We start from the raw sequence: 144,179 nt of genomic DNA on the forward strand, positions 1-144,179 counted from the left end.
ATCTTTCAGTCTAGTGTTATTTGGTCCAAAATAACATTTAGTCCAATATTGTGACCATTTAATACACTGTCTTAAGATTAATTTGGTTGTATTGAACTACATTAGCTTCTTACAATTAAGCTAGTGGTCAAAGTAAAACATGTTCCTATGTAGTGCCTTCTCACAATTTAAATGGTGTTAAAATTACTCTAGAATTATTATCCATGGCACATAGAACCTACATTGTATAATCAAATGTAGTACAAGCTATAGTTTCTAATAACTATCAAGAATTTATCAAGATGATTGTTTTATTTATCCAGTGTATACATGTGTTCAGTTCAATGGTATTCAAAATTGTAAAAATACTATCCAACAATTTGCCTACACGACAAAAAGTTTCTCAAGTTTTCAATTACTAAAGACAGAGGGTATATTTCTGCATTGAATTGAATTTACAGTTTAGCAAGTTTCATTCCAGCTCCTTTTTCAGACGAGCCACCAAGCCAAGCTCCACCATCAGTAACAATAACAGTTCCTGTTATATTTCCTGATACATTACTCCCTAAAAACAAGGCACAATCTCCGACTTCCCTGCGTGTTCCTAATCGACCAATGGGGATGGCTTTTGCTCCTTTGTCAGGCATGAGTCCAGCTATAATGGAATGAGAGATCAATATGGCTACATATGAAATGAAAGGAGATGGATTACAAGATACCGTTTTCCTAAAAAGGGACACAGCAAAACAAAATGTGAAGTAGCAATTGTCAAAATATGGCACTCACGGTGATCTGATTTTGGAGAAAAGACATTGCATTTTATCCTCTTACAACAAAAAATTGAAATGGAAACTACAGGATAATTAGTTTCCTTACATCAGCTCAGAAATTTAAAGATATGAACCATAATAGCATACATGGCAAGGATTCTAATGATGAATGAATTAAGAAGGCAGCAATGATAGAGCAGAAAGTTACTGTTTTAAGTTTGCATATTATGCTATGTATACATGTATACAATCTTCTATGCAGAACAAAGTACCATGTGTATGTCCAATATCACATGTCACCTTTGTGCAAGGTTTGATTGCTTATTGCATGTCTGAGAAGTGACATATTATTAACAGATGCATAGCACACATTGCAATAGCCTCACTTTTGGTTGACTAAAAAGGTAAATTTAGGGCCATGATGATGAACCCTTCTTCTTCTAGACACATGTCTTGTCAACCATCAATAAAAAGCCTATGAACTAAGGTAGTGACATTCAATACTTTCATACTTGTATAGGTAGAATGCATATCAGGGGTAAATTTTGATGAAAATCAAAAGTATTCAAATGTCTCCACATAAAGGTTTGTTGTTTTCAAATAGTATAAGAAATTTGAGGGTTCACCCATTTTGCTTTGAAAGAAATTAGCAATCTTTAATTTTTCCCATCGAGTTATACACAATATTCGGTGGCCATATTGGATTCTAGAATGACTTAATTGTTATTCATTTTGATCTCTGTTTCAAAAATGTGTATGGTGAGTCCTGATACATTTTCTGATTTTATTAACTGAGAATGGGCTGGGTTTTCATGAACAAAGTAACAGATAAAATGCAAGTCTTTTATTTTCATGATGCAAATTAAGCTATTTTAACCAAATACGGATAATAGCTTGAGAATGAGGGTCTATACCCAAAACAGCATCTTCTTCCAAAGGTTGTATGGATAGAAGACATCATCAATTTAACCATCTATTTACTCATATTCCTGTCCTAATAGCGTTCACACATTTTTATGTGTAAGAAATATGCCTTACTTTATACAGTTTTGTGCATCAAAAGTCAATGGTACAATAATGCAAACTGTGATCCAAGCACGGAAATTAGACATTATAAGCAATATCATCACTGTCTTGCCTCCAAGAAGAAAATGACAGTCAAGCAAAAAAGCAACATATTACCAAGCATATATAAAGATGTAACAATAAAGACACAACTGGACTCAATATGCCAAGGACATGTATGAATTCCTCTGGATGTCAAAACTAGCAAGACTGCAGTATGGTGAAAATGTGCCAAGTGTACAGTAAGCATTTTGTGTATTCTGTACAGCGTGACCATTGATAAACATACTTTGTGAATATGCATTACATTTGCTGTGATTCATTCGTGTTATCAGTAATTTAACATTTTGACTCTTTGTAGCTAGGGCAGTTTACAAATATTAAATTACTCCTTTTTAATATCCCTATATTAATTGTTCCCATATCCTCACAATACATACTTTCATACAAAAGTGATTCTGGTTTTGACTATGATTATGACTCTGATTCTGATTCTGATTCTACTTGTTTCCAATGAACACATTTACACGTAGAATCACCCTGGGAGATCAATCTGATTAAAATCCTATGTAGATGTCGGCTAATCATTCATTGCTATTTTACCTTCGTTATTTTGCCTGAATTGACCTTAGTAGTACATGTTTATGTAGAGGAGGCAATCAGGTTAAAATGTACTATGAAGGTCAATTCAGGCAAAATAACAAAGGTAAAATAGCAATGAATGATTAGCTGACATCTACATCGGATTTTAATCAGATTGCCTGGGAGATAAAAGAATCATTTGCTTGCAATTTTTCCATATTGTAGACTAGCTTTCAATTCATTAAAACTCATTTCAAAACTGATTGATGGGAATGAAATCCAAAGCACTGCGGTTTTATACCTGTATCAGTTAAAGTTTGGCTGTGAGCATTTCCATGCGTTTTTGTGCCTCATACATTGAATTACTTGAAGACATCCAGCTACCACCATCTACTATGATAACAGACCCTGTTATATACGCCGATGCATTACAAGACAAGTACAGAGCACAATCTCCAATCTCTCGTTTTGTTCCAAGTCGACCAAGTGGTATGCTTTTAGCTCTCTCCTCTGCTAAAGGTCCAGCTAGTATGCAATGAATGAAGGAAGACGAAGACTAGATGAATGACAAGAGTTTTTACTGAATAATTTATAAAACGACTGAATCACTAACTTTATAAGTGCACTGAATCAACAGAAGGATAAATTTGTGAAAGAGTAAATGAGTAGATGTGACTGGAGATTGAGTAGTGAGTGTGACTGGAGATTGTGTAGTAAATGTTTTTAATTAAAGGGGCACAAGCTGAATGTGTATGTTGTTGTTTGTTTGTTTTTGTTGTTGTTTGGGGAGGGTATTTTTTTACAACTAAGAGTATTCTATTTACTGAAGTTTCTAACTCAGAGTATTCTCAAAAAAGACTATCAACTCTAGTCTTGTAGTAAGACCCAGATCTGCACTTGAAAGGTTGTCAAACAATCGAAAGACGACAGTACCTCTAGTGCCCAACTCTTAGGCAAGCCCTAGACAGTGCCTTGGCACTATGCAACCTGTGGTTGGTTTTAAAGTTAGCAGAAGTACCCAAGAGATCTAGCAGCTAGACTATATTCAACTCAAGCTTGTGCCACTTTTGAGAAATAAGAATGACATATACAACTAAACCCTTACAAGAGACCCATAGCCAGTGTGCGAAATTAACGCCGGTCCTTCGGCCCGAGACCAACAGATTTCCGTTTGGACCGACAGTTTTTCAGAATTACAACAACGTATCGGTCCTTATGACCGACTGAAATTTGGAGTAAATAATAACATTTATTCAAAGATATATCCAATTTCACCTACATGAATTTGATTTTGTGTTACCTATTTTACTCTCGAGATCATCTCGTTCAAGTCAAGCGACACAGAGCTAGCTCGCTACGTGTTATTGTCAATATTGATATCATGTCTACATATCATATGACGTAGCATACAGCATTTACTTTATGAAATTATGTTAGCAAACACATGATTGACCGAATTTCTCCAATTATTTGTGTCTTGACTAATCAGAACGTCTTAGACATTCAGACCCATTTTGCGCATTCAGCTCATGCGTCTTTTCCCACCATGATATAGTAATTGTTGTAAAGTTTACTGTTCTAAGTGTATGAAACTTTTAACGTGTTTGAGATAGTTCCACGTTGTATTTATAAAGTATGTGGCGATATTTAGAAGGCAGCAATGAGCTTCCGAAGAAGAAGACGAATTTAAACAGACACTGTTTTTTAAAGGCTGGTATTAAAGCCGGTAAATAGTGGCGGGTTTCCCGATCAATTTACCGGAGTTCCCCACGTGTGTGGCCACGATCAAAACAAACTGACGGAAAACATATAAACTACTCTGAAAATGACGTTTTAACTAATAAAGAAGGCAGGTACACTTCGTAAAATATCTTCAGTACGATAGCTTAAAAAAAACAGTAAGAAAAATGCGTAGTCTGATTGCTTTCAATTTGATTCATGTGATAATATATATTACTTGGTAGTGAATCAAAATTTACTTCCAAGTTATTTAATATTTGTTGACTCTGTGAGTGGAAATTTTATGAAATAATAGCGGATAGTGAACAATTCGTTGTACTCTCTTTTACTTTAGTGTATCTAAAGATATGTTGTATCATATTAAAGTTCAAAATCATTTAATCTGTAAATGGAGGGTATATAAATATAGGTCGTGAACGTGAACTGCATTGAGTATGGACCAGCAATTTTCCTTAAGGACCAGCAGTATTTGCTACATGTCGGTCCTTATGACCAGTAGTCATTTTCCCTTAAGTTCACACACTGCCCATAGCACAGGAGATCAGCAATCATGGTCAATAAAATGTTAGCAAACGGGTGCATACAGTGAGTGCCTTGCTTGGGAGCAACATTCAACACCAGAAACAGAACTTCTAAATGTACATACAAGTGCAGGAGCAACAGATGTCAAATTAATGACAAATAGCACAATGGAGAGTTATGTGGATAAAAGGTTAACCAAGAAACTGACTTTACAGATTTCATAGACCCAACACCAACTTGGAAACAGACAGTGCAGATTTAAAAAAAAAAATCCCAAAAAATGGATTTCATTAACATGACGTTATCAAAGAAATAACCCAATGCAGATTTCTATAAAACTCAAAGCCAATCTACAATACCAGAGCTCATTTCACAGATTGCACAAAGCTAAATTAAACATAAAACTTGGCTATGCAGATTTCTTACACAACACATGAAATAGACAAGTGCTCATTTCATTGATATGTGGTGACTGTGCAGATACCATACTCTGAGATTAAAAGGAATTTAATGCGTAATTTAAGACACTCGGAATAGAAATTGATGACTCACTGCATTTCTATTATGGTCAATTTCAACAGACACCACTGAAACTTCAACTTCAAGTTAAAAATCAAATCACCTATCTAGTAGTCATTGATGGTAATGTGTGCACTGGTTTGTCACGTGAAAATTGTGATGTGAAATCATGACATGACTCTCCAGAACCCAAAGTTTGTGAAAACACATTTTATTTCCTGGAGTAGTGTTCCCCTTTAACAATACAAATGAATGATCCAGACAGTTTCATCACTTGTCGACAATTTGTAATTGAGATGAAATGATGATAGGGGTTGATAACACAGTGACTGTTAGTCTTGATTACCTAGACTCAGCCACTGGCAGCTTTCACTTCCCAAACCCTTCTCCCATGATGCACTTTCCATCATGGTCAGCACTAGATTTTACTATGGTATTTATTAGTCATGACTCTGTGAATGTGGGTGGAAGTGAAAGCCCTCACTAGCAGACAGAATCTGGGTAATCCCGACTTAGTGATCACATAATTATGCTTCAGAAACTACAACAACTTAGAAAAGTTGAAACTAACAAAAATCGTGAAAACATTTTCTGAGTATAGCCACCGGGAATTTACAAAGATGCCTGAAGATACAACAATGGCAGATAAACTATCGGATAGCTAACTCAGACACAAACTAAGACTATTATTGCAATATGTTGATAGAAGTTATCACTGGATGGATGCTGATGTAGTTACACTCACTGTAGGGAAGCATGTCTGATGGTAAGCTTTTCTTAGTTTTTACAATATTTTGATCACAGGGTGACTATACCAAACAAAACACACCACAGTCCACTATCACCTACTTGTGTATAAACTACCACATGCAATTTAACAATAGTTTTAGTTTGTGTCTGTCTTAGTTTGCCGATGGCTCATTTTCCATAGTATTCAATAATGGCATCTGTCTACACTCTATAATTTCCAACTGTCTGTAAAGTGTTAAAATGTTGTACTTACCAAGTCTTCTGACACCTTCAGTGTTATCAATAGGTCCTGGTGCAATACAGTTGATTCTTATACCCTGACCACCCCATTCCACTGCCAGGGACCTAGTCATTGCATCTATTGAAGATGGTAATACGATCACCAGATTATTACAGATTTGTAGATTTTGAAATCAATCAATCAATTTATTAAAACCCCAGTTTTTAGTTCAGAGGCACTGTACAGTTAGCTGGCTCTCAAAAACACAAAATAGTATGTATTGTCCTAAAAATATAAATAAGTATTTTATTCAAAATATAGCCTTAGGTAGAAGCAAAAACTTTCCATGCAGTTTAAAAATATTTATTTTGGATAAACACATTGAACAACTTGAAAGTATGATTTTGCATATTAACTATATAATGATGCATGTAGAACATTGGCCTGACTCTACAATAGATACACATTTGTATTCAAGCTATGGAGTTATAGTAGTCATGGGAACAGGGTTAGACCCTCTAACATGATGCTGATAGGCCTACGGTATATGTGCTACACTTGGTCATACCAGTACAGAAATGAATACTTGGTAAAACACAGATACTGAAATCATACCGATTGCTGCTTTAGCAGCACCTGCATGGGTTTGAAGTACTGTCCCTCTGTAATGTAAAGTTGCACTGATATTGATGATGGAACCACCATGGTCCTAGAATAGACAAGATAAGATACATGGTACTATTAAAGTTGTGTCTATCTCACTTGTGTGAAAATACTGCACAAAATGTACATACCACAAACTGATAAAACCTTAGTATGATATTAATGTTGATGGATTCCTTTAGAGGGAAAGGATACCTTGTGAATTCACTTTTGTTTAATAAAATATTTGGATGTTAAAAGAGATAAAATGCTTTGTTTTCATTGATTTGGCATCGATCTGAAATTAAGTGTAAGTAAAGTATAGGCTTTGATAGAGAACTTCCATTAAATGTATTGTTGACTACTTGTATTGTATACAATTACATATAACAATAGAAACAGTCAACAATGCATTCAATGGAAGATGCTATTCAAGGGCCATACATCACTTCTGCCTAAGTTCGACCAATGTCAACTCAATACTGATAAGTGAAGTAAATAAAACCATCACATTTATTCTCATTTAACATCTAAGGCTGAGTAAACAGAGTGAATTCACAAGATATCCTTCCTCATTCCTGACATTACAAATCTATCCGTGATATTACTTGTAGAGGTGGCTACATGATAAGGGTCTCCACAACTTTTTAGAACGTGTATATTATATCATATCATCGTCATTGCTGATGTACTATACTTCGCAGCAGACATGATTGAAATTCATGGATTTAATACTTCACTTATATTAGTATTATTACTGTTTGTTTCCACACCTGCCGTTAAATGAAAAGTTTGGGATTTTTCGTTTTTTCCAAGATTTTAGACTGTAAGATACATCATGTCATTCAGACCTAATAATCATTCTTCACTGGGTACCAGCTGATAGGCAATGTACTACACGTTGTACCTTACAGACTATCAAGCTTATTGATGAGTAATATTACCTTCATACACTGTTCATAGACAGCTTTAGTCACATTAAATGTTCCCATAGTGTCAATTTCAATCACAGTTTTGAATGCATTGAATGACAAACTACTAGCAGGACACAGAAAGTTACCAGCAGCATCTGACAAATTGAGAACACAAGATTTTGTAAATTGAGAAGGAATGTTCGGTTCATAGTATCAAATGAAAATTTCTATTCACAAAGTCAAAAAGTTTCTTGGAAGGGAACCTCAAATTTTTGCTGATGTCTTGTCATCGTAAAGATGTACATCAGGGTACACCCCTGATGATGCTCACATAATGTCAGGAAAAACGTTGGATTCACCTCGAAGAAATGTTTTGACTTTGTGACTACTCAGTAGACATATTTTTTCATACGATTTTGTTAGTATGCTTACTATGGAAGAATTAATATAAATTGAGATTGAAAACACAATTGCTGAAAACAAAATTCTGCTTCTGTAAAAACTGGTCAGAAATTCATATACAATACATGTACAAATGTAAAAGCACTTTTAATCAAAAATGTTATCATATGACATGCCAATGATCATTTTTTGTAAAACATAAAGGCAAAGTTTTTCTCGGTGATTCATAAATCAACCCTTTTCAAGTGTAAATGTAAAATGGTGATGTAATTTGTAATTTGCACTTTCTTTTCTATGAAAACTTTACCACACATACACACACGCATGCATGCATACACACACGCACTCATGCACGAGCGCACACACACACACACGCACACACATACATGTACGCACGCACGCACGCGCCAGCACGCACACACACACACACACACACACACACACACACACACACACACACACACACACACATCCCCACTCTCTACTAGGAACATACAACTATTTCTTTATACTTACTATTGACTAGGATATCTATTTTACCAAATTCACTCATTGCTTTCTGAACACCACTAACTACTTCATTTGGCTGAAATTAAATCAAATGTCAATAATTTGTCAGTATTAGCTTTCCTATTCATCACACAATTTAACATTGCATACTAAGTCTTTACATATCATGGAATTCAAGTATTTCTTTGTCATTTTCTACTTGTTCTGGCATTTGTTGTAAAAACACAATGGACTAGGTAACAGACATAAATATTTTGTTATTGTGTATACGGTACAATAAATCCTGTCAAATTGATTTTTGGGTCCGTACATTAAAATCAGCACCCTAACACAAACACAATTTCAACATGTAACTACTTATGGATAAAAATGACATGTAATTAACATGTACAATGTCTGGTTATTGGTGTTCGAACAATTTCCTTTGAATGTACATATAGTTGGTTGTTTGATTGATTGATTGGAAAAAGAATACTTAAGTTACAGCCAGTGCAGTTTCAAAGTATGAGAAATATTACCTTAAGTTAGTATATTTTCTTTTTTTCTCAAATGTAGACTCTCACACAGTCCTCGGAGCTTCGCTTTACTAAAATTGACGCTAAATGAATTATTTTGTATGTAACCGATACCATCTACATAACGTATTCCATGATCGTACTCGAACAACCTTGTACTGTGCGCCCTCATCGACCACCTATAGAGATATCTGTCGTTGACGTGTGACTGCGACGCTCCGTATTTTTTTGCGAAGCCTCGGGTAACACGGAGCGTCGCAGTCAAACGTCAACGAATGGTTATCTCTTTCATGGTCGATGAGGGCGCACAGTACAAGGATACTCGAGTACGGTTAATTAGCTGGCATCGGTACATACAAAATCATTCGTTTAGCTTTAATTTTAGTAAAGCGAAGCTTCGAGGGCTGTAAGAGAGTCTATCTCAAATGATGTAGTCAAAGTGAGAAACACATGCATGATAGGAACAAATCAAATTTATGCACACTAAAAATATTTGTAATTGTTTTCTTTATGTTAATTATGAGATTAGGTAAATGTACAACACACCTTTCTGACATCCATTACAACTGTCAAACATTTCTTTCCAGTGCCACCTTCCAATGCTTTGGCAGCCTTGATAAACAGAAGGTGAACCATGAGTCAGAATCGAGACAAAGTCACAATTTATTACACTACAGGTAGAAAATGCCTTGGCAACCAATATTTGCCTAAAAATTGGAAGTTATTCAACTTGAACTCCACACTTTGGCATACGAAAGCTTGTTCTTGTTTAACTAAAAACAAATTGGGGTTCACAATCTTGTTTTTAAGAAAATCTTACTATTTTTCCATACAGATAACACAGTATTTGGTGGCCATTTTGAATTCTAAAATAGGTTCATTTTCATTATTATTTTGACCTCTATTTCAAAAATTTGCATGTGTCCCATGATTTTTGTCTTAACAAATCAACAGCAAACAGTTAGGAATTTCTTTTATTTCTGAGATGTGTACTAATCCATTGTTATATGAACAAGCTTATTAAATATACTTCAGGACATGATGTTAAATTTCAGTCATTTTTTTTTTTTTTTTTTTTTTTTTGCAGTATTTTGATTCACCATAGTTTCTAATTTTGATAATCTATTAATTTTGGAAAATACACAAATTTAAACTTATTTAAAGAAAACTTACCTTTTGTAATTTTTCAATTTTACGACTGGCAATAATGGTGTTACAGCCGTGTCTTCATTTAGAAATTAAAAACAGAAATGTAAAAAGGGCATATAATAAATGACGCCATGATTTTCTTATTTATATAACATTATAAAATTTGTTATGAATTGGATAATCACAATTAAAGATAATTATCATAACATAAAGAATGCACTTACTATTATACACAGTTTTTCAGACATTGTTATGTAAATATGATGTATATATTAAACATAATAATAAATTCATAATGGAGAATATATTGTTTATGGTTCCAAGAATTAATAGTAAAGTAGAAATGAATGAAATGTTTCAATCCATCTGAGGACCATCTACTACAATTTGCAAGATCAAATTCTGATGTGGTGAAAGCGGCTAGATGTCTTTATTTACTTCTATTTCAATCGTTTTGTGTTGTTTGTTTTGTTCCGGTATGGTGGTGATCACCCGGAACAAAACAAACAACACAAAAATTATGGAAATAGAGGTACAAAAGGCATCTAGCTGCTTTCACCACATCAGATTTTAATCAGATTAGGCCTGTAGTAGACAGATCGAAACATTACTTTTGTTTCAGATTTACCATTTACATTTGTACCATATTAAGTATATAAAGTAGCATACAAACAACAAAATTTTAGCTAATAATACGGATAAAGTACGTGGTAAAGTAAAAACATTTCATTTATTCATCTTTTTCCAGAAACAAAAATTACAATATAAAGGTATTAAAATAATTATTTACTGTACCTCATAAAAATTTCTGCAATGGTGAAACCAATACCTGTTGCACCACCTGTAATCAGAGCCACTTTGTCCCTGTAGAGCAAGAATACAGACGTGTTATATTAGTATTATCCTGGTAGTTGAGTCGTTCTATGAAAGCCACAAACTATTGTCGCAACATGTTGATACAACAGTGATCAGCTATTGAATGGACGTTGGTTTAATTATAGTCTCGTAGAGAGGCAGCTCTGAAAACTAGTTTATTTAGAGTTCCATGAACGTGCAGTACTGTTTTGAGACATCAAATGTTTACACTATCTTGATCACAAGAATACAGACATGTGTGATTTAGAACTGTTCATTAGTAACCTTAAAATAAACCAAACATGTCTGGGTATTTACAGACTCAAACAGAAGATCAAACTCAAATTAGTTCCTAATAAAATAAACCAGAAACTGTATACAAAAACAAAAACAAAAGAACTGAAACAGTGCCCTCTAGTGCTAGTTAAATGTCATGGCTTCTATCACTGAGGAAATATGTTAAAATCTTCACCACAACCATAGACATTGGAGAAAGGAAACTACAACCCAGCTTCATCACCACCAAAAAATATAGTTACAAAACAGTGAAGTCTCAAAAGTAATCTTTCCATAAAAATTCATCTAAAAATATCCATAATTTTTCAAGACATCATGCTAACATATCAAGCAAATGATCAACAAGAGAGACACACAAATAAACAAATTATGACAACAAACAAACAAACAAATAAAAAGGGGTGGAAACATAACCTCCATCCAACTTTGTTGACATGTAATTAATCAGAAAAAGGAGTATAAATTGTATTCAACTAAAAATGAGTTGCATTGGAAAATCATTGAAAGTGAAATATACTATAGTTACTGGTGGTGTTATATTCTTTATGTAATAATTGGAAGAATTGCTTGAATAAATTATAATATAATTGTTACTATTATTTGAAAAAGATTAATGACTAAGTAGTTTTCTTTGCAATTTGTGAGAAATTACTGCTAAAGTTATTTTTGCACTAACATTGCATTTGACTAACTTTGCCTTTTGTCTTGTACACATTTTTGATATTTATCAGATTAGATTACAATTTACACAGGACCTGGGGAAGATGCTGTTAATTATGCCTGCCTTTATTTGTGAATTACTCTGGAACATATATATAGCTACTTTCATTAATAGAAACAATGCAAACAAAAGGGCATATCCTGCAAAGCCTTGCATCTTATATGAAATATACTAAAAAGGCTGCAGAATCAGATTTACCCTCCACCACTGGGGTCAAAGGTCAGAAAAGTTCGGCTACCCCATACAAAAATCTCCTACTGCGAATATGCTCAGATTTTTCCAAATTTATGTATGTTCCACTGAGACTTTACAACAACACAGTTGCAATAACATAAAGAGCTTACTTCAGTAAGTCCTGTCTGAAGAACGGCTCGTAGTCTTCAATGAGCTGAGTGTCCGGGTCAGTGTTCGTCGCCATAATTAAATGTATATCCTCGTTCAGCAGATTACCTTTCAATTACAATTTTTATTAAATTGTACACGCTAGAATTATAAGAATTATTCTAATAATTTTATAAAATAATTCTAATATTGTAGTTTTCAATTACTTTTAACTAAGCTGAAAATATGAAGGAATAAATTTCTGTTTAAAAAAGTATGTCGGAGAGGACACATCCGGGACATCCGAAATTTTTTCGTCAGGTTCAAAATGGTGGACAGCGGTAACCAATATACAACATGAATAACTGATAAAATGTTTAGTCTTGTCTGTCACTAGAGAAGAGAGATTTCGCCGACAAGCTGCAGAAGTTTCAAAACAGCGGAGACATCTTAAGATAAACGTTTCCGCGAATTTGTGTTGTCGTCAAGCAAATATTGTTGTTGTTTTGGTAAATTTAAAGTCTATCCCATTTCATTTGCCTGTCTATCTGTCATCGAACAGGTAGTTGTTTACTTCAAACTAAAACCAGTACTCGTGAAAGCGTACTATATTCTATCCGAAGTTGCTTTTAGATTCGGAAAGAAGAAGCGGTTGAATTGGTCTCGATTGTTAAGTTTTTGAGGTAGGTTTTCATTTTTTTCTCGTTTGTTTTATAAAATGTTCCTTGGCTTGAGTTTGACAATCACAGATCTGACGATCTCGCATATTTCTCCGCGTCCCTTGCTCATGTAGTATAACTGTATATAACATTAATTAATATACACTACAACTATGTCTCCTCAATTGTATTTAGGGACACGACAAAAGTTCTGTACCTTGTGTTTGTCCCTTTATTATGTTATCCAGTCATATCCATCAACAGGTAACAACATGGACATTTCGATACGTGTAAATAGAATGAGTATGAATTTTACATGTAAGTGTCAATGTCATCAGGACCCTGAAAAAGTGTCATTTTTGGACCAACTGTAACAATAATAATTTGTCATGGCATGTCGTAGACTAACACTTTCAGCAACCAAACTGATCTTTGGGCAGGTCTTTGACCTTTATAAATAGTAAAACATGATGATGAGGAAGATGATGATGTAAATATATTATCAATCAATAAATCAATCAAATTTCTATAGCGCCGATTTCCAGAGCAATGTTCTGTTCAGTAGAGGAGGGTATAACAAGAATTCATTCTAGAATATACACATAAAATATCATGAATTTATATATCATATTGCATGACCAAAGAATCAATCCTCCCAACCAGTGACTGTGTGCCCTCTAGCTCTGATGTGTGTGTCGGTATGATAAAAACTAGCATTTCTTGTGCGTCACCACATACAGTAAAAGATAGAAGAACACCAAATTTTGGTGTGTCACTAGAAATTGTGTGTGTCAGTGGTGCGTAAAAGGGCACACTGCTCCTGATGGAGTGCAACTGTCCCATTGGGAAATGTGATGTGTTACAGTGTAGTGAGGCAAAAATTTATGTGGACCATGTAAACATTTTTGCATCACTAGTATACAGTAATACTAACTCATCACATTTCTCAATGGAATATTTGCACTCCAATATTGGGAGATTTATTTTTTGATCATGGTTGAGATTTACAACAGAAATCAGGATTTTATCTTGACTTTTCTGGTTGATACATGTATGAATATGGTCTCCCAGTATACAATTGCTTCCAGAACAAAAGATAGCACCTCTAGAAAAGGATCGTGTTAATTACATTAGAAAATTTGTACCATATGTCATAGACTAAACAAATGTATCATTATTGTACAAGTTTAATTTTGCTAACAGCTGGAAGGCTTCCTGAATGAAAATAAGTGACAAATTCAAATAATGAGGAGAAAAAATTTTGTAAAAGATTTGAAAAAGCATCTTATAATATATTATTAACTTCTTAGTAGTAAATGTAAAACCTGCAATTATTGAAGGCATGAAAGTTTCTGAAATTTGATCAGAAGTGCAACAACAAAGTTCAGCAATCACATTGGTGCAGACCCCCTCCCACCTAAACAAACAAAGTTCATTTAGTGAGCTTGTGTGGCATTGTGTGACATTTAGCTAATAGCTTGAATGTTATTATACTATATTTAAGAAGTGTTCTTTCTTTGTGCCTAATGATGAAAATATTAGTTCATTAATTGATATTATATTGATGTAGAATGTAGAAATCCGATGTGATATCTGAGGACATGACCTCTGTAGATGTCCAGATTGTGGTATATGAAATAATACCTGAAGAACACAAATACCATACATGTATTCATAATCAGATCATACAATATCAGATCAATTCTCTCATCTCAGTACAGTTTAGGAGTTGATACACTTTGAAGTACTATTTTTCTGTATTGATTTTGTATCTAGAGAAGTTGAACCAAAACTTGGTTGCTTTGAGATGTTAAAAACCACTACATTCCCGTATATTGTTTTTCGATCACGTTCCCGCAATTGTCACTTTCTACCAGGAGAAAGTATGCAGTAACAGTGTGGAGGTGAGATAGCAATAAAGTCTTAGTGGACTATAGAGGGCGCTGTTGGTATGCAAAGAAAAGCAAAGTCATCCACCTAACTATGGATCAATTTATTGAATAAGCAATTTACATTTAAATTTGTGCCTAGTGTCTACAATCTAATTTTCATACCGTATATGAATTCCATTACCATTTACGCAATGAAAATGACTCATGAGCCTGAGGTGTCTGAACACCATGAAAGTCAGAAATTGATTTCTGATATTACTGCTGTGTATTTATGACATGACATGACTGGGGTTGTTTGTTTATTTGTTTGTTTGTTTGTTTGATTATTTCTTTGTATCTTTGTTTCTTCACTTGCTTGAAACAAAACTACAAATACACATTGGCGAACAGCCTGTCAGATAGCGTAATTACAAAATTTAATTCTTTCCCAGTGTTTTCACTATTTAAGAGTTTTAAATAGTCTTGATAAAATCTAAGTTCCAGTCATTGATCCAGGTGGCTCACCAAATTATGGTACACTATATGTCTAGGCAAACTATTGCAGTTTTACCCAATTCCCCTTTCTGTTAGTATGGTTCCCAAACGTTATAAAAAACACTTTTTGACTGCAATTTTTACCCCTGGCACAGACATATAACGGTACAAACAGTTACAGTTACTCTCTAGGGAGCATAAAACTCAAATTGTCACTAAAAGCAGGATTAAATCCTTCACATAAGAATGTCTGCCCTTCCAGGTCCTCAGTTATACAATGTGGTGCAATGAATTGGGCACTGCAGGGGTTCAAATATTGTCCAAGGCATTGAGAAACAAATAGCAGCAGTAATACCCAAACTGGCAACATTCAGATATTCCATTCATACTGTCATTTGATATATGCATGATGATGAAGTGCACAACCTATATTGTATTGATTGTAAGATAGAAAAATAAAGATATTTGAAACCAGTGTTATTTTATAGTGTATGTCATGGGGTAATACAGTACTATATATCATACATATGGCAGTATATATTTTACAGCCACCCACAAGTATAATGAGGTTCGGTGTATAAGATGTACATTGAACATACAGATATCTAACTTCTAAGTTCTTATCAAAGTATGTAGATACATTTATACTATTACTATACATGAACAAATGAAGGACACCTACTTACAGTGTAGTGTCTTCAACATCTTGTAATATTTTGATTTTTTTTTAACTTACTTTAATCATTAATTCTTCTGTGATGAGAGCATGTCCAAACCTCACAACCATCAGATTCCAAAAGAATCCAATGTGGAGATCTGTGTTCATGTATTGCATACAAGAATGTACCTAACCTGTGTATGCATGTACACAAAGTGCACATTTGATTCCATTTGAAAACAGACATGTATAAACCATTACATTTAGTTTTTAATTTGTGCAGAAATTCATTGTAGGAAGTAATTTCTGTGTACAGTTAACTTGATGATAGCAGTGCCTTGATAGTATCATTCTTTACTGAAGATAGTGTAAACACTAGAGGCTAGTCCATAAAAATGTACATATATAATGGAAGATTGCCCTATGTGTACTGTCACAGTGTAAATGTAGATGAAATAACATCAATGTCCATTGGTAGATTATGTTCATACATGTAAAAGTTAAAAACATGTCATAATAATGCCAAGCGGTAAAACCAGCAAATGGACAGTTTGACAATGCCTGTCGACCAGAACAGATGAAATGTTACTTATAAGTAATAAGAACCCTTGGTCATGGTACAAGAATGTATTATTACTGTTTTACTGACCTGATGAACGTGTTTAAGGATGTCACAAAAATTGTTTTAGTTTGTGTCTGCCTTAATAGACTTGTTGATACTTCACATAACCAGTCAGTAATGTCTACATTCCTCAGTCTCATTATCTCCACTTGGTTACATTTCCCAATCTCCCTATGATGTACGCCAAGTACATGTACACAGTATATTGCAATTAGCCAATATCAGTGACAGCAAAAGAACTCTCAGACTCATCAATTTCATTACAACATGCACAGGAACTTTCAAGCTCTTCAATTTCCTGAGTCTTATTTGAAATAAACAGACTCAGCTTACATTCATATCAAGCTACCAATTACTGTTAATGGAAGATCTTGGAAAATGAAACTTTGTGTGTTTGGGTATACAATGGACCATCAAATCTGTCATTTTCAGCCATATATGTAGTGGAGGTCCAGCTTCTATTTCTAATAAAGTCATTAGAGAGAGTATGTCGCTTTTAGAAAGTCGACATTGTGGTGATTGGATCTGTAAGATAGGACATGTTGTATCATTCTGTCAGTGAAGAGAGGGATGATTTGACTGCAATGACACAATATACATTTGTAGTACAGTATAATAATGGTGATGTGTTCTATACATACATGTACATGTAATAGAGTAGAAAGAAAACTGACTTACCAGGAATTTTATTAGGTTCACTATATAGCTTGAAGCCTTTTTTTGATGTCATTGTGTTAAGATACAATGTGTGAAGAGAGAGAAAGAAACAGTCCAACATACATGTACATGTGCATCTTACACTTACATGTACAGTCTGTATGGTGATGTGTTCTATACATTACTAGAGTAGAAAGAAACTGACTTGCCAGGAGTTTCAAGCCTTTTTTGATGTTATCATGGTTAATATACATATAGTATGATGAAGAGAGAGGGGGGAGGAAAGAGAGTACAGACAGACACAGACAGACAGACAGACAGACAGACAGACAGACAGACAGACAGACAGACAGACAGACAGAGAAATGTCACACACACTGTACATTAGTATCTCACAGTGTATATCAATGATGTGTTCTATATCTATCATAAACCATCTGAAGAGTGATTTGTTCTATACATAAGCTGGGAGAATAGAAAAAAATCAAACTTGCCAGGAGATTCACTGTAGCTTGGAAGCCTTTCTTTAATATCATCATTGTTAAGATGCACTGTATGAAGAGAGCAAGAAATGGCACAATTTACATTTGTATCTTGCAGTCTATATCATGTAAAGCTGTTGGAAGTAGAGAGAGAAAACTGACTAATTTTGACTGACTGACTGAGAAATTTTGTTTAAGTTCACTGTATAGCCTGAAGCCTTCATTTGATGGTATTATTATATTAGTACTGGCATGTGTGAATGATGTTATAACCAATAACACAATAACTAGAAAACTGATTTGATTACATCCAATGCTAACCAATCAGGTGATCATTATCGTTTCGCTCCCCAGGCATGATTTTTATTTATTTTTTTAATCTAGTGCAATTTAGAAGGAAGTACACAAAAAATCAAGCGTGGGTTAGTAGATACTAGTAGTAGGTACAATGTACACTGTAGTTCATGTTATAAAGGATTGTCATATATAACTCATTGAGGAAGATAATCTTGTCTTCTTTCGGTTGACTTCAGATTTTACCAGCAATAGACACATAGTTTTGAATATGATAAATTTCTGTCCTAATTATGATTTGATAAAACCTGAAATAAAAATATCACAATGCAATGAAGATTTCACTTTGATCAGATTTTTTGTCTCGAGACATTACAGACCTGGTTGACTTGAGTGAATAAGGACATAGTAAAAGTAATTGTTACATAAGCTGAGTGTACAATGTTTAATGGGGTGGGGGGGGTGGGGGGGGGTTAATTTGGTTATTTCTACTATTGCCCCCTGCAGTGATATTGCCAGCATGTGCACAGACTAATTTCGACTAGATTTATTTCAACTGTTGCACGTCTATTCTGAGCATGATTTCCAGTTTTACACACTCAAGATGGCAAACTAACTACAGTAAATCACACAAGCTTATTTCTTGCAGAAATTTGAATATATACAATTACAGGTTAGGTCTACAAATAATGCATGCCGTGTCCGTATTCGATGCTTAACTGCAAGTACAATTTGGAAATGCACCTTGAAAGGGAAACTTTTTTATCGATGACGAATGATGATGAATGAAGAGTAGCTATGTGAATGATTGGACGAATGTTGAGTGGACGGTGTAATAAAATTAATAAGACATGCGCTCAGGCAATATCACAGTTTAGCGCCTACCCTCGGGCTGGCACTCATCATTTTGTTATTGTTGGAACTCAGACCTGTATTCAGTCATAACAGACATAAACGACTCAATGACATATTTACTAGTACATGTATGTGTTGACTAAAATGTCTATAAGAAGCCCCTATCAAGTGAGATCATAATGCCAACAGATTAATAATCATTATTGTTGATGCCATCTGAGGCAATACATCCATCGACTGTCACATCATACTATTATCCTAGTCTGTAGTTTAATCAAGGCTCTACACATATGTACGTATGTAAGTATTTTCCACAAAATAAAAAATATTGCAAACTCAGTTTGTGCCACTTTTAGGAAGTTTAGATTACATTTGTATGAAGTAAATGTATTTGAACCTAAAAATCTATTTTGGCAGTAGTAATCTAATAACAAAACATTACTAGTACAGCTGTAGCATCTTCAGGGGTATAATATGTATAATACTGTTCATGATCTTTATCAAAACGATCAGTATTAAAATTGTGATTAAAAAAAGACAAAGTATAATGTATGTGATGTGGTGTGGTATGCTCTCATTGCAGTCTGTCGACCCTTTCCTCCATAATGGTTTCACCCATCATACAGAAAATGATATGGGTAAACCAAATTACAATGTATAATCGAAAGTGGTCATCAGTATGTTATTTCTGTGCGGGAGGTGGTGTGTTACTATATTATAAGCATCTTGTACTTGTGAGTTGGTCATTATGACAAACTGCAGGTTAAGTGAATATGCCAACAGAGTGAGCCAATTTGATGGTTTATTGGTCTATACATAGTGTATCATTACAAACATTACAAATCCAGCTGGTGTCTATCTGTCAATCTGAATCAAGTTACAAGCTGTGTGCAGCAACACTGAGACAGTTTACAACATACCATTGTATAGCACTGTAGGAGATGTCTTCAAGTGACAACTGGCCTTGGAAGATTGCCACGGAAACACCACACTGTAGTAATACATTGTAATAAGTTGAAGCCTCTCCGAAGACACAGCGTAACGCCTTGTTTTGCATCACATGTCAGTCATGGCCATGTTTTTCAACGTTGATGACGAGGATGATGTAGTGATAGAGGTTGCCTCGCACAGAGTATGTATTGGCATATTACTGTTGTTCTGTAACAGATCCATAGATATTGTTGATATTTCTCACCCTACTTCCGATGTTTCCCCCCCCCCCCCTTTCCCTGTTGGTTGATAATATATTTGTAGTAAGTTATGTAATGTTATAAACAGGAGTTTTTCAGGAGACCATAATATTCTCTGTGTTTAGAAGTCATACTCTGTACTGATGGAATCATTGCCCTGGAATCATTGCATGTATTTTATCAGCAGTCACAACATTACATTTCTTGCATTCCTTCTGGTGTAATAATATTGTGGATTTTTATCATGAATGGCTCCAATTTAACTTTTAGGCTTGGTAGTCAGAATGGCCAAGTGAACTATTTCGGCAACAATTTTCTATTGATTTCCATTTCGTCAAATAGACTACCAACTTAAGTTGTAAATGTCATCGTCTAGATACGATGTTTATACTATAGTAGTCTGTGTGACCTGGACTACTGCTAAATTCAATGATAGACTGATATGTACATATGCTTTTACACTTTGATGTAAATGCACTGATTCACACAAAATATTACATAGTTACTCAGAATTTTAGTGAAAGTGTTTCCATGTTCACGCTAATTTATTTTGATGTGAAAAATTGTTACGGTTATTTAATTTGCTAAAATTAGTATAGACGGTGACTAGTTTTATAATTTGAACTAAAATACATACATGTACATTCTTGAAATGTATTCAGTAGTTTGCTGTAATGGAAAGATTATGTGATCCTGTGGGAATGGCAAGAAGTCATATCGAGATGTTATTAGTCTGAAAACAGTGACCTGAGTTTATGGAAGGTCACACTCAAAAAAACTGCCTTTTCACCATGCTTTCAATGATTGCTTACACATGCTGTGATACTTCCATGCTTAGAAAACATTATGAACCTATGAATGTCTGTCACTTTGCATACAGTCATACACAAATGTTAGATCACAATCAAGATATGTAATACCCATTATGTACTGTCAGATGTTGGAGACTTAGAACTTCAGGCTTTAGCTATAGGTTGTACTCTAAAGAATATTTAAAAGAAGTATGTTAGGGATGAGATCAATAGTGCAAAGTAGGATAAAAAACTACTTATACTTACTGTACGGCCTCAGACCCCCCCCCCCTCACCCCCCCCCCTCACCCCCATCCCCCCATCCCCAGCCTACCTTTCTAACTAAATCGGCTAAAAATTGAAAATTGTTTCAGACAGCAAATCAATTTTAAATCTGTGTAGTAGTATGTAGTATTATGAATACAAAGCCGGTATTTCGTGAGGAAAAATAGCTATTTGACGCTTCACTGTATTTTAGTGCCATACATTTACTGTGGTGAAAATTCATCCATTTCTCAATTTGATGACATTTTTTAGAAATATTTGTATTTAGGGATACAAAACAGATTCCATTAAATGTAAAATTGATTTTGTAGGATGAGAACTAAAATGGCTCAACCCCCCCCCCCCACACCCACACATACACCACCCCCCACCCCCACCTCCCCCCCCCCCAAGTAAAAGAGTTATAGTTTTTTATCCTACATTGAGCTATTCAGTGATCTTACCCCTTAATATATACATGTAGCTCTATGATTTAACTAATAGAATCGCTGAATTTGCAGGGGAATTTTATCATTTTGCAGTTGCATGTACAATGTTATGTGATCGTGATAAACACTAGGGGTTTGGATTAGTACATAGTGTTGCCCTTGCATTATTAAATGGTAGCGAGATAAGACCTAGGATTGTAGTACCCCTAAAGAGGTTTTTCATACGAGATAAAATCCCAAGATGCAATACCATAGCAACAACCATACAAATTTTATGTTACATGTACATTGGCGATTATCAACAGCCAGTAACAATGTTGTAGTGATATTTTGTGCCTACACTCCAATGCTTAGGTAGCACTTACAAGATACAGGCCAATACAGAATGTTGAGTCAGATAGCCAAGTCTGTATGTCGAGTCAGATAACTAAGTCAGTGTATGTCTAGTCAGATAGTGAAGTCTGTATGTCAAGTCAGATATCCAAGTCTGTGTGAAGTCAGTATGTGTGGTCAAATAGCTAAGTCTGTGTATCAAGTCAGATAGCCATTGAAGTCTGTGTACCATGTCAGGTAGCCAAGTCTGTGTGAAGTCTGTATGTGTGGTCAGATAGCTAAGTCTGTGTTGACTGTGTATCAAGTCAGATATGTAAGTCTGTGTATCAAGTCAGATAGCCAAGTCTATCAATCAAATCAAAAGCTCAATGCTAAAAACTTGGAACTGTTGTGTGTTACATTGTATAAATGTAAATCAAATTTATATCCAGGGTTTGAAATTAGCAATAGTCCAGGACACACACACACTTATAAATGCAAACATTGTATCTTGACTATGAAATTCATTTTTTAGATAAGATCAGTGGAAATCAATTACAAAAAAATGTAGCTGTAACAGTTTCACTCAGCTAAATCAGACAAGCGTAAAAGTTTAATTTCAACTCGGCATATGTATGTCGAGTTTCTCCTTTTCATACCATAATCAACTGAGTGTTGTTGTCATACAGCTCTGGATGTTGGTTCATATTTCAATACTGTTTTCTGTACAAGTTACTGACAGGTAGTCACTAAAGATTGTTATCAATAATCATCCTCTTTATGGCGAAGCCTATTTATGTAGCAGAAAAACAGGGTCAAGAAAATCAAGCTGTCTTTAAAAAGCATAAATAAACTACTCGGCCTAAAAAGATTGAATGTAGATAATGGGAAAAATTGCCTGCACAAGCCCAGTTTATGACATTTGAAGGAATTAAGTACTAGTATTTTAAACTGGATAGCATTTCAAGAATAATAATATTGTAGTTGTCCAGCCATGAAACTTGAGATGTTGATTTACTAAGGAGGAGTACAACTTGGATATAAGTCTTGTTCAATGTAGTACAACAATTTGTACTTTCAAACTTTGCCAGTGTTGAAAAAATGAGCCGATATATAAGTAGTGATATACAAATAATACATGTAAAGTTGAAACAGTATCCTCCCAGGGATCTTTTAACTGGGTCCAGGGATCTTTTAATGGGTTCAGTGGCAAGTGATCACTTTAGCTTAATACTAACAGTAGCTGGTTTAGGGACTGGGAAAATCTAGTAGGAGGATATACAATTGGTTTCCATTCATATGTGTGTACATGTACATGTATATATATATGTGTCCAGCCATATATCTGAAATACACAAGACAGCAACTCTCATTCAAACCTAGCATAAATATGCCATGTTTTTAGGAAGTGCGTGCATGTCATTTTGGTACCATTTATTACCCAAAGTTGTTTGAAACATGTACTATTTTTAAAAAGAGAGCACAGAAATTACAAGAGGATGTAGTATCCTTGATGAACAAGCGATAAATAAAGTGAGTGGCCCATCCCAAAGAGCCTTCTATAAATTCAAATCTGTCTGTTATAAACTTTGTCATTCTTTCTTCCCTTCCAGAATAAAAACAAGGGTGTTCCAGTCACCATGGCCGTGTACTTTGACCACAAGGTTGAAAAACCAGTTCCTGGTCCTAGCATTGATATTGCATGGCACAAAAATCACCCGTACTTAGCTGTTGCATCAAGGAGTGATGGCGGTGGAGGATGTGTTCATATATACAGAGATGAGGTATTGTTAATACTTTTTACAGTATACCCAGTAAATATATCTGGCCAAACTCTCCTGGTAGCCAATTTATTTATGAATCAGCTTTGACGCTATATCAAACAGACCAAGTAGGTGGCTGAACACCTATGAATCTATGAGTCTATTTTGACCCCTCACTAATTAACAATTATAAATATAGAAGAAATCGGTGGGGGTAATAACAGGAGCTAATATAGTTATAAAAAACATTGGGATTACATGTGAAAATGAGAAAACATCCAAATGTTATGTGCAAAATGCTACAAGTATCCCCAATTAACTTTGAATCTCTTTGGTACTTGAGTCCAATGTTTTGACAATTAGCCTTGTAGATGTGTCATCTTGACCCTATACCATAAACAATTTTGTGATTGATAAGCTGCAACATGAATTGTTACCGAATAAACATTGTAGCTATACCCCATGCAAAGCATTTGTTATTTTCTAATTTTAGAAAAACATGGCATTCTTTAGTTTTCATTCTATAAATAAAACATATATATAGGAGAAGCAAATGTAAGCTAAGGCTTTGGTCTTCACGTACATGTACTGTACAGTACACTTCATATACCTTGTGATCACCGTCATTCTGACCCAAAATTTACTCCAGAAAACATCTTTCTACCCCATCCGACTGTAAGAAAGAGTCTTTATTTGAGACTCTCCAATTAAAACAACATACTATGCTATAAAATACTTAAAACTAACTATATTATGCTTCAAAGATTAAATTATTAAAATCTGGAATAATATTGGCCAATATTATAGAAAGTCATTTCAGTTTATGCATAGTAGTGACTCATTGGGATATATACTAATTTGAAAGGATCATTTGTGTTATTTTCAGGGTGAACTTTTGGAACATGCAACCATGCAGAGGTCGTGTTCGTCCATGTCACTTGACTGGCATCCAGTCAGACCCATCGTCTCTGCTGGTTGGGAAAATGGTGAAGTACTCGTATGGAATGAACAGGAGAGAGAACTGTACTGGGCTGAACATCTGCATAAAAGTGAGGTGGTTCTCCTGAAATGGAGTACCAATGGACAGAGGCTGGTGTCGGGGGATAAGGTAGGGTAATGAATACTGTTGATAGCGAAAAAGTGATTAGCTTGCACCTATTCTATTCAAACAAACATCTTGTTGTGGGTTTACACTTATGAAAACAAACACAGACCAATAATGGCACAGCTTTCAGGGACATGTACAATCTCTTCAGCTTGTGAAGCACATAGGGGTACAGCTATCCTACCAAGTCCCCATTTATACTTACAGCTAGATTGACAAGGAGATAGTGGTGGTTCAAACCCTGCCCAAGGACTTTAACCATTCAGAAACATATGAAGTGATGAGACTTGAACTGACATGTGAAACTTTACCAACTATCAGCAATATCAAGTGATATGCTAATGCCGTCATATATTACTGGATATTTGTACAGCTGAGCAGCAGTGTATAACGTGATACTATCACATAGAAATCATCATTATAACAAAGTATAAGCAGATTCTTGTACTCATACTCATCGTCTGTTTTCACTGACTGTAGAAACACAAGACAAAATGAAAACTAAATAATAAATAATAATAATAATAATTTATTTATAAAGCGTCAGAATCCACAATAAATGTGATCAAAGACGCTGAAAGCAAATCATACAATACAAATATCAGTTAAAAGCAGTTGTAAAAAGTAAAGTTTTAACATTGGATTTAAAAGCAGATAAGTTAGGTGACTGACGGATGTTGAGTGGGAGATTATTCCAGAGAGTGGGAGCAGCAACACTAAAAGCACGATCACCATATGTCTTAGTACGTGATCGAATGGGGCAGAGTTTGAACTGATCAGCTGACCTTAAATTACGACGTGGAACGTATAGTTTGATCATGTCAGAAAGATAAATTGGTCCAAGCCTATGAATGGATTTAAAAATAAGAACTAAAATCTTAAAAACAATACGTTCTGAAACAGGTAACCAATGCAACTGACTAAATAACTAAATAAGGATTAGAATATACCAGTCTATTGAATGATTAATTCAGGAAAAGAAAATGGATAGTCAGAATGGATGCAATTACTGCACATGTTTGTTTCATCAGAGGGTGGTTTAGTAAACAAGGATAATATAAAAGACACCTTGCGTCCTTGAAATAATTTTTAGTGACAAAACAAAAACATACATCACATCATGCTTGTACACTGTGTGTGGAATATACCATGCATGGTTGTGGTTGGCCTTCATTCAGACTGCCGATTCTGCACAGCTTTGTGTCTCCTACTGTACACTGTAATCAGGTAAACTATAAAATGTGATGTGTGAAACATTTCATCTGAACACCAACAATGGACATAACTTGTATTTCGAGGACACGGACTTCATCGGTCTTCATTCTTTCAATGTTTCCAGTCATCTATGACCCCATACTAAGCTCATGTGTCTGTAAGGTCACATTTCTAAATAATGTCAATCTTTTGACAAAGACTGACGTATGCAGTCGACAATTTCAGGTAACAATTTTCAAGTTTCTAAAGTTTAATGCAACACATTCTTTCAATGTTCTTTCCAGAATGGTTTGTTGATAGTATGGAAAGCTGACTCAAGGGGGCGTCTACAGCCAGGTCCATTTTGTAAACATGAACTGCCACAAATGTTAACACAATGTGTATTCAGACCAGGTGTTAACCCAGATGTTTTAGCGTGAGTAGCTTGAAACTTCTTTCTATTGGTTGATACAAAAATCAGTCATTCTTATTTCCTTTGAAATATATGTGTTGTATTTGTATTGTTAAATCATAAATCAGAACATGATGGAGGTCTTCTCACTGTATTAGTAATCATACTTGTGGAAGAACGTGGAATATGGAAGAATAAATGAAAATAACAACAAAATTCAACACAAAAGATTCGTAACTTATCTATCAAGCTTTAATACTGATGACCACAATTTTTAGGAGTCAGTAAAATGGTGTGGTAACAGTTCAACTTGAAGTGAATGAAATAATACGAAAAAATACACAAGGTTTTGAAGATGAGTCAATTTCTATGCATAGTTGCTCGGTACAAAAGTGGAACTGAAAATAAGAGCAAGCAGGTGGATATATACTTCAAATATTGGTGTGAAAGGAAATGAAGTTGTAAAAATGAGTGAAAGGAAGTATTACATAACACAAGATTAGTAGAGGACAGGAAATGATGAGAATACAGATTTGCACAAATACATAATATACAGTGAAATAAGATTTAAATTGATAAAGTACAAAATAACATAACATCAAAAAATATTATGAATGATTGAAAGATATATTATAATATTATTAATAATGATAATTAGAACGAATTAGATTTTATTCCCCAATAATTTTTGCATTCAACCAAGAAAAATATGAGTGACCTAAGGGACCTTGTAGTGATTCGTAGTGACAAACCCTTAGGCCATGAGTATTTTCTGGCTGAGTGAAGAAAAATGTTGGGGAATAATATAATTGCACCTCCTCAATAAAAAATTCCTGAAAAAATTGTGAAAACTAACGGCAACTTGGAATGTTTTGACTCATATTTCAAGCATCACAGAACCAGTGATGTAGACAAGGGTTGTCATGACATTGAACAACCAGGGTATATAATCCATATTTTGTGTTCAAAGACAATAACTTTGCTTGTGCATGGTATACTATAATTTATTCAGTTTGTTTACAGTTTGCCAGCACCTTGAGTTTAGATTTTGGATTTTGAATTCACTTACAGTGACACAGCAGCTTTGGCCCGTGCAGCAGTTAGCGGTGATGAGAATGCCTTGGATATGTTTGTATGGAAGAAAGGCATGGCAAAGTCAGCACCCAAGTCAGGTGGTGATGGCCAAACTTTCTTTGTATCGGGGTCAGAAGGTAATGAAAGCTATAGTCTTATATGTATGTCTTATTCTGTGTGTTACAAACCTAGGAATTTTAACTCAAGAATAATTTTCGCTTATTTTGCGGGAAAACAAAATGTAGGAAACTAATCAGACTATAGTGCCTGCTTAGACACAATGCACCACTCTCAAGAATTAACTAAAATTAGTTTTGGGACTGATTGAAGACCGTAGAGTAACAACATTTTCAATTTGCAGAATTGAATGACAATTTTCAAGTTGTTGTAGAGGAACATAAAAGGAAAACATGATTTCTTAGAAAAAATATTGAATTAGTTATAGTGGTTAGATCGTACATAATAAGTACCAATGTGAGCCATGGGTGAGGGGTTCCTGATGAACTCATTCCATTCTACATAGTAATTACTAATGCAAGCCACGGGTGTGGGATCCTGATGAATTCTTTCCATTCATTTATTTCAAACAATCTGTAAGTGACATCTGTACTGGGCATTACTCATTCAAATAATCATGATTAGTTTATGGTAAATTGACATCTTGATTTCCTCATTCCACCCAGGTAATGTGTTTTATGTGGATGAGAAAGGCACCTGCAAGGCTGCCTTCAATGCTGATGGTGCTGTCAAGAAGTTACTGTACAATGAATACAAGGACGTCTTGGTTGTGGTGACAGAGTCACTTATGTTATCTCAGTTCAGTGTAGCACCTGAAGGTCATTGCCAAGAACTCATGAAGGTCAGAGACAGTTTTGTCATTTTTGTTACATATGCTACATTTTAAAATGACCTTTGTGGTTGACCTAATCTGTTAATGGTTGTCAGGACATAATACGAGTTGACTTAATCTCAAAGTTATTGACCTTACCTCACAGTGATCAATCTGACCTCACAATGATTGACCTGACCTCACAATGATTGACCTGACCCCACAATGATTGACCTGACCTCACAATGATTGACCTGACCTCACAATGATTGACCTGACCTCACAATGATTGACCTGACCCCATAATGATTGACCTGACCCCACAATGATTGACCTGACCTCACAATGATTGACCTGACCTCACAAATGATTGACCTGACCTCACAATGATTGACCTGACCTCACAGTGATTGACCTAACCTCACAATGATTGACCTGACCTCACAATGACTGACCTGACCTCACAATGATTGACCTGACCTCACAGTGATTGACCTGACCCCATAATGACTGACCTGACCTCAAAATGATTGACCTGACCTCACAATGATTGACCTGACCTCACAATGATCTATCTGAACTTACAATGATCGACCTGACCACATGATATAGTGACCTCATATAGTTGACTTGATGTTGTTGCAGTTAATTTGACCTACATGGTTTCTTTGACCTCATATGGTTAACTTACCCAGTGTTGTCAAGTATAACCAGAAATGTAATATGTTTTTTTATCACAGGTCAAACTTAGTGGTAAGTTAGGAGACTTTGATGTCATCTGGGCAGGCAGAGGAGTATTAGCTGTTGCAACTGGTGAAACACTGATAAGGTAAGTTTTATTTTTTTAAATCTTATCAATTATGATAGGCTTTTGTCCTTGAATTACGGAAAAGATATGCTAATTATGGAAATTGAATTTTGAATATTAGAAAATTTGAAATCAATCTTGCAAGCTACCTTTATATTGTTTTCAAGTTGATTTGTGTAATAATTCTTGCAATAAAGTGTTATCCCAATGCATGCAGAGCATTTATCGTGCACTCTTTTGAGTGCACATGGTGGTTATGTATGGCATGTTTGATCTCTTCTGCAGGTGAATTGAGCATTGGTTTTATTCATTTCAAATACAGCTAAATTTGTTTTGCTAATGACAGCTTTACACTTGACATATCTACTAGTATTTGATATCTACTACTAGAACTCAAAGAGGATGTTGGGCACTTTAAAGTTAAACAGACCTGATGAGAAATAAATGTTATTGATGCCAATATGTTTGTTACAGGATGTGGGATTTGGAAAAAGATGATAATTATGCGTTAACATTAGATGGTCACCAGGGTTTTGAAACTGGAGAGTGTATTAACTGCCTTACATACTCATCAGCTAAAGGTAAGTTGACTGACTGACTGATTGCTGTCATTTCCATCAACTTCCCCACAAAAATTATGGTACAAGCTATGAAAATATATTCAAGATTTACCAGATTTTCCCCACTCTGAAACCGGGGTTGCCCACTAAAATTAAGGTACAAGGTAAGAAAAGTTTTATCAGAATACCCCCCCCCCCCCCCCTTTGTTTCTAGACTCACCACTAAAATTACTATACAAGGTATAGAAATCTATGCAAATTTTACCACTTAGTTGCTGGGGTCCCCACTAAAACAACTATACAGGGTATGTAAATCTATGCAAATTTTATACATGTAGGGTTTCCCCTATTTGTTACTGGGGTCCCCACTAAAACGACTATGTAGGGTATGTAAATCTATGCAAATTTTATACATGTAGGGGTTTCCCCTATTTGTTACTGGGGTCCCCACTAAAACGACTATACAGGGTATGTAAATCTATGCAAATTTTATACATGTAGGGGTTTCCCCTATTTGTTACTGGGGTCCCAACTAAAATTACTATACAGGGTATGTAAATCTATGCAAATTTTATACATGTAGGGGTTTCCCCTATTTGTTACTGGGGTCCCCACTAAAATTACTATACAGGGTATGGAACTCTATACAAGTGTTGTAAGGTGTCCCTACTATTACCATAGTTCAGTGTCAAATTCTAATAACTTACCATATTTAATGATATTTTTGTATGATTCCCTTGTCATCAGGACTGTTGGCTGGAGGAACAAACAACGGTAGAATAGCCATGTGGAAGTATAGTACAGCTAGTGTTTACGGCGGTAGGAAACAAGAAGGTGAAGATAGATGGAAAATACAAGGGCCGGGGCAAGTTGAAGGCAATATACTACAGGTCCAGTGGGGATCTAGTAAAAATTACCTCGCTGTCAACAACATAGCTAATGTTATCATCTTGACAGAACAAATAATGAGCTCACATTTCAAAGATGAGGTGAGAATGGATCATTATTTTGCTTTCTCACAACAGTTAACTTATACTTAGCATTTGGCGATTATTGTTGCATAGTGCAATGCAGCATTTATGTCAGTAAAGATGATATGAAACTGTAATGGGAAAACAACAGTAGCAAGGAGAATGTACACACGTTGTGACATTATGTGTGTATCAGGTATCTCCTGATTAAAGGGAAAGGGTACCTTGTGAATTCACTATGTTAAATAAAAACTTAGATGTTGTATGAGATAAAATAGGATGGTTTCATTCACTTACACTTATCAGTATTAGGTTTGCATCAATCAGAACTTAGGCGGAAGTGACATGTTGGTAGGGAATTTCCAATAACCATATTTTTGATAGCATGAATGTATTGTTACACATACTGTTACAATAGCAATATATAGAAACAGTGAAAAATACGTTTAGGCAGATGTTGCCTAGGAAGGCCCGTACACCACTTCTTCCTAAGTTCTTAGTCCCATACTGATAAGTGAAAATGAATGAAACTAATTCATTTTATCTCGTTTACATCCAAGATTTTATTTAAAAACACAGTGAATTCACAATGTATCCTTTTCCTTTAACATGAAGATTTGAACAGAAACATATCAAGAATTTTATTTCTCTCGACATTTATCATTCACGTCATCCTGATCTCTATATTTTCAGTCCTAGCACTATTTGATTTTCATCCACACAAAAAATCTAAATCTTTATACATCTTTAGTGACAAAGTTTTTCTGCTTACTAATATTAGACTGTTATATTATGAGTCTGCCAATAACATTTCGTTTATGTATTATAGCAATAACTGCTGAGTATGTGTTGTACCACCACTAATAATATTATAGCATAATGTTTCTAGGGTTTGTTGTTGGGGTGGTGATGGTAGTAGTAGTGGTATTAATGGTGTTTATAATCACTGCCATTGTTGTTGTTTTTGTTTATTTGTTTATTAATCGCTGTCTTAATGTTCTGCTCCCACAGGTTGCCTGTGTCCAAGTTTCACCAAGTTCATTGTCAGTTGATATGTACAGTGCTGGTATACACCATGATCTCAAAACAGATATTCATATCAAAGGAGTCTATGCCTCAAAAGTAAGTATGGTTTTATACAAAATTTATTCAATTCAGTATGCTATGTTATGTTCATGAAGTTTTTTTTAATCTTGAGGGGCATCTTATTTACATAAAATTTGCATAAAATTTGCATGTCAGAATAAATTGAATTCTGAAAGGTTCATCACAAATTCTTATTTGTCTTCTGATGTTTGTTAACTCCAAATTTAGGCTATGTTTACTCAACAACATTATCATCATGTAGTAATAGTGAAGTTACCTTAGTTTTTGAACTACTACTTGTGTTTTCGGCTCTTCAAGCAACGACTGAGTCTCCGTTTTTGAATAAAAATGATCAACTTTTGGCAGTGTTTTCAAACAGTTACATTTCCATGTGCAGTTTTTGATGTCTTTGTGTAAACAGTAGGTGCAAACACAACAAAATAGTTGTGATTTTATTTGACTGAAAACAGCATTGTGTAAACGGGGCCTAAGACTGATGTGTAGTCATACGTTTATTTTCATAGATTTAGTATTATGGTTTCAAGACTGTGCGTCTGTATACTACATGTTTTCTTTATTTTCAGGAGCACATAGCAATATGGAATGGTAGGAAATTAGTTGCTTATGAAATTGGACCCTCAATTAGAGCAGTAGGTAGGTAGTTTGCTGTGTTATTGATCTGATATATAAAAAAATGATTTTAAGTAAAATGTAAGCTTGTCTTATACATCATATAATATGTAAGGTATAATTTAGTCCTTTATAGATTTAGAACAATCCCTGAATAGAACTGTTTACCACTTAAGACTAGGGAAGCACCATCCAGTAATAAAAACATTATGATTAGTAGTTTATTTACTTGGGCACACATACACACAAATAAAAAATTATTTCATATGTACCAGAGATTACTTGCACTGGTGCGCATGCATACATGTGGTAGTTGCACTGCAATGCAATACCAAAAACATTTTTGCATACCTGCATACAAATGAGGACATGATCGTTCATTCTACACGAAAGCGTGTGATTGCATAATGTCAAGTATTCCGTATTCTCATTACTGTGTTACTACCAGCTTCAGCGTTTACATATCTGTGTTACTACCAGCGTCAGTGTTTATGTATCTGTGTTACTAACAGCGTCAGTGTTAACATATCTGTGTTACTAACAGCGTCAGTGTTTACGTATCTGTGTTGATGTTTACACTTTGACAGTATTCTGTGCATATATGTGAAGCAAACTAAGATTGTTTCTTTCCACACCTTCAGGTACATTTTCAACAGAGTCTACACTTGTAGCTGTATATGACCAGAATGTTTACACAACAGAACCGGGCAAAGTCCAAGTCAGAACATTTCAGGTAAATCAACACCACTCTCACTTATCCAAATTCAGAAAGACAAGGGAAAGTGAGATTTAATGTTATCATATTGAATGTACATGTATTTATGCTATCTGTATCTTTACTTTGTTTATGAAAGTCATTATAAAAAGTCGTTGAGGGGAGTTGTGAAAAATACCCTGTGCCTATACATTTTGTAATTGAGTTACTGTAAATACCTTTCTTTCGTTGTTTATCAAATCAATTCTATCGTAATACCAAACTGTAAAGACATTTCTATAGTAAGCCAAGTAACCTAAGCTTATATTCCTGCAAGACTGTATTTTACATGAAACAAGTCAAAGGTAAATACACTTTTGTGAGATTTATTTTACCTAACTTTGTACTTTGTACTCCTTGTTGTATACATATTAATTCCATTGTGATGTTTCCTCTCCTGCCAGGGTACAGTCAAACAACTGATATCTTTCTCAGAGATAGAAGGAGAACCTATATCACTGGATATTAATGGCTACTTCTTAGTTGTAGGAACTAGTACAGGATACGTTAAAGTCTTTGACTTGTCTAGGAGGTAAGTCATTGTTATAGCTGTACTTACAGTGTAAATTTGTAAGATGTATACTGTGAATGTAATGTCACAACAAATCTAGCTATGCCAACACACAGATAAACCATAATTAATGAAGAAATTTTGACATACCAACAAGGACATACTCACAGACACATGCACACATGCATTTGTGTACACACACACACGCACACACACACACACACACACACATACACACACACACACACACACACACACACACACACACACACACACACACACACACACACACACACACATGCACGCGACACACATTTGTACTCAAAAAAATATACAAGGTAATCTATAAAGCCAACAAGGACACACCCATGCATGCATACTAGTATCTCCCTTTTAGTTTTGCAATTACAATCAAGCAAGTGTCAGTATGGTTTCTGAACATTGATTGTAGCAGTGTAGGTGATTTACTTTCTATATGTACAACAGGTATGTCAATTGATAAGTACCTTTTCTTCCTCTTAATCATTCACAGAGAAGCCAAGCTTCATGCAAATCCCAAATGCTTACCAGAAGTCATTACCAAGTTTGGTAAGCTATCATCTGTCAAGGTCAATGCCAATGGTACAAAAGTCAGTGTCTTGTCTAATAAGGTAGGTCTTTTTCAATATTGACTGTAACTGTGACTTGTTTTGTAACATGATGTTACAATATTGTGAATACATGGGATATAGTGATTGAACACTCCGATAGTATCTAAGCTTTGATTTCATTGTACAACTTGAATAGTGTATGTCAGGAATGTTGAAATGGACATTTTCATCAACTTTTAATTTTTTATTTTGTAGAATGATGATTACACCGATCCAATACTGTATGTTTGGGATGTTGACATGGATACAGTTGCTAACTTTGACTTCTCAGTGGGTCATGGGGAACAAGAAGACTTCTCACAGGCTGATGAGAAGGAGGAGGACCAAACTGATGTTGAAAGGTATGATATCGATCCAAATGTCACTTTGTTACCAGACATACAACTCAAGATTACTGTATTGTCTAAAGTACAAGTCTATACAGCATTATTATCATTGAATCAGTCATCAATTCTCGGTACCTGAAATCGAATATTACTGCCTAGGCGCATCATAACCTTCATGTTCTATTTTGACCCTCTAGCATGAGCATGTAAAATGCTATTGCAGGTTCTGAGAATTTGTATCATTTGACCATGCCACTTAGTAGAAATGTCACTATGTAACAATGTATCAATGATAATTGTCTTTGGTACAGACAGAATGTTACAATGTAATATTTGCTGATGTGGTTTACAGCCTGTACAATATCAGACTAGTATAATGTTGATATTTATACTTGCCTCCAAACATTGTGTAGTGTTGTTAGTCTAGTGGGTGGCATAGTATGCGTTTCCTTGGCATTTTAGTATAGTGCATAATACAACCCATAACACCAACGTTAAGCATTTTCTGTATGGACCACAATCGTTTATAACACCCATATCAAGTGTAAAGGTATACTGTTTCATTTGCTAATTGACCACATTAGAAAAGCCACTTGCTAGGCTTGTAAATAAACCAATTGAAACAGTACACTTTACACTTGATATGAATGCTATAAACATGTGTAGCACATAGAGAAAGTAATTTACTGCTTAAGTGTCACTCGTTGTAAATGTTAAATATAATTTATTGTGTATTAGGCCTGAATATCATATTTGAATTCTGACTGTAGCAAGTGGTGTTTAAACTTTGATTCAGTAAAGAGAACACTACAGATAGTGTCAGTGTCAAGTCAGTGTGAATGCTTTGACAGTATATGTTACTTTGACTGTATACATGCTGTTTATTATCCCTGTAATGTTATAGGATGCATAGTCTTGGTGTTCAGGTCATCATTTCAGAACGTGTCTACAAGCGGTAGGCATCTAGAGTCTCTCCATACAACTTATCTAACATGTGATGTGATGTGATGTGGTGTCTGTGTTTCTCTCCTGTCCACTTTAACCTTTCAATTGTGTAGTTTTCAGGTCATTTCAGAATGTGTCTACGAGCTGTAGGCATCTAAGAATCTCTCCATACCACCTCTCTAACTCACTCTGATGTAGTGTGGTATTTGTGTTAATGTGTTCACTTCTGTTGTGTCCTCTCTAACCCTTCAAATGTCACATGTTCGAGTCATCATTCAGAAGGTATCTACAAGTAGTAGATGTCTACAATCTCGCCATTTACCTGGGCCTCTCTAACTCATTGTGATGTTGTGTGGTGTATGTGTTAATGTATTCAACTCTGTTGCGTCCACTTACCATTCAAAAGTCAGTGTTCAAGTTATTATTTAAGAGCATGTCTACAAGCAGTAGGCATCTTGAGTCTCTCCATATTACCACTGTGATGTGATGTCCTGTGGTGTATGTGTTAAATGCATTCACCTCTTTTATGTCCCCGTACCTCCTAAAGTCAAAAGTTTTGTGTAGGATGATTGGGTCGATCAATCTGCGCGCGCGCGCGCGCGCGCGCGCGCGCGCGCGTGTGTGTGTGTGTGTGTGTGTGTGTGTGTGTGTGTGTGTGTGTGTGTGTGTGTGTGTGTGTGTGTGTGTGTGTGTGTGTGTTTGTGTGCGCACGCGTGCGTGCGTGCATGTGCTGTGTGTGTATTTGTTTGTGTGTGTATGTGTGTGTGTGTGTGTGTGTGAGAGAGATCACTTCCAATGTTAATCTAAAATATGTACTTGATTTGTGTGATCTTGTCCCTATAACATGGTTATGTGCAACATTCAAGGCATATAGTGTCAGATATTAATTAATACGGCACTCTCCAAAAGCATTTCACTTCTTAGAACACGGATTTTTTTCTGCATGGTAAGGCACACAATAACTTTGATGAAAATAACGATAAAAGTTTAAGACATGCTATTGCTATATATATTATATTACAGGGGACGATCTGAAGCAGCTCGTGACATTGCAGGTCGTTATCCAATCTCTCATGTATGGGACCCTCAGGAACCCAAACTACTTGTCTGTGAAGCCAAGTTGTCACAAACAGCAGATCAAAACACACCTAAGAAATCACATCTAGCCTCAACTGTCTACCAACCAGTAAGTAATATGACAGAACCCCATGATGCGTAAGTGCAAGTGTGGCATACTCTGTGTATTTGCATGAGTGCTTGCAGTGTTCTCTGTGGTCATGTTTACATAAGCAAAGCAAAGCAAGTGAAAGTGTAGCAGAAAACACTGTAAGCATGAGTGCAAATACCCCTGAGTACCTACATCTACACTGGCACTCATGCATACATCATGGGATTCTGTTATTATTATGTGTGTCTATCAGAAACAATATTACATTTTGTGAACAGTGCCCTCACATGATTCCTTGTACATCATAGAATGCTCATGTGTGCTCTCATTTGCATACAGGGGTGCAGTATTAATGTTCTCCAGTTTTGCACTACAGTGAAAATTCCAATAGTAAAATAGAAAAGAATTACAGTTATTGCATTCAGAAATGTGTGCACTGATAACAGTTAATGTCCTAAGGGTATACATTACTTAAGTCTTGTTCTTATATAAGTTGGCTAAGCATTTCAGGCACCACTATGACAGAGTCCCATGATATGTGAGTGCAAGTGTGGCATACTCGAGGCATTTGCATGAGTACATGCAGTGTTCTCTGCACCCATACTTTCACGACCATAGTGAGTGAAAGTGCAGCAGAAAACACTGCAAGCATGAGTGCAAATACCCCTGAGTACCCATACTGGAACTCATATGGCATGGGGTTCTGTTATTATTATATACTAGTATGTTTATTTGAAATGGCAAATTTCTCTAATAATCATACAACATGATTTTATGTGTAGCAAATGATCGTATCCTCATTTGCATATCATTTGCATGCAGGTATGCAATAATGTTTTCGGAATTGCACAGCAGTGCAAATATCCCTAGTATGTACGCACACCAGTGCAAATAATCTCTGGTACCATATGTAATAATACCCCTTCGTCAATGTTGCAATGTTGTTTTCTCAGAGATGTGACACTTGATTTATCTGTTTTCCTTTATACAGCCTGAGGTGATCATAGTGTCTTTATTCAGTACTTTGGAGCATGGTGTCATGCTACAAGACAGTTTTGCTCTGTCTGATAACTACAACACTTTAATGGGTCTAGAAGTGCCATTCTTTTACTTTGTCAAAAAGGTAAGTCTTGCATTAGGTTTCATATTTTAGCTATCCCAGATTTTGTACATGTAAGGGTAACATGGCAAAACAGAATATTGACAATTCATGGCATCACATCAGAATTGACGACAGACATAATTGAGCTGTAGTGCTAAGAAAAACAATTTATTTTTATAAATTAAAGGTTACCAGCAAAAAAAATCCAACTACTGGTCAATTAGTCAGTCAAAAAGAATTTCTATCATGCAAGACTCCAACTCCATCGATTGATTGATTGATTGATTGATTGATTGATTGATTGATTGATTGACTGATTCATTCATTCATTCATTCATTCATTCATTCATTCATTCATTCATTCATTCATTCATTCATTGACTGACTGACTGACTGACTGACTGACTGATGGACTGACTGACTGACTGACTGACTGACTGACTGACTGACTGACTAATCAACAAATCAGTTGATTGATTGGTGTTAATTTTTGGTATATACGATAAGCCCATTGTACACTCACTACTATTCAGCCATTACTAACTGGTATATATATGTACATTTCACAGTCAGGGCATAGAATATCACCCCACTGGTCCCAAAGTGTATGACACAATACCTATTTCTATTGCAGTCACTGTCATTGACATCCCTATACAGTCAGCTCTATATAAGAACTGAATTGTAACTTTTTTATTTACCAGTTGTATTAACAATATGATAGGTTGTTTTTTTCAATATGTACACCTTTAATTTGAGTCCTTGTCTTTGCTACAGCTAAGTGACATTGGTCCCAGTGATCCACACAGTCCACTGTCCAACCTTGGTAATGCTGTATCTAGACAGGTGATGAGAGACTTTGTGGGTCTTGAAGACGGCGATAAGAGTGCTAGGGACGCCATGATGAACTTCAGTTACTATTTGACTATAGGAAACATGGATGAGGCTTTCAAAGCCATCAAACTTATAAAAAGGTGAGTCGATTAGGTACTTGACAGTAGAGGCGGTTTCTGCTTTAGTCTCTCTGTGAGTATGCCAAGGCTGTTATTGATTTTTGTTGAACGTTAAACTTTCCCGAGAAAGACTTGTATATATTATCCACTATGTATTTGTGTATTTTGAACATACATGTATGTGCATAATGCATTGTGTGTGTGTGTGTGTGTGTGTGTGTGTGTGTGTGTGTGTGTGTGTGTTTCTGTGTGTGTGAGTGAGTATCTGTGTGTGTCTGCAAGTGGGATTGTGTGTGAGTGCATCTGTCTCTGTCTGTCTGTCTGTGTGTGTGTGTGTGTGTGTGTGTGTCTGTGTGTGTGTCTGTGTGTCTGTGTGTGTCAGTGTTTGCCTCTGTATGTAAGGGGACATATGTGTATAGTTAACTCATTTGACAATAGTTTAATTCTTATATTGTATTGATTCAGGAAACTATTTCAATAGTAAAAGTTATCAGTTTAATAGTGAGAAAACAAAGTCTATTGAAAAGACATTCTAGACACTGACATACTACACTCACATTCACCTCGATGTAAATAGAAAATTCTTCTGAATTATTGAGAATTTTGGCCATACTACATTTATAATAGAATATAATTGGTCATCATTCACTCTAAATGTCTCTAAATGTCCGTTTTTTGCTGTCTGTGTACTTTTGCCATGTTGTTTTGTATTAGCTACTTCACAAATGTTATTTCACTTAGTGTTGTAAATAAATACAGCCTGGAATAGACTAAATTTAACCTTAATAACCATAGATCAATGTTTACTTTGTTGGTAGTGGTTATAGACTTGTATTATTTGGTGTTAAATCTGTCCTTTCGTAGCACAAGAATCATAGAATGTAGAAGATATTGTTTGAGTTAGTGAACAAGTTGATATTGTTTAATTTCTGCCATAGACAAAAGATTTTAATGTTCTTATACTTTCTGTAACACTCTGTGTAGCCTGTTAACTTCAATCTCTGATTTTTTTTTTGCTTCAATGTCTCACTAAATGTTTGTATTGCTAGCAACAACAAACAAACAATGTTGTTTGAAAACTAAATGCTCATAGATTGGTTTGAAAAAATGCTCTCAAAAATGATTGGTCACAATGGGGAGTGATAACGTATGTCAGCCTAATTGACTCTATTCAAATGAAGTCAATTTGTAAATGTGCCCATGTTGAGATGAGCACAGGAGTGATATATATAGCAAATATTATGTAAATATCTACAAACAGGCATGCTGATAACTGACATTGGGGCGTGGCTAAATTAATCGTTTGTCGGTACTAGCACTACAAGCGGTTAGTGAGACAACGAAGCAAAATCTCAGATCGCCATGTAAACAGGCTAAACTCAGTATCACAAAGTCTGTATAGTATAGTTTGTATCCTAGCACAGGATATATCGGTACTGTTTTTCTGTGTTGTATTCATCGTAACAGTCATTTTCATTTGTATCTCTAGTAATAGTCATATCACATTTACAGATGGAATGTCAGCAAATAGTAGTAACCAAGTAGTATAGTTTGTTTTGTGGAATACATTTTTGTTTGTCTGTAATGCCTAATGGTCAAATCAGAGTGTTCTGTCATGTGTAATGTTGATACTATTGATAGTTCTACAGCCCATTTCAAGTTACCATTCACTGGCTCTGTTTAAAATTATGCAAAAAAAAATAAGAAACTAGACATGCTACATTTTAAGATAGTAAGATTGAATGAATACAGTTTCTTGCAGCATTTTATCAAAATGAAATGAACTAACGTGCCAGCATACAGACATCAAATGTCGACATCAAAACATTGGTGCCCACTTGTCCACATCTAGTTGCAGTATGTTTACATGGTTTATTTCATTTAGATAAAAGGTGTAGCAAGAAATGGCAATCTTGCCGTCTTAAAGTGTAGAATATGCAGTTTTGTATTGGTTTCTACTGAATTGTATCAAAGAGAGCCATAGACATGATAGAGCAGTAACTTGAACCAGGCTGTATTTGTGACATCGTGGAGTCTGTTGGTTGCATAATTACCATGTGTATGTGTTGTTTTGTAACATAGCAGCGCTGGTGAACAGTAACTTGAAATTGGTTGTATTTGTTTGTACACGTAAAACTACAAGTTGGGAAAAACATGATTAACCGATTCTGTAACTGTTCTGATTTACCAATGGTAATTCCTTCTCACCCAAAGATCCGAACAATCCAGGAGTCGTCTTTTAATTTTAGACAGGAAGTTTTGAATCGGGGATATTGGACTAACACTTGTAGTTTTGGGCATTTTCTTAGGTTTAAGTTTAAAATGCTTTATAAAAATGTATTCTTTTAAGTATCTTGCATCTATTTTAAATTTACAGCAAAACAAATTAAGATTGTGTGCCTCTGACTGGTGCCCTCTAGTGTCAGTCAAATATAAATCTTTTGTTTTTAGGGAACATAATTTCACAACTCAATTTCCTCCTCTTTTGTTTTTCCACCTGTTATTTCACAATGAAAGTACTCATGCTGATGATGACAGCATTGAGGGTATACTGTCTCACAGGTAAACTTTACAGTCACAAAGACATTGACTACAATAACTGTATGTAAACATAGCAGTAATGTGCAGTCATATCATGAGATGACTACATTTATGTCTCATGTCTCTTGTCTGTTCCTGTGTCACCCCCAAGTGTTTGTAGGACTAGAAAGGCTCCTCTTTTGTCTTAACCAGTGTCATCCTTTGTTTACACAGCAGGCTCTGTAGGGATAGGCTGGCTTCGCGACAGTAACATGTTAATAACTTGCTTGGTGTACAGCTAAGGGCAAACTTAGAAACGGATAAACTGTGTCCAATGACTCTTGGCTTATAATGTAGTGCGTAGAAGTAGTGTTCAATGTGTAGAAAGCATAATATAGGTAGATAGCATCACAGATTTGGCTTATATTGTTGGTAGTGAAAATCATTGTGAGAATTTGACTTTATATCATGTATCTCCATCGTAAAATATCCCTTGCGCTTTCATCTTTTGTCATAAGAATCACCATAGTGCAGTTACCGTATACTTGCATGAACCGCTTCAAAACAAAACAAAAAAGTATGATCATTGCCTGGCCATGGCCAGTGTCTATGTACACTCTGTATCCTATCTAAAGCATGGTAAGTGCAGGGCTGGCAATACATCTACTGATCATCAAAGGGTCAAAGGTCGGACATCTAGCTGCTTTCCTCTTGCCCGTTCTCAAATCTTATGTTTTTGTTTGCATGCTTCATTGTCTTGCATGGAATAATGTACATGATGCAGGGATGAAAGGTAGGAGGGCTTATTACAACTCATTCCTATTGTAAAAACTAGTAGATGTAGAACTCTGTATGAAATACTTACAACTATTTATACTAACTTGTGTTGTTTGACAAAATTAACAAGTAACATGTATGTTAAAATCTGCGGCTCTTCAATTTTAATTTCTCATATTATTAACACATTCTTTCAAATCACCCCTTGAAGTACAGCTTCTTGTTGGTCTTATTATTATTAAAGAGCATTGAAATCATTTTCAAATCATCTGTGCTGCTCTTTGCTACTGCTGTTGCCTGATTCCTACCATGCCATTCTTATGTGGTACTGCTGAAGAGCCATAGTGAGCAGTTTAAACTTCAGAATGAAAGAACCTGAAGTGTGCATCATTTGTACACATTACTGCATTGGAACAGTTGGAATCCAAAGGGCTGTGGTGGTTGTCTATCATTCCTGAACAAAGGCACACACACACACACACACACACACACACACACACACACACACACACACACACACACACACACACACACACACACACACACTTATTTTCACTACTTGCATAAAGCCCAAATAACATAAGTAACATTATGCCAGTTTTCGTTAAATATTGCCAATTGAAAAATACATCAACTTTTAACTCAAAATGGACTGTGTTAACCTTCTGAATAGATGAATTAATAGCAATTTATAGATATTGGTGGTGCTACGTCCACTTCTAGCTAGCAGGACATTTTTAGTGTCAATAGTAACAGTAAACTTATTTATGAACAAAATTGCTTCTAGATCAAATGAAATTACTGTGCATTGATATCAGACTGTAGGAACTGTCATTATCATGATTTTAGTTTCTTTATATATCAAAAGTTCTATCTAGTTTGACTCTAGTCAAAATTATAGAATTATAACTATTTTCAGAGTCAAGCATTCGATTGGGTTTGAGCAGTGATGTAGATAGAAATATCAATCAGACAGATTTGTAATGTATCAGTATTTTATCTATACATATTGTTACTGTTCTCTAATTTCTTCGGCTGTCAAATTTGTGAATTGATATGTACTAACACACACACAAACAGTTGGTCCGAAGTGTTTTTCATTTTCAGCAGTACAAAAACGACTTGAATCTTTTAATAATTTTGCACCTCACTGATCAGTTTGTTGCTAAAAGTCAATATTTATTGCATAACTCCAAACTATATTACATAGAGACTTCATTCAAATGCCTACTCCTACATACATGTAATTGCATGTGTGCTTTATATTAAGGCATTGACCTTTGACCTTAACTGTGCCCTTCAGTTAAAATCTTGCATATGCACTTAAAGGTGTTCATTTCAGTCACACACAAGTAAACTACAGTAGGGGTATGTGTCTTCTATGGAGACTTGTTTCTTTTTGTTTATTATCAGAGTACTTTGGAGGTGTCCCATTTCAAGAACTTTGAATACAATAAAAATTACTGTAGTGTAGATATGCAACATTTTTGTTCTATTTAAATAAATATACTTGTGTCTCAAGTAGATATAGGATTATCTGTTCCAAGCCAGTGGAATTTTAGTAACACTGTGATCTCTGTGATCAACAATATCCCCAGCTGGATTTTCATGAATCTATACTTTCCTGTTCAATGGTAGTAAATTGAAATAGAATGCCATGTTCTTTGTAGCTATCAGTAAAATGTTAGATTTATCATGAGTATGTACACTCAGTGGACAAACATTGTCACTATACCGGCTACTTACTGTTTTGGTGAGCTCTGAATACTTTTACCCTTTTTTTATTTTATTTTTATTTGATCAAGAGTGTTATGTTTTTATGTTACAAAATAATCAAATAGTAAGTACATTATGGCTGAGACAGGTCTTTGTAACTTTAACTTGACTGAAATTGCTAACTTACTCACACAACATGGAGTAGAAAAGTACGTAGTCATTCATGATTTTTTCTTCAGATTGGATTGTTTCATCAAGATAGTATTTGGTAGTGGCATTTTATTGAAACAATTGCCAAGTTGGTGCCACAGTGACGTGGCATATAAGCAAGATGCGGCTACCACAGTGACCTAGCAAAGGATTGTGGGAATGATCAAGATGGCCATGACAGTGACCTAGCAAAGGATTGTGGGAATAATCAAGATGGCCGTTACAGTGACCTAGCAAAGGATTGTGGGAATAATCAAGATGGCCATTACAGTGACAGTTATAATAGATTGATAGGATTCAACATAACTTTACAGTTACCTTGTGATCATTTATTGGAAAAAATGAATAACCCTATTAAAAATAGTTCTGTCTTTGCTATTTTGCATCACAGTGAATCAGTATGGGAGAACATGGCAAAGATGTGTGTGAAGACAAGACGGTTAGATGTGGCCAAAGTCTGTTTGGGTAATATGGGTCATGCCAGGGGAGCTAAGGCTCTGAGAGAAGCAGAAAAAGAACCAGAGTTAGATGCTAGAGTGGCCATACTAGCTGCACAGTTAGGACTTTTGGTGAGTCTGCTTACTAGATTACTTTCAACAAGTCACAGGGTCAACAATCATTCAGGTCAAAGGCTAATTTTTGGTTGATGGCAATCTGTTGGTGGTTGGTTGGGCGAGGAGTTGCACAATTTTGTTGTTTTAAGATTTCCCTGGGAATGCTTTCTTCTTCTTTGTAAGTTAAAATGTCCTGAGTCCAAAGAAGTTGATAAAAAGCTGATGTTTCAAGACTAACTTTTAAGTTAGAGCTGAATTAAGTTCTCACACTTTTGAAATTGTGTGGACTGTTTCTTCTTTGATCTGAACAATTATATTTAACAAAGTTAGCAAGTGATTTGATAGGATGCTAAAAACAATAAGAAGATAAACAATATGTGTTGTATGTCATGAGATTGAGAGAATTATGTCATATTTGCAACAATGTTTATTGATACTTAATGGTAACCATGGTGATATGTTTACATTAACAGGATGATGCTGAGAGGTTGTTCAAAATGTGTAAGAGGTATGATCTGTTGAATGATTTTTATCAGGGAAGTGGACAGTGGAGTAAGGTAAGAAATTTATATGATTGTTTTGATCATTTCCTACCACTCTATCCATGCAGCAGACTCAATTATTGTCTAAATTTGATAATGTCTGCCATGGTGACTGTTTGTGAGAGGGTGTATTGTTAATTTTGGCATAGTGTCACCAGTGAGTGTCTCTGGGTTTTCGAGTTTTTCTCCTGCACAAAACATGAAAACAATGAAGAGCCTAAAATTGTATTTCTGTAGGAATATTGAAAAAGCATGTATGGTTCAACATCATAGCCATTACTGAAATCATTATTATCTAATAAATCATCTATTGCATGATCTGAGGCCACTTTGCATAATATGTTAATGAGTATTTTTGCTGTATACAAATATATGATAATAACTGTTTATCAGTGTGCAATATTCATTGACCTCAGACCGTACACTGTGTAAATGACATGCCATCTTTCAGTATTTTCTGTTGTTTTTCTCTTTCCAGGCCATGGAATGTGGTGAACTTCATGATAGAATACATCTAAGAACTACTTATTACAATTATGCAAAACATTTAGAAGCTAAAGGGGATATAAACGGTGCAATACCAAAGTAAGAGACTAGACTTTTCAACTCTAAACCATATAGACCCCCACCAATATAGACCCTCCATGTATGGATGGAAGGTCTATGTCTAAACTAATGTACTAGCAGGTACTTATAATAAGTAGCATGGGAGATTATGACATCTTCAGTAATATAAGCATGGAATTGGATGAACGTCGTTTAGAATATTTCCTATGAATTACATTATCACAAATGCCAAAATCAGAAGTACAGTGTATTTGAATTGACCAAGAATGTCCTTGACTTTACTAATGTGTATATAAAAAGCATGCTTTGCAAAGTCCTGAACATCTGCTTTCAAATGGCACCCTAGTGGTCAAACTGTGTAATTTTTTCTTTTTCTTATATGATGGTCAGCTTTATTAGCTCCGCTGTCAGCGAAAGCTGAAAGCGTAGCTTTAGGTATAGGTGGGTATTGAGGTATAGAGAGTAGAGTGAATCATAGGTGTCCGTCAAACTTTTATATTTTTACTATCTACTCCATAAGTGACAGTCGGAATTCTTCGTTATTTGGTGTGCATGTTCCCTGGGGGGAGGCTATTCAGATTTGTTGATGCCAAGTTGATCTGTGCCATTTTCAATTTTTTATGATTTTTTTTCATAAAATGTCATTTTCATCAACTCCTTGAAAACCTCTTATTAGATTGCTTTGATATCTGGCGTGTTGATGCGCAGGGGGTAGCTTACTCAGATTTGTTAATTTCAAGTCAGCACATCCTCATTTTTATTTTTTATGATTTTTTTTTTGTAATTTGAAAAAAAAATGAATATGTTAATGAGCATAATGACCGACGCCATATTGGAAATCAGTCGACGAGACTTTAAGTAAACTGCCACTTTTCAAAAGACACTATTGACGTCAAACAAGCAATGTAATATGTGCTATAGTCATAATTCTACGCATTGGGCGCCCAAATGACAAGCGTTTGTTCGAAACAGGGTTGTAAACTTCAAATCCAATTCTGCACCCTTCTACATAATCAGCCAGTCCGCAACATCCTCATTTGCATACTCTATCCTGATTCGACCAGAAGCTGAAGGTGACCTCATTCGACCGAGCGATTTTCCACAGCAAGTATCTTGAGTATCAACACAGGACGTTCTTAGTACTCACTAAAATCACACTTCAGACCCACTATAAAAGTGTGATGTTTTCAGGTAACATGTAACTTGTGGTTAATTCTATATTGTCGTGCAATTTGGAATGACAGTGAACCAGAATTCAGACAACTTGCGTAACGTAAGGAAGGGCATGCCAGGCATGCGGTTGAAGTTTAAATATGGCCGACAGTTCACATGTAAAGTTAAACGACATGAACGTGTCTTGCCTTTCCAAAATGCAAATATTTGGCAAGTAAAAATAATTAAAATAATTACAACTTTAATTTGGCTTCAGACTTTGCATTATGTTTTGCGTATCTTTCCCCGTTTTACATGTAAATCCGAAAAGGTTCTCTCTCATCATGTCATCAGTGTCAGTGATCATACCGCGCGGGGTAGTCCTCGGGTGCACGAGTCTGTAATACTGACTTGACTCTAAACACCGGAGGGGGAGGGACAATTGTCAGAATCGAGTCCCGAATTCCTCCGTATGCAAGCAGGACTACGTGCGGGGCTGCTTTGAGTACGAGCGAAGTGAGGCATGTTGAGGTATTTTGTTGAGAATTATAAATATTGCGAAATGTCAAGTACAAGGTTTAAATACAATGGAATGATGAAAAAAATGGCAGAGTCTGCTGACAGGCGCCGGTAACAAAAAACACTGTGAATTAAAATATCAGACGATGTACATGTATGTATTAATCGCCGACAATCCACCCGTATGCATGAGGGACTAACCCGGAAGCAAGTCGTTGTCAGCCATACGTTACAGTGGTAACATCGTCCGAGAAATCGCTGCGTTCAGAGTGTCATTATTCACAGAATTGTTGTTTTCGAGTGAAAACCCGTCTTGAATTGTATAACTCTAACAAATGAAGACATGTCAAGTTATATTTTGAAAGTTGTATCGCTAGTTTGAGACGATTTTCTCACGTACTATAGTACTATCGAGGCTTACTTGGAAGTAGTAGGACCTTCCAGTTCATCGGGAAGTTTAGCCAGTCCGATAATTCTTTCTGGTTTAGTTTACAACACTTTTGATCACGCAGATTTTGTTGTTGTGATGAAAAGAAATTAAAAAAAGATCATTTCAACCATTTCGTTGTGTTTTCTTTGTGAAAGGTAACCGAACATGAACGAGTGTTACCACTGTAACGTATGGCTGAGAATGACTCTCTTCCGGGTACTTGAGATTGTCGCCGTACGGAAACTAAGATGGCGATTAATACATTTCTTCCCTATATATATCTACCACAACTAGAACAAGTTGAATGTTGTTGACTTTGTAAATTTGTTAGAAAATTGAAATTCAAATTGCCTCAAAATTATTTTAGATCCCTAGTTTATTTCATTCTTCATTAAAATTTTCCAGGGTTACAGCTGTAAGACACTGGAATTACTTATAGCCAACCTCAAAATCCTCTTTTTTTCTTTTTCTTGTGTGCATTTCCCAGTCATTTTTTTCTGAGATTTTGTGCAATTTTTCATAACAGTAGATTTTTGTTATAAAATGGTGACTATGGTATAAAAGTACAATACATTACCAACTTCTGTGTAAAATGTGTTTTATAGTGAGACATCATATGAAACCACTAACCACTTTATTGCATCGCTAAAACAAAACTGCATAGTGACTCGAAGAGCTGAAGACCTGAACCACTTCTACATGTCACCAAAATAAAAAATTAAATTAAAAAAAACAGCGGAGCTATTCTGACCGATAGGTCGCTTGTTTGGTTACTGCTGACATTCCAGTTAAAAATCACAATTCAAAAAGCACCCTAGTGGTCAAACTAGACAATCTTTTCTTTTTCTTGTATGATGGTTAGAGTTATTTGGTTACTGCTGACATTCCAGTTAAAAATCACAATTCAAATTGCATCCCTAGTGGCCAAACTAGATAATCTTTTCTTTTTGTAATATGATGGTCAGATTTATTTGGTTACTGACATTCCAGTTCAGAATCACAGTTCAAATAGCACCCCTTGTAGCCAACTACATAATGTTTTATCTTTCTGAGAACTAGAGTGTGATCAGGCAACATATTACTATACTTATAGTCCATCTACCAGTACCATGGATAGAAAATTTTAGTAACTGCAAGGGAACCACCCAATTGTACTTTCATGTTAGACTAAATCTGTTACAATGATATTTGTGCTGTAATTAAGCCTTTCTACTTTGACTTCAGAGTACAAAGTGAGTTGTCTGATGTTGATTTTTATGTGTTTTTTTGTATTTCAGCTATGAAAAGTCAGATACCCACCGCTTTGAAGTTCCAAGAATGCTATGTGATGAACCTCAAGCTTTGGAGGCCTACATTATGAAAACAAAGGACAAGTAAGTCTTTTCTGTTACTCATAAAATGTCATAATCAATAAATGGTAGTGTTAAAAGATACATAAATACAACCAGTGACAGGAAAGCATGTACAAGTGTAGTCTAGCTGCTAGACATTGGTTGTTCTTCTGATACAATACGACACATGACCTAACATCGCTATCGAGGATTCGGGCAAACCCTCACTGCGAACTTTGTTCGCTTATCGTATCAGAAGAAAGCTTGAATGTCTAGCAGCAAGACTAGTACAAGTGGAACTTGTTACAAACAGGTAAAGTAAACAACTGAATTAGATTAATAATACTAGTCTTTGCACATTAGGTTGGAGGTACAGAGACAAGGAAGGCTTGACAAGAACAGTTTTTATGCTTTCTTTACATGTACATGAAATGCCAGGGGAACTTGAAATTAATTTGTACATCTGAGTTTTTCTGTAAAAAGGCCATAAAAATGTCTTATCATATGATGAAATGTAAGAATTTTCTCTGTACTTCCAACCTACTTTGCCAATTGTAATTAATCCAATTCACTTGTTTACTTTCCCAGTTTGTAACATGTTCCACTTGTAAATGCGTGCATGTCACTGGTGTGTGTGTGTGTGTGTGTGTGTGTGTGTGTGTGTGTGTGTGTGTGTGTGTGTGTGTGTGTGTGTCTGTGTGTCTGTGTGTGTGGACAGATGGGTGGATGGATGTACACAATTCTGTTACATTTTTCAGAGTCTGGCAGCATATGTAGTCTGTGTGTTTAATACAGACACTTGCCAACATCTGTTAACAAGTATGTAAAACTTGGGAGATGACTTCCAGTCTGTCTGTCTCTCTAATTGGTATACTGTCAGAAACAAATTGTCTGTTATATCTTACACAGAGCATTGAGGAAATGGTGGGCACAATTCATGGAGAGTACAGGGGAAATGGAAACTGCCTTACAATTCTATGAAGCTGCACAAGACTACTTATCTCTATGTAGGGTTTACTGTTACTGTGGTAACACAGATAAGGTAAGCACATTTTCTCAGGCATATGAGCTGTGTAGTTTAGCCAGTATCCTTTACTGCACTTCATATGTGTTCGGCCATTTTGGGGATTTCCTGCAAGGGTTTATGGGAAAACTTTCTGGTAATGACATCGTGAATACCCTAATATCTTTGTCTTGACAAATGCAAATGCAGTAGGAAATCCCCAAAGTGGTTGAACACATGTCAAGTGCAGTAGACATGCTTTAGAAGATTTCAAAGTTGAGGAAGTTACCAAGGTTCTGTTTTATTACCAAAAGCCATGTGTAAGTCGATAGAAGTAATCAATAAAATAAGGCAGAAATATAAAGCCAATACAAAATGCTGGTCCACAACAAAAAGAATGATTTTATGTAATCATTGTGGCATGTACTGTTTAAAGAAAACACTAATGCGAGAATGTGGGATTGAAACGCAGGCCTTTAAAAGAATGAGCTGTGCTGTATGTATGGGCTCCGATAGAATGCAAGTAGGTGACACACACACAGTTTAAGTCACTTACAGCAAAAGCTGTGAAGCAATGGTACCATGTATCAGTCCAATAGTCTAGTCCCTGTCTACATTGAAAGATTGTGAACAGAAGAGTTTAAGCGTAATGTAATTGAGCATATTATGTGATTTCCACCAACAGGCAGCTGAAATATGCAATGAAACAGGAGACAGGGCAGCATGCTATCACTTAGCAAGGCAGTATGAAAACCAGGTAAGCAAACTCATGTGCATTTAAGTGTGTGTTTGTGTAGTAACATAACCCACCTTATCTGTCTCAGATATTAGATATCAGACAATTTGCAGGACTTCAAGATCAATGTTCTTTATATTACACACGGCAAGCAAAAGCCACAGGGTTGGATTTTGCAGTCTTATTACTCTATCTACAATTAGATGATTTCGTTGTATTTCACTTCTGTACAATACTGTACATTTTATCAAAATGAAATGGAGTCCAGAACTTGTAAATCTCAATTATCTTATCAATACTGACAAATTGGTATAAAAAAAACTGCTGAATGTACATCACATTGCCTCCTAAAATATATGGCTCCCCCTATATTTAACACTATGTACCATGGACTATAGGTTGTGAGATTTTTCACAAAGTGTTTTGTAATATAATAATGTTCCATACCCTTCATCAAACACTGTACAAAAGTACATGGATGATGAATAGTGCAATTTTGGCAAAAGTTGTTTTGTAGTTTACATGATATAGGGTAAAATGCACCCACCCAATGTGCATATTTTGCCCTCATAGGTTAGTTTGAGTATGTGTTAGTCTTGTATGTTAGAGAAGTGATCTCTTCCGGACAACCCGAAGTGCCGCAGTTCGCCATTGCTGCTTGCAGCCTGCTCTTTCAGGCCGTATGGTGTGGATTTACAGAATTGTTTGATTGTCATAAAAAAAAACAAGAGAATACTATAATGAGTTGCTCAATTTAATAATTGAATAACTTTCTGTATGAAAAGTGCAGTGTGCATTCTGCAATGAAGATCTTATCTGAGTCACACATCTCAGTGGATAAAACATTTATAATAATTGCCATGGCACATGAATGGCAACTGTACTCATAAATATGAGTGTGGTTTCCTTGCATACACTGCGGCACCATATGGCCCAAAACAGCAGGCTGCATGCAGCAACAGCAAAGTGTGGCACTACAGGTTGTCTGGAAGAGATCACTTCCAATGCCCTTAGCAAGGCTTGTTGTGTTGTAGTTTCTGTTCATCCATTATTTGTCTGTCAGCTGCTACTGCAACCATCATCGTCATACTCCTTCCTTCCTTCTACCACATCACTGACAACATAGCTTTAACTCTCACTCTCCTTCTATCCTATTCGCTAAACAGACTTCATGCATACCTCGCTATTCTCACTTTGTCATTTCCTCCTTGCCATGACAATGCAAAAATGGTTTACTTATATCATACTGACAGCAGAATTCCATCAATTTGTATATTCATTTCTGTGTTTTTAAAGATCACCGGCTCAGTGGCTCTCTATGAGGTAACAGAATCAACCATCTCTTCCTTCCCGCCTGTCAGACTGTCTACCTGCCTACCCTGCATGCTTCACTCAAAATGTGTGTGCTCTGGCAGTGAATATCAATTAACAGATTAGCTTGTCTTTGATTGGTCCCATTTTGCATCATACAAGTGTCACATGACATAAGCTGACCATTCAGTGTTTTGAAGGATTTCATATCATTAATAGTAGCGTAGACTTTTTCAGTCCTGTCCTGTTCAAATTCAAAAGTTTAGAAAATTCTCAAAATAAATTATGTTTCTTAATTCTCTGAAACATGCTGCTACTACAGTGATATGAAATTTTCAAAGAAAAGATCATTTCACCATTCTTCGTAACCCCATTTCCACCTACATTTTTAAGCTAATTGTAAAATAAAATACAAACCTAACCCCTTGATAAAAGCTCTGCCACAATGACAACATTTTAGTACTACCAGTATCCCAGAACTATGGTAGTGTCTGTTATTGTGTGTGTGTGTGTGTGTGTGTGTGTGTGTGTGTATGTGTGTGTTCTGTTGTTATGTACAGTTACTTGTTGTCACATAGATAGTCAATGAGATAGCTTTGTCTTGTTCTTTTTGCTATTATTTTGTGTGTGTCTTGCTTGATAAGTCTGTACATTGACATCAATATGTTTTCTGTTGTTATTTTCATATGTGTCTGTTTCACAGTTTGATGAGGTAAAGTGATTGTGCCGAGTGGAGTGGAGTGTCTGAGTGTACTTGCACACACTCACCGCATGATGCAGTTCTTTATCACTCCTATGACCTTTCACCCCTTGTAAAAAAAATAATGAGTAAATGCACAAGAACACAAGAATGAAATTTGAGGGTTTCACAAATACTGAGTGTAGATTATGTTTTATTTGTGTCACTGTAATACACTGTAGTCTTGTAAGAACAGACCAGTCAGGTATACTAAAAAATATTTGATAAAAGCAAAAACTGGATACCAAAATTGCCATACATCATGTCTGCTATGAAACATAAGTGTGCTAGGATAAGTGTACAAAGGACTAACACAGTAAAACAGTACAAGCAGAAATAAGCTTTAAAAAAAGACTTGATCCTTGATTCTTCTTAATCAGATTTCAATGATGAACAAAAAAGTCCAAACAAATACCTATATATATTCGTACAATGTCTTAAAGAACAACAAAAAATCTGTACATCCTAGCTGTCCCATTTTCCATTCAAGTTACATTAGACTGAACAAATGTTAACACAGATATTAGAACTTGACAAAGATGAAGTAATTAGAGAAGGAGAAAAGTACAACTTGGCCAGTACTCAAACCCAAGACCACTCGAACTGTAGACAGTTGCACTACCAACTATGCCACTTAGGCCAGTGCCACCAACCTTTGACATTAACCCATCTGTAAAAGTAATGAAAATTATAACCCCCATCTACCCTGGAGTGTAGTAACATTCTTTCAGCAAGACTACATGTGTTTGACAAGTTTATAATGAGAAAATAGGATTGACACAGTGTATCTATAGTCACCAATACACAGACTGAAGTTAAACAAAGCCTCGTTTGTTCACAGTGTGGTTTGTCCATTGGTCACTGTATTGTGTTTGATATTGTGTACCCATTTCTATAACACTACCACCTCCTGCCATCCCTGCACCATGGTGTTACATACCTAGCACAAATCTGGAGTATCCCCAGCAACCATAGTACAGCCACATTTTGACTGTCTATAATTTCAACTTTTGATCAATCCTGTTAACTTATACATGTATTATGCATAAGAAAGTACACCCTGAATACCCTGGAGCAACTGTGGTGTGATTTTTGTGGCAGTTTTTGTGTTTATTCCAAGTATCACAATCACCCATAATTTCTGTCCAAAGTTTGGATTGAAAAACAGTTTGTTTGTTTAATTTATTTGGTTCATTTAAGTGTAAATTAAGGCGTACATTTGTCCCTACCACTTGAGTCATTCATATATTGATATGAATGACTTGACATGGATTGTTAAAACTCAATCACTTTCATCTTTCTACCAAAATATGAATGCATAATATTGTGAAATGAAGTCAAAAGAATATTAAAAATCATAGTAACGCTTAGAGAAATGTAAAAGAGAAAGGTAGCCTATAGTTATCTGTACATTATCAACCCCAGAGTGTGATGGTTATATTGAGTTTGTGTAGTAAATGTTGTGGTATACTCAAAAAATAAAGAAAACGTTCCTGTATACCAGACAATGCAATCTAGACCTTACAAAATCATAGTTTGATTTGGGGGGAACTAAAAATATCAGCACTTTGCAAGAATCTTTTGGTTTACCAGAACATGATCAATGTCTTGAGGGATAGGGAGTTGACAAAATGTGCTTTCCAAAATGTGTAATGTTAGACCTTTACAAGATCTGTGATGGAAGTGTGCTGAATTATCAGGACCATAGTACTTTGAGGAGGGGAGGGGGGCAGGGGGACTACATTTTTGTGAGTATTTGAAAGGACTTCATAAAACACAGCCAACACTACCAATATTGTATTTTTCCTTTTCTTAATAAAAATCTTCTCTATAAATATCTTTATAATGTACATCTTATTCATTGTACAGGACAATGTGAAAGATGCCATTCACTTCTTTACAAGGGCAAGGGCCTACAGTCAGGCCATCAGGTTATGCAAGGTAAGCACTCAAATATAGTTGAACTTGAACATTTAAAGATAAGAACTAAGAAGACAAGTGGAGAACAAAAAAAAAGTTTGTTTGTAAAATGTTACTGAATCATCATTTGTTCATGATTATCATTGGGTGGTGTCTTTGATGGATGGAGGGAGGGACGGATGGAGGGATGTTTGTTTGTTTGTGTGTTTGTTTAACGATGTCTTTTCTTTGTAGGAACATGGCATGGAAGACCAACTAATGAACCTTGCATTGATGAGTACACAGGAAGATATGGTAGAAGCAGCTAGATACTATGAAAATAATCCTAACACTCAAGACAAGGCTGTTATGCTGTATCACAAGGTATGATGTCCCCCACCCTACCCCCACCCCACCCCTAACACTCAAGACAAGGCTGTTATGCTGTATCACAAGGTATGATGTCCCCCACCCTACCCCCACCCCACCCCTAACACTCAAGACAAGGCTGTTATGCTGTATCACAAGGTATGGTGTCCCCCACCCTACCCCCACCCCACCCCTAACACTCAAGACAAGGCTGTTATGCTGTATCACAAGGTATGATGTCCCCCACCCTACCCCCACCCCCCACCCCACCCCTAACACTCAAGACAAGGCTGTTATGCTGTATCACAAGGTATGATGTCCCCCACCCTACCCCCACCCCCCACCCCACCCCTAACACTCAAGACAAGGCTGTTATGCTGTATCACAAGGTATGATGTCCCCCCACCCCACCCCACCCCTAACACTCAAGACAAGGCTGTTATGCTGTATCACAAGGTATGATGTCCCCACCCCACCCCACCCCTAACACTCAAGACAAGGCTGTTATGCTGTATCACAAGGTATGATGTCCCCCACCCCTAACACTCAAGATAAAGCTGTTATGCTGTATCACAAAGTATGATGTCCCCACCCCACCCCTAACACTCAAGACAAGGCTGTTATGCTGTATCACAAGGTACGATGTCCCCCACCCCTAACACTCAAGATAAAGCTGTTATACTGTATCACAAGGTACGATGTCCCAACCCTTTGAAACTGAAAACACACCAATCATGAAAAATGATAATTTTCTAGGTTTTGATAAAACACTTGTTCTACAATTGTGTAATATGTGTTTGGTATTTCAGGGTAGTCATCATTTCTCTTTCATTGCAGCTGATGGCTGATCATTTGAAACTGAAAACACACCAATGCTGAAAAATGATAATTTGCTTGACTTTGATAATTCACATGTAAAACTTGTTTTACAATTAGTTATTTTTGTAAATTTGTCTTTTCAGGGTGGTCATTTCTCCAAAGCACTTGACCTAGCCTTCCGTACAGAACAGTTTGGGGCATTACAGTTGATAGCTGATGATTTGGATGAAAGGACAGATCCTAATTTACTCAATAAATGTGCTGACTTCTTTATGGAGCATGGCCAGTATGATAAGGCTGTGGAACTACTTGTTGTAGCTAAGAGGGTAAGTGAAAACACAGTATGTCTTTATTTGGTGTGGTGGTGTATCATTTTCAAGACACCTTTTTTATTTGAAAGTAATCATAGAATATTTGTTGTTGTTGTTGTTGTTGTTGTTGTTGTTGTTGTTGTTGTTGATTCTGCTGTTTTTGATGTTGATGACATCACTGGTGTTGGTAATGACAATGCTCCATATAGCTTAGAAGTTGAACAGCTAGTTTTTCTCATTACTCATTTGTTAGGATGATGCTGGTGTTTGTTTTGTACAATAACTTATAACCATTGCTTGAAGTTGAACAGCAGTATTTGTCAACACCCAAGTTTTATGTTGCTGTACTTTTCTTACCCACATTTTTTTTTCTGTACACTTATGAACACACAGTACCTTGAAGCATTAGATCTATGCATCCAACACAACGTGACCATTACTGAGAAACTAGCAGAGAAGATGACCATACCTAAAGATTCCAACCAAGTGGATAACGAAACCAGACTGAAACTATTAGAGAAAGTAGCTGATTGTGCTTTCACACAGGGTTCATATCACCTAGCAACAAAGAAGTATACACAGGCAGGCAACAAAGTCAAGGTAAGGTTGTGTATTCAATTCACTTCAATTATTTTAGTTTGTTGTAAAACCAGTCAGTCCAGGAACAAAAGGAATGCATCAACTTAGAGACATGGCCTCAACAATTATTAAAGGCCTAGGCTATGGTGATTAGGATTAAAATTTAGGTGCAAATACAGTTGTCTGACGAAGCTAGAGAAAAAAATTTGGTCCAAAATAACTCAAGATCCTATACGACCTCTATATTTCTCAGCTAATCTTAGGACCTTATTTTAGACACCACAGTATAGTGTTGGGGGCTGTGTCTTCAATGCACAGAAGACTTGTTAATGTTTACTTTGATGAGAGAAGTTGAATTTTTCAGTCCATTTCACTGATGTAGTTACAGCATGTATATTGATTTGATATCTTTGTCCTCTGCTAGGCCATGCGTGCTCTACTAAAATCTGGTGATACAGAAAAGATAGTCTTCTTTGCCGGTGTGTCCAGACAGAAGGAAATCTATGTGATGGCAGCAAACTATTTGCAGTCTTTGGACTGGAGAAAAGATCCTGAAATCATGAAGAATATTATTGGTTTTTACACCAAAGGCAGAGCTTTAGATTCACTGGCAGGTTTCTATGATGCATGTGCTCAGGTAAGGAAGGGTTTTTCATTGACACAAACCATAGTGGACACCCCATATGTCCTGTTTGCCCCTACATTGAAATGACTACTCTAACATTTTTTCTTACAATTTTTGTCCATTGAAGAAGTAACAAAACCTTTCCCTTGAAATGATTTGATGTTTTCCTGTTGAAAATTATGCAAAATTGGTATTATAAATTGCGCAATCTTTCCTGTCAGCAAATTTTATTTCTACCAGTTGTTGATGATATTGTGTACATTGCCTTGCTGTCCTTGTGTAAACAGTACAAAAAACGTATGGACCACGTTATTGTTTATAAACCAGTTGTAAATATTGTACAGGGTGATTAGAATCACACAACAGAGGAACTGCTATCATCCACTTGTGTAATCTACCACATTGAAGAACAATAGAGTTAGTTTGCATCTATCTTAGTAAACCAAAGTTGTGATTACCAGAGTCGTATTATGATAAATTACCAATTCATAAATTTAGTCGCATATCACAGTCATTTATTCACTAATTATGAAGGATATCACTTGAGGCAATGCAAGGTTTTCTTGTCCGTTTAACTGATTTTCATACATTGATATTTCAAAATGTTCCTTTTTTCTACCTTTTGTATGGTACAGGTTGAGATAGATGAGTACCAGAACTATGACAAGGCACTAGGAGCTCTCAGTGAAGCCTACAAATGTCTAACAAAAGCCAAGATGAAAAACATTTCACAACAAGAAGACAAGATAGCCAATCTGAAACACAGAATAGGATTGGTCAAGAAATTTGTACAAGCTAGAAGGTGAGTAAAGATTAGTGAATAAAAACATACATAATAGTGAGTATATTCAGTGAACAAATATACAAGTATAGTGCCCTCTGTCAGTGCATCTTATGCAATCTCAGTCATAGATAATTTAAGCTCCTATGTAATATTACCAGAAACTATATCCCGTCATCAGCTTTTGCTGCCAGTCAAATATTTCTATGCTGTATCTGTACACTTTATTACCAATAATCACAGTATATCAGATATGTCTATTTCAGCTATTTGTAAGGTTTGTGGTAATGAAGATCAATTGAGGTTGAAGGAGGAGGAAATTATTTTCTGACACAGAACGTTAGAACTCTAAGGAATGAATAAACTATTTACATAATTCCCTACCGTCAAACTCAGTCCATTCTATCTTTCAGGGCATGTTTTGGGGGTTCTTTTTGGTGTGCATGATTCTTAGATCTTTCTATGCATACTTTACTGTTTTATTAGAACTTGCAGTGTATTGTTCTCTTTCAGTACACAGATATTTGTCAGGTTTTCTACCTACTTATATTTTGCCTTGGTATCATGTGTAAAAGAATATCTATTCAAAATGTCAGGATAGTACTTGTTCATCAGGACTGTTTTATTTGTACTTTTGCACTCAAATATTTCAAGTCACCTTGTTTGTCAGTAATGGCCACGTTGGAAATTTGTCACAGTTGTCAACAAATACACACAATAACATAGAAACCTGCACACTTTGCAGTTATCAGATCACCTATAATATACTCATAAAGTGAGAGGGATAAAATATCATGAATTCCGTGTTTTTCAAGTCATCACAAGCAGCCCATCAGAAATCAGAAATCAAAGATGGCTGCCACTGATGGAATCAATACCTATTGATATTGATGCATAGTATAGAAGCTTGTACTATATATGTCTACATGCAAACTTCTAAAACAGAACCCCATGATACGTATAGTATTTTCACTAGTGCTTGTGTTCTCAGTGGACATACTTTCACTAGTGAAGCCAGTGAAAGTGCATTAGAAATCACAGCATTTTACTTGAGATGACTTTGTTTTTACTCCAGTACACCAAATGTGTAACTTTGTTTTTGATTTGCTGTATAGGTTGTTCGATGAAGACCCAGAGGAATCAGTGAAACTGAGTCAAATATTACTAGAAGAACCAGAGTTAGATAGTGCTGTCAGAATAGGGGATGTATACGGCATGCTGATTGAACACTATGCTAGGAACGAAAATTATAGAAAGGTAAGCTGATTGAACAACTTCTTGTGTATAACTTGAAGCCGTCCATTTTTATGGAGTCATGATGGTTGAATCGTTAGAGTGGTTGGCTTGGAATCTAAAAGTTGTCAGTTTGAGCCTCATTTCTTGCACTTGTTTCTGAATGACTAAAGTCTTTTGGCAAGATTTGAACCATGACTTTGCCCATGTCAACCAGCTGTATGAATTGGGATAGTAGGATTGAGGTTGCTGTATGAATGCTTTAAAGCCCAGGGTGCAATGGATTGTATGCTCCCAAGGGAGTTGATCATTTCCACTTCTACTATCAGTGTACTAGTATGTTTTCATAAGATTACTTTTCTCTTAGTCTGTGTAAGTTTAACCCCCCCATATGTTTTGTGTCACTTAACCTACTGTGTGTAAGACTGAATTTTTGTGTATAAATGGTGTAGGTTTGAAATTGACTACTGGTAATTCATTTCTTACAACATTTTAAAGATATTACTGTTCCCAGTATTAACCATAATCTGCTATTTGTCTCTTACCCACTAGGCGTACGACTGTATGGAGGAAATGAGGAGTCGTATTCCTACCGTCAACATAGCATACTATGTTAACATGAGAACAGTTGAAGCCATTCACAAGGCTCTAGAGATTCCACTTAGACGAGGTATGGGAGCTGAAATGAAAGGAAAACTCAGTGATGATGAAGATGGCGATGTTGTAGAGGAAGAAATATACAATGGCGATGATTACTGTTGATCCACGACATGGAAGTCTTTGACTTACAAAAATCACATCAACCCCTCTAATTGTGTAACCCTTCTAGAACCAATACATGTCTTTGCTTCACTTCTGACAGAAAGTAAGGAGTGGATTGAAAATTACAAAGATAAATTCCCCTAGAACATTCTCTCTATTCTGTACCTTTCTTGATTTCATTTCTTCTGACTAAAAATGAAGAATGAATTTTAAAAGATAAACAACATTCTGAGAGATGAAATCTTGAAAAAGTTTTGAAGAACTCCTCAATTCTGTACTTATGTAGAACATCAACACTGTAAATATTGACTTTAATATTTTGACTGATAAGGTATGGATTGAAAAGAGTAAAATGTTCTAAAAGGTGACTTTGTAATAAATTTCAAAACAAAAATCTCATCAATTCTGTCCCTTTGTAAAACACCAGTGTTTTAATTCACCTCCGACTGAAAACAGGAATGGATTTATAACAAGATTCAAAATTTTCTGAAAGACAAATTTGTGATAAATAATGTCTTTCATAATGTCCTTGATGTCACAAATCCATAAATCTCCCCAACTTTCATACAGCCAGTCAACTTATATCAAACTTGTCAAAAATAAAGACTACTTAATATCTAGGTGGCATATGTACTTAAATGAAAGGGCAGTAAGTCACAATGCCAAAGACGTTTGGTTGATTTGTATCAATGAATGCCACCTCTAACCACAACCTTTTAGAACTACTTTTGAACAAATACAGGTTACTTTACTTATTGGAATACTTCACCTTGATGTTTCTTGAACCCGTCCAGCAAGATAAGAAAATTTAATTATTTACCTTGAAGAAAGGACCAATTTGATATGTCCAGCTCAATAGAAACTTTGAGAATTTCCCTATATAGAGAATAACGCGACTCAATGTTGAATCAGTGTAATTTGAGATATAGTTTGACTTGCGAAGTGACAGAATTTTTCACCTCTTACACCCTAGAAACAGAATAATTGCAAAAGTCTGTATGTGTTATTACCTCACTGTTTGACAGGCTAGAATTAACTGTTTGTTGAAATATAAATAGTGTATTATATACTGATGGTATCATCTGACTTCAAATTCAATGGCACTAGCTGGGTTTGTAGGCTTTTATTAAGGGTCAATTTTTCCCCTTTAATTTTTTTTATTTATGTGCTGGGAATTGGCCCAGTGATTTTCTTTTTATGCAGACATATACACACAATCACACACAACTCTAGTTCCATTCAGGTTTAGGACTACATGACATGACAGGGCTATGTTGCATGTTCTATATCATGTTGCTGTGGAACTGTCAAGGTTTTCCCAGGCTATCTCAGAGTAACCCAGGCCTTGCAAACATAGCACCTGTGGGCTCTGTGTGAGTAATCATTCCTGACTGTTCCAGTCTCCAGGATTCCCCCCAAATTTGCACTCCTCTTGTGAGTGAGACATAACTGAGTGATACAGCCTACTCATAGAGTCTGTAGAACACTCACCCTGGGTTTGGGTCGGTCACAGAAAAATCATGTTTCCCGACTGCGAATCCCGAGTGCTAACCACTATGCCACAGGGAGCCGGTAGGAGTAGAACATTACAGACATCTTATAAATAAGCAGCAAAACTGACCCCACAAAATGTATAAACACAGCTTGTGCCCCTTTAATCTTTGAAAAGAATGTAAAGTATCATAGTTTATATTAGGATTTACACATCACACCAAGGATTCATATAGGGTGTATGGTCACTCTAAGCTGTCTTACATAGGGTGTATGGTCACTCAGCTGTCTTATATAGGGTGTATGGTCACTCAGCTGTCTACAAATGTGGCTTTAATGCAAACAAATTTTTTTTTTAAATCAACAAGGGCAATTACATGGTTCTGGAAGGGAAAGAAAAAAAGTAACATTTGTTGAGAGTTTAAATCTATTACTTTGATGATTTGTACTTCTATTGTGTATAGATGAAAATTTAATCTGTAAATATTGTGGCACCTTACTGTAAGGGGTATTTGGTATTGATATCTGAGAGGCAACTACTTTATATGCAAATGGTTGTGTAAAAATTGTAGAGAAGAAGAATAAATTGTTGAGGTTGCCAGCTGTATGCTTTACATCTCAAACAAGGTAATTGCTTTGTAATATGGGATTATTTGTTTGTGTATGCTTTATATATATCCTTGTACATTTTGGTATAAAATAAAGTATAATTCTTTACACAGCTTTTGATATTGCTTGTTTTGAGAGGGGGGAGGGACAGATACATGTGGATAATCACAGACAAGGAACAATTGATAGGCATGCTATCATGAAATATGGAGGTTATATGTAACTGGTCATTTTTTTCTGGTAAAATATGAAGATGAAAGAAAATCTTTCCTCAATAATACACAAATTGAGCTTGTTTGGCATAAATGTAAGATGGGGTCATTTATTCATGTGATTTGTATGTTGCCATTTATTTCCTTCATAAACTGTACTGCATAGCCTCATTGCCCTCCCTCATACATACACACACACCCGTACACACACACACACACGACACTAGCCATTTTCTACACTAAGCTATTTATTGGCATTTAACTGTTAAACAATTACATCTTTACAAACAATTACAAATATTACAATTACTATAAATCAAGTCATTCACCAGACTGGAAATCTAAGTTGGAACTGAGAGTAAATGTCTAACTGTCACAGGATGTGGTTCGAAAATCAAAGTTTCAATAACACACAATACTTGGTAATATATGTGTGAAATAACTTTCTGTTGCAGTAAAGTATGTCAGTTATAGCAATTTGATGACAAGTTATTAGAATAGTACCATTGTGCTAACTGAAATATTTGTAATTTGTGGGAAAATTTTGGATACATGAGCAGAACATGATAATTTCTGGTAAATGAACCAAGAAACCAGTGACACTCATTTCTAAGTTCAAATGGCAATAACTGATGATGTAGGCACACAAAGTAGTGAGGTAGTAGTACAGCAGAACCGATGATGTAGACAATGTTGTGATGTAGTGCAATGGAACTGATGATATAATACTTGCATTGTTGTAAGGTGGTACAACAGAACTAAGGATGTAGGCACACAATGTTGTGAGGTAGTACAACATAACTGATAGGTGTAGAAAGTTGCACCACCTCTGGTGTGCGGTACTACTCACATTAATGTGTTTTTCAGATGTAGGTACACACTACTGTGAGATATATACAACAGAACTGCTGATGTAGACACTCATTGCTGTGATGTGGTACAACAGAACTGATGATGCAGACATACATTTGTGTAAGGTAGTACAACATAACTGTTGATGTAGACACTCATTGCTGTGATGTGGTACAACAGAACTGATGATGCAGACATACATTTGTGTAAGGTAATACAACAGAACTGCTGATGTAGACACTCATTGCTGTGATGTGGTACAACAGAACTGATGATGCAGACATACATTTGTGTAAGGTAGTACAACATAACTGTTGATGTAGACACACATTGCTGTGATGTGGTACAACAGAACTGATGATGTAGTCAGAAGACACATATTTATGTGAGGTTGTACAACGTAACTGATGATAAACCTAGCTAGCTGTACAGAGCCATTAACTACAAATCTCACCACATCCAATACTTGCAACTTACTGCAACTTAATACATACACAATACCACCTAGTATCATGCTGAAAAGTGCAAAACTTTTCATTTTTCTCAAGAACCCTTCATCCTTTTGGACAGCTGGAGTAATTTCCAAAGGACACTAGTTACAACCTGGGTCATCGGCTCAACAACCCTTTCCAGCTATTGGGGGGTTTTTAGATGTAAATTTGCATACAACCCTTATATCAAGACAAGTTGGGAATATATACTGAAGTTACTTGTTAATTAATACTGTGCTATTCTAAAATGTTGCAGCATTTTAAATCGAAAGACTGACAGTGAAAATAATTGAATTTACAATCCACTCAACAAATGTGAATAGTTTTTTAATAAGACAAAGAGTGCAAAAAACAAATAGTGAGTTATAAGTTATATGAAGCACAAATACATTTAGACAATGATACATCATTGTATACACTCCACCAATCACTCATTAACTGATGGTTTTAACTCAGAAGTACCAATAATGATTGATGATTCTTTCAGTCTCTGTATAAATTGTGCTTTAAAGCTGCACTAGCCTGCAACTGGAATGTCTTTTCAAAACTGTTTGTTAGGAACAATAGCTTACTCTCCATGTATGAACAGTACTGAAACACATGAGGGTGAACATAATTGTAACATACTTTATAGCTGCAGACATGATAAATCAAATCAAATTGATTTTTAGATCCACACCCAAAAAATTAGCGCCCTCAACGACGATCACGATTTCAACCTGTTTGTGTACTGTTTATGGATAATATCAACCACTGATTAACATGGCAATGTCTATATTATTAGTATTTTTACAATTTTCAATTGTGGCTGTCTGATCTAAAAATGATACTCCAGTTACAACTAGTACAGTTTTAACATGGTGATGGATTCAAAACTGAAATTTCACTCAAGATTTACTTGCCACCACACACACTACCTACAGATAATATTGACAACTAATTAACAGATACAATGTCTCATTGGTCATTTCATGAAAAAAATGTCCAAGTTGCAGCTAGTGCAGGTTTAACAGTACATTTATATTGAGTAAAGATAGGATATTAGCATTTTTTTTTAGTACAAGAACGGCTTAAATCTTAGACTAGGATATTAGTACTAGACACTTGAACCACAACCTTCCCTGTGTTATGAATAAAGCAAAGTATTTTAATAGGTAGCTGTTACTACTTAGCTCATCTATTAACAAATGTAAACTGTATCCCCCTCATGATAATTATATAGTACCAGACTGTCAGTCCAGGCAAACAATTTCCAATAACTACACTCTTTTTAACCTTATTCAGCAACTTTTTTGATCACATAAAAGCCTTGGCCCTGTTCTAGTTTTGTTCTTCAGATTTACGCTGTTCGTAAAAGATTACAGGTGGGCACAAATAAAAATATTTTTTATTTGGATGTCAGAGCTGGGTTGGTCAGGTAATGAGAAACGTAAAATAGGGTCACCCTGACACCGTTATCTTGTATTTGTAATCATTTACACATTAGGGTAGATAAACCACTTATTATCTTGCATTAAAGCCACCATCTCGTGTAATGAGGAGAAATAGCTTTGATCTGCAGACTGAACTCAAGAGAGAATTTACCCTCTGACTGGCATTATACCACTTGACTAAATGGGCAAAACACACATTTGTGAAAATCAAACAAATATAAAACATCAAAATATTGAATATGCAACAAAAAATACAAACTCTGACAAAAACTTTGTCGTAAGTGTACAGTACTCAAATGTCATAAACAGTTGTGTAGGATGAAATCATCACTCTGAACTTCATACAAGTGGGCCGTACGTTTGACCCACCCACTCCGTTCAGAACTACTGCCATCTTCAAATTGAGTCATTACTGCAGCCTCTCATTAAAATTATGTTACATCAAAGTTATTAGTAATCATTAGTTCTTGTATTCGGACCAAGTAACGTTTTACCTGTTCAGGTCAACATGCTTTGTGGAACTGTCCACTTGCTGGCTTTATTGCTACTGCTCGGCCTTGTAGTGGCAATGGCGGAAAGATGATGTCATTGACCACGTGAAACGTTACTTATAAGTAATTAAAACCCTTGGTCACTACACAAGAACTAATTATCACCATGTTTTAACAACCTGATGAACATATAAAGGACATGTCAGTAACTAGTCATAATAAAAAAAAATATAAAATAAAAAAATAAGTGTCCCTTCTCATTACAGGTGGCTGAAAAGTTATGCCACTACAAAACAATATCTTTGAAATTCTTAACAACAGTGTTTTCCATCAGGTCTATTCAAAATAGATTTCCTGTGGCTATAATTACTAGTAAATGAAAACACCACAATGAAAGTCTAATCTAACAGCATGTGTTATGTAAATTACCAGCTATCCTGGATTGACCACTTGCATAAATTAGACAGGAAGATTATTTGCTCTGTACACTTCCTGTTAGATCACTCAAGTTTACGGAATGGTCGACAGGAGCGCCAACAACGCCGAATCTTTCACTGTCTATGCTATAATTGCCTCAAAATCTAATTCTTGACAGCAAAGTTTATAGCAAGGTTTTATTTCAATAAAGCCCTGGTAACTCTTCTATTTTTCTTAATTTGAAACTGATCAAAATACACAAAACCATAACTCGGAAATGGTTAGGGTCATCTAATATGCCAAATTACTCACCTATTAGTTGGTGAGACCACGTACATCTGAGCTTTAGATACAAAGTCTGTGCCTCAGAACTAAAAGTCACAAATTTTATCTGTTTCTCATTCTCAGTTAAAATCCAGAAAAATATCCAGGATACTCTATTATTCATACATGTTTTGGAATAGAGGTCAAAATGACCTCAAAATTAACCAAGTTTAGAATCCAATAATACCTCGATGTTACATACCTGGAATAAGTAGGTTATGTTAGTTCTACTCAGTTATCTTTAGTTTTGGCAACTTGCCTAAAAAAGCAGCACCATGAAAAAAAGACAGTAACTAAGGACTGCTAATTTAACGATCAAACTTTATCACTTGACGAATATTTCAACAATGGAAAACATCAGTGCACAAAATGTTCTGCCATAAAATGAGGCTGCTAACATGTGTTCCTAATCAAAGGCTCTTTTCAGTAATGTAGTAAGTGAATTATTTGTGTGCGAGTTTTCTCTGGGTACCAGCATGGTTTTGTAATTGTTCTTTTTACTCCAATTAGCATACTAATCCTGCCTTTTTTCAGACTTAGAATGATATCTGACTTATGACTGACACGCAATAGTTGTAACATAATTAAACTATCGACTCTGAATCGAATGATAAGCTTTCTGTGCATAAACTTTGGTTGACTTCTGTAAATAATTAGTTACGGCACATCAATTTTTCATTAAATTTGATGTCCAATTAAACCATCAATAAATGACATCTGCGATTTCAGAAGGGACTTCTTTCTTATGAGTCATGTCAACATCTAAATTTGCATTTTTGAGCAAGTAATCTTACAAATTGGCAACAAGCATGCAATTTTGGGACTAGTGTCTTATTGAAACCTACACTAAAATGTGATACACAACTGTTTTAATAATCCAAAGCAGATTTTGTTGGCTAACAAAGTTTTCTTTTGAGGCCACAACAAAAAAGCTTGTAAATGTGTTAACAATATTTTATTAGGAGATTCCTCACTATTCTGTTTGGAAGCCATCATAATCAGTGAATCTAACCGTAACATACTGATTGCTTCAAAGTAAGTCTAGTAATACAGAAATCTCTTGCTGCCATTGAACAAATTTGTGAAAAGTCCAAAATAGAAAAGTGATAAATTCTCCTCTCTTAACATCATAAAGAGTTCATTTGTATCTTTATGTTACATTTCAAACTGAAATTCATTGTGGTATTATTGACAACTTATCCTTATACAGGATTCTCCCCAGTCTCAAAGTAGTGCTGGCTGGTAATTAATATTCATATAGTCCTTAGCAAAAGAAGACAAAAGTGCAGGATACAATTAACTGTGGTGCGCAATTTCCAAAAACAGAGTAATGGAAACATTACCAACCAATGCCAACCAGTATGGATAGAACCCAAGTTACAATGACTTCTAACTACATTGTACGATAAACTTAAAGGAAAAATCCAGTCACATTTACAACACTGTTAACTTTGACAAAGAGATTGTGGTAAATATGATGAAATATCCTGGAAGTTGATAGCAGCAATCGATACAATTGTACTAAAAGGCAGAAATAAGTCTGACTGGACTTTTCCTTTAAGTTGATAGCAGCAATCGATACAATTGTCCTAAAAGGCAGAAATAAGTCTGACTGGACTTTTCCTTTAAGTTGATAGCAGCAATCGATACAATTGTACTAAAGGCAGAAATAAGTCTGACTGGACTTTTCCTTTAAGTTGATAGCAGCAATCGATACAATTGTACTAAAAGGCAGAAATAAGTCTCATGACTGGACTTTACCTTTTAAGAGTTCTTGTCAAATTACCATGTACTTGTTTATAAAATCACTGTTTTGTGAAATAAATGATGAGTTATTCAAATAATTTGGCATACAAGGGAAACCTCACAGTGGTGTTTACTATTAAAGCCAACAACGCTAAAAAAGCAACAACGCTATACATAGTGGCAAGTATTGCATGAACAAAATCGTTTGAGGAGCAGTCACCTAGAAACAACGTCAAACTTTGAATCCATTGAAGGCAAATCTTCACTTACATTTTGTATTCAAATAATAGATAAAAAGAGCTGGTGACTGTAAACAATCCAGACAAATTCTGAGAACCCATGTGGCACTATTGTGTTTCTGCACTTAGCATCAATGTTTTCTGGAGGTCTCGTTTCTTCCTTTGCATTCCTTGAATTGGTTTTCTGAGGGCATTCCACCAAGGTTTCGGTGCAACACCATCAGCTGGTATGATATCACTGTTGCCATAATAAATGAAACGACACATTTCCCCAAACGACGAATCTAATTCCTTTATGTTTTCGGGTGAGAACTCGCGAATGTACTCGCCATCTTGTTGCCTTGGTGCACCGATCCAACTCCAGATTCGATATGCCCCCATCCAAATATGAAAAGTGTAATGGCCTTCCTGCCATGGAAACTTGCCATAGAACAGTGTCTTCCAATGGAAATTGTCTGGTTGCTGCATGCTGTAATTTTCAATATGTATCAGGTGACCATACTGTTCTGCTAAATTGTGCTGTTGAATGATCGAATTGCAATTAAAGCAACGTCGTCGATAATATTGATAACTTGTGTAAAACTTCCAAAGGAATGACGAATTCACAGACGACATGATGATACCATTATTCAGCATGTATCCATCTTCGCGGCCAACAACATAGTCGTATCTCCGTAATGGCTCAAGCGATTGGACAACGAAAATGTCTGGATCAAAATAAACGCCCCCATGTTTGAGAAGCACTTCTAGCCTCGCAACATCAGACTGATGCTCTGGCCAGTTTAAGTTCAACTCCTGATCAAATATTTTAACTGGTGGTTCAATATACTTCACCTCCAAGATTGGAATCAACTTGACTTCATTCCACCACCGGCCTTCAGGTTCACAGTTCGTATGGAAGTATATTTTATCAGGTTGCATTACTTTGTACGCACTGACCAAACTCAGCAAATGTATGAAGCTGAAATCGCGACAGTACAGCCATGTATAATGTGCTATATTTGGAATCACAGGGTGATCATGAGGTTGTAATGTTCCATTTAGCCATCCATCGCTATCAAGCAAAATATTGTCTAAGCCACACCAGAACACAAGGACTCGGAAGCGCTGGTCTATACTGTACTGATAAATAAAAGTTGAAAATCCACCAAAGAGGAAGATGAGCACAGCCAGGACTTTTATATTACGAATCTTAACCATGTTTCCTGTTGAAAGAACATATGGAATCATAAACCAATATGAACAGGGTTACAAAATAGTATGAAAATGTGCCATCTACAGTGGCAATTCACTATGAACAGTTACTGAAGAAGATTCCTATTATGGACCAAGTAATGACCCAGTGTTTTTTATAAGGTTTGGACCCAGTAATGAGGGGGGGGGGGGGGGGGTGAGTAAAACTTGCCTAGATTTTCATATCACTTTCTTTTAATTTTGGTAGGGAAACCTGGATATGTGACTACATTTTACAACCTTCAGCTTGTGAAGTAATCCTGATGTCCTGGAGAATGCCAATGTTTTTGCAAAGGTTACCCCCAGTATGAGAGGGGAAAAATGTGTTAAAACTTGCATATTAGATTCCCACCACCTGTGCCATAATTTGGTGAGAATTTAACTAGATTTTATTATCTACTTACCACCCTTAACACTGAATGATATGCAGTTACATACTCAGCTTATATCAGCCAGCGAATTGTGACAGAGATTGGTTTTACATGACACGTGATATGCAAATGAGATGATTTTGTCACTGTAAGTGTCTGATTTGAACATTAATGTGGATAATGGGTGGAAAATCAGAAATACCATACACCATGGATGTATCTGGAGCCATGCAGAGACAGTGGAGAAGACTTCTCCACTGTCTATGATGGTAATACCTGTCTGAGAAGATATATGCATATTTATCATATGATGTCCCAAGTACAATTCCTCTGTGATAGAGGGCCTGAGGGACTTTGATAAATATAGGCAAATGAAACAAATTCACATATATATATATATATATATATATATATAGATAGATAGATAGATAGTGATAGTGATAGTGATACATTATTTTTATCTATTTTGGGGTTTTTTTGTGGGGGGGGGGGGGTTCTGCGCCAAATGTTGGCCAAACTGACGATCAGGGTAGGGGTGGGGCAGGGAGTTTATAAATTTATTCAATGCTAGATTAACTTAAAAATCAGAGATCATGTTTTGGACAGGTACAATCAGTTTGATGATAAAACGAATTTTTTTTGTACGTGGCATATACAAAATACTATTTTGTTACGAAATTGAATGGACTTTTCGCTCTCTATCACAAGTGATCAAAATGGCCGGCCAGATGCGAGCCACGCCAAATGTGAGGCCAACTAAGGTACTCGTTGCGTACATTCCATCGATGCAATGATACGAAATCATCCCAAATGTGTTAACCTTTTCACATAATTGGTTGCACACTTAGACTTGTTTCCTCTTGAACTCGTTGACTATTATATAGATTTACCAAAAGAAAAACATTAAACATTCAAAATCTGTCCATGGGTCTGGCAAACATCGAAACAAAAAGAACGCTCTCCAGTGAATTCCGTGCGTCATATGCATATGCAATGTTACGTAACCTTTGGAAAATGTACGTACGTACACGGATTATGTGTAGACTGACGACGGCACGGGTCATCAAGACGCCGTTTCTTCTCAATTTCCCTGTCGCAAATCACGCGAGGCGAGAATTACAAAATGGGACACGTATTAAAGACATATTAAAACGATAATCAGATGTTTATATAAATCGTAAGCCAAGGAGATGTACTTGTAGTTCTCTAGTAAGACACGCCCGCGCCCAAGAAATGGTGATTTCACGTTACTTTTTTATGAATGGTCAAGCAAAGACTCGGGTGGGAAGAGATCTGTGACAGAGCTTCTACACCTACCGTACTAACGTACTCTTTCAAGATACACGGTGTTTCACTAGTGTCAGTAACGCTTGAAGTTCGATTGGCACAACAACAGGAGCATCTCAATAACTTTTCGACAGCAATCACTCGGCCGATGTCGGTCTCGTTTCTTCCACTTTCGATATCACTTTTTATTCTCGATGTTAATTAGCTATTCTTATTAGCTGACTACCGGTTTGTGAATATTTAGATATGCGAAATGATTATTTGCTTTAGTCTGACAAATTAGCATAACAATAGAGATTACAAATACGTTGGGCGACATGATTGACTAACAGGGTAGGGACATCTTATTTCCATACAATCATTGTCACTGTTGTCAAAAATAATACATTGTTGTTTCTACGATATTTCGATCCTACCAAAAAAAACAGTAGCGATCCTAGCCTATGCCTGCCACATGTATTTTTGATGATTCACAATAGACGTCGAAGCGTTTCAAGTAATTTCCCGAACTTGAAGTTTAGTATGATTTCACGCACGGTGAGCCCGGTATTCTCAGCAATAAAAGTGACTGTCAGCGCATCATATAAATTATAACCCACATGGTCAGAGTGAACACGCAATACGACACATTCCATTCAGTATCATAGTTTATCCAAAGAAAAAATACCTACATTGCTTTACTCAAAAAAGACAACCATTTACATTTACTTGTATGTATTGTAAGTTTATGTACATAGTAATGAGTACATGGCGGCATTTTCAGACGGTAACGGTGCGGTTCGTGGCTAGCATGATACTTAGTACCAGTGGCTTGAAAGGCAGTGACATTTCACACTATATATATATATATATATATATACAGCTTTTTTTTTTTTGAAGCGACACGAATTGACAGTATCAATAGTCGATCGTCCATTTTGAATATATTTCGACGGGCCTGCAATGACTTTAGTCCATCCCTGCGATCTAATGGGTAGTTCTTGTGTAGTAAAAGCTTGTTCCGATCGATTTTCTAACGGCTACTTTTAAAATGAGTGTTATTTATCAGCGTCTTCACTATATCAACTGTATTTATATGACAATTACTGTGGGCCCCATTTGTAGCAATATTTACGGAGATATTTTTATAAAAACAATTCATTTATAAAAGTATCGCTTGTACCATGCCACGTAATAGTTATATAGAAAGATTGCTAATGGCTTTGACTGTAACCATCTGGTATTTTTCTATTCAGTGATTTGAAAAGGAGAACAATTTTAATAATTATCTGAGATCTATAATTGGAATCCAGTCATGTAATCTAATTATTCATTCAGCTGTGCATATATTACCATATTAATAAAAAAAAACCCTCCCCTCCCGACCCCGTCATCACAACATTTCTAACTGTGTTGTCAAACTACAACACATCTATACTGTATACAGTGACATTTGATCAATGTGCGACCATTTCAGTGATTATGATTGTTATTACGGTCATGACACGTATTTCGTGTATTTTTTGTACTTCTTCAGACTGTCTTTACTCAGTAAATAAATTCCACGTCTTGGACTGGGTATACTATCATCTGTCAAACGAGAAGGCTATACCATGGTATGCATCCATGGATGGCTATTATGTGATATAGTGGTTGAAAAAAAACGAGAGAAATTGTCGTCTGTAGGTGATAATTTTGTACGAACTCGTTGTCTGAAATTAAACTGGGATGGATCGTACCCAAGATCCACCACAGGGACACGTATATTGCTTAGATTGCCGATTTTTAGAGGAATATCGTACGAATTCTGCTGCTACAAATGTATCAATCTCTATTACTATACTAGTAGCACTCTTTTCTTCATACAGGTAGGAATATATAGTCAAAATGTTATTAAATTTAGTCTGTAGACCTGGAAAACAACAATCTATGAAATATTACACGCCCCTATGAGATCCACGATCGTAAGTGCGTGAGGTAGAGAGGGGTAGATGGTCGGGCCGAGGGTTCACCATTACGTCTGTGATAACAAGCAGGAACAGCAAACACCCTGAGCGATTGGAGGGATTTCTCTTTAAAGTGGTCCCCCCAGGCAATGCCATGGCTGTACGGTATGTTCTCCCCTCTCTAAAAGAGACACCATTAGAATAATGACCAATCTTCATAGAGCCGTGATTAGAACTTAGAAGTATGTTACCGGCTAGAATTAATAAAATTACCAATGTATACTGTACAATTCGCCGGAAACACCCACAGAAATTCCTCGAAACGAAAGCAAAGACATAGCTGACTCACCTTTCCTGCCATAAAAATGACGTATAGCACAAGGGGAATAAAACTGTTCTAAACGTTATCAAACTGACTGAGTTATACCACCATTACGTGGTAATTCGTTCACTCTGCAATTTCATTTCTTGCTTTGATTTTAAAACAATCCAGTCGGCATATTAAACGCGTTGGCTATTACACCTGGCAACCAAACACGTCACAACAAAAGAAAACACACCGTGTCATATTGCAAGGGGTCAATATAAATTACGTAATACTTCGTGGAACCCAGACACTACACTGGTATTCAATGTGTGGAGTTGGTCAGCCAAGATGACAACGATCAGACAACTTTTGAATTGATTTGAAATGTGTTCCACTTGTACATTATAATGCGACTATTTGATATCTGGAGAAGACAGAAGCTAGGCGACACATCTGGAGATGTGGGAATCCAAAACAAACAAAATTGGGGGACATTAATTTTGTTACCCACTTGTTCCTATATTTTAATCAGTTTTCGCCGGGAACAACAATTTTGACTATAAACCCATTTTATTTTGACTCACTTTTTATCTATTAAACTTTGCATTATTTTGCGATTTTGGTATGATCCCACCGCTGCCACCAGTTCCGAATCCTACGGCTACCACATCCCGCCACTGCCACCGTCACAAATTAATATCATAATATATGAGTGAAATAATTGTTAGTTGTGGTTAACTGTTACTTTGTTCAAGCAAAATGCCAACCTTGTGTCATTTAAAATCCAGACAAAATCTGACAAGTAACTCAGTGTGTACAGTGAGTGATAAACTTGATTACGTAAAGTGTACTCGGAGTTACAGACTCTGGAGTAAACTCATACAATACAAGGGTCGAGTTAGGGTCGAGTCTGTTGTTTGCCTATCTAATGGTAATAGTGACACATTGACCATTGCTCCATGAGTCACGATTATTGCAAGAATAATGAATTATAAATCATGTGGGCTTTTAATTTTTTTTTCATATCTGGGCCCAGCCGAAGTCAGTCTTTTTAAACTATAGGGTTAATGCACAGGGGGCACGTATTATCGCTTGGATTGCCGTTTTCTTGAGAAAAAATCGTATGAATCATGCTGCTACAAATGTATCAATCTCTATATAAGCTTACTAGTAAAAACAACACTAACTCTTTTTTAACACAACAACACTGTTTTTCCTTACTTACAAGTACGAATATATAGTCAAAAGGTTGTAATATGTAGCCTGTAGACCAGGAAAACAACAATCTAAGAAATATTACCCGCCCCTATGGGTTAATGTGACTATGGAGGGCACGGTCAACACACTTTTGCAAATATGCAGGGTCATCACACTTTCTGACCCCATTATTTCATTACGTCATATATAATATGTTCATACTAATACGAACAATCAACCTCTCCTAATGGAATTTATTTGTTTGAATATACTCAAATTCTTTGCATTTGCTTTTTAGTAAGTAAACACAAAAGACCCCTCCCCCATGTAAGATTAATGTAAAAGGGGGGGGGGGTACAGGCCCCCACCATAATAATATATGATTATTTTACAGACATTCGTTCATATATTCTGGCAGCGGACATTTATGGCGAAAGTACTAAACGTATTTATTTCTTAACTCTTTTTTTTATGAAGCTTAGTGAATTCAGTCTGATCGCCCATGGCAGCAATATCGTCTCCATTTAAATGGTGACATCCATTTATACCCCCTCGCTAGATATCAACTTGAAATTGGCCCGGTCCCTAGATCACTGGCTATGTACCTGGAACCACATGTGCATCATGCATGTACATATATAATATGGTCCATCCGTTTCATGCTAGTTTTCACTGGCTTTGTTTCATACTACCACTCAGAAACCAAAAGAAACTGTACATAGTATGTTACATTATAAATAACAAATAATAAGAAAATAATGTCCCACTATGGCCACACGCGGTGTATGTTATCTCAAAATTCCTCACGGCAATACAAGTGTATTACTTTTTAATAACAATTCATTTTTTTAAATATTTTATTTAAAAAAATATTTTATTAATTTTTGTATAAAACATTTTATAGGTTACACAAGGGGTTTATATTTTTAAAAAATGGTCGGGTCGTTTAAAGGAATAAAAAAAGTGAAGAGTTTAGTCTTTATTAATTTTTTAGTACTTCAACCAGGAGCCTAGCTTGGTGTCGATGCTTTCCGAAGTGTTACCATGACTTACCAACGTGATATTGACACGGTCCCTTGCTACACCTGGAACCATGTAAGTGTCATAACTTGAAATTGTTGTATGGCGCTATTTTCATATATTCACATACACCTTTGATACTATTTCTAAATATCCTCACAGTGATGATGAACACCTTTCTTTACTCCATGGAAGGTATTATCAAAAAACATTTAAGGGCACCTACTATCATTTTTTCTCAGAAAAAGAGAGTTTAGTGATGAGGACATCACATTTTAGATAAGATGGAAGAATGTCATGACTTTGGTATTTTAAAAGATAGCGTGTCTGAAAAACAATTGTTCTCATGGCGTCCTTTTGTTTCAAATTCACGGACGGTCATATTACTTGTAAGGGTCACTTTGGTAATTTACATACAGTCATGTCTCAGGACAATAGACATTCCATGTTTTCCTGTAAAGTGATTTGTAAAATTCACTTCCAGCGAATATATTGTGGTTGTCTGATCAAAAACTGATACTCCAGTTCCAACTACAGTTTTAACATGGTGACAGATTCAAAACCAAACTTTTGCTCAAGATTTAAACTAGACTATAATGACGTCATCGGTCTGGGTTTATCAGCCTGTTTGGGAAAGGGAGATTAGACAGCGCCCACAACGGCTGGCCTGTCAGTCTAGATTCGTAAACTTGCTACTGCACTCCCTACAGATAATATTGACCACTAATTAACATATACACTGTCTTTTTATAAGTAACTGGCCAAAATTTAGTGAATATATCTTTGAAAAAAAAGGTCCCAGATGCAGCTAGTGGAGGTTAAATATATATATATACGATGTGCATATATCTTATGACGAACACTCCCTGTTTTACAATGTAGCTGTCAACATGTAGCACCACGATACTTGTGTAGCATACACATCCCAACAACACAGACGTGCGCGTAACGCCTCCTCACTAAAAACCACAGGCACTCGAATCAATGTGTATGATTTTTAAAAAATATATGTATGTAAATTACATGATTATATGATTAAAAAAAATATGTATGTAATTACATACACATTGATTCGAGTGCCTGTGCTAAAAACAATCAATAAAAGCAAACAGAATTAAAACCAATCCACTTGAAACTCTTATCTTCATATGACATGTATCATTTTTATGTACATGGTTCATGGCCATCGACACATATCACACACTACGCGCACTTATCATTTTATCGGGGCATGGAAGTGCGTTATACTTCCATGATCGGGGTTACGACTTGTTATATCAAGGTGAACCATAAAACAATCAGACTTAACCACTGGTGATATGATACAGTTCAGCAGTAACCTTATCACAACGCTTTGGCTAACCACTAAGTGTTTGTGGTTACAGACAACGTGACTGGACTTCCTGTCCATATTTCATAGATTGTTGTTTTCCAGGTCTACAGACAAAATATAACAACCTTTTGACTATATACTGTATTCCTACCTGTAAGGGTAGTATAGAGATTGATACATTTGTAGCAGCAGGATTCGTGCGATATTTTCCAAAGAAAACGACAATCTAAGCAATAATACATGCCCCTGTGTTACTGTGGTTACAAACAAAGTGGTTTGATTATTTACAATAACGATTGATTCATTTTGTATTTCCCGTAATGCAATGTATTTAGGGTTTGCAAGTGGTATAGTAACATGATTTAATTAAAGATTTGGAAAACAGACAGCCACAGTTGTATTGGCATGGCTTCTGGTAAGACCTAAAATGTATTGGAATAGGTGTTGTAATATCAGGTTACAATCATAGTTGTGTAACAGCTATGATTCTGAAAAGAAATTTTGGTTACACCAAAGATAGTAGTAAGAAACTCTTCCCAAACATCTATAACTTACAATACACTCCACTACATGGTCATTTGCTAATCTGGAATTCCTGCTACCAATATCAACATATACCCTGAAGAATTCTAAGTACGGAAAGTTACTCCTGTTGCTCGTAGTTTATTATCAGTCTGAATAAAACATTCTAACATCCTGGCCTTGCTACCGTTTCTGATCTCAGAGAAAGTGGTTTCAGGCCAACATATGTACAACCAGTAACACTGTAAAGCACTTTCTCTATGTGCTACTCTCGTTTATAGCATTCATATCAAGTGTAAAAGTATACTGTTTCAATTGGTTTATTTATAAGCCTAGCATGTGACCTTTCCATAAATTTGGTAAATCTGCAAATGAAACAATATACTTTTACACTTGATATGGGTGCTATAAGCAACTGTGGTACATACAGAAAACGCTTTACTTTGGTGTTATGGGTTGTATTCACTCATATATGACACAATCATCAGAATACATCGAACACTGATAGTCAACAATATACAGAGAGTACAAAAAGTGAGCAACTGGAGACAGCCTTGAATCAATTACGTTCACCTTTGTAACCATTAGACCTATGCGCCAATTGGAAAGACTCCTCAGTTTTAACCAATGGACATTGGCCAAACATCGAATACTGCTAGGAAAGTCTTGCTGATCTAATCGAAGCTTTTCACCTTTCAAAGCCCTTGTCGGACTACGATAAACATTTGGTCGAGAATTTAAAATATGTCGGCACAGCACTGATTAGAACAGAAACAATAAAAGCAAAAGACCCAGATGGAGTTGCTTGTTGCCAACACAGTAGTAACTTCAAATAAATTCAAAATACCGACCACCTTCTTCAATGTCAAACACTTTGGTAGTCTGCTCCTGATCCTACCGCCACTATACATACACCCCCTACCAACACGTTGCTGTTCCACCAAGGTTATAGAGTTGTCAAAACACACTTCATAGATATATCCCTGATTTATTAGTCTTTGAATAAACTTTTTGATGGTTGCCTATGCATGCTGCTTTTTGTAGAGACACTTGAAATCAACAAATAATGTGGGAAATTGTAATTACAAATCCATTTTCTGTCTGCACTAAAAAATTGAAAGATGGGTTCGTTTCAAATTACATTAGTACACACATGTACCACCGACTGTGGTATGTGATACGTGCCATCAAAACTTTGACAAACACATCGCTAACACTGAGCTGAATTACTGAATGCTATTATTAGGAACAACTATATTGATGGTCTATACAATATACATAGGGTTGATCTCAATACAGATTACCACATCACGCGATCAGTGACATGTGGCAACATTTCAAATAAAAAAAATGAAGTCGAATCAGTGCCAGTGGACAGCATAAGATTAACAGAACTGGTGTGTTTTTTTATCTCGAGTGTCATCGTCCAATTCAGTGTACTTTAATATTAGTTTGTACCAGAGTCTCATTTGGATGTTTATCTGATTACTGAACTTCATTGCAAAAAGACAATCTATATGCAAATTAGTCACAAATATGGACGAATAGCGTTTAGAGCAATGGGATTCGCTGTACAATTACATGGCTATATTACTTCTCATACGCCATAGCTTAGTATAGTATTAAAGCTCAATTTGTACTGGTATCCATATCCTCGTGGGGATTAGGAACAAACTGACACGGACCTACCCTAAAAAAGTAATGTATAACCATTCTTACACATCTCCCAAAACGTATCGATTATGCAAATCACTTCTTTACTATGCAGACACTTACGGTCAAGTATATAGCCACATGTAATCAATATTTGAAATACAAACCTCACGTCTACTCATTCTTAACATATTGTCCAATTCCAAACAAATTAGTATATGCAAATAAAGTCTTAGGTATGCAAGCTTCGTCAACATGCATCTAAGAAATTCTAAGAAATTCATCCTCGAGTGTTTTCCACATTCCCTTCAAAGTCAACTATATTGACACCGATGTATTGGCCAATAGAAATCCAAGCTAAAGTTATCTCTTTTCGACCTCTTAGAAAACCGCCATTGGCTGGTTTGATTATCAACAGCATCAAAATTGTCATTAGGGATCCGGAGTCCATACAATAGTTTAATGCGCAAAGTGTGTTTGTGTGTGTGTGTGTGTGTGTGTGTGTGTGTGTGGTGGGGGGGGGTGTTATAGCAATTGTTCAACTGCTCTCAGTAAGACGTTTTCTACATGAAATAGAAAATTGTAGAAAATGAGGTATAGGAGATTTCTATTTGTTGATGCGTTGGGGTCAACAGAGGTTGAGTTTTTAAATCAATAGCGACGGGAATAATACAATTGGGGGGTCAATTGATGAACTCATTGCTTCACTCGATCAGATATGACACAATGGTCTACATCGAACAATGAAACATTGTGTAAATTTTAACTAAAAGTTCTTGTGATATGAAATCAATACAGATAAAGGTTCAAACTCTTCTGTCAACCTTTACCATGTCACATGAAGTCCATATATATCTGTCACTGTCAGAGAGATAGCCCTGCTTCAACAAAATGCTTCAATGGTCATCTACTTTATCTGTATTGTACCAGATCGATGTAATCTTTAGCCCTATGTCAGTTACATGTAACTATTCCCTGAATATAATAACCTTCGCACCCCAACATTGGTACTCTGTTCCCCTTTTCCATACAAAATGTGCACGTTGCTCATGGGTACACTGTATGCTTCGAGTGACACACAACTGACTCTAGGCTGTTTGGTGACTAGTTCTTGGAAGATACCTAGTAAATACCTATCTACCTACACGCACGCACGCACGCACGCACGCACGCACACACACACATATATATACATACATACATACATACATACATACATACACACACATACATACATACATACATACATACATACATACATACATACATACATACATACATACATACATACAATACATACACTACATACACACACATACATACATACATACATACATACATACATACATACATACATACATACATACATACATACATACATACATACATACATACATACATACATACATACATACATACATACTACTAGAACCTCGCATACCAAATTTTCCACTAAATGTAACATTTGATGGACATTGACACATGTAACTTAATATGTCATAATCTGAATAACAAAGTATGTTCTACCAACCCACTACCAAACCAAGTATCGAGTTTCGACTGATGGTGGTTGATAAGATCCTCCAGCACAAAAAACAGGAGATGATCAGTAGAAACATTTTACTTTCGCAAATTTGAGATCACATGAAAATCTATGCAGTACATGTACATCCTATCAAATGGACTCGATAGCTAATTTCAACAACAAGTTAATGTTTACAATATAAGATAAACAAAAATAACAAAAATAATAAAATAAAAGTGGCATTTTTCGTTATCAAAATTCTTTTAGTAAACATTAGTTATGAGCATAATAATAATCACGTAGCGTTCTTCAGCACATTGCTCGCAGAGCGGTTCACAATTATTACCCTCATGTATATCAATAACAGAACACCCCCTCCCCCTTAACTTTCTCAACTCCACGGGGAGCAAATAATCCACAGGTGGATTGGCTGGGGCACACTCGCGGTTTCCATCTTGCTCAAGGACTTTAGCAATTCAGAAACAAACGGCAGCGGCAAGGTTTGAACCGAGAACCTATAGAGTTCAAATCACCAGCTCTGACCATGTTATTGGGGATTTCATACTGTTCAATGGTTTCCCTATGGAGTACTACAACTTACTTTGTGGTACGTACGACAGCCTCCATAGGGCCATTGCAGTAGTCTGAATAGATACTATGGGAACGAGTAGAATTTACGGGGGGGGGGCTTAGGAGGAAATATTTTAGAACATTTCGCAACCCCTCCCTTTTGCGCTCTCAAAACATTTTACCCCCCCCCCCCCCATGAACCTAAAACTTTTCGTAGCCCCCCTCCTCCCAAAGGCTAAACAGCTTTGTATTAAGCGATTTCCAAACATATGTGGGTTTTGCAAGGAGCTATTGGGCTATAACCTATATGCATACATTTAGCCAGAAGTGTTCCCCTTCATCATTGATTTGGGGCAGAAACAGCATGATGATGGCGATTGGGGAGTGTGCCCCCCCCCCCACCCCCCCCCCCCCCCCCCGAGAGAAAGTAAACAATTGAATTGGATTAATAACACTTGGCACAGCATGGTGGAAGAACAGAGACTTGTATTACATTCCACCATTTGATAAGAACAGTTTTATTGCCACTTTACATAATAGTTCACTGTTCACAAACAAATTTCCAGTTTCCTAGCATTTCATGTACACAAAGACTGCTCTTATCAAACCATGAAATATAATACAAGTCTCTGAACATGCTGAGCCAAGTGTTATTAATCTAATTCATTTGTTTACTTTCCATGTTTATAACAGGTTCCGTTCGTCCACGGTCTGATGTCAGCAGTAGTATATTGTCTACATTTAAACCTATAAAGCAATACACCCACAGACATTCATACAAGTCTAACAGCATACCCCCTCCGGGCGCAGGACATTCCTCCAGGCCGGACACCTCCAAGCTCAGGACGCCTCCTAGGAACATTATCGTGAAATGCTTTTGTTTATCCTTGTGTTGTTTGTGTATCAGACATTCGCTTGGTTATCAACTGCCTAATAATTACATAGGTAATACAAGCCTTGTATTACCTGTGTAACTTGAAGGTAAACGGCTGAGAGAGAGCGAGAGAGAGAGAGAGAGAGAGAGAGAGAGAGAGAGAGAGAGAGAGAGAGAGAGAGAGAGAGAGAGACAGACAGACAGACAGACAGACAGACAGAGACATAGACACAGAGAGACAGAGACAGAGAGACAGAGAGAGATGTACATGTATGTATGTATGTATGTATGTATGTATGTATGTATGTATGTATGTATGTATGTATGTATGTATGTATGTATGTATGTATGTATGTATGTATGTGAATGTGAAAATTATACCTGTTCTAATATTCTTTAACATTTCAATTTTGATGTAATGGGAGTGGGGGGGGGGTCACATGAAGGGTAAAAAAAATTAGTGTTATTCTTAGTAACTCGCGATTGTAATTCATTCACAGACGCCATACTGTGTACACAGTTCCACTGGTTGGTATTTAGTGCGTGTATAAACATAGCAGACAACTATAAATCATAAACAGAGACTCAGAGTAGAGACTCTAATATTTACCGTGTCTCTATCTTTGTAGGCCTTTTGTAGGAAGAAAATGTCGTATGTTTTAACAAGTTCCATGTGACAACATCCCATTTTCAGTCAATTTACACCGGTATTGTGACGACTATAACCAATGTCATCGAAGATAAACTAAAGATTAGAATTTTACATGCTGTATTCGACATCAGAAAGGAATGTGTACTTTGGACCGCAAACTTATGGGTGTCGTTTCCGTCACATGCATGTCGCACGAATACCGGTTCACATGCTGTCTAGTCTTGTCACTGCAAATGGGACAACATTGCGTGTAAGAGGTTAAAATCTGAGAAAATCGCAAAGCCAAAATAACAGAGTTGCTAGCCACCAAATCTTGCCGGTGGACAAAATACCGGTATGTTTTAAGCTCGTGAAAATACGGCTTCCATCGGATAAAGAGTATGGGCCACTTCTATCGGATGAACCATTGTCGTGTGATCATGTGACTAATGCCTGAAATGAGATGGGGAATGACATGACAAAGGAAATATTAGTTCCTAGGGTGAAGTGGTAAAAATTGAAATGGCATAAAATGATATGCAAATGTACGTGGCAAATACAGGTATATGTGTATACGTGAATAAACGTGACTGACGTTGGGATTTGAAAACTCAAATTCGTTATCGGAGCTGAGACTACGGTACCTAACCGGAATGTACTACTTACTAGATCATAGATGCACTTGAAAGCTTACATCCCGGAACAGTGAGATAATGCCACACCGTCTTACGTATTATTCATTCTCATAGCAGCCTCACACAATTACACTGTACGTATTATACAAAATCAAAACTTACGCAACATCTTGACAGCTCGAGCTCTACACGAGCCTTCTCAGAGACCGACCGAACCCGACAGTCATTAATCCATGTCTTCAAACACCAAAGGATTACAGTTCATCGTCATGGCAGCTGACCTGCGCATCTCTATCATCGGAGTCGCCTGTCGCGCATATCACCTGTGCAATCTTTAACAACTGATAAATGAAGCAACCGTTTTCATGAACTTTGCAGAGCAGTAATGGCAACAGGTCGGTGTGATTTGACTGCGGTGATCTGTTCCGATAGAACGTTTTAGGACACCATCAAAACCACCACCCTTTGATCAGACACGCACAGTATGACGTCATTAAAGTCTATTGTGTGAATTATCTCCATGATGATATGACCAAGTTCCTTATCACGTACGTACCCATCGTGACGGTGAATCACAGGGTAGGGTAAACTACATGGTACGTGTATATGTATCTAACTGCAATATTTGCTATTTGCATATGGGTGGTATCTGAAGTGATCGTCTGGACATTAGTCTAGTTCCTATACAGTATCGTTACCATTTACACCTCCACCTGAACATATAATATATTTATTCTATATATTACTTAGGTATTTCTATTTTTAATTTAAGGATATATCAAACATCTCGGTAATAAAATGAACAAATACAAAATATAATTCAAGATATACATTTGTTACATGATGGTATAAAATTATTTGCATAAAATTGATCAGAACTGACTACACGTTCTTGTAAATGTTCGCCATTTTTATACCATGATCATGAATACACGTCCTTATTATAATATAGGATAGTTCTGATAGCTCTAGAACGTTTGCAATTTTTCACTAAAATTTTGTCTTTTGAAAGTAATAAGTAATCTTTCGCATGAAACAGTTCAATTCACTTGATTATAGCTGAATTACTTCCCCACTAGTCGTTGACAACACTGCGTACACTAGATTGATGACCGTATGTAAACAATCGCGGAAGTGTTTAATACGTCAACAAATGGTAATTTTGTGCAGCCTTCTGACAACTTGTAGCTTCAGGGTTTAATTACTCATGACTTCACACACTTCATCAACAAATTTCAAAAACAACATCAGATATATAGACGGACATAAGAACGGATATACTTCCGGTTATTGCATGGGACCGGGTGTGGCACAATGTATTATGTATTTTCCCATGAAACGGAAATAACTAAGTATTTTGTGATAAGCTTTGATGGGTGCAGAAACCATACATCATCATTCAAACACACAAAACATAGGAACTCTACGGAACTCAGCAAACATATCTGGACCCTCAAGGATAAAAACCGTGCCACTCCATTTCCTGGCAACCACTTTCATCCAATCCAACCTACAATAGCTCAAGCAAGAAGTGCAATTTTAATATGCCTCAAAGAAAAGTTCTTTATTATCTGCCGACCCGAACTATCTACATTAAACAAACGAAATGAACTTGTATCTTGTCGTCATAGAAATAAACATTGTTGTGTAACACCTGACCCCATCGCACACCGCCATAATTAACACCTTTTGTACAAACAAAAGCACCACTCAACTATATATATATATATATATATATATATATATATATATATATATATATATATATATATATATATATATATATATATATATATATATATATATATATATATATAGTTTTTGGGTTTTTTGTTTCTGTATTTTGTTTTTGATGCTAGATGTACTTGTTACATTATGTCATGTCAAATAAAATATACTGTACTGTATTGTACTGTACTATACTACACTATACTGTCTGTCTGTCTGTCTGTCTGTCTGTCTGTCTGTCTGTCTGTCTGTATGTCTGTCTGTCCGTCTGTCTGTCCAAAAAGCATTCCTTTTCCGATATGATACATATTATAACTTAATATAAATTTGGGGAGGGGGGAACAGTATTAATTACTTTCAGCCTAGACCACTACCATGCAATTAGATAATATTCCCCAATATAGAACTTCGTTCAGCCATGCAAGGTTTATTACGGATGACCTAAGGAGAATTTTCAGTACGAGTCGCTAGACGAGTAGTGAGAAATTCGTAGGTCACGAGTGTTTTTCGGGCTGAATGAAGAAAACTGTAGGGTACCTGTATATTATAATTCAATATACTCCCGCATTGAAGCAAAATTTATGGAAAATAGGCTAAATCAATCAATGGCCATTTGGAACGTTTTGACCCATATTTCGAGCACCACAGAACCATGCCAGTGACGTTGTGAATCTTTATTCAACCAGATATAAATAAATAGAACAAAGTTGAATATAAACTCAAGTAGTATAAACCTACAATTCAAAACAAACAAAATAGAACAAATTATTACTGCAATAAAATTTACAAAAAAAGTCACACAGTGTCGAGAAAAAGAAAATCTATAAAGAGTATACGGAAAAACAAAATCACCAAGCTGATAAGTAAGATTTTAAAGCTTTTTGAAATTTAAATCTTGCATTTATTTGTTTTAGATGATATGGCAATGAATTCCAGTGTCTGACTCCAGCAAATACAATGTTGTGTTGAGTAATACTGAGTCTGGCATTCGGTATTCGGAGATTGCCACTATCAGATGATCGTGTAGAATAAGTATGCCTGTATGGGTAGGGACTTCAAAATAGTTAGTAATATTTGGAGGGAAATTATTATTTGATGAGTCTCGGAAGTGGTAATATATTTAGTTGGCGAAATAAAGGATCAGAGTGTGCAGTGAAATTAGAAAATGTAATAAGTCGAACTGCTTTTTTCTGTAGGCGGAGAATGGGATTTAGTAATGTAGTGTAAGTTTTACCCCAGATTTCTAAACAGTATGTTAGATGCGGTAAGATGAAGGTGTTATAGATCATGATAAGAATTGACTTTGGTACAAAATGTCTGATACGAGAAAGGACACCAATTTTGGGGCTAATTTTTGAAATAACATTGTTCACGTGTGAATTCCAAGTAAGTGATAAGTCAGTGGATATGCCAAGATAACTTGCCGAAGTGACTTCCTCGATCATATGATGTGATAAAAACAAATTGCCTTGTTGTTTTTTAATAATCATGAAGTTAGTTTTGTTGACATTAATAGTAAGTTTGTTAGCATCACACCAAGTATTGATTTTATTAAATTCAGTATTGACATTATCGAGGTTGATGATGGTGGAGTTAAACGATTTGAATACATTAGTGTCATCAGCGAATAATCGAAAATTAAAGTAGTTAGTTGAGTTAGCAATATCGTTAATATAGATAATAAATAGAGTGGGGTCTAAAATTGAACGTTGTGGCACTCCACATTTAATTTGTTGTGGCTCAGAAGATTTACCATCAATAACAACAACTTGTTTACGAGATTGAAAATAACTGTCAAACCATTGTAATGGTTGGCCTCTTATCCCATAAAATTTAAGCTTCTGTAGAAGGATAGTATGATCTATTGTGTCAAATGCCCTTTTTAGATCAACAAAAATACCAATAGTTGTCTGGCCCTTTTCTATTTGATCCATTAAGTAGGTTCGGATTATCGTGACATAAACGACTGGGGTATATAAACCGTATTTTCTGTTCAAAGACAAAATCTTGGCATGTACAATAAACAATGTATATGGTACTATTAAAATAGTTTTCCGACATTTTTCACAATTTATTGTTTCTATTCTTATTTTCTGTCTGTTTTGTTTGTCCTCTCAATCCCTTGTAATAATCATTTTTTTTATAGGCTTGGCTTTTTTACTTTGTGTTGTCATAGAAACTAATTTTCTCCCCCCCCCCTTTTCACACCTGGGTCCATAACTTTAATCACAGACAAGTAAGAATTGTCTGTATTTTAATGAACAGCTAGATCTCGTGCAGGAATAAGAATAAAATGAAGCAGGTCAAGTAGTTATATTGGTATCTATGTTATCATCAAACTATTTGGAATATTGTGATCAATCGGTCTAGTGAGAAAACTAAGGATTAGCACATTGTGTTCTAGTCATCCCAAGGAGTGGGTAAATATAATTTATCAAATGTGTCGATTGACTGGCTTGCATATACAATTAATGACTCTAGATATGCATTCTGAGACAAGTTCAGACAACAACACGGCACAACACGTCGTTCGCTAGACTCTCTCACAGTCCTCAGGGCTGTTTTGTTTGTACCCGGATATCGACTGCATCCTTGTACAGTGGGCCCTCAACGACCACATAGGGCTAGTTATTTGTTGAAGTGTAATACTGCAAGGTAAGGGGGCATCGCAGTATTAACACGTCAACAAATGATTAGCCCTATATTCTAGTACGGTAGATATCGGTACATACAAAACAGCTAATAGCGATGCTCCCGAGGACAGGTGGGAGTCTAATCGTTCGCAGCCTGTGAACAGAATGAAGGTTATTATACATCATCACTTGTTAAAATTTAATTCTTGAGCAGTGGTTTGATAAGTGGTCGTCGATATAACCCCCCACCCCCACCCCCGGGCATCATGAACTCTAGCAACTTCTACAACGTTGTAGTACCAGTGTTTACGCTGGTAGCTGCTCGACATGCCATAATATCTTTACTACACATTTACTAGTACATTCCGTTTCGGTCATATGGAGGAGCTAGCAGGACTTCGACGGCGGGGAGGGGGGGGGGGTCGGAGGGGATCTTAGTCAAAGTCAAGTCAAAGCAAATCAAAGAGTCGAGTCGAGTCGAGTCGAGAATACTGTACTAATAATATACATTTGCTCATCAGGTATTGTATTTTGTTTTTATCAAATGCACAGGCATACAGTAATATACAATATCTGAACAAACGTATATTATTGTAACTGTTATTTTTAATAAATGAACACCTACCTACACATACGAATATGAACTAAGATTCTAGCCAATCAACCACTTTCACAGTGGATAATATTTTCTTGATATATGGACACATATACCCATGGATACATAGAATTTACGTGCCATTGGTGATTTTGGCAAAAATGCTCAAAATCATTTGAACTGGGCTTGTAGGGTAATATAGTAACGGAGTTCAGTATACAGGCCCGCATATACATTATAGATACTAGTAATATGGGTATTATCGTGTGTTTATGGTATTTTCATTTATTAAGTTTGTTTGTTTGTTTGTTTGTTTGTTTGTTTGTCTTTATTTGTGTATATACTTTTTTGTAACACGGTTTTTGATCCCTGTGCACAGTGATACACCTTCACGGAATATTAATGAATAGTTTGAACTTACGAGTCCAGGATTGAACAGCGTCCTCAACGTTAGGTACAGATTGTAAATGACACCGATTGTGTGTGTAGATCTCTCAGACCAGACAAGACAGGTGTGAAACATGGCTGCCAAGAATCTCGTGTTTTGCACGTTGATGCTGACGCTTTTAGCGTTGGGAATATTTGATTACCTGTTGAATGTTGAGTCGAATGGCTGTGAGATGACATACATGTGGGAAAAACCTCGGTACATGGTAAGTATTTCTAATGTGTACATGCTGTATCACTATCAGCGCGGCCACAGTCCGTCTCAGCGTTTGTAGCAGGTTACCCTGTGTTGTTGCTCCGCGATCCAGGTAAATGGTAACGCAGACTGTCGGAGCTTTGCAATTTCCATGGATCTGGGTATCTGGGGTGCATTTAACAGAGTATGATACTGTCCAGTAAGCGTAGTTCGATAACACAGCACGGCCACGTGGATGAGCACATATTGTACCCCCAACCACAACAATGTTTACAAGTGCTTCAAATTCAATGATCAGTTGAACTGTGGACATGTCTGTCTGTCTGTCCGGGATGCGATGACCAATGCATTCCACACATGCAACGAAAGGATATCTTACAAAATACAGTACCGTTGTTTTTAGGAACCTTTGTAAAATGACTGGGAAATGCAAAGGTAGATTTTATCTACTCACCACCCTTAGTTACCAAACACACTGGATTCATGAGTTATTAAAATTAATGTGCATTTTTCATATATTTGTCTGTTTTTTTTTCTTTTGTAGGTTGTACCAGGTATATCAGAGAAAATTAAACAAAAGTTTCCCCAGTACTCTCTGCATCTGTATGGAGAAGGTCGCTATGCTGATCAATCTGAGTAAGCCTCTGGAATATTTTGTTTCTTGAAACTGTTCATGAGTGTCAAAAATGCTGGGATTCCAAATTACATGACCCTGGTTTGCTTTTTCACAACCAACCAACGAACCAACCCAAAATTTATGTATGCACATTGAGAATTATATCACAAAAGTTGCATTTGTCAGAAATTATTGAAATAAAAAAAAATATGTTGTGCCCTCAAAAAAATGAATATATTTACCCTATGTATTTTGAATGGTAAAATTGCAATCAGAAACATGTTGTTTTGTTACTTGACTTACAGTAAAGATCAACCAATTTAAATAACTGGGATCATTTGATTTGCAAGACACTATAGCCATTGCATTGAATGTATTACTTTTATGACTTTACTTTCAATTTTTATATTGGTTTATTCATTGGAAGAAGGACTACCCTCAACATATACAGACTCAATGACCTTTCACCTTTGGCATCCCATAATGGTTTGATTCAGTCAACTAATGCATGATACCAGCATATTTCTCCTGTAGAAACTGAACATGTTATAGCTCTTTCTATCACATGCAATTCCATGTTTCAAATTGTCAGGTTTACAGTTTGTTTGAGCTGAAATGAAATGGTGTTGAAATGTTTTTAATTTATATGTTTAGATGGATATATACAGATATAGACTGGCTAGCTATATTTATCTGATTTTTTTTCACCTACATTCAATAATGGTGATATAGAATTAGAACAGTGGAGGGATGGTACAAAAGGCACACCTTGCTAATGTTCTCCGGAATTTTTGTACAAGAGCAGGTACACAGGACAGTAACAAACATGGGATATACTTGTCAGTTTGAGACCAGGACGTTAACGGGAGGATCTTAGTTCAAATGACTGTTTTGACTCCTTAATATCAATCAGATTTGTATCATTTGCACTGAGGGCACAGACACTGTTATAATGTGAGTCTTTTTCACAACCCTAGGGAGTTATGACCAAGGTTAGTGTAGGGTGTGGAATGGGGTCAGACTCCCTAGCATAAACCTGATTTGTATCATTTGCAACGAGTGCATGAACACTGTTAAATGTGCCCCCCCCCCCCCTTTGCAAGCTAGGGGGTTAGGTTAGGGTTAAGGGTAGTTTAGGGACAGCGATAGGTTTAGACTCCCTAGTACAATCCTAATTTGTATCATCTGCAATGACTGGGCACTGTAGTATATGTGTCTCCCTTTCAGCATATCAAACCCAGCAAAATCTATCATTATTCTAACTGTGAGGTTGTCCACCAAACATGGAAGACATGGTAAAAAGATAATCGGTACAAATCATCACTATAGTCTACATTCATGAATATGTATTGGTTGCTTCTTTTTATAGAAATATGAAACTGAGGGGTATACCTGTACTCTTTATCCCAGGAAATGCAGGAAGTTATAAACAAGGTAAAAATAGCTTTATGAGTAAAGTTCAAATTCTATTATCTGTGAGTTTTGTACTACCCCAGTAATTGAAGTACAACAGAGTGCAAGTAAAACCTGTGTATCGAGAAATGTTTTGTACAAAGAATATACAAGTAAAAATGTGTACACCGACTTGTCTGTATGGTACAAGTCTGTATGCTAGAGACATTATACTTGTTACAATACATGAACTTTTCTCAGGGTAAGACCCCCCCCCCCCCCACCCTCCTCCTCATCTTTGAAATCGTTGGAAACTTAATTTATTAAGTTTACATAACGAAATATATAGTGCACAAAATTTATAGAGTCTGGGTTAGTCGTGTTGTCTGAAAAGTACATGTCAATTTTTGGGCCACACCAAGTAAGGAGAAGGAGAGAGGATAAAATAAAATCTTGCCTTGACTTCAAGTCTTACACAAAGTATGCATACTAGTACCATTTCCAATGTGACAGACACTGCAGAATTTGAAATATATATCAAGTCATTAATTTTAAATCTACTTTTTCTTAAGAATATTAATGACATCATATTTATGTGTACGTGTGTTTCTTACTTTTAGTCAGATCACTGGGGTCCGTAGCACTACGGAAAGCAGAAAAGTCATCCTATCACTTCAACTATTTTGTTGTAAACTTAAATGGTGAATTCTCTGGTCTATATGGTGGTATACTTGATGGACAAACAGGTAGGCTGCAATTTTTCACCATTCACAACTAGTTATATATAGGCTGTAAGATACAGTGTGTAGTGCAGCCCTATCAGCCACCATTCAGCTCTGGGGGCATGTGCTGCGCATCTTCCAGTGTACACATGTCTTGGTGTGTTTACAAACAAGAGCTTGACACTATCTAAAATTCAATTATTTCATGTTTTTTCAAGTGAATTTCAAGTGTCATCTCAGTGTGGAACTTTGTTTGATCTGTTCTTTCTTTTAACATAGAAATTAGAATGTCCCTTGTCAGTAAAGTGTTTAAACTTTTACTGTTACTTTGTTCAAGAAAACTCCAACCTATTCTCAGTTAAATTCGCTAAAAAATCAGGGGTCACCGTACATTTTTTTGAAATAGAGGTCAAAATGATATCAAAATCTTGTCATTTTAGAATCCAATATGGCTGCCAAATACAATTTAACTTGATGGCAGAATAAACAATTGTTAATCCTCCTCTCAACTTATACATAGTTGCGTACAAACAAATACCCCCTAGGTAGAAACAGGATTCATTTCCTTGAAAACAAGACAGTGAACCCACAGATTTCTTTTAATTTTTAGTATTTCAAAAGGGCCTGGAACAAGCTTTCCGTATGGCAAAGTTGGAAGAGAATTTGATTTTTAGGGAAATGAGTCCATGAGAGACATTCTACATTGTATGAACCAGGTCTACTGAACTCAGAAATGTGAAGGACAGTTTTATTGTCGTCGTTGTTGTGAATTGCAAGTCAATTATGGAACCGAGTATGTGAAGTGTTTGTCTATACTTTGTTCTGTCAACAGAATATGTACATCACTGTTTGAAGCATATCTTAACCCTGTACAAACTGTCTAAAACTCCTCCCAAGTCTGTTGTACTGGTTGGGCATTCTATGGTAAGTTGGAACAAATCTGTTATCAATCAATATATTGATGTTTTCTTCTTTCTCAACTGAGCTTTCAGTGTTCCAGTAATAATGATTGTAATATACCATTGGTCTTCACAATGTATTGCATGTTGCATCCACATAGACATACACACCCACACATGCACATTCACATACACACAGATACACGATTGAGACTCATGATGCATGTGATGTAGACATATGTGTGCTCACACATGCACACACATACACAGACTTACGGATGCACTTATAGATGTGTAGAGACACAGCATACATACAGACATGCATATACACACATGACAGACACACACACACACACACACACACACACACACACACACACACACACACATGGTATTACACACAGACATGCACACAGATACATATGACATACAATCCATCGTATACACAATGTTATACAATGTTTAAGATTTCAATCGTCTATCTGCCTCATAACTAGTAATATCGTATATTTTGTCATTTCCAAGGGTGGAATCATTGCCCGTGCTCTCTTCACCCTTCCTGACTTCAATCCAGCATTGGTACACACAATCGTTACCCAGGCAACTCCTCATATGGCACCAGTCATTGAGATGGATATACACTTAGCCCAGTTCTATAACAAAGTCAACCAGGTATGTGATAATTATATTATAGTGTTATGGCTTGGTGTAAAACAGTATTCACAAAACTAATGCAGTAGTGGTGACAATAATTTGCACTAGTTAACAAATAGATGTGAAAATAAATTACTCAAGTTGATTTGTGCTTTTATGTGAAAGAGATGCTCTTGTGCTTTCATCAATTTATAGCCTAAAGTCCATGGTTTCCTCTTGGAAACAAGAGAAATATCCTGGAATAAGAACATGATCCAGGCTAACAATATCATTATAGCATTTACAGACACAATTTGACAGCTAATATTATAGTATATTTCGATACAGTTCTAGCTTTTAGTCCCATACTGCAAAAGTATCCTGCAGTTGTATTGAACGGATGACAGGTATATATATGTGTCAATGAATGTCTGCAAAAGAAATGACTGGAAACAATTTTCCAATAGTCCTCAACCCCTCCCTCTTTCAAAAATATGGACAAAATATAACAACCTATATAGGGCAGATGACATGTGAGTGCATGTGTGTGTGTCTATGAATGGCTGCCAAAACATTGGGTGGAAGCAATTCCTAACACCCCATACCCACCCCTATCTAAAACAAGATATGGTCATAATAATACCACTTATGAATCTTTTCTCTGTCTGTTGTGTAGTTTTGGATAGAGAATCAGAATACTTCAGCTCTACAAGACGTAACTGTGTTAACTGTAGGAGGTGGTGAAAGAGACTTCCAGGTGCGAGCTGGTTTGACATCAACTCGTGATGTAGTTGCTGGCGATAGGAGTATCAGTGCTGTGGTAAGAATTGATTTTATTGGACCATCATACTTCTTGCAGTTCCTTGCATTTGATTTAGCAATTGATTTTTATTTCAATGATATGTCAATTCATTCTTTGTACAGATAACGACTCTATGTGTGATGATAATATTTCTAGCCTTACTTCCATCCAGGCACAAGCAATTTCTCGTAGCTCCAACAATATTCCCTGAAGAAGGCTATCCATGTATGGCTGAAATGTCAGAAAGTAAAGCTATTGTAAACCAAGGACAAACGAACTTGTTTTCCTTTCAAACCCTTTACAGTTATTTTCAAGTCCATGTGTCCTCTTTGATACATCAATATTGTAGTTGGACTGATGGTAGCTTTCACCACAGATCCAAATATTTCTATATCTAGTCTAGTATATCAAGTCTCCAACTACCATACAGTGGCAATCAAAGTATCGGCCTCTTAAGACAGACACAAATGAAAACTAATGTTAAATGTGTTAGATTACACAAGTGGGTGATAGCAATTCCTCTGTTATGTGGACATAATCACCCTGTGATCAAGATAGTATAAACACTGGAAGTCCTCAAAAATATACACTGCAAGATCATGGAAGTCATCAGAAATGATACCCTTCTATGAGTACTATTAAAGCCAAGCCCACTCATAGCTTATATCAGTATATCAGAACATCAATTGCCGCTGTTGTACATATCGTAAAAGAGGTGATACTTTTACATCCAGTAAATGTCAATTTGTTGTTTGCAGACCAGTGGAATACCCAAGGTATGGGTATCAACAGACCACCAGTGTGTTGTATGGTAAGTGTTATTATGACATCCACAAGTCAGTCTGTTATCTTGAAATCTCTAGCATTTAACCATCCTACTAGAAAGACGTCATCTCAAGATGTTTACACCAGTAGCTGTGTCCAGATACAAATCAAGTTCTCAATTGCATTCAGTGTTTGATAACTAAAGGCTTTATTTGTATCAATGTCTTTCTACAAGAATGGACTCTGGGTTCATAGTATAAAATGAAAATTTCTACTCATAGAGCTAAAACATTTCTTGGAAGAGAATCCCAAATTTCCGTTGATGTCTTGTCAGTATCATTAGGGATGTACTACTCATAGTTTCTTTCTGTTTCTGGGTATGTGTTGTCTTTATCACTGTAGAGTGTCTAGTTTTTCAGCAAATTCACTAGTTCTTCTGGAAAGTGTTCACACAGTTAAAACATCCAAATGATACATGTAATGATTTTAAATATTGTGAATGGTTATAAATTGTCTAGGATTAATTTGATTTTGATCGACTTTGATATAGGTGTAGACAACTGGTGTTGGCAACCAAGAGAGCCATGTATGACATCATTGACCCTAATACAAGACAGGTTTGTCTCATCATTTAATTCTCATTTCCAAGAACAGAATATTGTTTCAATGTTTCTTATCATAATTACTGATAAGTATCATTATTATTGACTTTAGTTAGACTCACTAAACTGTTGAGACGGAGGTTCTTCTTACATAGTTTGGAGACAGGTGAAATAATACAATATTTACATTAAAAAACAAAAAATAGAATAGATGCTAATTATACAGCAACAAAGATAAAAACAGTGTCACAGGGAGAAAAATCTCCTGAAACAGATTGTCCTGTCAGTCTTTCATGGAAAAAAAAGTTTTGAAAAAAGTGATGAAAAGGGGGAGTTGATTACCTGTGAGGGGTTGAATGAATATATTGCTGTCATTTGTCTGACAAGCTGTCTTAGTCAATATACCAGTGTGTGTGTGTCTTTGTGCTGTACCACTCTGTGTCTGCAGTGCTTAGTGCACAATACCAGTATATGTATAACACTGTAGGCCCCTGTGTCTGTGTAGTCAACATACCAGTGTGTGTGTCTTTGTGCTGTACCATTCTGTGTCTGCAGTGTGTAGTGAACAATACCAGTACATGTATAGAGCTGTAGGTCCCTGTGTCTGTGTAGTCAACATACCAGTGTGTGTGTCTTTGTGCTGTACCATTCTGTGTCTGCAGTGTGTAGTGAACAATACCAGTACATGTATAGAGCTGTAGGCCCCTGTGTCTGTGTAGTCATCAGACCAGTGTGTGTGTCTTTGTGCTGTACCACTCTGTTTGTGTAGTCAACAATAACTATATGTCTCGTACCCCATTGTCTCCAGACAAATTTTACTTCTTTGGAAGCCATGCTACATATTACAGAACAGTTTTGTTTCCTTTCATCTACGTGTATACTGTAGAGTCTCATTAGGATGAAATTCTGGGCTACAAAATTTCTGACTTGCTTTATACCCATCTAGCCATGAACTTTGACCTCAATTTAACTAGCCATGAACTTTGACCTCCATACTAGTGGAGGCACCAGTCAGTGTGTAAACATGATACATTTGACATGAAAATACAGGCATTGTGGTATTTCGTTTACTTTGTGTACAAGTTAAAACACAAATCTGCACCCAGTAATTTCTCTTTTTGGAATGACATTGCCATGGTAACTGAGTAGTCATATCCTTTTCTGTAGGTTAGTACTGATGCTAAGTCATATTTCAGAGTAATATTACCATGGTAACTGATTATCCATGTTATATTTTGTAGGTTAGTACTAATGTTAAATTATACTTCAGAATGTTTCCATGGTATCTGATTACTGTGTTATATTTTTTAGGTTAGTACTGATGCCGACTTCAAGATGCAAGTATTTGGTCATCACTTTGGGTCTCACAGTGGTGCTAAGAAACCACCTACTGGTGACAAAGGAGAGAAAAAATTTATAGGTATGTGATAGAATGTCATGTGATGGCAAAATGAAAGATGGATTTGGTAAAGGTTTGTATCTAAACTCTTCATAATATCACATGTATTATCGATGATAATGGTCCTTGTTTGTTATTGCGACACATTACAAATGATGGGTCAGGTGGTCGGTTGGAACAGAAAGAAAGAGAAAACATAATATGTAAGTAAGTGACAATTTCACATAACTTCGTTCATGTAGGGAGGGAGGGGGTCTGGCAGCAATGTGTTTGCTGAACTTCACTGTCACTCTTGTAACCAAATTTAGAAAAGTTTCATGCCTTTCATAATAAAAGGTTCTGTATGTACTACTGAGATGATAAGTTGATTCAAATTTACTTCTAATATGATATACAGTGGTGGGTTTCGGGTAGTATTTTAATGTTTTTATCATGTTTCTATATTGTATCGATGATAGGGGAAGGGCCAATACAATTTTCACCATGGTTTACATCATATATAAACGTATTGTACTTGTGAACATTCGTTTAGGGGAGGAAGTTTGGCCTAAAATGAGTGAAGTTTGTTATTGAGCTTGTGTGACATTGTGCGATTGTCCTTAACTATTAAAGTGTATGTATATATGTTGGTGATACTTTCATTTCATAATCATATTTTCAACATTCTCAATAACATAGAAATGACAATTACAGTCAGAAGGAAACTATGAACAATTTGAATTATTAAAGGTTCTGAATTCCAACAGTAAAGTAATTTTAAAACCATAGGTCCCCCTAAAATATTCCACCATTGTAACTCCACTGATGTTGCAACATTTGTAAAAAGAAAGTAATAATGTCATCAGCTTGGCTATTTACGCAGAAATTTTGCAAATGTAATGAGGATGACTACCGTGTTGTATTACACCAAGTTGTGTTTAAAATGAATACTAAAATGTGATTCTTTTGTGATACTTTGTGTGTCTACAGGAAATAAATGGGTACTTGTAAGTGACAGCCAATGGAACAAGCCACCAGAAGAGCTGAAACCATCGGCAACAATCAACTACATGCTTCCCTTGACAACACATAGAAAAACCTTTGATAGCGTCGTCATAGTTACCAATATGGTTGATGAGAGCTGGATATCGACCTGTACAAACGTCAGTGAAACAAAGTGTGTTAGTGGTAGTGATATTTCTAACAAAGCTGAGTTAATTCCACCATTGTATACCAACTATAAAGTACTTCATCTCAGTCTAACTGATTTACAGGATGGTGTGTCACACTTGGTTATTACTACACCAAAACTACAAAGGGTTAGTGTTGCAGTGTTTTGCATTCTCTCTACCCCTCTCAATAGACCTGTTGCCAGTTCCAAGATGCATCGTGCATCTCCCCATACAACGCCATGCATTCTGTATGTACTAGAGGTTTACATACTACTTAGGGGGATGGTTGTCACCTGACTGTACACTGAGTTTATCAGTTGTTGATGTTGGTCTTTGTTCTATAAAATCACCGACAATTAAAGAGGTCAACATGTCTTTCCATCATTTCACAATGAAAATATTATTTCAAATGTAAAATAGATAAAATAAACTGAAAGGTAACAACTGTAAAGTACTCCTGGCGTTACCATAGAAGGGTGTGTGAAAACAAATTGATATGCATACATAAGGAGAATGCTTTCAGGATGATGAACAAGTTGAGGCAATCTTTCTTATGCTACAAATTTACTAGCAATTGAAACAACATTAATCATTTTTGTCATTTAGGGATATTAATGTTATAAACTCTTTTAAAAAAAGACTGTACTTACATGGGTTTTTTTTTGTTCATTTCTTAAAGTCTGATGTAAAGGTAGAGTTCTACAACAGTAGTGAAAGACTTCAACTTTATGAAGCAAGAAGTGTCTTCATGGCTGGTAAGTAAAATGTGTAAACTCAGCTTGTACCTCAAGATAGAGACTAGAAACATTAGGGTTAGGGATTTTAATATCAGGGCTATGTTGATGAAATAATTTGTAGAGCCATTTATTTGATACAAAATGTCACATGAAAAGCAAAGTTCAGCATTCCTCGATCTTCAGGTGTTCCTTAGTCCTCTCTCCCTACCAATTTACAAACTGGCTGTATTCTCTCCTAACCTATTTTGACAAACTTTACTTTTTTATATTTGCAGCCATGACAGACACTGTCATTACAAAGACACAACCTGGTCAAGTCCTGGTGAACATTGGTGTAAAAGGATTTGACTTGGTACATCAAGCACATACAGCCATTCTGACTCCACTGGAATGTGAAGATGGTCTTAACCCAAGTACGTTTTTTTTTTACCTCACTTTAGGGAGAGGTTATTGCCATGCTGTCTGTCAGTCCATCTGTATGTCTGTGTCATCACTTTCTCAAAATGGTTGGCTTAATTCAGACAAAAATTTGGTACATACATGCTGTGGGTTAATGGCCAGAACTTATTTGTTCTGGGTGAGATCATATGTGTATGGAAAGTAGCACTTTTAGTATAAACAGTGTTTGGTCAGCTTTCCACAGAATTTTAAGATCAAGAGTAAAAGTTCAAAGGTCATCTTGTACATATGTGTGGATGACATACTTTTTGTTTGTTGACCAACAGGATGCAGTCACTTTGAAAGCTCTTACTCATCCCAAGTTCTAGTGACCTCGTTCATTTAGCTTATTTGATCTGTGTTCACTTGGTGAAAAATCTTCTGTAAATTATGTAAATTTCTAGTCAGAAACAGAGTTTTTGTTGTAGTGTTTCTCATTATTTGTTAGGCTTTCAAAGTGTGGGACCCCTGAGACACACATGTGAATTGGGTGGTTGCTGGTTTGAATGGATATTGTAGTATATGTACACTTTATACATATATGTTTGGTTGATAAACTTTCTCATTTCTTCACCTTACAGAAATGAATACAACTATACGTATGCATGTCCCATGGTACAAGGATAACATCTATTCTGTTGATAAGGCAACAGAAGTAAACATTCTATCACTACGGTTACAACTAAACAAACCAGCTGATGAGGAAAGACTAGTTGAATTACAAGTTTATTTAAATCCGCAGTGTCAATACAAAGTGGAAATGAAGTCCAGCTTTAAGGGCTGCCTGGGACAGGTAAGCAAATCTCACTTCTTTGTGCTGTTGTTACATCTCAGGGCTGTATGGGACAGGTAAGCAAAGCTTACTTCTTTGTGCTGTTGTTACATCTCAGGGCTGTATGGGGGCAGGTAAGCAAATCTTATTGCTTTGTGCCATTAATCTGAGGGCTGTACGAGACAGCTAGGGCAATCCTTACAGCCCCGTCTTCTAGTTTCCAGGCCTGTATGGGACAGGTAAGCCAATCCTTTCAGCCCTGTCTTCTAGTTTCCAGGGCTGTATGGGACAAGTAAGCCAATCCTTCTAGCTTTACCATACATCCGTTCTTTGATTCAATTATTGTGTTTTATTATAGTAACAGAAAATTGAAGTTGGAAAATATTTCTGATATTATCAATTGTAATTTAGAGACATTAGTTGATTATTTGATATTTTAGAGAAATAGAGATACAATGAAATTCTGTATTATTTTTACTGATTACTGAAGTGAAGCTTGTGAATACATAAATATATGATTCTTCATTCAGTCAGAAACTCAAAACCCAAGGGTTTTATAAAATGTCATGAGTACGATATTAAAGATGTCTTAGGTCCCTCAACCAAGAAAAAATATTAAGAAATAATACCTTATCATAATATATTTATTCGTATTTATTTTATTTATCAACAGATGATACGATTTTACAGTCTCCTACTTCCATCGTTCATCATCAATAACATAATAATGGTTCTACTCAGACAGTTACAGTTGATTTCCCAAAACGGTAAATTCAAAATTTTTCAATTTTGTAGTCTAGTATGAATCCATAGTGCAGAGATTTGGTGTTCACATTCATATTGTTATTTCCATTGCCAAGACCAGCGTTTCCATTATCACAAACCAAATGGCAAATAAACCATCTGTTTGGTAAATTGTTCTTTAAAAATCTACCAGTTGTCTTGTCAGACTGGCAACACTATATGTTAGGTTTCCCCGTTATGTTACCCATGGGACAAGATGGTCATTTCTTGTACAGCATACATAATACGGTGGCATACAGAGTCCCACTATTGAAATGCACATCATTTTGTGTCGACCATCAGACTACCAACAACAAGACATAACATTAGTAATCCATTACATATTGACAGGCACTTGTAATTGGCTATTTCATTCAAACGGTTATTCAGTCATCTTGGCCCATCATGTAATACAATCACACTGAATAAAGTATGTCATCTCTGTGCTAAGTTTGATAGAAATCTGCCATTGCATGTCAGAGATATGGCTATGTACAGATGGACACATGGACCGAACCTATTGTAATAGCCAACCTCAGGCACCATCCTATACTATATTCTGTCTGGTTGTGTTACACCAGTGGGCCAAGATAATGACATATTAAAGTCATGTGCAGACATGCTAGTGTTATTCGTTAATGTCAGATTATATTTTAAGAATAAAATATTGTAATTAGAGCACTGTCTATGTAAGAACACTTCCCAGAGATTGCTTTGCATGTTAGCGTGATGTTAGAGTGTCTTTCATCTTAATTACTGGCTAGGTTATTACAGTAAGAAGTCAAATACATGTATAATAGTATAGTTCTTTTTTATACATCCATCACAGAGTACTGCCATTCATTCACCTATGTACAATCTGACTACAATAAACCATTCAAAGTTGTACCACCAGTATTGCTATTAAAGACATTACTTGGGTAAGTTTAGTTATCATGTATTTATTCCAAAGTCTTTCCTTCATAAATGTAGCAAGTGAAAATGCATGAGAACAGATATGTCCATATGTTACTTCCAACTAAGTTCAGATTGATGTTAGCTCCATGATAAACCAATGCATTTTATTTCATTTTAACATCCATGTTCTTATTAAATAGTGAATGCACACGATATCCTTTCCCTTTAAATTCAGATATTACTCAAGTAAATAACTTGAATTATGTAATTTTATTTCAGGGTGGCATACTTCGGTAACCTTTGGAAGACCCTTCAACTGCCACCTTTGGATACAGAAGTTCTACAAAACCAGTATATAGGATTTGGTCCATTAGCCTTGATTATGTTTCTATTTGGTTATGCCTTGACAGCACTCATATCATCAGCTTTGACAGGATTTGTAAAGTTTATAGGCACCATCATTCTATATGGAATCAGGTACGTTATCATGCAGGTCAAAAGTGGAGATTATCACATACTAGTAGCACTTCCAATGTAACTCAGTAGAGAGAGTGCATATCATACCCATGCGATAATTTTCTGTATCATGCCTAAATATGGCAAGTGGTGCATTCGTCGATATCTGTTCACTCAGTGATTTGGCTTTGATTTTTTTCTCATTTGCACGTAAAATAATGTTTTACTATCATTTTCTGTGGTCATGTGATTCAAATGATGCTTCCGTGCCACAACCTCTATAGTATGGCTTATATAATAGTATGACTTATTAGCTCCTATACTTGGACATTTCCACCATACAATGTCTGTCTGCAAAACCCATATCTTGGCCATAAATTTTATTAGTGGGTACAAATCATGATTCTCAGTACATAATAGAGTATACCTCATTTTAGAGGATCGAAGTCTAGAACAAGAGATGGTGGACTTCTTGTTACATGTACCTGTAGTATTTATATATAGTGCATGGAGTGGAACTTGAAGTCATGATGTCAACCAAGTAGTCAAATGCCATTATTTTCAACCACAACAAAAATCCTTCATGCAGACATGCGTACCAGACGACCTCTGACCTTTCAGACATTTAAGTGTGTAACAATAACTAACATTGTCATTTTATTCCACAGACCAAGAATAGATATTAAGTCTGAAGAAGAAACTCCTGGTGGTGGTGGTGGTGGTGGTGGGGCTCCATGGGTTTTGTATTTCGCCATCGGTGTACTTATATCCACAGCTTTGAGATTATGTGGTACAATATCACTAGTTGTAGGATTTGTCTTGTACTTCTTCAAGGTAAGGAAATAGTTATATGATGCAATAATGGTCATCGATTTTGTTTCTACTTCATTTAAGGTAACATGTAGGTCCTAGTAGTATGTGCTACAATATTATTCATCATAGGTCCTACTTCAACAAGGTGATGTACAAATACAGTCAAATTTTTTTATAGCGTATAGAAAAGTTTATGGCGTTTGTGAGTTCAGCATTGTAAACTGCATTGTACCACAAGACATCTTTACTATTCTCTGTCATTGTTCTGTAGGTCGCTTGGCAGTACGCAGTTACGGTTCAGACCAAGAACTGCCTTAACATGGTATGTACACAATATATTGTCCTTCATTGATGATAAACAGAATGCTTTAATTCAATTTACAATCTTGATGAACAATTGCAAGATATTTATAGCACAGATACATATAAATATGTTATCTATGTTATATTTTTTGTTTGTGGGTGCTCAGTCATTTTCAGTCATTTGCATATAATTTGCATATGTGTATCATAATCAAACTCAATGCTTTTGTTCTGCTGAAAATCTCAAGCAAATTATGCTACATCATATACTGTAGCACACATAATATATGTTGGCAATACTTTGTCAAATTATGCTTAATAAGATATAATATATATGGTATATGTGATGTGTGTGTGTGTGTGTGTGTGTGTGTATAAAATAAAAATAACAATCACCCAATTTCTTGGTCAACGCCATGACTTCTGCTCCATAGTCTTCATATGCATAACTGTTGGCAAACATGAGAATAAATCGACCTTCTTGTTCTATTTTGACCCTCTAGTATGAGGTAAAATGCTATTGCAGTTACCGAGAATAGTGCAATGTTAAATGCAAAGTAAGCAACATTGTACAGATACCTTAACAGTGTATGTATGATTACATTATTCAGGACTCTCACATTTAACTTAGTCAGATGTAGCCGAGTGAACTGTTTCAGCTACAACTTTCTATTGGTTTCTATTGGTCTATCTGACAGACCTACTGCCTTGTGAATTTGGTTGTCTGGAAACAATATTAAGTGGTCTATGTGCTATGGACTACTATTAATTGCAAGCCCTGTCATTTCATGCAGCGCTATTAATCTGTCATTTCATGCTATGTCGTTGTTTTACTTTCATCTCCATGGTAGCAGCCCAAAGAGACTGAAGACAATGATAGTAAACCAGCTGATAATTCACCATTACAGATACCTGAAGTACTCCTAAGAGAACAGAATTCTTTCCATTATCACTTTTCACTCCTCTATCTGTGGGCTGCATTGTTAACTCTTAATATGCCAGCCCTTGTAGTTTGGGTGAAGAATTTGGAGTAAGTACCGATATCTAATGTGGCTATCATATTATTTATAAATATATTTGTGAAGTCATGATGGCTGGATGGTTAGAGGGACTGACTAGGCCTCACTACTGTCACTCGTTTCTGAATGGATAAAGTCCTTAGGCAAGATTTGAACCATGACTGTGCTTCAGTCAACCCAGCTGTATAATTGGGGACCTGGTAGGATGTAGATTGCAATGGAAATTCCTTAATCCTCTGTGCTGATAGAGGCTACAATGTATTGTATGCTGTCCAGGGAGTTGAGGAAGTATTATGGTTTGTTATAGGGCTATGCAAGGGATAGAATAGTTATACACTTTGAGCACAGTGTTGGAAAGTAGTTATATGAAATCTAACATTTTTGTTTCTTTTCCATGTACATAGAAAATAGTATGTTGCAAGAAATTATACAGAAAATAAATCAGTCATTATGATCTTACAATCTCTACTTTGAAGTTTTACATGTTATAGAAAAAAGAGGGCAATTATGAGTTACAACAATACCCCTTTGCCCACTCTCCCGTGTGAACAGCTGTACTGTGTAGAATTTCAAGCCCTGATATTAACTGACATAAGTTTTAATATATTGTGTTACAGATATTCTGTTAGTCTCAATCCTGATCCATCCATACATGTTACTATCATAGCCTGTGTATCACTGATGGTACTACTAGACCCAAGACATACTTTGCCTGTCAGACGGTAAGTCTTCTAATTCATCCATACATGTTACTATCATAGCCTGTGTATCACTGATGTTTATGATCATTGTTCAATGACTTACTTTATTTATTTTTCCTAATTCGCAGAGATCGTATCCAATTGCTCTCTAAGCTGATGTTTCTAAGCTGTATAGGTTTGGTGGCAGTTGGTATGATATCCCTCTACCGTATATCCTATCTGATAGCTGGTATATTTGGATTGCTAGCTCTTCTACAGTTGTAGGTGTTGGTAGGGTATTGTATATTTTCAACCGCTGAGACTAGTACACCCGTGGTCTTGACAGCGTACTTTCTAGGTAGGGTATCATATATTAAGACCGCTAGTACTTCTACAGAATATAGTCTAGGTAGGGTATCCTATATTAAGACTGCTAGTACTTCTACAGATATAGTCAAGGTAGGGTAGCCTATATTTAGACTGCTAGTACTTCTACAGATATAGTCTAGGTAGGGTATCCTATATTTAGACTGCTAGTACTTCTACAGATATAGTGTAGGTAGGGTATCCTATATTAAGACTGCTAGTACTTCTACAGATATAGTTTAGGTAGGGTATCCTATATTAAGACTGCTAGTACTTCTACAGATATAGTGTAGATAGGGTATCCTATATTTAGACTGCTAGTACTTCTACAGAATATAGTCTAGGTAGGGTATCCTATATTTAGATTGCTAGTACTTCTACAGATATAGTCGAGGTAGGGTATTCTATATTTAAACTGCTAGTACTTCTACAGATATAGTCTAGATAGGGTATCCTATATTTAGACTGTTAGTACTTGTACAGATATAGTCTAGATAGGGTATTCTATATTTAGACTGCTAGTACTTCTACAGATATAGTCTAGATAGGGTATCCTATATTTAGATTGCTAGTACTTCTACAGATATAGTCTAGATAGGGTATTCTATATTTAGATTGCTAGTACTTCTACAGATATAGTCTAGATAGGGTATTCTATATTAAGACTGCTAGTACTTGTACAGATATAGTCTAGATAGGGTATTCTATATTAAGACTGCTAGTACTTCTACAGATATAGTCTAGATAGGGTATCCTATATTTAGATTGCTAGTACTTCTACAGATATAGTCTAGATAGGGTATTCTATATTAAGACTGCTAGTACTTGTACAGATATAGTCTAGGTAGAATATCCTGTATTAAAACTGATAGTGCTACTAAAGTCATAGTCTGTACACATTTTCCTATCTAGTTACTAGTAAACATGAATTTGGATTGCCAACTGAGCACTGTGATATTGTTGGCAGGGTATCATATGCAATGACAGGTATACTTGTGTTGCTAGAAGAGAAGTGATAATATTAACCTCCCTTGAGTTTGTCACACATCAAGTATTGTGTGAATTAGGAGAATCAAGTTATTGCATAACTTTCTAACTCAATTAGTAATGCACTTGTAGTATAATTAAAGGGGAATGGATGTATTTCCTCATAAACATTTGGTGCTGGAGAGTCATTTCATGATTTCACATCAGATGTGTTTCACGCTATTGTCACTTAAAACACCTCTATTGTTGTCAAAATGACCCACTGTTGCCTCATGGGACTCGATAGACATACATATGTATTAGATGTACACTGAATATTCATGAATATGCATCAAAAGGTAATAAGCACTAAGGATCATGCATATTCAGTGTGCATCTAATACATATGAATGTCTGCCACGTCCCATACAGCAACAATGGACCAATGTGAGAAGAATGAGATTAAATAGAGTTTATGATTTTTGTTGGCAATCGTGCAAAAATTTATGTCGTGTGAAATCAGGAAATGACTCTCCAACCCAAAATTTATGAAAATACCTTAATTTTCTGGAGTAGCATTCCCCTTTATCAAATCTTCTAATTGGTATTCAAAATGAATCACTGATTATAGTTCAGGAAAAATTGTGATTTGAAATTGATTGTAAGAAATGAAGATTATGACTCGAATCACTTGAAACTAATTTCACCGTCTGATTCATGGACGAGTTGATTATTTTGGACTCGATGATGACTTCTTGAAGTCAGTAGATAGTTTCGGTTTTTTTTATCAAGAGTAATTTTTATGACAGGGCAAAATTTCTTACTACAACTCAGTATAGTACACTTTCATAAACTTTTCATATCATAATGAAACCATAGTGATTATCTTAATTTAAGTAAATACAAGATTGTAATATTGTTAATTCACTGATAATCATTGATTGAGATGCTAATAAACTTCAACCTAGATGACAATCATGGTTTTGTACATTTTATTTGAGGTGTTCACCATTACTTTGTTGACTGAAGTAAATGAAAAACATGACAAAATCACTTTTCAGCACAACTGAACTGTAAGGTTCAGTCATGCTATGTCTGTCTGTCTGTGTGTCTGTCTGTCTATAATCACCCTGTAATCAAGATAGTATAAGCAATGGAAGTCCCCAGTAATGTGAACTACAAAATAATTAAAGTCATCAGAAATGCCACCCTACAGTGTGGGTACAATTAAACCAAAATCCGTTCAAATTGCAAATACAAAATTGTATCAACATGTCACAACTGTCAGTAGTTTAACTCTGTGTTTATCTTAGTTGAAAGCTCTGTTTCCACTGCTGTACATATTTGTTTCCACATGGTCTGAGAAGTATGTGTTAATTGTACAGGGTCTGAGAGGTGTGTGTTAATTGTACAGGGTCTGAGAGATATGTGTAAATTGTACAGGGTCCAGGCATTTTACATTTGTTCGTTTTTTGTTAATGTATTTTTCTTTCTGCTTATTTACTATTTTTGATATAAAACTTACAATGTGATTAAACATTTATTTATTTCACTCTACTGTGATTTCTTACTGTTATCAGTGATCTTACTATAACCATTCATCATCAGACTTTCGCTAACTAAGCATGAAATTGCCGATAAAATAGTTAAAGTAAATGATCTGAGAGGTTTTGACAAATACACATACACAAAAATAAGATGTCCGTCAGGGTTTTGAATTATAGGATTGTCCATCGGGGATTTGGCAATGTTTTTTTTATTAGGGATTGAACTATAATTAGCATGACTGACAAACAAACAAAAACATGGCTGACCAAAAAACAAATTACAGAATGACATAATCTACTACCGAAAACAGGTCAAAGTGTTGTTTTAAGGAATGATTCCTTATATAGCCATTTCTCAACGCCATATTCCAGTTATCCCAGTGCCACAAGAGGGCGCCCCACATAAGGAAAAACGGACTAAAGTCACGTGGTGCTTTTACAATATTTTACCGGCAACGCTGATTTGTACTGTTGGACATCATCTCCTTGAAGTCAGATGAATCTCACCAGTGTACCGTGTTTTGTGAAAACAAATTTGATATTTGCGTAGCGTAGAATTACCATTGTACTAATGAGTTTCTACATACCAGTTCTGGTATCAATGAATTATTGTAGGAGATATGTTTTTAGAAAGTTGTCATATTCTTGAAAGACATGCAGAATATTGGCCACGAAACTAAGGAAAATATGTGCACCTGTTATGACTGCCAAAGAATTTTTTTTTGACTGGTACTAACCATAGAACTTCAAGCAGACTATACACTAATTTTTTTCTGTGAAATATTACGAAATTATGTGGTGTGTTGTTTTTTTTAAAATTAGGGCATAGTGCGAAATCATCATGATATTTCTGGTCTTAGAGCCATACGAATTGCGCTCCTAGTGGCAAAACTTTACAATCGTTTTGTCTTTCTGATAACTGGCGTATCCCCAGAGATTAAGTGCGCCCCCATTAGGTATGATCCATACCAATAACCCAATGAACAGGTACACTTTAGTCAACAAACAATGATAGACCATAATACTGTACTGAATAATTGACCGGAAAAACCTCTAGAGCGAGAAGTGAGTTTATCATTGTTCTTAAATAGGTTAATGTCTGAGTTAACTTTATTGCAAACAGATTTACTGAAACTACAAATGATAAATTATTAGTACAAGTACAAGTGGGTACTAGGATTATTTGACCAACGATATCGGGGTTTTTTTCAAGTTGGTGATTCTTAGTTTGTAAATGGATTTGAAACAAATTGATTGTAAATGGACATATCTCGAATTCCATGAACCAATAACTGACATTGTGCTCCGAATTTTTTAACATAAAGACCTTAAATGCTACAATGGCTGGTTCTGACCTAAATAATCATGTACATAACGCGTTATTAGAACCACACAGGCGTTTATATTTTGCATTGGCCTCAAACTGAACATACCAACATCACTAGTACTGAGTAAGAAAGTTTTCGGGGACATCACAAGCCCATAGATTTGGCGTTCGCGTGATCTCAGTGATATGCCGTTTCCAATTGGTGGAATGCATGAGACAGCCATGCCAAGTAAGACCTAACAAAACAAACGGCGTGGTTCTGTTACCCGACCCCACTTAGTTTTTCACTGCCGATCCTAAAGTTTTTTGGTTTGTTTTTTTTACATATTCGAGAAAAAAATAATAAATTGTGAAGTCTCGCCAGAAACAGTAGATGCGAAAACTGACATCAACTTAAAAAGATAACATAACACTCTTCTTCCAATCTGTAATGGCTGTACATCTGATGTGAAGAAACACAGAGACCGTATGGAAAAGAACGGGAAACATAACTACCTGAATTAGACACCCACACATATATGTGAGTGTCTCTCTGGAGAGAACAATGCTCGATGCAAATATTAGTAGTAGAGCATTAGATCCTTATTCTTTTGTTTGTTTCATAGATAGTTTCAAATGTACTGTAACCATGGTACTTGTACATGCAGTGTTGTGTATACATCCTTTGATAAAAAACAGCATTTTGTGTTAAACGCCAGTTAGCCTCAAACAACCTCAAATCTTACTAACATTGTAAGACAATGCTCAATTTTATCGTCATGCGCGACAAACCGCTTACTAACATTGCTACAATTTATATTCTAGCATGGCAAAAGTCTTACTAGCATTGCTACATTTTATCTTCTAGCGTGACAAAAGTCTTACTATTATATTGCTACATTGTTACATTTTATCTTCTGGCATGACAAAAATCTCATTATAATAACATTGCTACATAATTATTACCTTCTAGAGCGGCAAAAACTTTATTAACATCGTTACATTTTATCGTCTAGCTGGTTAAAATTTTAATAGAACCCAGTTATAATTTTAACCCAATTAGCGGACTAGGATCACCTAAAGGTAGGAACTGTAACACTCTTGTATATTTGTCGAGTAACACAACAAAATGGAGCAATTTTTTGTAAGATTTCTGTCGAATCAGGCAACTTGCTGTTTCAAGTCAAACGGTTTTTATTCTGTCGCAGTGATTCGATGTATGTGCAACGGCATCCTGATGATACACGTCATGTTAACAACAACCACAGTGTACAGCGCATCGACTTGCGACTTGTCACTTTTCTATACAACTGTCAACTGTTTTATGTTGTACCTCTAAACTTGTACCAAACCTCATAAAGTTGTGTTAGAATTCATAGAGGTTGTCAACGACAGACCCGGACAAAGGAAACAAATAGAATAAACACTAACTATAGTTGTGTCGTCTGAAGAATGTCATTTTAATGAACGTCCTTGGTGTACTGTCCATTTGTCAATGTATGTACATTGCAGATATTGACACTAATCGTGACCACTGAAGCTTGGTGTCGAAATGCGTCGATTGTGTTACATTTGTTTTCAAAGGTGTGACTGGAATTTTTTCCTACATCTGTTAGATTTTCGGGGACGAGTAATGGAATCACGAGGAAAGAGTTCATTTTTATGCGACTATTGTAAATCAACATTTATGACTTATTTTCAAGTCCCATATCTATGAAATTTGGGATGAAAATATCCCCTAGACTATAAAGGGTGATGGGCACAGAATAAATCAACCACGCATGCCATGACTTATCACATCTCTGAGAGAGAGAGAGAGAGAGAGAGAGAGAGAGAGAGAGAGAGAGAGAGAGAGAGAGAGAGAGAGAGAGAGAGAGAGAGAGAGAGAGAGAGAGAGAGAGAGAGAGAGAGGGGGGGGGTGTCTATCTGTGCATGTTTCGCTGTATTCTTTGTTTGTAATTTTACATATTTATATTTTAGCTTATTATTCTATCGAACCACCCCCTCAGTTTGCCGTCACAGATATTTTCAGGTTTTGAACGTAGAAATGATTGCCATTTCATCTAGAACAATTAAATAACAATAAATCATGCATAGGAGATGAGCTCCCTAGCTAACAATAGGTCAATTATTAGCATCATGAAAGATGAAACAAAGAACACCAAACTTTAGCTTTACGATATCAGTATCTATTGTCTCGATACCCACGTGAGCTATTGCAATATAAAAGGTATTCATTTCTCTAACTAGGTGTTTGGCGACTTGTATAAACAGCGTCATGTCTGAACCCAAACACAGTACTTACAACAGGTTTTGGACGTAGAAATGATCGCCATTTCCATCTACTAAAGTAGAAAAGTAAATTCCAACGTATTAATGTTGTGTCAATATGTCTTACCAGTTGGTAATTTGTTGAAACTTTAGATTAACTGTTTTATTCCATCCTCCTTTTAAAATCGTCTAATTGAATAGTAGAATTCCGTACATTTACACAGTGTATAAGGTACCATGGTATTACTGTCACTGCGTGATTATAACACCAAAGGTTAATCTTGTGATACCAGCATTTTTTTAAATTTCATAATCACGTCAAGACATAAACCGTGAAATGCCAGCTTTTAAAATATCCATACCTCTCACCTCGCTCACTTGCTTCTGTCATTATTCCATTCCTCTCACTTGCTTCTATTATATCGGCCATTTTTATCGTGTGAGATCCGAGGGTGCGTGCAGCCATACCGTGATATTTGGGCAACGTTGGCAACCTCTGCACAATACCAAACACTCCATCCAATACACTCGCCATGAATTTAGAAGTGAAATACTAGTATAGTAATACATCCATGGACTCATCGACTCGTTACTGCAAAGTAGTCATTCTGGAAAAAAATATGCAATTTCCATTCATTGGTTTATACTCTCGTGGCCAATATTGTAATATAAGCTGTATATTTATCGTGAAAGAGAGTATATTCTATGAAGTTGTTCGAGTATCACCAAGTGTACAAGATGGACATAGATAGCTACGAAGACGATACTAGTATACTAGCATGTTTTAGTTTGGAAATTAATTTATTTAACCCTGTCCCTTTCCCCATTTTCTCTTCTGACCTATCACAATTATCTTAGCTCGAGTTGAATTCGCCGAAGAATGCCTTTGTCTATGGATGCACAACGGTGATTGTAACAATTGTATTTTAACATGGACGATAACCAACAATGTCGTAATTCAACAATATGTGCACTAGGGTGTGGTATTGATCGTTAGTATCCACATACACACACAGTTGGGGTACAAATATGTCAAAAGCTATCACCAGAACGCTTCCAGGTCTTTAACTCTTGTGTGAAAAATGGCTCGATTTGTTAATGCATTAGTACAAATTTATTTTGTGGACAGTTAACGTTGTTGTTTGTAACTCTTTTCGCTTAAAAGGGGTTTTGGTGAATAATCTCTTAGGTAAGAGATTGCACAAGTACTAATGGTATGACCACACCCATACATTGTGTACTGCCCTGTAAACCAGGGGAGGCGATAGTACACCAAGGTAAAACGTCGAGACACTGAGAAAATCGAGCTAATAAAACTTCTTATTAGCTTTATGAACACCTTTCGGCTATACCAGTTTCCTTATTTCACTAAATTTGAAGAGTTTGGCGTTTAGATGGCATTTATTAATTTTCTTTTTCTGGGCGTTACAGGTGTGCGATGTATTTTCTCCGCTAACATAGGGGGTCGGCATAATTAAAGAAACATTTCAGATTCCCTTTCTTTCCTTCTTTTTCAACCGCGCGTTCTTGACACCGATTCATATGCAAATGACGAAAACAATAGTTGTAGCGATTCAAGTAAACGATAGAGTGTCCTATGTCACATACACAGTAATATCCGAGTTGACTCACCTAACATCGAAATAGGTGTGGTTGCATTAGTTGTCAACTATACGATCGGACCCTGTAATGGAACACTTTCGGTAACGCTGCCCACCCGAAGCTGTTTTTTAGGACGTGATTTTTTTCAAAGCGATTAAATTTCACTCCTACCAACTACTACTGTGTTACACAACGGGTTCTTGTGGTAGCTTAGTACGTGTGGATGTTGAAAACAACGGTAACACATCACCAGTGGACCACTAGTTCATAATACAGGATAGTGATTGAAGCAAGTATTCCTTCATCAGGAGAAAACTGAGTCCAAAAAACTGAAGCTTTGAAAAGTTATTTACATTCAAATAGGTGTGAGGAATTTTTGCCTCCGAAATCGGAACCGTGCCAATATGGATTACGTTATACTGTTTTCAGTTCTCGTCTGTGTGTGTACAACGGTAACAGCACAAGGAACAGGTAAATGTGCCATTTTGGTAGTTTTTTGTTGTTGTTAAAACATACTATTTTAGAAATACACGTACTAGTAATTTCTACAGATGTGAGAACATTCAATCTATTGAATATGAGGACAAGTTCAAACGAACCAGGGTTTCAGGCAGTACTATACTGCATTGTCCCTTTATTTGAGACATGATAAATGGTGAGTTAAACCTATGCATTCCTTGCAAGTAAATGTATTAGGTTATGGATTTGTTTTACTTGTCCTTTCTGTGGCGGAATATGTATATTTAGTTGTCATCGGTACGCCGAGTTATGGCTTCATGCATAAATTCAGCATGGCTGTATCACCCAGCAATAATACTGCATAACAGACCCGACTCCGGTCTCAGGAAAGATATTGCTTAACAATGTATCTATAGTTCCCATTAATCAATGTGCGCTCTGAATTCGTCCTGTCGAGTTACCCTGACTATCATTGTACTGTGCTGTGACAGATTTGACATGAGACAGTCGTAGCTAACAGTGACAGTGAGGAGCAGGGTGATTTTTTTGTCCCTTGTGTCTAATAAAGGGGCCTTTCAGGTTGAAAGTCCTTCGTCTGCACACGCGAAGGCTTGTGGTGACAGTTGTCATTATAAATGGACAAAAAGATCGTGTGGATGAAAAAGTAGTAAATGTGGATGGGACAGTCGTAAATTCCTAGTACATTCCTCTTTTTGAATCGATAAAAGACTTGTTTTTTGAGATCAACCCGTAAAATTTGATGTTACGACTTTGTTACGTATGTTATCGCTGACAAACAAATGTATGTAAACTAAACCAAACGAAAGGCAGTGTGAATAGCCCAGAGTGGCTCTTTTCAAAGGAAGGAACAAAAATAAAAAATAATAAAGAGGAAAAGACGCCAGCCTTAGAGGAAAGTCCGTTTTGTTCCTTAGTGTCGTTGTCTTGAAGCAAATCACGTTCGAGACAAGTCGAAACAAAGCTTGCCTGTCTTGTTATTCAACTCTACGCTATCGTTTATTTCTCGTTCTTTTATTCAGACCACACTGTAAGTACTGCATGATTACATGGGATGACTGAAGCAATCAGTTCACGACCTCCAATTACTTTAGTCCTGGACAATATTCTGTCATTATACTTATAAAGAAAGTACTATTCTATTGGGACTGTCTAGCTATTGAAGGTAAACAGAGAATTGAATATTATTATGTGGTACCACGTTCCTGTATAGCACCTCACGTCGTAGGAGAGGCTAGTAGTTGCACCAGAAAGCAAATATACTACAGATCATTCTTTATGTCCATGTTGTGGTGGTCAGCTTTTGGCGATGGTTTGAGGAATATTTTGACTGTAAAATGGTGTCTATTTATAGCGGATAATTCGTAATTTTGAAAATGGACCATAGGGGTTGCACACTTACAGTTGAAAGTATATTTAGGCGAACTAATATACTATAGATTATGCTTGATATTTGGTTCAATAACAGACCAGAGTCGTATTTGTTAGTGCCCCATTTTTGAGATCACACTCCATTACTAGCACCTCTTTACAACTTCTTACACTTCAGCGACTCCGATTACCCTAATTTTTGATGGCATACAATTTATTCAAGTACTACCCCGTCCTGTCAATGGCCACAACAAAAAGAGGTAAAGTCCGAGCTAATATAACTATTTAAGACAGTTCCACGATTCCAAACGCAAAAAACTCTATCAAGTAAAACGTCCCATGGTTTCGAAGGTGCAAATACGAGACTTGAGTGAGCTTACTCAGTTCAATCATGAAAGTATCACGATATAAACTGTTTTGCTAAACAAGGTCTAGATAATTGGTATGTCGAATTGTATGTCAGTCACTGACAGGTAAACATTTTCTGTGAGAAGCTCTCAAATATTTTATGACAGGATCGAATAAAACTGAAGAGTTGATGTTTTCTCGGGATGGCCGACAACGCCTTGAACGTACGTCCAAGGCCAGTATAGGTCAGTGTCGACCAGCCTTCACTTTCGTATAACTATAAGGTCTCCATAACCAATTGAGTTTGATGAATAACAAATGATTCACTATTTACTACTGAATAACTTTGCATAGTTAAGCAGAATGTCAATGTCATTCAAAGACGTATTGTAATCACTTCAGACCCTATTCATGAATGCAATGAATGTGAATTTGTAGCTACGACAACCAGATATAGACAGTGACGGGTTGGATTGGGCCAGGGAAGTATAACCCACCTTGGTTGGGCCATGGGGGTATAAGGAACTCCAAAATCAAACGTGAAATGTTCCACACATACTAATTAAGAAACATCTTATGACCACACATCTGAGAGATTTATCTTATTCAGGGTCAAATGTCAAATATCCATTTATCGATCAGTTTATCCTGCCAATACGGTTAGCCAATCGCGCATGAGCAACATAAGCCAACGTTGTGGCAAATATTAACATAATCACTCACACATATTCACATTCTGTATGTTAACAAATATATTGACTTAAATTTTAAAAAAATATGTGTCGACTACCGTGTACATGATGCATACAAATAACATCAAAACTTCATCGTATCGAATTTTAGAATTCGCAGCAATTTCTGATAATGTTGTCTGATTTTCGAATGGCAAAAGTTACCGGGGCCATAGATCAACAACATTACACTGGCGTGTTTTTTTTTCAGTCTATGTTCACTTTCACGGTCATTATATTATTTATTTTCTTGACTAAATGTTTACATATTTCAATAGACTCTAGTGCTTGTAGGTCCGAAGGCAAGGAAAGGACAGGTGGACATGTTTTATTATGTCATACGTGAATACGTCATCACATCTCCATTAGACAAAGTATACAAAACGTCACTAATATAAATACTAGTATCACTCATCCCGATTTGATGTTGATTCGGTTTGCGAACTGACTTTGCATGGACGGGCGTGGTTAGCTGGGTATATAGGAACACCCAGACAAAGTCACTCAAGTCCCATCGCTGTTCACTCTCGGGATCATCTCAATGATATGATGGCGTTGGCGATGTAGTCATGGAAACACATTGTTCTATGTTTGCAGGTTTGCATTGTGCCCTCCTAGGCCATCTGAAAGTCAACCGTATAGAGTTTCATTCTGTCTGGCAATGTCTCTTTCAAGATACAACGTGTACATATTAATACAAAACTGCAGTCTCCCCCCCCCCCTCTCTCTCTCTCTCTCTCTCTCTCTCTCTCTCTCTCTCTCTCTCTCTCTCTCTCTCTCTCTCTCTCTCTCTCTCTCTCTCTCTCTCTCTCTCTCAATCCCCCCTTAGATAAAGACATTCATTATGTACTACGCATTATTTAGTTATCGTCTTGATCCGAACCGTCACGTGTTCATCAACTTCAGTCCATTGTCTCATTTTATCCATTCCAATAAGCTTTCGCCCTATTCTTGTTATAGAATTGTCTCCTCAGTTTAATCCACTTGTCTTTCGACCATACACTCCTATTGGTTCTATCCAGTACTGTTTCAGTGAGCTATTGACAAACAGCAATACTGTAGCGTCATAGTTTATCTGAACCATATACACAAAAAATGAACTAAATATCACAGTGACCGTCTACTTATCATCACCACAATGGAACAGATAGAAATATGTGGGCGCAGCTTTGAGCACCGTGTGTGTAATTCTATGAGAATGAGAAAAACCCACTCTAAATTGCATGTAGGGGATTGTAAGTGTTGTCATTTCTTTGTAAACCAGGTTTAAGTCTACTATAAAAGGTTCCACATTGTGTCACGCAGATCACTTTTAAAGCATTGGTCTTGTACATTGTAAGATGGAGTCGGCGTGTATTCTTTCACGACACGTCTGCATTGAACCGATACATAAATCAACAGGTGGTTATTTTTATAACACACGGTCGCCGACGTTAAATCTGGCACACAAATCAAAGATCCCCACAGAGACTTCATAGTAACAAGGGACAGGACAATACTTGTTATATTCCATTGACTGATATTTTTACAAAGACGACAGACCACTTCTGTATAAAAACGTACTACTTTAACTGGAAACAATTTTCGACAACAACTACTACTGGAGACGTGACTGCATGTCGGTTGGAAAGTGCTTTGACGTGGAAGTAATGTGTGAACTTTGACCTTCTCTTTCTGTCTTGGCGGCGACCTGATCGAGTCTGTGTGTAATTTTCTCTGGGTGATAATCATTTGCCTTGGCAACGTTATCGTTCCATGTATAATATACAGAAACCTTTCATATTTTATGTACAGTAAGTCAGTCAGTCAGTCAGAATGATTATATCTTTTTTCTGCGCTGTTATATTATAACTTTTAGTTGTGTTATGTAGCGGCTCTGCGCACCACTATATTAAAATTTACCTGAGTAGTCTGAGGTACCAGTCATAGAATGCCTTGTATTAAAGTACATGCGGAGAAACTCGCGACAAATGTATAATTGAAAGTGAGGATACTGACACGCGCGCGCGCACGCACACACACACACACACACACACACACACACACACACACACACACCACCACCACCACCACCACCACCACAATCACCACCACCACCACCACAATCACCACCACCACCAACAACAACAACACCAGCAATGCAACAACAACAACAACAACAACACGACGACACGACACGACACAAACACACATAGCCAGGCGGACAGACAGACAGACAGACAGACAGACAGACAGACAGACAGACAGACAGACAGACAGACAGACAGACAGACAGACAGACACGATCTATATCACCAGACATATGAAGGATGAGCTGTTGTCTGTTCTGCCTTCAACATTATTTCCCTATTTTGAGCTCGTTAACCCGACGGACGAAAACATGTTAGTATCGCATAAAAATATATTGCAGTAGTCAGAGAGGTATATTAAACTACGCCTGTCTACACTTCATAACTTTTATTCTCACTATCAAAGTTGGGTTTAACCTATGTCAATGATCGCATTTTTGTAACACTATGCACATTATACATTGGGCACAGGTACAGTAAATGAAAATAAAACGCTGTACAGGAAGGATTTAGGGCTTAACTTTGTCCACTTAATGCCCTACAGCGTTCACAAATGGAAGATCAAAACATGATGTAAATTATTTGTGTCGGATTTAGTTTATAATTTCATACGCCAATTAAAATAAATACATAAAAAGGTACGATGTGTAAATACGAATACGCCCTGCAATTGGATCCAACATTTATTTAGTTATTTGATGATTCCAATATTATTGTGAAATGGCTACTTATTATTAGCTGGTACGTTATTGCCAACTTTAATTAAATTACAAATTGAGATTTATCATGTTTTGATTCCGTTCTGGAGTGAATAGTTCTGGACAATATCGCTATAGAAGACGAATCGAACGTGCCTCCGCCTGGGATACATACAAAGCTAGGTTTACGAACAAACTCGACTGTTGACAGCGGCAGTTTATTGAAACCTCCCCTGGGGAATGTCCGCTTGACTGGTGCTCAGTGATCTCCTCAATGGTATTTCAATGTGACAATGTAGACGGCATATTATATTTAACTGGGACGGGTCACCTTTCACCCTAATAGTACAGCATAGACAACCAGCTGGGACATGGTAGACCAAAACCACGTGAGGTGTGTTACATTATGCATTAGACCAATAATTCTGGCATTTTTATTCTTCTTGACCAGTTTAGTAAGTTTCCATTCAAGACTGTTTGTTCCGAAAACTCAACATTCCGTCGTTTCTACGTACATACATACCTTTCACTATGATAAGGTCACTAACATCGCATTCACCAATACATTGTTTGCTTTATTCACCCAAAGGCAATCTTTTCTTTCGTCTGTGCACGTCGTCTTCAGAAGTTGTACAGCAAATTAAAGATGTGTCGATGTCATTACATTTGCATCAGTCTGTGATAAAACAGATAAAAAACAATTGTTATTATCATAGTGTTTGCGGAGTCTTTCCGCACCATTTGCCTGAGTCCCATCCCCCACCCATATTACATCGGGAAGCGTCCATGTACCAGTCATTCAGTTGATGACGCTACACCCCCCCCCCCCTCCGCGGACTGTTTTCTATTCAATTATCTTACATTATAGGAGTGCTTTAAATGAAATCGGTTAGGCATGCGTGAATATCTTCTTCGAAAAACCTGTCCCGAATTTCCGATTCGTTATAAAATATTTGAGTCTATAACTTAAAAATGGTGCCATGATAGAAGACATTCCAATTGTGAAGTCACGCGAGACTTTACATACGAGTAGAGCCAAAGTGCAGTTTTGTCTTCACCCGCGACTGCTATCTCACATTTTAAGGTTTTCCAGCATTTATCAGAAGTTACTTTTCGTTCCGAATGCATGATTTTGTGCACGAATTTATTATAATTATTATGTTTCTGATATCAATTCGGCCGGGTCAAAATTCTTCACACTCGTGTAATTGTTCTTATTATACACGTCTTGCTGTTGTTAGTTCGACATCCCCAGGGCCACCCCTCGATATTTGTTCTTATATCAACCACCATATTCTGTCTGTCTGTCTGTCTGTCTGTCTATATGTATGTATGTATGTATGTATGTATGTATGTATGTATGTATGTATGTATGTCTGTCTGTCTGTCTGTCTGTCTGTCTGTCTGTCTGCCCGTTTTAGCATCCATGTCAAGTGTTTCTGAAACGTGTGCAGTGATTTCAAACGAAACACGATCAAATCAACAATCAATTAATTATGTCAGGTCAAATTTATTTAGTTTTATCCGGAACAACAGACTGCAAAACACTTTCCAAATGTTCTCTTTTAGAATGTACAGCTTTTAAGGCCAATACATTGTCTCATACTGCAGGATGTGAGACCATTGTGATAGACCCGTAGAATGTGACAAGGGTTTCAGTATGACATTTCTAGCTATGTGAATTCCGAGGCCCAATACATCATTATTCAGTACACCAGACAATAGACAGGAAGGGTGGTCTGGATACTGATATTTCACCAGTTCTTTTGTGAGCAACTCTTTTTTGTACATGAATGATGCGGGTATGCTCCAAGGCAAATTATTGTTATATCAAACTGTAAAGACTATGCCTTTTATTCTACAGTAAGTTCATTTCAATCACAGAATAGACATACTGTATTAAGCTTCGTTGATAAACTACCCACATTTAGCTATAGGGTCAATGTCCTATCTATCCATCTTACTTTGCGAAGACATCATCGGTACCAGACATCTCTGATTAGGCCTACTATGATTTCAATGTATAATCTTATTAAGAGATCATTATAATAAACTTCAGTGACGTCCACATATATGGGCAACCAGCGTAAAAAAAATCTTCAAATTGTAAGCTAACGAAATTGTCACAAATTTATAAATATTTACTGTAATATAGTCATGGCGGCAAGACATTATTTACATGGCTTCAACCTATAGAAATTCAGGCGACAGATACATTTTCCCCATGTTTTCTAGCTAATCGGTGCGAACCACATAGGTTTACAGAATAGTGGGGGGGGGGTCTCGAAGCACAACCTGATTGAATAATAAACACGAATAATAATTGTTTTATTCTTTTAATAGTAGTATTCTGGTCTGACAATAATCTTTAAGATACAATGTGTCGTGCTAGGGTATTGTAAAGGTACGGCTTCGCGGATCTGCATTGGACTCGCTCTGGAAATATGTGTTCGGATAACCCCGAGTCAGACACATCTCCGTTCAACTCCGAACGTAGGTATGTCCAAGTTTCTCGGTGTATATATTTCCAGAGCTAGCATTAGACGTATTCCTATCTGACATTCATCCTTAAATTTGTGGGGGAAAACATTATAATGACTTTATTAATAACAATACCTCCAACACACCCACCACATACCAACCCAGTTATCTGTCATGTAGTGTAGAAATATTAATACCCATCAAACTATTCACGTACGAGAAAAAAAAAGAAAACGTTGAGCCACCTTCTACTACAGTATTTGCCCCAGTTTTATGGCGGGGGGGGGGGTACGATTGAAAAGGGAATTCAAGCCGTTTTTGTAGTACACTTCGAATTCCATTTAAAATGGGACTTTGTTAGTGTGTGAATTCTGAATTCATACTGTACATACGCCTGTACTAACTTGAAAAGCCTGAAAGCGGGAGTGCCGTACTACAAGGGCAAATACACATGTTTCTATTGTAGAGAAAAGAACCATTCAAAAACCCTATGTGGCCTATGGCAGTGGACACGAACTTTGACACAATGTTACAAAGACACATTTAAAGAGACTTTTTCAAATAAATGCGATGCATTCAACTTGTAAGTGGAGGTTTTCTTTCAGTGCAGCTAGTTGCCGAGATACAAACTCAAACATGGCTGTTAAGAATTACAAAAAATGTAATCTAAACGTTTGTGTCTTTTTCCCTTTCAATGTACCATTCATTCAAGTCAATGCAAGTTGTCAGTGCCATTGTCAGGCATGACTGGATTAGGAATCACGTGAAGTTTTGGGTCGGATAATAAGGACTGAAAGTACTTTCTAACAGTTTTGGAAATGTAATCGACCAGGCACAGGGTGGGTATGAACAGGGAGTGTTTTTTTTAAACAAAACAAAACAAAACAAAACAAAACAAAACAAAACAAAACAAAACAAAACAAAACAAAACAAGGGGTATTGAAGATATGATCAAAACCATACTTCTACTAAACAATATGGCGAAAGTCGGCGAAAACCAGATTCTCCCCTATAGCAAAATGATTACTTGAATGTCAGCGACAAAAGAACAAACAAAGGTGTGTGTTATGCAAATACTTTAATATGTAAAGAAGGGGCTTTCAATCCATACATGTCATGGATATAGATTTCACACAACAAAAATCTGTCCTCAGAATAACATTTTGATATGTTATATGAACATTGTTCAAAACTAGAGAAATTATTTATCCAAGAAGGGTGAATAAACTGTTAACCAATATATGTGATGAAACTATTGACGTAAAAGATCTCATCTGCTGTTGGTCTCTGTATTCGCCCATGTGACAACAATACAAGTTTAAAACTGACGTTTTCAAGAGTAATACTGTACGCTCCATATTAGCTAATGTATAGAGTGTATTTGCCTATGAAGCTTTTGACATTTCTGATTCAGACCAGAATCAATTTACAACTATTTTCGAGGTTATTTTTTGTTTTTTATGTCGGCTCTGTTACTACCGTTGTGTTGGCAATATTGTCGTATACTTTACGAATAAAGAACTTAAATTGTCCGGATTCCCAACTGACGGAATCGGCTACCACTATGTATACACTCAAACCACTCTGGATATATTGGTTTGAGGCGTACATAATACAGACTGGATCATTTCATCGCTTCCCCATTTATTTTTCACTAAATATCCAGTTCAGTTTTGGAAGCACGGGTGACATTCCAACTGAACATAAAGAGAAAATGACTTCGTGTGTCCACAACATTTCTTTAACAACAAAAATACGTGTATGTTTAACTGTCTCCTATATGCAGACAAATGGCCAACAGACAAATTTATCTCTCCATTACATGAAATTCAGATACTAATAACAAAGCCAGTGATACAAAGTAATGAAATTTTAAGTTCATGTTACCAGCGTGTTATTTTTTATCGTCAACATTACTACGACCAACAACAGTATTCGATGGGTTATTGCTTCATGAAGACTAACGTAGAACGTGTTCAGAGATTGCATTGTCAATGGAGAGATTTCCGGTGAACAATGCATACCCAAATAAAAAAGTTTCACGTCTCCTAGAATAGCCCGTATATAGTCGAGAGTTTACGAACTTTTATGTACACTTTCTCTTGAGAGAAATAGTCATTCTCTCATTCAATAAGAGTACATGTAAATGAAAGATAATGATTACGTCATTATTTTAATCCCAGACAACCAACACAACAGACTACCAATTTGAAAGCGGTTTGGTTATATCTCAGACCACTGTTTTCTATAGTAATCTGGGGTTACATGAGCTTCGATGTTGGCCTTGTGGTCAGGTCTTTCGCATGGACTTATTTGCCTCTTGATAAATCCGGATACTTCATTCTCCGCCGTCGTAGTGGAGGCTTATATAATTAACATCAACAAAAAATCTCCTCAACTTGTGATGAGTACGCTTGTTGACAGAGTGTAGAGGTTACAAGCCCCTGAGGCTACTGCTTCAGAATTTACATGTACAATTGGCAGTTTGTCTTTCTTTTTCAGTTCGAGAACTTTCTTTCACCTTGCCGGGGTAGGTGTGTATGAATATGATGTAACATGATGACTCATAATATTAGATCAAACTGTCCTAAGTACGATACACCTGTCCGGTGTCGAACACAGAAAGACAGACGACGGCAGTGATATGGGACCCTTATTTTGTAACAAGTAAATAAAATGACCAAAGGTGGTTAGAAAGGATTTGGTTCATTCCATTTAGGTCAGAGGGGATGACATCATTTTTTAATTCGTGTAATCATAAGCCGTATACTAGTAATTCATACTGAAGACAACGATCAGTTGTGACAGAGTACGACCCCACTTTTCAGCTTCCATGAACAATGCAGCCTGTGTAGTATGATACAAGACATACTATTGACGCCTTTCATGACTTTTTTACGAGATTCTTGTACTGTACACTCCAAGGCGAAGGTTTATTCAGTAACTTTTAAAAGACAGTCTAAAATACTGTGTAGGGCCTTGAACCTAAGCTCCCCTCCCGACAGTTAGTCTAACTTAGAGCCGAGTTCAATAATGAAATATTCAACAGGTTGTATTTTCTCAGACTTTACATAAAAACGAGGCCAGCCCTTGCATCTATTTTTTAGAAGTTGTGACTTTATGTTCAAAATATTGACCATTACAAATTTAACACTTTTAAGATGTTTTCAAAGAGAAAAATGTTGAGCAACAATATATACGATGTTCGTTATCGTATGGTATTTGCATCTGTTGTTTAAAACAGTTATTGAAAACTGAGTTTAAATTGGAAACAAGCCCAGATAGTTGTCATGGTCTAGATCTATCTACATGTATCTGTAGCTACCGATTGGTTTAAATCGCTATATGGAGTGTAAAATAGAGACTTGGCTACCAGGCTTTAATGCCGTTCGCCAGCCTCTCTATCGAGCCAGTATGTCGAGTCAGATAGTCAGCCGAACCACAGTCCCTCTATCACGATAGAGACCGAACACAGAGGTAATATGACAGGGACAAGTCTGTGGGTTTAGGTTTCACATTAAAGTTTTAGCAAAAGTGAAATCTCAATGCTGTCACCTTTGGCATTCTAAAAAAAAACCATTAGCCTGTTTAGCCATGCATACGTGGTATGAAAGATTAATGGATGCCGTTTGAGCCATAAACCGGTTAAAAAACACAGACCCTACACCTACCATAGACACTTGTACGGTGTAGGGTTGATATAAAAACCCAACTTGGACCAAGTGCTTTAGTGACACCGCAAACACATAGACATCTATCGCGATCGTTGCCCACTTTTCTACTTTTCAATAGTCATTTTTGGTAATACATTTACTAACAGCCTCGAGGTACGGTAAAATCAAAAATGCGGAAAGTTATGTGTATCATTTGACCTCTATGTGTTTGGAGAAAACAGTGACCCGATCGATCATTTAATGTCTACTAGAACACGATGGAATTCCTTTCTTATTCACAACAAAGACATAACACCGACGGGTGTTGTCCCGATACTAGTTGTAGTTCAACACCGGAATGCTGAATTTAACAAAGTTCAAAGGTCAAGTGGTGCCTCGCTGCATGAATGTATTACATCCATGCTCGCTGCAAGTTTTGGGATGAAACTATCAAAATATATCTGTTTTTGCGTTCGCGGAAGTAACATTTTGACTTCTAATAACTCATGACTACTATACTCGTTCTGTTCGGTCGTAAAACGTCAATAGGCATGTTTCTTCCACTCACTTCTGCTCGTCAAAGGTCATGTCAGGAGTGGGGCGCAACAAAGAAAACCTACTTCAGTACCCATATTGTCTTATTACATTTGACATTTACACTACGATAGACAGTAAAAAAACGCCTAACAGAACTATGCAGCCCAACCCTTTGAATCTGATTTGCATTCTACGCAGAAAAACAAACATTTACAAAATTCACCAGTTACTTTTCTTATATTGATGACGGGTATTTATAAAACGTGACACTTGGAGTATTTTGGAATTTTAATGCACGTGAAGTGCATGGGCTATTTGTTAGATTATTTACATAGCACTTAGTGTTCATAGAAATCCTTTTCGTCAACCCGATACCAAAATTGAGAAGTCCGGACGGTATCACACACAAAGTATACCCATACCAAATGCTACGAAATGGTGCATTTGCTGCTGGGTTACTAAAGTATTTAAAAAGGGTACGACTTCTCCCCGGGGACTTCTCTAGCTCTTGACGTCACGATTAAAAAAGGGATTGAAAGAAGTGTTAGTGTTGTATTCAGTTTTATTTATTTATTTACTTATTTATTTATTTATTTATTTATTTATTTATTTATTTATTTATTTATTTATTTATTTATTTATTTATAGATTGAGATGTTAAAATTTATGAGGTTAATCCTATGACGAGTTCATTATTGTATAATTTACTATATTTCTCAATATAAATGAGTGTTGATTATGTCATTATAATAACTTACTTATTATTTATTGATGGGTCTACTGTCTGTCGATTAATTTATTGCTTCATTGATTGATTGATTGATTGATTGATTGGCTGATTGATTGATTGATTGATTGATTGATTGATTGATTGATTGATTGATTGATTGATTGATTGATTGATTGATTGATTGATTGGTCGATCGATCGATTGATTGGTTGGTTGGTTGGTTGGCTGGTTGGTTGGTTGGTTGGTTGGTTGATCAATCGATCGACCGATTAATTGACCGATTGGTTCACTGTTTGATGTATTTGACTGATTAGCACCCTCAATGATCATTTCATCTCGGTCTGTGGTAGATAATAAAATTGTCGGTTGAAAGTTGACCTGAATGAAATACAATTTCACGAACAAGTCTTTATAACCAATACTATCACTGTTACTTACCATTTCATTTTCATATTTTATCTCTCTAGTTCCATCAGGAAGAGTTCATTTAATTACATGTAACTGTGACTCAGAGACGTGTCCCGATGGATCAGGGATATGTGATTCAACTTACTCGTGTTTTACAACGTGGGAATTACAGTCCGACAACACAGCTACGTTCAGACGAGGATGTCTAGATTATGGCCAGACCGTAGTAAGATGTTCACCGGGAACCACAGAGGTAAATAAACTGAAATTAAAATATATATTTGTCAAAGGGCTGTACATCAGAAATTGGTGACAATATTTCATTCAAGAATGGACAAGTATTCGAAGTGTCTTCTTTCCATCATGTCAACTTTTTTTTTTTTAATCTAGAGAGTTTTGAGTGTTACTTTACTTTTTTAAAAATTCCGACATTTATTCAGTAAAAATTCATCTCACCTTTACGGTTCACACTTTCAGGAATTTTTTTTTCATTTTCTATTTGTTTATTGAATTTCAGGACATTCTGTGTTGTAGTGACGCTATGTGCAATGATAAAAATCCTGTGCCAGCTGATCGAAGTGTGATTCCAACAGGGGGTAGGAGCATACAGTTGTTATGTTTTGTGTTGTGTTGTGTTGTGTTGTGTTGTGTTGTGTTGTGTTGTGTTGTGTTGTGTTGTGTTGTGTTGTGTTGTGTTGTGTTGTGTTGTGTTGTGTTGTGTCGTGTGGTGTGGTGTGGTGTTGTGTCGTGTGGTGTTGTGTTGTGTTGTGTTGTGTTGTGTTGTGTTGTGTTGTGTTGTGTTGTGTTGTGTTTTGTTGTGTTGTGTTGCTGTTTACAGTTTATAGTTATAAACAGTTTGTTTGTTGTTTAAATAAGGTAGTTCAGATTAATCTCACTTTAAATAAATAACTTTACGTTTAATTATCATGATTTCTTTCTGGGTCATTTTCCACGCAATTATTGCAAACTTATCGTCATGCCAACAATTTTTACATTTTAGGCTGTGAATCGAGTCCGTGTTTGAATGGAGGTACATGTATTCCTCAGGTTGGCAGGTTTACATGTCAGTGTGCATTCGGATTCATGGGTAGAAACTGTGAAAGTTACACAGGTGAGTTGTCTTCTTTTTTTTTTACAAAATTCGTGGCTTTCTCCCCACATTGCCCATGTTTACAAACTTCATAAAGTTTTACTGAGGCTGCCATTATTCAAAGTTTCATCAGTCAGGAGAATGCACAATGGCGCCCTTTTTATGTCTTGGATTATTAAATATCATTAAATATTCAATGCGTTAGTCACAAGTTATATTTTACCATATTTGCAGTCATACCAATATGGCCATTGCTTTACTATCAGATTGATACCATTGACCCTTCAACATTGGGGAATTCGCAATTCAGTTGCATGTTTGAAGTACAGATTCACATTCCCAGAATAAACGAAACATTGAAATGACGAATTTGTTGGTAATATGTAAGCATTACGTCTTAGAAGTCACTCGATATCCGTGGTTGAGATATAACATGGCTACTATCATAATCCTACCAACAGGTCCGAATTGCGGTCAATATTTCTTCAATCAGCGTTTGGGATCTTTCGTGTCTCCAAATTATCCTGGCAATTATCCCGATCGTGCCATTTGTCACTACGTCATCAGCATTCCCGATGTCTTTAGCATCAAGCTCACGTTCAGTTACTTCGATGTCGAACCACAGAAAGATTACTTAGAAGTAGGTTCCGGCCCCGTTTTGTACGACAATTCGGCCTTTATTTATGAAGAAAGGTTCAACCCTTTACCATCACCGCTAGAGGTGGCATCCGATATGCTGTGGATTGAGTTCTACACTGATATGAACATACAAGCTTCGGGATACAATATTACTTTCTCTATCGGTAAGTACATTTCATTGCATGACTACCTCCCCGTTTCACGATACCATACACTTTGTCATGTGATGACAGGGGTAAATGGAGGTAGAAAAAACAAACAGTGATACAGCCCGTTTCAAGTTTCCGTTCACGTACCGCTCTGTTTGATACCATCATGCAGAAACCAATAAGAAACTGCATATTCTTTATTTTGGTCAATTATGAAGTAACTAGACTCAGACAATGTCAATGTTTTGACATCTACATTTGATATCTGTATGGTTACATGTTAGTTCATAAAGATTGTTACAAGAAACTTCATTCAATCTTGCTATCTCAATGTGTAGCATGTGTGTTTTCTGTTAGCTTCTGCGTGGTTCGGAATCTGGTGGAACGGCAACCTGAAATGTAGCGTGTTTTGCCATTCTGAACGTCCAAGTCTTGAACTTCGTGTTCTGCCTTATAGTTGTTGATGTCTTTTTCAATGCGTGGGGATAAAATAAGACCAAAATATTCACCAGCTTGGCAATTCACAGGCATCAAAGATTATCAATGTAGACCTCAAGCAACAGGAGATTGACTAAATATATTTCATATATTACTGTCCTGGTGATGCTCTGTTAACAGGGCGAAACTTTTTTTTTCAGAACATTTGGAAATCTTTTGGGTTGAGTTTTGTTCAGACCATATAGTTTTCATTTGTGTCTTTAATTCATTGAGTACTTTTTATTTGTTTTTAGATTCCAACGAATGTGACCAGGTGCCACCTCCGTGTCCAGCCGGACAATTGTGTCTTGATGGCAGATATGATCCTTTATGTATAGGTCAGTATTTCAATTTCGTCATGTGATTGTTTTCCATCATTCAGCATTATCATGATGTGATATAATAAAAAAAAAAAAAAAATCAATGCTCAATTTTTTTCAAGGTTGAGGATTTTATCTTATTTTGCCATACCATTTGTGTTTGACAGATATCGATGAATGCTGGAGTGATCCCTGTAAGAACGGTGGACAGTGTACTGATGGCGTCAACAGTTTCATTTGCACTTGCGCAACAGGATTCGAAGGCCCTACCTGCGAAATTCGTAAGTTGCTTTCAACTAGTGTATCACCATGGTAACCAAGGATCTTGTCCACATTGTATGTGAAGTATCCGAGTTCCCAACTTCTCGCTTTCTATTGGAGAGCAAAGCACAAGAAACAACAACTCAATTTATCTAATCTCATTAATATTAATTGTAATCAAATATACTGATCTTAACGTAAATAAAAGTTATCAACATCACCTTTATAGATTCAGATGTGACATTTTTTGTCAATTTCTTACAGGAATCAATCCATGTTTGAGTAGCCCATGTCAGAATGGTGGCATCTGTAATAATCAAATAACGTTCTACACATGTACATGTGTTAATGGATACACTGGGCCAACATGTGCCGAAGGTAGGTAGATATAGGCAGCTCTATGTCAACGTAGACATTCACAAAATAACGTTTCTTACAATTCTATGTTAGAATTCATCGTGAAATGTTTACACTGTTAAAAAAAGTGTTACTTCTATCCCATTGTCGTCGCGTTATCTCAACTGATACTAGCAGTAGGACATGTACAATCCTACTTAGCATTACTCTACCATTTTCTCCCTCTTGAATTTTAAGATAACACGATTGAATGAATACAATTTCTTGCTATATTTTGTCTCAATTAAATGACCTAAGTTACCACCATGAATACATCAAAACATGTGTCTGTGTATATTTGCAGTATGTTTAAATGGTTAATTTCATTGAGACTAGATGTTGCAAGAAATTGCTATCTTGCCATCTTACATTTTGTAGAGTGTTGTATCTGCAGTGTCTGGTTCTACCAAACAGATCCCGTGAATAGTAACCTGCAATGCGCTGTACTACAAACCAGACCGAAATACACTAAGTAGCACTTGCCAGAACCAAGTACTGTATTTTGTATGATATTACCAATATATGAGTATTAGCACGTTGGGAAAACCAGCAAACTAGTGCCTAATCAGACTATCAAATACGGTCGTGGGTGGCGCTCCGGCAGTGGCGCCACCAACGAGTGCATTTTACATTCTAGTTCCACTGAATGAATAGCTGAGGGCTTAGACCCCGCTAACTATTAAAAGACTAAATAATTTGCTCTGTCTCTTTAAAGATCTCAACGAGTGTGACAGCAATCCATGTTTGAATGGTGGTTTGTGTCAGAATGGACGAAATAATTATCTCTGTCTTTGCTCACCTGGTTATGCTGGAGTTAACTGTGAAATCAGTAAGTAAACTGGTGCATATTTTCACTCTTTTATTGCAGTAAGCTGAGTGTGTGTGAGTGTATGTATGTATGTATGTATGTATGTATGTATGTATGTATGTATGTATGTATGTATGTATGTATGTATGTATGTATGTATGTATGTATGTATGTATGTATGTATGTATGTATGTATGTATGTGTGTGTGTGTGTTTATGTATGTATGTATGTATGTATGTGCGTGCGTGCGTGCGTGTTTGCGTGTGTGTGTGTGTGTGTGTGTGTGTGTGTGTTAAGCTACATGTATTCAAACGACTATATCTGTTCATTTCATTCATTCATTAGTGTATTTCTTTATCTACTATTTTATCTACATTGGTCATATTTCATTGTAGACATTGATGAGTGTGCCAGTACTCCGTGTAGTAATGGTGGTACATGTCTGGACCTGGTCAATGGCTTTCAGTGTTTCTGTGCACCTGGTTATACAGGTGTAATATGTACAGAAAGTAAGTATAGATTTATATTATGTACAATACATACAACATCGACATTGAGGGTGGACACAACGTAATAGTACAGTTATAAACATACATCAGATATTGTTTTATCCTATAACGTGATACTACAGACCGTGTAAGTATTGACTTTGATGGGTAGTCGAGAGTTTGTCTTTGTAATAGTATAGTGGGATTTTACACACATTTCCCCATCCCCCATTGTTACATAGAATCACCTGTCTTGCTCCATTTACTTTTAAGATAAAATACATATTTAAAATTGTATACCACACCCCAATCTGATTAAAATCTGATGTGGTGGAAGTGGCTAGATACCTGTATATATGTAATATGCAATGTGCTTGGATATATATATATATATATATATATATATATATATATATATATATATATATATATATATATATATATATATATATATATATATATCCAAACACATTGCATATTATATTACACAACATCACGACTGAGTTTATCAACTCTTTGGGGGGGGGGGGGACACGACAACATATTTTACTTTGGCAAGAAACAATAATTCGACCTTGTTAAAATAGTGAAAGTTCATTTGAATTAATGACATTTATTACACCAGATATTGATGAGTGTGCCAGCAACCCATGTATACACGGCCAATGTTTTGATCAAGTAAATGGTTACTATTGTGCATGTAATAGTGGATGGACAGGTCCTAACTGTAACATAGGTAAGTGCCTTGTATAGTTACATCAAGGCGTTGTCGTATGTGATGTAAACTGACGTCATCATTATTATTATGTCATTTTCAAGTGCGCACGCACACTTGTGACTATGTTCACAACACTGTATTCTGTACCAAGAATAGACCCTCAGTTTATATGTCTGGCATTCAATAACTGAGATTATGGTAAGGAGACAAAACGGTGAGATGAAAAGGTAACATTCCGACAAGACAACATTTTGAAGGATTTAAAAAAACAAATGTTTTCTATGTTCACATGTGAATATCTCTACATAATTTATATAACTTTCTATTTGAACGCTCTAGCAAGAAATCATTTAGGACTTACGTTATGGGGAACTGTAAGATACTGCTGTGGTTTTTTTTTGTTCGTTTCTTTATTTCAGTGTTGTTTTTGAATAACTTTAAGTTAAGTTGCTGGCGTTCTGATGCATGGTAAAACAAAACCTTTAATTTGGAACATAGCATTTCCTGCGACATCAAAATGCGATTTTGTGTTTACGAGAGTATTCACCAGCATATCCTTTCTCAGATGACATTTAATCAGAGCGCCACCAACGACGGTATATAACTGTTTATCACAACCGTATAATCTCAGATATAATCACAGTGTCTGAGATTGGAACGAAACACTTAAATACGTATCAATGAATATTAACACATTTTCCATTTCAAAAATATCATAACTGTTTATTTTTATTTTGTTTATTCAATATTTATTTACCATTTTATTTGTGTTTATTTGTATACTCATTCATTCACTGATTTATTCCTTCGTTCATTTATTCATGATGTACCCCGTGTAAACATTTGTTTACCCGACACTCCCCCCTACATAAACACTGTCATCACACCATGATCACACAACCATGTTTCAATTGTTCTAGATATTGATGAATGTAATAGCAATCCATGTTTGAATGGTGGTTCCTGTAACAACTTGGAGAATTCCTACACTTGCACATGCGCAGCAGGCTACACTGGAACTCGTTGTGAAACTGGTATATTTCATTCACTTTTTGTGTTTTACATATTCATTATCTAATTTGCATGATTAAATACATATTCATAAGCTAATTTGCATGATGATATTAACCTCTCCGTTTTCACTATCCTCACATAATTTTCATTTATATTCTTCTAACATTAACGTAATAATCTTAGTTAATCGTGTTGTGTGTGCATGATATAATTCATGCATGTATATATAATATTGCTTTGTTCTACATTCTCTAGATCTCCTTGTCAGATTTGTGTGAAATTACTCTTCCTTCTTTGTATATCTTTTATAGAGTACAGATTAATTTGGGTCGATTTGTTTGCCATTCGAAAAAGTACATTATGAAGTAGCCAAGAACCCCCCCCCCCCTCTGCCACATTTTGACTGTTTGTCTCTCGTCAGACCATAGAAAACAGTTTTCCCTTCGATTGTCTGTGGTCAATTGGTTTAGGGTAAACACAGAAATCGCTAAGACCAACATAAAGAAAGAAAGAACACCGCCCTGCCCTCAACATAGGCATGCCACCATAGCCTATCACCGTATAGGCTCTTACACTGATGGCGTCCTACCATGATTTAACATGCAGTAATTTACCTTGAAGTCAAATATTCAACATCCAAAAGATTCATCGATTTTAGGATAGCCTGAACCTCGTCCAAATTGTAACCAAGTCATGTGATCACAATCACGTCATACCCCATACCCTTATATTACGTTTCGTTTATATTCCCTATATTATCACTAATTCATTGTTATCTATTTACATCATTTGTCATGATCCTCCCCTATAAATAATAACTGTTATTTTTTCGTTTTTTGTTAACTGTTGTTAATTTCTCTCCCGTTTTCTTTAAACTGTAAAACCCTTCAATTTGATTACAGTTGTGTTTTGGTAACCTAACCTAACCTAACCTAAGTTGTCCATTGAGTAAATGTTCTCTCCTCTCCTAGTATAAAACTCCGTAATCGCAAACGTAAATGATAATAAAAACCATCTTCACTTTCTCTTTGTAGTAGTGTAAAAGTGCAACTTTCAAAAGTTGAATCGATCGTTATTTTCGTTCCAGATATTAACGAATGTGAGAGTTCGCCCTGCAGGAATGGAGGACTTTGCAGTGATCTAGTTAATTTGTATGTTTGTTTGTGTGCCCCTGGTTACAATGGCTACAACTGTGAAATAGGTAAGCGCCCTGGCATTTCCTAATACGAAATACCTTTAAAATATATATTTTTAACTTCTCCCAACCACACCACAGAAACGAAGCTGACCGAAGTTTACCGAAGTTCACCGAGCCATACATGCGAGTTGGAGGTCATCTTGACTACCACATTGAACACGTGTACTTTGGAAATCGAAATAGGACGCATATTTTTATTGTCATTTAAAACTTGATATCTTCAAAATATTATAGGTCTGGTGGTAAACCAACATTTGAGGTTGTAACCAAAATCCTTATTTTACATTTTGTATGTGATGATAATTATTGTTTACTCCCTGAAATTAATGCTTCATTTTCAGCACTTCTAATATTATGATATTCCCGCAATCTTTGCCTATGATGTTACAACTTCATCTTTTTTGTTAATTTTCTGTTCGTTGATCTCTTGCATGGTTTTCCGATTTACAAACAAATTAACGTTATAACAATTCCTAATCATGAAGTGATCGTTGTATTGTCTGAACCAGGACATTCATCCTCACATAAGACGACCGATGAGGGCGATAACTTGCTATGGCAAAGACCATGTGAATCTATACAGATGCTACAATGTTGATATCCGAAAATTTCAAAACAATCAGTGCAAGTTGTAGGATAACTTATGCATGGACTTTTTTATTACAATTTTCATTAACTCAACTAATGATGTCAATTTCAAGTATATAAATTCATATTTCAAAACACGACATTGATTCACTTATATCTGTTATCTGAAGCTCGTTTCCATGGTATAAATTCTGTTCAATGACACCAAAAAGTTGTGGCCTGTTTTCAGTCAATGAAATTCCATCAATTCCGCCCTATTCCTATAACGTTTCCAAAGAAGAGTGTAAACGGTCCACAATGAGTGCATGTACAGCGTAAAGAAAGTAACTGCACCTTGCCTATAGTGTATAATAATCACGCAATGTAATATTTACCAGTGAATCAGCGATGCACATCACCATACATGACTGTCAAGTCATCGCCTGCTACTCTCTTTTATAGGAACTGGACACGGAACTTATCTTGACAAACCTGAGACAAAAACATGCTCAGTGCATTTGTAGTTATAAATGTAAATGCGAAAAATTTGATGCAATATTAGTCTGAGAATGCTTACATATCTCTCAGTATTTGCGCGCATCGAATGTCCTTGTTGTGTTGTTGTCCAATGATTATTGTTCTTGTTTACACCAACTTTTCTTGCAGCTACACTGATGTCAAATGTTTACTCCTGTGTGCCATGTACATTGTGAGGCCCGTACAGTAAACGTTACAAAGAAAATTAACATTTTCTTTAGTTAAGCCTTGAAAAAAAAGAGAGAAAAAATTAGTAAATTATCAATCTGTAAATATTCACAGATATCAACGAATGTGCCAGTTTTCCGTGTGTTAGTGGTAATTGCATTGACGAAATTAATGGGTTTACCTGTGTGTGCTTACCTGGCTACACCGGCGTGCTCTGTGATATTGGTAAACAAATGTTAAATATTTAAAGCACTTCAAAAATTGTAACTTTTAGCTCTGATATTTTCTTTCAAATGGAACAATTTTTGTTACTTAACTATTTCGGAATTTATAACATAACCGCCATATTTGATTTTTTTCTGATAACGAAGTGGTTCTGGCGATAATTTCGACGAAAAGTTACTGTTTTAAATTTTAGTAAGAAGAACGAATTGTGTTCGGTCAAAAGTAGTAGACACTGGAATAGCGAGCAAAGCTGCATTCTCTACATTCAAGTTACAGATGGCATATGTTGAATTTGGTGAAAACTGAAACGTTCTCCATGCTTGAATCTTTTTTTAAAAATACATCAAGTTTGTTTGAGTATTTAAGAAGGCTAAATTGTTTGTAAATATGACCCGAAGGACTAGCTTTTTACCCTTCGCGGAAACCCTGTATATTCACGTAAAAACTGAAAAAGAAACTACACACTATTGAATGATGACACCTGTTGATTTCGTTCGAACAGAAATTGACGAGTGTGCTAGCTCTCCGTGCATCAATGGCGAATGTAAGGACGAAATCAACGGTTATACATGCATATGTGAACCTGGTCATGCCGGATTTAACTGTGAAACGGGTAACGTTGAAACATCAACACCAGAACTTGCCAATATAAATAATTTATGTAGGCTAGGCAGCTAGAAGTGTAGTATACAATCATCATAACCAACTGACAAATTCGCTTGTAGTTCTGTTTCTGGAAGAGAGTGCAATTTCAGACTGTGATCCCTGCCAGCAATTAACTCTTAACTCAGCAAACTTTCCCGATATTCCGTTACAGCTTGTTGTATATTAATCAGCAGTAATTTTGCGTGAATTACTAATGTTGGATTTATTTCTGTTTTTCCAGTATAATTTGTTAGAAACTTGGTTGACGTGACACCCTTTTTATGTGTATTCTTGCATATTACTTGATAACATTGCGATAATTTGCCATTAACTCATGTATGTATCCTTCCATTCCCGATCCCGAATATATTGTAATCCTGTTTTTCCCAACTTGTAATCTTTTGAGTACAAACAAATACCCCCTTTGTAGAAAGGGGATTAATATTGTAGTAGTCACTACGCTTCTCTCGCCCTAGTGTAAGACTCTGGACAGAGCTCTATACTGAATCATATATATATATATTATATGGAAACCTTTCACAAGAATTATCGATTGAATTTCCTTCATCCGATATTAGATTCCAGGAATGTAATATTCCCATTGCTCAATTGTCCCTGTTTAAAACCAGTCGAGTAAAGTCAATGTGCAATTAAATATTTGTTTTGCCCATACCCATTGTTGGGAATTCGTTTTAAACATTCAGTGTGCAACGTTATAACTCGATTGTAAATTTCCTACCTTTACTTCCATTGCATCTATAGAAGGAGCTCTTCTATATAGAATGTAAAAAAGTAAAGTACCCCTCCACAGTCTTACACTAAAGGCTATTATCAAGCTTGTGACAATAGGTAACTTTATTCATTACTTCTCTCTTAACATTCCCTCCACCAGAAACCATCCTGAATAATGTGTTCCTGTTTGATCGTCTTCCTCCATATTTGTTGACATCAAAACTTCAATTGTCATTTGTATGTTAACTTGTTGAATTCTTCCAACAGAGATTGATGAATGTGACAGCTCACCGTGCGTGTACGGTGGTTGCATTGACGGAGTCGATGGGTATCTTTGTATATGCATACCGGGATATACAGGAGTAAATTGTGACGAGGGTAAATCCAAAATACATTAGTCTCCCTCCCTCTCTCCATCTTACCAATCCGTGTCCTCCCAATGTTGCACTTGCAAACTTTTAAAGTGCTAAGATATTAAGAACAATGCAAACCAAACTTCCGAATACCTATACATATTATGTTCCATATGACATCAAATTTTGTAAAATGAACTCAGTTTGATACAATCACACAGAAAATTAGAAACTGTACATTCTACAATTCAAGATAGGAAGATCGCAATTTTCTGATTAATCTGGACGAACTAAACTTTTTAATTGTACTGAAACTAGGTACAGACACACGGGTATCATTTTTTGATGTCTGCATTTGATGTCTACATATGGCACATTAGTTCATTTGATATATAGGCAAAATGTAGTAAGAAAATTGATCCAGTCTTGCTATCTTAACGCTTGCGTAGTTTCTTGTTGGTTTCTGCATGGTTGTATCAGATGGAGAAAGTGAACAATAACCTGCTATGGGCTGTATATCATCTGCGATTGTTTTTAAGAAAAGAACAAAATGGTTGTAGCTATGCCATTCACCTGGTTGTAACAGTTCGGTGAGAAGAGTGGCGAATTCTTTGGAAGCAAGTGTACAACATGTGTACGGGTCGTCATTCAATGAATACTGCAGTATCAAATAATGTATGCATTATATTTCACAGATATCAACGAATGTGCTAGTTTTCCATGTCAAAATGGCGCCAACTGCGTCGATGGAGTGAATGGCTATACATGCACATGTCTCCCTGGTTACACCGGCGTCCACTGTGAATTCGGTAAACATCCAAAACATATAGCAATGTAGCAACATAGCATATATACTTATAACATCAATATTATTCCTAGCGTAACACTCCTGCAAACTCAACAGTGGCATTCGTACCATCACATTCAGTCTTGGTAAACAGATACCAACGTTCTTTACTGTAGCTCATCTTCGTTCATCTACGTTCAACGAAGAAAGTATAGGAGTAATTTCTGAACACTATATTGCGATATTTATTAATTCATTCGTTTTCAGAAATTGTTGTGAAGAGAATGTTTACAGGTGTTAATAACCAGTTAACTTGTTTTCCCCTTTCTGTAATAGATATAAACGAATGCATGAGCAACCCCTGTATAAACGGAGACTGTATAGATGGAATCAACTCGTACGTATGTCAGTGTAACCAAGGTTTCATCGGCACACGCTGTGAAATAGGTGATACAGATATTTTGAAATTTCACTCATTAAAACACATGTTCGTGTCATCGTCATCGCCGTCATTGTGTGTCTATGAACATAATCTCCATTCAAAAGTAGTTTTCAATTCATAGCGCTGTAAATAGTAGTTTAGTGTAGATAACTTTGGTAAAGATTTTGTGTGTATATATCACTGTGTTGTTTGTAAAGTCACCAACTCGTGTGCATAGGTTTAAAAGAAGAAGATAAATATATTTGTGTAAAACGTTAATTTTCATAGTGTAAAATAGATTTAGAATTTAGAATAAAAGTAAAGTTAAATCATGTATTGTAGATAATATAAAGTGAAATAGTATGTAAAGTTAAGTATCATTTTCCATTAAAAGTAAAATCCAGTTTTCATGTTCACTTTAAGTAAAGAAACTATGAATGATGTGCAAAATGTCACAGATTTGAAATACGTTAAATAACCATATACAGTATTTAACAACCCACACTATGGCATAGGGGCGCGTAGTATTTCTTAGATTGTTGTTTTCCTTGTCTACAGGCTAGTCTGAGATATGACAACGTTTTGACTTGAAAATATTTCTGCTACCTTAATGGAAAGAACACCTTCAAGTATAGAACGTATATTGATACATTTGTAGTAGCAGGATTCGAGCAATATATTTCTTAGGAAAGCAACAATCTAAGCAATAATATATGTACCTGTGCACTAGGGGTTATTGGCCAATGAGAAACAACCACGTCCCCATTGTTTTGCTGTATGATGTTTCAAACATAAGGTCAAATATCATCGCTTGTATAATATGCGTTGTATTTTCGTCAAAATCTAAAATAATGGAAAATAGTTTCAGGTTTGATTTATGTGCCGTAAAGTCTTTTATATTGATGTGCTGCATGAAACACCATCATAATTGGTCAATGTCATGGTCGACTGACTGTACATGCGCAAAGAATTTAACTTAAACTGTTAACTGTACTCTACTGGTTAATTTATAGGAAGTGAAAGAATATACGTTTGAGTAATAAAGTTTTGTCCTCCTTCCAAGCATTTTTCAATTCAATTTTCATTATCTGTGCATTATTAGTTCACAGCAAATTTTAGAAATAAAACAATTAAATCGTGACGTCAATCTGACGTCGCCCAAATGACAACAGATCAACAGATGAAAGTGAGTTCATTTTTGATCTTGAACTTCGTACTAGTACAGACTCTAGAACAAACCGGTTAGACTAAGATTTCACTCTGCTTGCAAACAGGGTTAGCTATAAGGTTGATTTGAATCACTTTGTGAAGATAGACATTTTAGAATTATAAAATGCTTTACGAACTTTTCTCCGCTGACACAGTGTTACTTTTATTACCGCTTCTTTCATGTAGACTACGATGAATGTGGTAGCTCCCCGTGTAAGAACGGTGGTACATGCACAGATGGTGTAGGTGGATTTTCCTGCATCTGTGTACCTGGCTTTAATGGCAATACGTGCCAACTGGGTAACTACGACCATGACAAAAATCAAGTCATTTCAGTGTTTTGCTAAATAAGAAATACATAACATTCTCATGTTTCAATTGCGAGTCGCCCGCATATGCTAACTTGTCATATTTTTGGTGTGAGCTTTGACTAAGCAAGTGGCACTCCACGACGCCAAGGCTGTTATGAATAAGAGCATTGACAAAACTAATAACTATGGCAGATATATATTTTGGGGATAGCGTTTGTTGGTTTATTTTTGATATCCATTTTGGGTACTAACTAAAATTTACTAAATCCGAAAAATAAATATTCATGTAGAAACAATAGAAATTTACTGGTAACATGACTAAAGCTAGACAAGGAACGGACAACAAATCGTGTAACAAGTGGCTGCTGAGCTAACACGGGAATAGCGGAAATCGCCATCATCCTCCTAACAACTCAGCTTGTCCGTTTATACCCTATTAACTGGTATTTGGTACATACGGTATATATTGGGTTTACCGGTATAGCTAAAGACGACCTTTTAAAGTTCAGATTCATTCAATGACGTATTCCATGTAAATTTTATTCCTAGATGTTAATGAATGTGCCAGCAATCCGTGTCAGAATGGCGGCGTTTGTCGTAATCTTCTGAATGGCTATCTGTGTCAGTGTCTTGAGGGATGGACGGGTACAAATTGTGATATAGGTAAACGTAACTCTCCGGTAAAAACCAACACTAACCACCACCCCCTACCATAAAAAAGAGAGAGAAAAATGCAAAAATACAACAACCCAAGAAACAGAAAAAATTAACAAACAAAACAGACGTTTGTTATTTCACTTTTTAATTAAAACCAAATTATATTTATTGCATAATAATTAAACAAATTTCAGACTCCACGAAATGTGAAATTTATCAGCTCAGTGACGTCACTGTAGTGAAACAACGCATGCGCAGAATTTAAAATGACTATCTAGATTACTTCTTGTTGATTTGCGGAATTTCTTACTTTCTTTATTGTGAAATTGGTCAATTGTAACTGACTTTTAGAATTCATATAACAGCCATATCCACAGCAAAAAAGAAAATTTCCCACCATTGACTTCGTGAATACTAACTTTTCATTACAGAAATCGACGAATGTGCAAGTCAGCCTTGTTTAAACGGCGCCACATGTAATGATGCCTTCAGCCATTATACATGCACTTGTGTGGGCGGTTTTACTGGACTTGTGTGCGAAATTGGTAATATGCAAATTATACATCGTGTACAGCATAGTTGCAACTTGAAACTAAGCGCTAGCTATGCGTAAATTGTTACTAATGCTTTTGTCCCCATGCGTTTAAAATGTTGATTTTTTTGTTATAGGTTACAGGTATTAAGGATATTTCCGTGTCTACCCGTTACTAACCCTTGCCATACTGCTTGTCCTATGTGTATAACCATGTATTTGATGTGGTATTAAAAGCAGGACGCACTGCAAACTACATGTAACCGTAACGACATATTGCCTCCCATACACCAGCACATACACATCCGTACTCATTGTGATCACATCACAACACCCATAACCATGGTAACCCTAACTCAAAGTCATTTCTAACAAAAATCAAATAAATTTATTCTGTAAGCTTACATAGAACCAAATGTTAAATTATAGTAAATTTAACTTTAAAATAGATTGTAAAAATAACTTTTCTTCTTCCAATTCATACGTTTGACCTAAATTGTTTTTCTTTGGTTGATTTCAATGCATGGTATTTCTACTCTATATACCGTTCTCTCGACTCGCAATGTTTCGTAGGAGACGCCATTGGAGACGCCGATTGGCTCAAAGTTGAATGACGTAAGTATTCATGATGGTTAAATTTGCATGTGTCCTCGTTCAAGATTAAATAATGTCTACATCTATTTTTTGCAGATATCAACGAATGTGCCAGCAATCCTTGCGTACAGGGAGTCTGTAATAACATCGTCAACGCTTACCTTTGTACATGCAACGCTGGATACACTGGTGTTAACTGTGATATTGGTAAGTTACGGGACATAGAAACATTGTACGATTCGAGATAATGAACGTGTTATGTAAACACGTTTTCTCAATAATGTTAAGGTCAAAAATTTGGAATTTTCCCACAGTGTGTGTGGTCCCCACGGAAAACCCCCCTGAAAAGTCCATGAAATAGTGGTACTGATAGTGGTAATACACTTTAATCTCAAACTGGCAAGTGATTGGTGCAGAACAAACCACATTGGTAAAACCAGATTATAAAAGTTCAACGAGCTTGTAATAATACAATGTATGACATCACGTCGGCAACCAGTGCATGGTGATGTCAAATGTCACATTATTAATATGTTTTATGACCAGTCCTGCTTGCATACGGAGTAATCTGTGACTCGATTCTGACAATGGTGTTGAAGGTGGTGTCAGTAATATAGACCCGTGCACCGTCTGTAAGTAGGACTATGACAAGTCAGCAAGCTTATTCAGTTGTCTGCTATGCATAAAAAAACCAATGTGTTACATTTGTACCAAAATGGAATTGAATATGCAACATTTTGTTAGAATCTTGTTGTTAATCTAAACTTTGTTTTTCTTATTTAACCAGATATCAATGAGTGTTTCAGCAACCCATGCTTGAATGATGGTACATGTATTGATGCCGTTAACTCTTACACATGTACATGCAAATCAGGATGGATAGGTGCAAACTGTGAAGTCCGTAAGTATTACACTTGACTATATATACAAAGTTTATGAATATGATTGATACTAATAATTAAGCATGAACTTAATCGTACATTTTGTTATTATTTATCAACATTCGTATTTCAGAAAAATAGACACACATTTTCATGACATAGAATAATAACCAGTATATATTCCATATATTTGCTGTTCAACTTAGCTCGTGCATGGTTTTATGAAGGTTAAATGCAATTGAAAGAACCTGATAAGAATTATCAAACACAAAAAAGCTTCTTGTCCATATGCCTCTAGGTGATGAAGGATAAATATACACTGTCTGCCATTATTTGGATGATTTCATTGAACTCATTCTTCATATCTTTACCTACAGCCGTTGATGAATGTGGCAGTAGTCCATGCAGTAATGGAGGTACCTGTATAGACTTGGAAAATGCATATTACTGTATTTGTGGTGCAGGTTGGACTGGTCAACGTTGTCAAGAAGGTATGAAAACTTACCCCACAAAAAAACAACAACAAAACATTGATTTTGTTGAATTTCTTTGGAACCCCACCCCCAACCCCCATGTTTTCAAAAGTAATATAATAATATTCTTATGTGTCAAATGTCTTTGCAGAGAGGTTACCAAAGATTATCAAATGCAAACATAAACAAGTATTCTCAGTAGTTTGCTGTAATATATTACATTTTTAGGCTTGCACTTAAAATTCACATTTTACCATTTTGACAAAAAATATCAGTTTTATCCATTGTTTATATTGGTTTATTATGATTGATAACATGATTGATTGATTTCTTCATTTCATAATGAGTATTCGAACATGCCAATGTATTTCTTAAGCAGAAAAAAAACACTCAAGTTTTATTCAGTATTATGTCGTGTGTGTTACATTTTGTTCTCTCGTTTTTTTTCTCCCACTTTTTTTTTAGACATTAATGAGTGTGCCTCGGCTCCATGTGCTAATGGAGGGCAGTGTAACAATCTACAGAATATGTTTTCCTGTACCTGTCCACCAGCCTACACTGGTACTAGATGCGAGATTGGTATGTCTTTGAACTCTGTTTGTCTTTCAAGTCTTTGACTTTAAGTGAATCTTTATTCATCTGTATAAAAAAAATTTCTGAAGTGTGAGAGGCTAGAAAATAGTTACAACATTAACTGATCTGG

At 36.1% G+C, this 144,179-nt stretch overlaps 5 protein-coding genes across 5 annotated transcripts in view; 3 read left to right on the forward strand and 2 right to left on the reverse strand.

The window, feature by feature from the left end:
- Positions 1–235: 235 nt before the first annotated feature.
- Positions 236–12,570, reverse strand: LOC144435350 (peroxisomal 2,4-dienoyl-CoA reductase [(3E)-enoyl-CoA-producing]-like). The gene is made up of 9 exons (XM_078123946.1): positions 12,497–12,570; positions 11,075–11,143; positions 10,304–10,355; positions 9,677–9,742; positions 8,622–8,691; positions 7,734–7,858; positions 6,763–6,856; positions 6,181–6,285; positions 236–634 (listed from the first exon to the last, which is right to left on the reverse strand). Exons 1-9 carry the CDS (start codon positions 12,568–12,570, stop codon positions 435–437), a joined length of 855 nt encoding a protein of 284 aa, XP_077980072.1. The 3' UTR covers positions 236–434.
- Positions 12,571–12,813: 243 nt separating this feature from the next.
- LOC144435698 (intraflagellar transport protein 140 homolog) lies at positions 12,814–62,550 on the forward strand. Its single transcript, XM_078124305.1, has 32 exons — positions 12,814–13,156; positions 23,686–23,856; positions 24,722–24,943; positions 26,440–26,570; positions 27,618–27,757; positions 28,304–28,479; positions 29,190–29,278; positions 29,732–29,838; positions 30,565–30,806; positions 31,800–31,910; positions 32,459–32,528; positions 33,146–33,237; positions 33,663–33,790; positions 34,302–34,419; positions 34,615–34,760; positions 36,714–36,876; positions 37,850–37,981; positions 38,738–38,934; positions 44,528–44,705; positions 45,164–45,247; positions 45,711–45,817; positions 49,178–49,273; positions 50,141–50,273; positions 50,920–50,991; positions 54,890–54,961; positions 55,175–55,303; positions 56,251–56,433; positions 56,812–57,018; positions 57,422–57,634; positions 58,258–58,424; positions 59,519–59,660; positions 60,189–62,550. The coding sequence occupies exons 2-32, from the start codon at positions 23,713–23,715 to the stop codon at positions 60,396–60,398; spliced, it is 4,401 nt and encodes a 1,466-aa protein (XP_077980431.1). The 5' UTR covers positions 12,814–13,156; positions 23,686–23,712; the 3' UTR covers positions 60,399–62,550.
- Positions 62,551–68,811: 6,261 nt separating this feature from the next.
- On the reverse strand, positions 68,812–69,903 carry LOC144435351 (uncharacterized). Its single transcript, XM_078123947.1, has one exon. The coding sequence runs from the start codon at positions 69,901–69,903 to the stop codon at positions 68,812–68,814; it is 1,092 nt and encodes a 363-aa protein (XP_077980073.1).
- Positions 69,904–89,249: 19,346 nt separating this feature from the next.
- On the forward strand, positions 89,250–107,428 carry LOC144435700 (GPI inositol-deacylase-like). The gene is made up of 22 exons (XM_078124307.1): positions 89,250–89,395; positions 89,930–90,021; positions 91,371–91,435; positions 92,014–92,139; positions 92,948–93,039; positions 93,540–93,686; positions 94,324–94,467; positions 95,208–95,260; positions 95,765–95,831; positions 97,128–97,236; positions 98,185–98,513; positions 99,046–99,121; positions 99,379–99,516; positions 100,123–100,334; positions 100,987–101,080; positions 101,926–102,016; positions 102,273–102,470; positions 103,118–103,283; positions 103,534–103,584; positions 104,417–104,595; positions 105,202–105,306; positions 105,414–107,428. The coding sequence occupies exons 1-22, from the start codon at positions 89,264–89,266 to the stop codon at positions 105,547–105,549; spliced, it is 2,802 nt and encodes a 933-aa protein (XP_077980433.1). The 5' UTR covers positions 89,250–89,263; the 3' UTR covers positions 105,550–107,428.
- Positions 107,429–113,354: 5,926 nt separating this feature from the next.
- Positions 113,355–144,179, forward strand: part of LOC144435696 (uncharacterized) — a 443,695-nt gene continuing 412,870 nt past the window's right edge. The window contains exons 1-25 of the mRNA XM_078124303.1: positions 113,355–113,793; positions 126,885–127,078; positions 127,343–127,421; positions 127,826–127,936; positions 128,377–128,718; positions 129,435–129,518; positions 129,668–129,781; positions 130,026–130,139; positions 130,873–130,986; positions 131,362–131,475; positions 132,080–132,190; positions 133,093–133,206; positions 134,274–134,387; positions 135,771–135,881; positions 136,384–136,494; positions 137,526–137,636; positions 138,307–138,420; positions 138,735–138,845; positions 140,215–140,328; positions 140,889–141,002; positions 141,428–141,541; positions 142,219–142,329; positions 142,910–143,023; positions 143,381–143,494; positions 143,942–144,055. Coding sequence (XP_077980429.1) covers positions 113,727–113,793; positions 126,885–127,078; positions 127,343–127,421; positions 127,826–127,936; positions 128,377–128,718; positions 129,435–129,518; positions 129,668–129,781; positions 130,026–130,139; positions 130,873–130,986; positions 131,362–131,475; positions 132,080–132,190; positions 133,093–133,206; positions 134,274–134,387; positions 135,771–135,881; positions 136,384–136,494; positions 137,526–137,636; positions 138,307–138,420; positions 138,735–138,845; positions 140,215–140,328; positions 140,889–141,002; positions 141,428–141,541; positions 142,219–142,329; positions 142,910–143,023; positions 143,381–143,494; positions 143,942–144,055 — 3,025 coding nt within the window. The 5' untranslated portion in view covers positions 113,355–113,726. The remainder of the gene's footprint in view (positions 113,794–126,884; positions 127,079–127,342; positions 127,422–127,825; positions 127,937–128,376; positions 128,719–129,434; positions 129,519–129,667; positions 129,782–130,025; positions 130,140–130,872; positions 130,987–131,361; positions 131,476–132,079; positions 132,191–133,092; positions 133,207–134,273; positions 134,388–135,770; positions 135,882–136,383; positions 136,495–137,525; positions 137,637–138,306; positions 138,421–138,734; positions 138,846–140,214; positions 140,329–140,888; positions 141,003–141,427; positions 141,542–142,218; positions 142,330–142,909; positions 143,024–143,380; positions 143,495–143,941; positions 144,056–144,179) is intronic.

Source organism: Glandiceps talaboti, chromosome 5 (genome assembly GCF_964340395.1).
Source record: "Glandiceps talaboti chromosome 5, keGlaTala1.1, whole genome shotgun sequence".
Classification (NCBI taxonomy): Eukaryota; Metazoa; Hemichordata; class Enteropneusta; family Spengelidae; genus Glandiceps; species Glandiceps talaboti.

Bases quoted from the DNA above. Each gene is read 5' to 3' on its own strand.
- LOC144435350 (XM_078123946.1), bottom strand. From the start codon at position 12,570: ATGGCGACGAACACTGACCCGGACACTCAGCTCATTGAAGACTACGAG. The intron at 10,356-11,074 runs GTACAGTAAATA...TTCTAAATGAAG, and splicing joins ATTGCAGAAATTTTTATGAG to ACACGGCTGTAACACCATTA. The intron at 8,692-9,676 runs GTGTGTTGTACA...ATTTAATTTCAG, and splicing joins TTGTAATGGATGTCAGAAAG to CCAAATGAAGTAGTTAGTGG.
- LOC144435698 (XM_078124305.1), top strand. From the start codon at position 23,713: ATGGCCGTGTACTTTGACCACAAGGTTGAAAAACCAGTTCCTGGTCCT. The intron at 37,982-38,737 runs GTAAGTCTTGCA...TCTTTGCTACAG, and splicing joins TCTTTTACTTTGTCAAAAAG to CTAAGTGACATTGGTCCCAG. The intron at 57,635-58,257 runs GTAAGGAAGGGT...TGTATGGTACAG, and splicing joins TCTATGATGCATGTGCTCAG to GTTGAGATAGATGAGTACCA.
- LOC144435351 (XM_078123947.1), bottom strand. From the start codon at position 69,903: ATGGTTAAGATTCGTAATATAAAAGTCCTGGCTGTGCTCATCTTCCTC.
- LOC144435700 (XM_078124307.1), top strand. From the start codon at position 89,264: ATGGCTGCCAAGAATCTCGTGTTTTGCACGTTGATGCTGACGCTTTTA. The intron at 93,040-93,539 runs GTAAGTTGGAAC...GTCATTTCCAAG, and splicing joins TACTGGTTGGGCATTCTATG to GGTGGAATCATTGCCCGTGC. The intron at 102,471-103,117 runs GTACGTTATCAT...TTTATTCCACAG, and splicing joins ATCATTCTATATGGAATCAG to ACCAAGAATAGATATTAAGT.